Source organism: Dryobates pubescens, chromosome Z, assembly GCF_014839835.1.
Source record: "Dryobates pubescens isolate bDryPub1 chromosome Z, bDryPub1.pri, whole genome shotgun sequence".
In the NCBI taxonomy this organism is placed as follows: Eukaryota; Metazoa; Chordata; class Aves; order Piciformes; family Picidae; genus Dryobates; species Dryobates pubescens.
This window is the reverse complement of record NC_071657.1, coordinates 99714929-99832936: the sequence shown is the minus strand read 5'-3', so window position 1 is coordinate 99832936 and position 118008 is coordinate 99714929. Positions and strand designations below refer to the sequence as shown.

Here is a 118008-nt window from a genome sequence, read left to right as displayed (position 1 = left end):
ACAAGATCCTTATTGGTTACTGATACATTGCTATAGTTACTTGCTGAGCTAAGTCCAGGTTTCTGCTTCTGCTATCCTTCTATCTCAATCTTGCAGCGCCTCTACCTCAAACATCTACACAGTCTGCCCAGAGACTTTCCAGACATTCCAGAGTACACAACAATATTCATTCAGGGTACATACCAGTATTTTCTCACAGATACACAGCAATATTCTCGAGGTCAATCTCTTCTTGGCCCATCAAAGGGTCCACAGATTCATCACAGTTTCCCACACTGCACCTATACTTGCCAAATTTGAACATGTTGTATTGAGCTCCATTGCTTGCACATGGCTTTATAACGGACAGGAATTTCTTGTAAAGCTTCTACAAAACCAAGGAAAATATGAACCCTAAAAGTTCAAGTAAGAGTGATAATGGCACTGGTTTCTTTTATTCAACAATCTCAAACCATTTTAAGAAGGTGGAAGAATATTACCTACATATATTTAAAGGCATGGAGTTGATTCACTGAAGGATTTGCTTTTTGGTTTGGGTTCCTTGTACTTCAAATTGACATTTAACTTCCTTGCACTTTCACTTGGTATTTCACTGGCTGCTTAACTTGGGAACGCTATCTTCAGTCCTTAGTTCCCTCTTTGGTCTGTGGAAGGAAAGAAGCAGCTTCAGAAAGAGTCGAATAGTGGCAGGCCTAAATTGCATCTCACAGGCAGAAGTCTTTCTCCACTGCCTTTCTCTGTGGTTACCTGGGGATCAGACTTCTGTGGAGATGCCTGAAATTTGCAGAATCAGCCCAAGCCTAGCATCACATTTCCAATAGAACAAACTAGGTTGGAAGAGACCTTCGAGATCATCGTGTCCAACAAATGGTATATGATCCTGTGATTCTCAGTTTCTTACCTGAACTGCTGCAAGAAGCTATCTCAGGGAAAGCCTCTGAGGACTTACAAAGCTGTATCAGCAATTGTTTTTACCTCTCTTTCCCTGCAATATAACCCATCCCCTTTTTGAACTGTGCAAAGACCTAAAATAGGACCAAATGAAGGATAGAGTAAGGCCTGACACACTTCAGTTCTTCAATTATATTATTCATTATAGGAGTAGTAAAACCAATGCTGTTACATAAATAAGACCACCTAGAGCACAGAAGCGTTTGATCACTCTTTAACTGAATATTAAATGAAATTCTATATTCTTCATTTTCAAAGATAACAAAAGCGTGCAGCACATCACGTGGCAGACAGGTCATAGTCTATCCCAACAGGTGCTCTATCCTTGAAAGGATAGGGTTAGCAGAACAATTTGTAAGGATGGTTTGAAATTAACTGACCAGAGAAGCAATATTACTAACGATCTTGATTACTTTCATCTTGGATACTCAGCTGTGTTGAATGGCAGCTACAAATATACAAACCAATGGCAAACTACAAATATATGAGGTTGTTCATGCAATTTGCAGAATAAAGTTCTACTGTAGATCCACTTAAACATAAACCACCAATGGTTTAAAACACAGATTTGTAGCAGAAAAAGACTCCTTAGTCCCCGTTGGTACAAAGGAGTTCTGTTGGCACAAGTAATGCTATAAACCCCAGGAGGTTTATTTGCTGGCATGTATGATGAATATATCATACATTGGCAAAAAAAAGTCCCAGTAAAGTTTTTGGAGCTTGGAGATTTTTACAGACTGGAGGAAAAAGCAACAGTCAAACTATCTTTCAAAACTCTTAAAAACCCCACCACTGTGCATTCTAGAAAGAGGGACATTCTGCACATGGACTGCAACACAGATTATTGGAGAATCCACGCTGCATGTAGAAAAAATAGCTCCAAAGAATTAGGTTATCCTCAGAATTTACAAATGATGAAAAGGCAGTTATGGAACACACTGCATGGAATATTTAGCAGCTTCATTATATGGAGAAATTTTGGACCACTCACTGATACATGTTAACACATCTAAGCACAATGAACACGGTTACTCAAAGTCTGCCTTCACCACACACACACAAACACATTGAAGACTCCATGGAGTTTTCAGTCACAGTTGGCATAAGAAAAGCTTTGCTTTCATGCAAGTAACTCTCCTATTTTCCATGTCTGTATTATATCCTAAGCATATGACTTTGCGCTGTGCCTTCATTTTTGCTGGATTTTTGGAGTACTCTTTCCATTCTTCAGCCCCCTCCCTCTTTGCAAGAGTGGCAATGGACAGTAATGCTTGTCCTCTCCAGAATGTTCTCATAGCAGGAGCAGGGAGGTCATTCTGCCCCTGTACACTGCACTGGTTAGGCCGCACCTCGAGTACTGTGTCCAGTTCTGGGCCCCTCAGTTTAGGAAGGAGGTTGACTTGCTGGAACGTGTCCAGAGAAGAGCAACAAAGTTGGTGAGGGGTTTGGAACACAAGCCCTACGAGGAGAGGCTGAGGGAGCTGGGGTTGCTTAGCCTGGAGAAGAGGAGACTGAGGGGTGACCTTATTACTCTCTACAACTACCTGAAGGGAGGTTGTGGACAGATGGATGTTGGTCTCTTCTCCCAGGCAAGCAGTACCAGAACAAGGGGACACAGTCTCAGGCTGCGTCAGGGGAGGTTTAGGCTGGAGGTTAGGAGGAAGTTTTACACAGAGAGAGTGATTGCCCACTGGAATGGGCTGCCTGAGGAGGTGGTGGGGTCGCCGACGCTGGGGGTGTTCAGGGCGAGGCTTGACAGGATGCTTGGTTGTATGGTTTAGTTGATTGGGTGGTGTCAGATGATAGGTTGGACACGATGATCTCGAAGGTCTCTTCCAACCTGGTTAATTCTATTCTATTCTATTCTATTCTATTCTATTCTATTCTATTCTATTCTATTCTATTCTATTCTATTCTATTCTGTTAGCAAGCTCAGGACACCTGCCCTGGCTTTTACATCCGCAAGTTTAAGCTCCTGGCTGACTCAAAACGGCCTGCAGGCCATGGCTAGCCCAGTGAAACCAGGACAGCATGTCCTGTGGAGGAGCAGCTAAAGACTTTGGGCTTCTCTAGCTTGCAGAGAAGGAGGCCAAAGAGCAATGACATTGCTCTCTAGTCTCCTATGAAGAAGAGTGGAGATAGAGGTGCTGACCTCTTTCTCCTTATGCCCAGTGACTGGACATGTTGGGTTGGTACATTGCTTTACCAAACACCGGAACAGGCTCCCTAGAAAGGTCATCAGGCCCAAGCCTGTCAATGTTTAAGAGGCATTTGGACAATAGCCTTAACAACATGCTTTGACTTTTGGTCAGCTCTGAAGGGGTTCAGCAGTTGGTCTAGATGACCATTGTAGGTCCCTTCCAAATGAACTATTCTATTACATTCTGTTTTGAAAAGGTATTGCAAGAATGTGAACACTACAGACAGGGTTTCACTGAGAGTGCACAAATAAAGGCAATTTTACATATAAGGCAAAATTGCATTCAACATACAGAATCACAGAATGGCAGGGGTTGGAAGGGGCCCCTGGGGATCATACAGTCCAGCTTCCCCTGCTGAAGTAGGTTGTAAAGCAACATAGAATAGAATAGAATAGAATAGAATAGAATAGAATAGAATAGAATAGAATAAACCAGGTTGGAAGAGACCTTCAAGATCATCGCGTCCAACCCATCAACCAATCCAACACCACCTAAACAACTAACCCACGGCACCAAGCACCCCGTCAAGTCTTCTCCTAAAAACCTCCAGTGATGGCGACTCCACCACCTCCCCAGGCAGCCCATTCCAATGTGCAATCACTCTCTCTGTATAGAACTTTTTTCTAACATCCAGCCTGAACCTCCCCTGGCGCAGCCTGAGACTGTGTCCTCTTGTTCTGGTACTGCTTGCCTGGGAGAAGAGACCAACATCCGTCTGTCTACAACCTCCCTTCAGGTAGTTGTAGAGAGTAATAAGGTCACCCCTCAGTCTCCTCTTCTCCAGGCTAAGCAACCCCAGCTCCCTCAGCCTCTCCTCGTAGGGCTTATGTTCCAAACCCCTCACCAACTTTGTTGCTCTTCTCTGGACTCGTTCCAGCAAGTCAACCTCCTTCCTAAACTGAGGGGCCCAGAACTGGACACAGTACTCAAGGTGCGGCCTAACCAGTGCAGTGTACAGGGGCAGAATGACCTCCCTGCTCCTGCTGGCCACACTGTTCCTGATGCAGGCCAGAATGCCATTGGCCCTCTTGGCTGCCTGGGCACACTGCAGGCTCATGTTCAGTCTACCGTCAACCAGCACCCCCAGGTCCCTCTCAGCCTGACTGCTCTCCAGCCACTCTGACCCCAGCCTGTAGCTCTGCATGGGGAGAGCTACATGACCATGTCCCCATGTGCCTCAGCCTCTCCTGGTAAGATTAGTTATGGATTAGTCAGATCTTTTTTGTCAATGATTCCCTCATTGACAAAATAAATTTATTTGCCTGCTTCCTGTCCTTTAAATAGAACAGAATGCTCTGAAGTCATAATGCACAGCACTGTGCATGTGCACACCTGTATAGAAAGGCAAAAGGATTTGTGCAACACATGTAAAGCAAAATCTGAAAACCTGAATTTCCAGTGTGAGAATATTGAAGGCTTTAAGTTACCCAGCCTGTGCTGCGATCGGCCGAGTGCTTTTGCTGAGGTCAGGCGAGGAGGCACGCAGCAACCACACTCTAGTAGCCGCAAGCAGCTATCGCACTGCAGCAGGGTGCACTGCAGCTGCTCACCAACCAACCAACCGAGGAGGCCAGGATGTCCCACATGATGGAGATACTTGCGGTACCATGCCAAGCTACTGGCGGAAGTCACCTGTGGTCTGCAGATCGTACCGAGCGCTCGAGGAGCACTAAAAGGGAAAGAGGAGGAGCTAGAGACCAGTTAAACCACCGTACACACAGCACAGCTGGTGCCGAAGCCGCAGCGGCCTGAGCCGTCGACCGGGCACTGCCAGTCGTTTCAGCTGCATTGGGCCACCAGCCTCCACAGGGCTACTGCACAGCGTCAAAAATCCACTCGGACACGTCGGAAACTTGTTTCCTAGCCGCACCTCTTTTTAAACGAACGGGAAGGTCGCTGCCGCGGCAGCGAAGAGGGCAGACACGGGCGGCTCCCAGCAGATGCGGGCGGCGCGGCGCCCCCGACGGCAAGCACTGCCCCGGGCAGACCCAGAGCAGCGGGCGGGGCGGCAGGGGCCGCAGCGGGCGGCAGGGGCCGCAGCACTCCGGCGTCCCCTGCCGTGCGCGCCCCCGCGTGTCAGCCGCTACGTGCGGTGCGCGCGTGGCGCTGCCGCGCCTCCGCAGTGAGGTCTGGCGGACCGCGGCCGAGGAGGGGGGTGGGGCGGCCGAGGAGGGGGGTGGGGCGGCCGAGGAGGGGGGTGGGGCGGCCGAGGAGGGGGGTGGGGCGGCCCGCGGAGCCGCTCTAGCCAGGCGTGGCGGGGGGCAGCGTTTCCTCCGCGCCCGGCCGGCATGGGCGGAGCGAGAGCCTTCTTCCTGTTTCCGCTCAGCAGGCCGGCGCCCTGCAGCCCAGCGGTGCGCGGAGCGGTGACGGGAGGGAAGTGAGGAGCGGCGTGGCGGTTCTCCTGCTCCGCGCCTCGGCGATAACTTCCGGCCGTCGTTCCCGGTTGGCTGCCTGTGCCGAGCGGAGGCAAGTGTTGCTGGGGACGGGCCGCGCCGGGCGCTTTTCCCTCACGGCTGGGACCTCGGTGCTGGCCTTCCGTCGCTCGACAGGCCCGGAGGGTGCCCGAGGCGGCGCTGGGGCCCCCTCCCCGGCAGCAGGTGAGAGCGGGGCGCTCGGCCGGCCGTGACGGGGCCGCGGGGAGACGACGATATCACAGTGGTTATGCTGGTGTGGGGTGCCAGGGTGGCGGCTGTTTAGCACTGCCCCGGCCGAGGGCCTGGCCAGCACGGGCACCGAGGTGCTCGCCGCCTGCTCGGTTTTTACGTTGGTTTTGACTCGTTGGCTGTTGAAAGTTTGGTATTTCAAGGATTTCCCCGGCTGCCATGCCTCCCTGGTGCAAACCAGGAGTGCGTGCTTCCTTTCCAGGCAAGCATAGGCTTTTTTTTTTCCTCCTTTTCCCCCCCCCCCATAGTAATTTTCTACTGGTAGTATGGGATGAATATTGCCACATAGTATCTGACACTGTCAAGTAGTTTCCAAATGAAAATGCCAAATTATTTTGTAAACACTGTAAGGTCAGAGCACTTCGTAGCACGCTCTCACATACTATGTGCCACTTTTTAACCTGCCAGAAATGAGCATGCTGTTTAATGAGATATACCTGTGCTGGGTACACTTCTCTGAATACTCAGGAATTGTTTTCATTATTCCATAGGGCTTCCCTACGAGAAGAACAGAAAAAATGATTGATATTAAGGCTTGGGCTGAATACATTGTGGAGTGGGCTGCAAAGGACCCATACGGCTTTCTAACTACAGTGATCTTGGCCCTTACACCATTGTTCATAATAAGTGCAGCACTTTCATGGAAGCTTGCAAAAATGATTGAGGCCAGGGAACGAGAGCAGAAGAAGAAACAAAAACGACAAGAGAATATTGCAAAAGCCAAACGAACAAAGAAGGACTAAACGCATGTGGGGGGTGAGAAGACCTTCCTTGTGCAACGACTCCATCTTTAATATGAAACAGTTGTGCATTCTGCTGTAACTGTTCTTTGATACTTGATCCTGTTACTTCTTAAATATGAAATCTAATTCCTCAGTGTATTTTTTTTTCTGCTGAGATGATCTGTGTTAAACTTTTCCCAAGTGACTTCTGTTACAAACATTTAATCTACCACTTGTGTTCTAGTGCAGGTTGCTCTTCTGAATTTGCACAGATGGCTCTGGGGATAGATTCTTTTTTTCTTCTTTGAGCTATGATTTAACAGGAGTCTTAAAAATTGAGATTCTGGTGGAAATACGAATTGCAAACTGGATTACAGAAAGGCAATTTTGGTGTACCTTCCACAAAGATGTAGAAATAAGCCAGCGTCAGTTACTGATTTCCTTTAAGGACATGGCATGTGGTGCTGTCGGTTCAGCTGTGTGCCTGTAATGGGTTGGGGCAGATCCCCTCCCCACACAGGCAGAAATAACGACTCAGACAAACGGATTGCAAAAGTGATGGAAAGTTTAAATAGGAAAACAATAACAAACAACAATGAAAGTTTTACAGAGAGCCACAAGCACCATGACAAAGAGAGAGATCCCAGAACATACCCAAGAACATCCCATCCCCACCTGGGGGTACACCCAAACCCCCCCAGGGCTCTTTCTCCCCCCCCCCAACCCAGCCTTGGGCCTGAGCAGGCCCAAGGGAGGCGGCTCACGCCATGTTACCCAGGCAGCAGCAGGGGACGAAAGAGGAAGTGAAGACCCCGCATGGCCTTTTTATAGGGGAGCAGGGCATTATGGGAATGGAATACCTGGTCCCTGTGACCACCCCCTGGGCTGGGCCCACCCCTTGGGACCTCCCAGGTGTGGCCTGCGCAGTGGCATCTGGGCCAGCACCCAGCCTAAACCACCACAGTGCCCATGGGGGCTGCTGTAGCCTCTTTGATGGTGGGGCTTGTCTGCAAAAATTACCAAGGCTAGCTTTTCCTCTTTCCTGAACTAGCAGCCATTATGTCTTTTCATTCAGCCCAAACTTCAGGAAGCTGGGTGCTTATTCTTGGTACCTTCATGTATCTTAATCCCCTTGTGTTCTACAAAATACACTACTAGTATTTGGTTTTCCCTAATGATAACCTGGATGCTCCACCTGTAGCTAATTTGTTTCTCCCTTTAGAAACCTTTTTCTGCTGTGAAAAATGGGGCGAGACCAAAGGCCCAGGTGGCCTAGTGTCCTGGCAAACTATAGCAGATGGCTGCAGGAGAGTATAGGAGGAGGATACATATGCTGGTGCCAGTAGTTCTTTCTACCTTTGCCTGCCTTTGATTTAGGACCTTCTGAATTTAGGCAAGACCCATGTTCTGGCGCTTGAAACTGCTGCCTTCCAGGTTGCAAAATTCTAGCACACTGGAAAAAGTCTGAGTGGGGTTTGTGCTGTAAATACGCCAAAACTACTTAATTCATGTTTTTTTCTAATAAGCGATTAATTTTTCAAAGCCTAATTTTTATTAACAGTATAGCACTAAAGACCTTGTGACATTCATTAAGGTTTTCAGACGACGTATTTGTAAGCATCAGTAGAGCTGTGTTTTCTAGCAGCTAGTGCTGTTTAAAAATAAAACCTTGAAACACCATTGTTAGAATGAGAAAACTTAATAGAACTAGTTACTAGATGAGAAGTGGAGTCGTAAGTGAAATAACTGAAAGTAAATACCAATGCCCTTTCAATTCTGTTGGTCAAAGCAAGCATTATCACAACATGACATTCTGGCATTTTGTAACTATATGGGGATAAATCTTCACATTTTGTATCCAGTGGTGTGAAATGTGTACACGTTCCACCTTTGATACCTGCGTAGCATAAAACACAGGGAGGAGGGCTGGTGAGGGATGCAATGCATAAATAAATTTGATACTGTTTTTTCCAAAACATGGTGTGGTCTTTATTGTGACTGAAGTTCCCAAACAATTTCTGAGCATATAATCTGCAGACTATGGCCAAAGAGTAGAGAAATCCCTACCTACACCAGAAATAAAAACTTTGTCTTGGTTTGGTTTGGTTTTTTTAAATACTAACAACAGTGCCTTGCCCAAAACCCTGTATTGTCTTCCAGCAGCCTTTAGCAAGTACTTCTAACCTCTGTTACAGTGCTTACGTGCAGTTTAACTTTGCTCAGTTTTATTCTGTACTTACTGCTGGCTGCAGACCAAATGCTATTCAGGTATGTTGATTGTTTAAGTGGCAAGGATGTAAGTTCAGTAGAGTCCATCATCAGTGATTCTTGTCAAAGACACCAGCTTTTCCATCCACATGCCAGAGGAAAGCACCCTGGTGCTGCTAAGGCAATTAACAAGCATGCTGAAAAAAATCCTTCCAACTAATGCCTACGTTTGGGAAAATCTGAGTGTACTGATTCACTGAAACTTGTTGCATTAAAAAGATTTAAATGAGTTTTCAAGGAAAAATAAATTAGAATTATTTAAGAAAACTAAGTGTGCTCGAAAGCCTTCTGCCTGTGATTTCAAGAGCAACAGATGAAGAGCAGCTGTCAAAACCAAACGTGGTAAGACGCGCTGGTTCTCACTGAACCCAAACACTTTGCAATAGTTGTGACCAAGCCTCTTCAAACAGATCTGCAAAACCAAACTGCTTTAATATTACTTTATTGCACACCCACTTTGGTATAAAAGCTGGTTATGTTGTGTGTTAAACTATCCATGATGTGGCACCTCCACACTACCATTGCGTTATTTGTTTTGACTACTACCACTGCCTGGTGGCATCCAGGAGCCTGGCTGAAAAGTACTTGCAGTGCTAGTTGGATCTTGCGAAGGCTCACTCTTTCCATAGTATGGGGCAGATGCGTGGCCTTTAACACGAGTCTGAACTGGTTCAGCAACAAGTCCCTCGCTGTATTCCTTGGCCTGAAGCAACTTCTCCTTTTCAGTTACATCTTTGATTTTGTGTTTCATTTCTTCTCTGTAATTTTCATTCTTAAGAATCTCCTATGGACACAGCAGAAAAATAATCAAACCTAAATGCAAAACACATGTTGGAATAAAACATTTTAGACAGCCATCAATTTTATAATCCAAATTTTCAGGTTCATAGGAAAGAAAAAATGTGGCAGAATTTATCGGTTTTCCTAAACTACAATTTTAGCCTTAATTTAGAACGTTTTACTGTGCTGATCATGTTGAAAGGTCTTCACTATTAGGGAATCAAAAAGGAAAATATAGTCAAAAAATGTGAAAATACATTATAAAAAGGCTACCTTTTACTCTGCTTTCTATGCAGGACTTGCTGCTTTATACAGGATTTGCTCTTTTTTTAATCACTTGCATCTCTTCCTGTAACTACGCCTATGACATTCGGTGCAGTCTGGGGAGAAAGATGCAACTAACTCTGCTACTATGTAAGCTGAAGCCACACAAGATAAATAAATAAATACAACTGAAAAAAGGCTAGGGCAGAATTAATGTACTGAGATGGTACTAACAACTTAGGAGAAAAAAACACCTAATGGGGGTGGTCTGTCGGTGAGCAGGTGGGAAGCATAAAATTCTCTGCGAGAAACCTTGCCTCAGAGACTTGGAAGACAGCTTAGTAAGGCCAAGGACCAGCATGGTCCAAGAAGCAAGGAAGGTCAATGCATCCTCAGCTGATGACTGCCTGTTCAGCAAAGATGACATGTGTGTTGGGATAAATAATAAGCACAACATTGCTAAATAATAAACTACACCAGTATAGGTTAGGAGGTGACCTGCTACAGAGCAGCCGCGTGGAGAAGGACCTGGGTGTCCTGGTGGCTAACAAGTTATCCATGAGTCAGCAATGTGCCCTTGTGGCCAAGAAGGCCAATGGGATCCTGGGATACATTAATAGGAGCATGTCCAGCAGATGAAGGGAGGTTCTCCTCTCCCTCTACTCTGCCCTGATGAGACCTCACCTGGAATACTGGTTCCAGTCCTGGGCTCCCCAGTTCAAGAGGGGCAGGGAATCTGATGGAGAAAGTCCAATGGACACCTATCAGGATGATTAAGGGACTGGAGCATGTGCATTAGGAGGAGAGGATAAGAGACTACAGGCTGTTTACTCTGGAGAAGACTGAGAGGGGATTTAATAAATGTTTATAAATATCTGAGTGTTGGGAGTCAAGAGAGAGGGGACAGTCTCTTCTCAACTGCACCCTGTGATAGGACTAGGGGTAACGGATATAAACTACAGCAGAGGAGGTTCCACCTCAACATGAGGAGGAACTTCTTTACTGTGAGGTTCACAGAGCACTGGAACAGGCTGCCCAGGGAGGTTGTGGAGACTTTCAAGACCCATCTGGATGTGTTCCTGTGCTAGATTCTACGGTCCTGCTCTGGCAAAGGGGTTCGACTTGATGACCTTCAGAGGTCCATTCCAACCCCTAACATCCTGTGATTGCCTGCTTGCACAGGCAATGCAGCCCCCTTGTTGTAGCCTTCCAAGTGCATTGCTGCAAAAAGAAACAGACCATATTTCATGACACTGCCATTTCATTTCCGCTTTTCTTGCAAACTATGTTTCCATATTAACTATGTTAAGTGCTCTCACTAAATGTTGGCAGCTGGGATACCATCAAGCATCCTCTGCTGTTTAGAAATACTTTCATCTCTAGTCTGTAGAAGCAGAGAAATCTAAAAGTCTATCCCCGGTCAAAGAATTTCCACTGTGTTATCAGGATATGCTGGAAGACTTCCTCTGTTGGCTGACGATGGTCTTTCACACTCAAGGACCTCATATTATTCCTGTTTTCCTTTTCCGAATAAGCTAGTAGCCTTACAGAATAAAATTAGATTCCTCCTGATAGGAAAATATAGTAAATATATAAAAGGTTTCGCCAGACTTGCTTAGTCCTTCAGATGGGGTCTTGCTCAGTACTGATAAGCCTTTACTGTATGGATAGTGCATCGCATTTTAAGAGTAGGAGGTAGAGAGAGGACTTATTCACTGGATGTTCTGATCCAGCACAGCTCAGCTGTGCCAGACTCAGAATAAGAAACAGTGTGCTAAATAAAGGGTTGCACCAGTATGTGGAAAACACAGAGGAGCAGTTTGAATTAGAAAGGCATATCTGGCTTTGTAATATGCTCATTTAAACTAAATACTGCACCACCTGACTGCTAATTTTGTAAAGAACACATGCAGTAAATAGCTTTGGTCACCAGACAAGATTACTCACACAAGCACAAGGTATTTTTTACTTTTCGAGCACATCTCTGATCAGCAGCAACTTTAAAACATGGACTGTGTTCTGTGAACCCCCTGCTATTTGTTTAGAAGGATGCATCCTGCATAATTAACAAGCAGACTTATCTGAATTATCTTTGTTGGATACGTCATAATTTATGGCATCTCTCCTTGTCGAGGCATTGTAAAACAGCTTTTCTGATCCTTGAACATAAAGCATGTGAATTGTCCAAACAAATTACTGAACACAGCTGCTGTCTTTTGCTTACAACCTGCAACATCCCCTTAATATATTAGCAAATACAGACAGAGACCTCTAATAGTAGCACTGGAAACTGGAAACTGACTCCCCTTCTATTGTAAGGGAAAGGTAATGCCTTAGGATCACCTGTTACGGTTCACTCTACCTGAAGGCTGTTTGTGCATGAGGGGTTCCTAATGTTGTACACGCAAGATGCACCCATTCTTTGGAATCAAATCATCAACAGCACAAAAATTATAATTATGGTTTAAAGCACTCCATAATTAATGTGTTAAACCAATATATTGCATATAAATGTATGTATAAATATATGCCTTAATCACAGCCCAATATTTAGTTTTAAATGCAGTGCTAACACCACATTTACTGCCAAGATGAATCAGTTTAAATACTATTGCTAACTCACATGAGGTTTTGTTTAACCCAAACTGATAGAGAAGCAATGCTATTACTAAATCATTGTATTGCTACTTCTGAGCTACAGCATCTCAGGCATGAGCTAATACAATCTCCAGGGCTCCACAGTGTAGCACATCTGTCTGTCAGGAACATGTAATGAGAAGCTAAATGAAGTGAAAAGGCACAGGCACTGGAACATAGGACACATTGGCAACACATGGAGTCAGTAGGGGTTTGTGCCTGAACTGGTTTCATAATACTGCAAAGATTTTGAGCAGAACTATATACATGTTCCAGATCACAGAGCGGAATTGTGTAGAAGCAGTAAAAATCACAAACTAGCTCAGCACCGCTGCACTCTGCCCTGAATAAAGGGCAATGCACAGCGCTCGTGCCCACAGAGCAAACAGCTATAGCTGTGACTCAGTCGCAGTTTGGCCTTTGCTTTCCCCACTCTACACATGATGTAATCTGTACCAGCCCTTCTCCTGGTACATGCTACTTCTCCCTCCACCCGTTCAGCTGTGCTGACAGCAAATCAGGAGGCAGAGGCAATGCTCCATGCACTCCCTCCCACATAGCAAAGAGTAGCAGAGTAGTAGCATCTCTCTGCCCTACAGCCTTGGGTTCTGCAGCATAGGTAAACATGAAGTTATGGGACAAATTGGATACTCTTCTGTGAAGGCTGACAAGCACTCGTGTGTTGAAGCTGAGGAGAAAAAGTGAGTAAGAGGGAAAAACTCTGAAATACAACAGCTTCTTCAAACTTCTTCAAGCTCTTAATTTTTCAGTATTATTTTATTTTTCTTGGAGTGACTTCTCCAACCAATCCATTCTATTTACACTTTTGTAGCTCAGCTCTTTATACTGTCAAATTTTACTGTCCTTTCACACCCAGTAATAATCCTCTTTGCAGTCACACATAATTTACAACACAAAATGCTATTCAATGCAAGTCAAGTAATTTTAATACATCCCAGGTTTTCAGTCCTGACTGTGAAAGCTGGACAATGGTGGAAAATATTTTGTTCAGAGAACTGTTTATCCCTGTGCATTAACAGCATTTCCCAGACCTCCAAATGATATTCAATAGCTTTTTGTGGCTTCAGGAGTAAAATATTCATACGCTAAATTCTATTGTCTATGCAAGAATGTATCATTTCCATGTCAAAATTCTTGTTTTAGAAGTTCTCAACTTGAAGCATCTGAAAAAGAGATGGAAGCAAAACTACAATGCGCAATCCCAACAGTGTCAAACAAAGTGTTTCTGAACTGCATCTTTCTGGTTAAAGGAACATGAATTCTGCGTAAACTACTCTCCACTGCTGAATCTAGCTCTGACCATACCATCTCTCAAGTAAATAATATTTATGATCAAATAAATGGAGAAAGTGGGTATGCATTGTGGCACCAAACAGAATGCAATTTCAGTATAATCACTTGGTGTAGGGAAGGAAGAAGCACTCACTGAAACCTTATGCTTATTACAACTCCTTAACAAGAAGGTTGTCGAAACAGACAATTATGGAAATGCTAGAAATAGTCTGAAAGAAGACAGGAGCTGGCACAAGAAGCTGTTGGGTTTTTTTAACGTATCACCTTCTATTCAACTGTGCAATTCAGAAGTGACTGAGTTCTATTACTGCATTAAAAGTGCATAATGCACTAGGGAAGCAGTAATTTACTGTGGTTTGCTATTTCAAAGTACTTTCAGTCTCTTGACACTAACTAAAGGAACATCAATTCTACCTTGCTTCCCATGAAATATTAACATATTTACACATGCACACGAAACAACAGTGACACTTCAATTTGACCTGAGAGTATCTGTAGCTGTCTGCATTCACCACAGAGGAAGCAGCATCCACCAAAACAGTGAAGATCTGTGTTAACACAGTAGTGTGGCTATATGTACATATCTAGCAATTGCAGGGTATCACACAGGCAGGTTCAGAGATAACCTTCATTTACCTCCATACTAGTTTCTCTAGACACTACCATTAATGCCTTATCTGGTTTTATCTCATGCATTTTCTGGCACCCTAAGATACTCTATAACCTTATACATACCTCTGTTCTACAGACAAGGCCATAAACAATGTCAGATTACTCAAATACTTCAGGACACTGTCAGAAGTAGTGTGTGGCTACAAGTGGAAAAAAAAATAAAAGCTGGATTTCTAAATGCATCAAGGTAGCCCACGCTACAGACAGCAGGATGCTTTAAAAGCCCCTGTGAATATGGTACCCTTTGAAATCAGAAATGCTAAAGAAATCAGTAGAGGCAGGCACAGAAAGGCTTTAAAATTCACTGTGTGCCTGATATTTTTAGTTTGCTATACCTCCCAAAATTTCAGGTTTAGAAGGAGAAGACTCAACGTGTCTTGGATACAGGATATCTAAACTGGGTTTGGAATGACTCCCACTACCTACTGGGAGGAAAGCCTAGCTGTGTGCTATATATGCACTGACAGTTTAAGATGGAAGATGGACAGAGAGGTCTGTCTTTGTAGAAAAGGTCCTCCAGTCCTCTGATAGTCTTTGTGGCCTTCCCCCAGATCTGTTACAGGAGGTCCATATCTCTCTTGTGTTGGGGGTCCCACAGCTGAACACAGTCCTCCAATTGAGGTATCACCAGAGCACAAAGTAATTCTGTAGTTTTGTTTTGCTCTGTAGAAACAAGTGCATAAAGTATAGCATCTTCAGCACATCAGAATTGTGTCCTTATAAAACAAATAAGTAAAAAAATCATGTAATTTTCATCACTGGCTAAAATTAGCTACTCTTGGGGATAGAAATATACTGTATTATTTTGTTTGTCTCATGGCATATCTGAAACAGTAAAAATGTTGCATGGCCTAAAAACAAATTTTATAAAGCTAAACAAGGTATAGAAACTGCAATTCTATTTCTGAATTCATGGTTTTACTGTATGAAACAATAATGCCAAGTATCATGTAGTTGAGCTGTTACCCAGAGGTGGATGAATTGTAACTCCTGACATACCAGTTTTAGAACAATTTCATTTGAAATACTTCTTGAATGCACACTGAAGGAATGAACTTCATTAATCACATCACTGTAAAAGAAAGTGTTTTATGCAAGTGATTCTCTGTTTCCTCAAAATATCAAATTCTCCATATCAGTGTCCCAGGAATGGAAAAAACCTGGGAGAAAAAAGCCTGGAGAATGTAATTCAGTTTCTTCCCTGTGAAGGATGGGGAGCTTGCATATCTGTCCAGTATCTGCTAATTTAAAAGGCTAATTCAAATAGAATCCTAGAATGGTCTGGATTGGAAGGGATCTCTGAAGGTTGTCTAGTCCAATCCCCTCTGCACTAAGCAGGGACATCCTAACTAGATCAGGTTGTCCACAGCCCTGTCAAGCCCCACTTTCAATATCTCCAGGGATGGGGCCCCAACCACCTGCCTGGACAACCTGTTCCAGTGTTCCACTACTCTCATGGTAAAGAACTTGCACCTAAAGTCCAACCTAAGTCTGCCCTTCTCCAGTTTGAAGACATTGCCCCTTGTGCTGTCACCACAGGCCTTTGTAAACAGTCTCTTCATATCCTTCTTGCAGCCCTCCACCAGGCAAAGACTGCTATTAGGCCTCCCCAGAGCCTCCTCTTCTCCAGGCTGAACAACGCCAGTTCCCTCAGCCTGTCCTTGTAGCAGAGGTACTCCAACTCCCTGATCATTTTTGTGGCCCTCCTTTGGACCTGCTGCATCAGGTCTATGTCCTTCCCATATTGAGGGCTCCGGACCTGGACACAGTACTCCAGGTGAGGTCTCACCAGAGCAGAGCAAAGTGGCAGAATCACCTCTCTGGATCTGCTGGCAATGCATCTTTTGATGCAGCCCAGGATGTGATTTGCCTTCTGGGCTGCAAGCTCACACTATCTTCACATGTCCACCTTCTCATCCATCAGCACCCCCAAGTCCTTTTCCTCAGGGCTGCTTTCAGTCACCTCATCCCCCAGTCTGTATTCATAATGAGAATTGTTCATGCCCAGGTGCAGAACCCTGCACTTGTTGAACCTCATGAGGTTCACCTGGGTCTACGTCTCCAGCTTGTCCAGGTCCCTCTGGATGACATCCTGTCCCTCTGTCATATTGACAGCACCACTCAGCTTGGTGGCATCTGCAAACTTGCTGGTGGTGCACTCAATCCCTCTGTATCATTGATAAAAATCTTAAACAGCACAGGTCCCAGTACCCCTGAGGGACACCACTTATCACTGCTCTCCATCTGGACTTCAAGCCATGGAGCACTACCTTCTGGATGCGACCATCCAGCCAAATTCTTATCCACTGAACAGTCCAACCATCAAATCCATGTCTCTCCAACTTGGCGGGAAGGATGTTGCTGGGGACCGTGTCAAAGGCCTTGCAGAACTCCACACAGATCACATCCACAGTTACTTTGTCATAGAAAGCCACTAAACTGGTCAGGCAGGTTTTGTCCCTAGTAAAGCCATGCTAGCTGTCTTGAATTACCTCCCTGTCCTCCATGTGCCTCAACATGGCATCTAAGAGGATCTGTTCCATGATCTTCCCAGGCACGGCGGTGAAGCTGACAGGTCAGAAGCTCCCAGGGTCCTCCTTTCCACCTCTTTTGAAAATGGGTGTGATGATTCCTTTCTTCCAGTCCCCAGGAACTTCACCTGACTGCCATGATTTTTCAGATCTCACAGAGAGTGGCTGGGCAACCATATCAGCTAATTCCCTCAGGAATCTGGGATGCATCTCATCAGGTCCCATGGACTTGTATACCTTCAGGTTCTTCAGATGATCATGCTCCATGTCTTCTCTTACAGTGGGAGGGACTCTGTCTCCCTGGTCTCCCATCTTGTGAACCATCAACACGAGAACCATGAGGAAGGAGGTTGCCTGTCCAGGTCCTTCTGGATGGCATCCCACCCTTCAGACTTACCATACCACTCAGTCTCCTGTCATCTGCAGATTTGCTGAGGGTGCACTTGATCTCACTGCCTTCTTCTTTGATGAAAATACTTAACAACACTGGTCTCAAATACAGACCCTGGAGGGATACCACTTGTCACCTGTCTCCATCTGGACATTGAACAGTTGACCACCACCCTTTCAATGCAATCATTCAACCAATTTCTTATCCACTGAACAGTCCATCCATCAAATCCATATCCCTCCACTTTAGAGAGAAGGATGTTCTGGGGGACTGTGTCAAAAGCTTTACAAATGTCCAGACAGGTGATACTGGCTGGTCTTCCCCTGTCCACTGATATAGTTACACCATCACAGAAAGCCATGAGGCTGGTCAGGCAGGAGTGGCCCTTGGCAAAGCAGCCATACTGGTTGTCTTGAATCACCCCTCCCTGTCCTCCACGCCATTTAGTATAGGGACTTCACCTGACTGACAGGACTATGGATAGTGGCTTTGCAATTACATCAGCCAACTTCATCAAAACTCTCAGATGCATCTCATCAGGTCCCATAGATTTATGTACTTTTAGGTTCTTCAGGTGCTCCCAAGTTGTTTGAGGAAGAAAGACCTGAACCCAAAATGTTATGAAGTCTTAAGAATACACCTTCAATAGACTTGGCTGGTGTCATCACCCAAGTGAAATGACCAGTGTAAGGAAGGAGAACTCACATTCATTCTCACTAAAGTGAACAACTTATGATGACTGTGAATGACATTTTGTTGACCTATACTATTCTATACCTAGTTGCTAATGTGGTCATTTGTGGGATCACTCAGATCAGTAAGATCCTCCCGATTTTTGAAGCAATATCTCTGCAATATTTTTTTTACCATAGTACTCATCATGGGAGTGATAGCTTCAATAATTTGGCAACTACCACCATCCATAGCTAAAACCTGAACAAAAGGTCAAATACGAGAAAACCAAACATAAAGTACTAAAAGGGGATGGTAGGCAAACAGAGCAGAGAAAGGGAACAGAAATTTGAACAAAGTTTAATATATGTTATTTTATAACAGAAAGAAAGGAAAAAGATAATGGGCAAAGGGCAGAAAAAAAAAATCATCCAAAAAACCCCTTGTAGTATTACAGACCAAAAGGTTGGAATACAGATACAGCTTCAGAAACTTACTCTTTAAGTAATGCAACCCTGTTTTGTGGTATTACAATACAATGTTGACAGTAAAACATCATTAAATCAAAAATGCAAAATTTCTTGGCTTTGCATCCTGTTTCAGAAGTTCTCTAGTGCAGCTGCACCAGAAAATGCAGTCACCAACACTCCCTCATTCCGTAACTGTCAAACAGCAGTTTGCAATATAGGCATTACTGTCAAAAAGGGAATATAATGCAGAATAGTAGCCAGTAAAACGTATGCAGCTAAAACACTAAGGCAAATCAGTCCTACAAACAGGGACCAAAGAGTATTCTATATGTACTTCACTAATATAATGATGATATTGTGGTATAAAAGTTTGTGGTATACCAGTTTCAAATCGGGAGAGAAGTAGATCATATATATTACCTGACCCCAATACAGAAAAACAACCAAAACCAAGCATAGGATGGATGCTAGGAAGAAGTTCATCACAGAAAGAGTGATTGGCCACTGGAATGGGCTGCCCAGGGAGGTGGCAGAGTCACCATCACTGAAGGTGTTTAGGAAGAGACTGGATGACACTTGGTTGATTAGATAGTGTTGGATGATAGGTTGCACTCAATGATCTCAAAGGTCTTTTCCAACCTAGTTAATTCTATTCTATTATCACACATTTAAAGTGCAGCACTATTTTCAATAATAGAATAGCACAGAATAGAAGTGAAGAATAGAGGAAGAATACAAGTGGCTAAGTAGGTCTCTACTTCGTCCTGGATTACAGGGAAACTATACAGCTCTCTGAATCCATCTGCCAGTTCAGGAGGCCAGTTGTCTGGAAGACAACCAATTTGAGGCAAAGAAGATGTGAAGTACTTCTGCCTTTCCCCCATCTTTAGTTACTATATTCCCCTCCATGTCCACTAAGGAGTGGAGGTTGTCCTTGTCCCTCCTCTTGCCATTAATATATTTGTAGAAGGATTTTTTGTTGTCCTTCACATCAGAGGCCAGTCTAAGCTCTAAATGGGCTTTTGCTTCTCTATTTTCTTTTTCTGCATGACCTAGCAACATCCTTAAACATTCCATGGGTTACCTCTCCTTCCTTCCAAAGATGATACACCCTCTTTTTTTACCCTTCATTCGTTCATCACCCATCCAGGCTGTCTGTCTGCCCCGGCAGCTCATCTTCCAGCACATTGGCACAGCCTGTTCCTGAGCCTTCAAGAGTTCTTTCTTGAAGTAGGTTCAGCCCTCCTGGACCCCTTTGTTTTTAGGGGCTCTTTCCCAAGGCACTTTCTGAGTTAGTTCCTTGAGTAACCTGAAGTCTGCCCTCTGGAAGTCCACAGTAGAGGTTTTGTTGCTTGACTGCATATTGAAAACTCAATTATCTCATGGTCACTGGACCCCAGACAGCCTCCAACCACCACATCTCCCACCAGCCGCTTTCTGCTTGTAAAAAGAAGGTCAAGGAAAGCCTTATCCCTGTCAGGCTCATGCAGCAACTGGGAAAAGAAGCTATCCTCCATGCACTCTAAGAACCTTCTAGGCTGCCTCCTCTCTGCTGTGGTAAGTTCCCAGCAGATATCAGGCAAGTTAAAATTGCCCCTAAGAACAAGGTCTGGCAATCTTGAGACAGCTGCCTATAGAATAATTTGCCAACCTCTTCATCCTGGTTGGGTGGTCTATAACAGACTCCAACCAGGATGTCAGCCTTGTTGGCCTTCCCTCTAATTCTCACTTACAGGCACTCAACTTGATCATCCTTAATCTCTAGTTCCATGGTGTCTAGAGTTTCTCTAATGTACACAGCCACCCCTCCACCCCTTCTCCCTCGCCTGGAACATCAGCAAAAATTCTTAGCATGCATATGTCTGAACCACCTTTTCTTATAGAGGTGAAAACCTGTTTGAAGACAACTTGAGAGGAAAGGCAACTGCTTTTCAAATTCCTAGTATATAATTTCTGCACTGATAAGGTTGTGCACAGCTCTGCAGGCAAAGTACCTGGCTCCTGAATTATTTTTCACATCTATTGCCTCACAAAACTGAAGTTATAAGCAGTCCTGTAAATCCGAATGCGCCCTTATTCCCAATAATCTTTGATCCTCCATGATTATTTTTTATGGTTGTTTTTGTTTTGTTCTGTTTTTTTCTGGAAGGTAAAATAGTTAGAACACTCCTGATCTGGAGATCTGTCACCTGTGGAGACTCCTTGCTCCCTGTTTTGAAACAGAATTAATACCTCCAGTGCCAGGAGGAGCTTTGTTGCACCAATTCAAAATCTAAGGCTGCCCATGTTCTCTGGAGCAGATTTATCTTAGCACAAGTCTGGCAGTCTGGCTCATGGAAATGATAGGACAAAGACATGTAACACCTCCTATCTTCCAGCATCACATGAGGTGGTAATTTCAACAGTAAAAGTCGTATGTATACAGTTAGTACAAGCCAGAGCTATGACAAAGATCAAGCCAAGCTAAGACAGAACTACTGCAGTATCACTTCCGTAGAATGTTTTAAGGATGTGGCTAGGTCTTGCAGGAAGAAAATTAGGGAGGCAAAAGCCCATTTAGAGCTTAGACTGGCCTCTGATGTGAAGGACAACAAAAGTCCTTCTACAAATATATTAATAGCAAGAGGAAGGGCAAGGACAAGCTCCACTCCTTGGTGGACATGGAGTGGAACATAGTAACAAAAGATGAGGAAAAGGCAGAGCTACTTAACACCTTCTTTGCCTCAATTTTTAACAGCAGGACAGAATGTCTTCTAGACAAGTGGCCTCCTGAGCTGGCAGGTGGAGTCAGGGAGCAGTATAGTCACCCTGTGTTCCAGGAGGAAGTAGTTAGAGACCTGCTTAGCCACTTGGATCCTCACAAGTCTATGGAACCAGATGGGATCCATCCTAGGGTGCTGAGAGAGCTGGCAGATGAGCTGGCCAGGCCACTCTCCATCATTTCTCAGCAGTCCTGGCTCACTGGAGGGGTCCCAGATGACTGGAAACCAGCCAATGTGATGCCCATCCACAAGAAGGGTCGGATGGATGAGCCAGGGAATTCCAGGCCTCTCAGCTTTACTGAATTCAACACTTATTCCTACTGATTCTAGTCAAGCATCTGCCTCTTTGGGTGTCATATTTGAATCTTCTGTGGTAAACCATGCCACATCTGCTCATTTATTCCTGGAGAGTACTTCGCAACTTGACATACAAATCTAGAGCAAGCGGTCTATCTGTGCATACCTGTATGCAGGGATCAACACTCAAAATCATTTTATACTTTACAAATTCTGTGGGACACTTTCCTCTCTTGTTCCATTAGAAACCAGATACAGCAAAAAGTCATAGCTGCAACTCTCCCATCTCATTAGCACCGTAAAATGTTAATGCAATTTGCTTTCCTGTACAGATGAACTCATTCACAACTGGACTTGAAATCTGCATTTTTTGGCAACTACCATGAAAAAAATATTGCATTAATACACAGAGGACTGCTTTTTTGAAATGGCAATTTCATGATTATTTTAATTAAATTAACTCATAAATGGCCACAATCATCTTAAATACTCTAAGTAGGTCATCTTAAAGAAATCCTGTAGATACAAGCAACAACTAAAGAATGATGTGAGTTCATATTTGCATTTCTTTTTATTTTTCCCTAGTGTTAGATATCTAGTTCGTGCACAATTGCATCAATTAGGCAAGCAACACACTAAATACTCCCCCAAAAGTGACAAAATACTGAACAGATGTAACCACTATAATTAGTTACTGCATTTTATTACAGCAATTGGAAATCTAAGGACAATTCCTCTCTCTCACCTCAATGGTGGGTGGATCATTTCTTTTCTTTCTTATCCATGCTGCAAAAGAAATAAAAATCAAATTTCAAAGATCACAGACAGTTTTAAAAGTCAAAATTATAATGAAGTGGTAACAGAAGCAAATATTTATATTAAAAATACAATAGAATTTGCCATCACCTGGTAAACCACATAATTTTGCAAAAATACACAGAGTGATGGCTAGCTCCCTTCAGTTCAGTCAGTTCATACAGGCAGAGACAGCAGAGGAATGAAAGCAGTGGCAGAGACAAGTGCCCTGTTGCTCACATTTTCCATGATGAGCCAAAAATCAATAGACTTCTGCCAGCTCCTATTGCAAACACTGATGGTCAGTGTGGGACTGACAGGAGGTAGTAATGCAAAGGGATCCCACTGGGACAGATAAGTGGCATTCCATCAGGTCTTGCTTCATTTAGCTGCTGAATTATTAGAGTTAGCTCCAACTATTGCAGGCATTATTTGACTGGACAAGGCAATAATCCATCGCCCTTTACAAGTATCACTACCATGCTGTTTTTACACGCCTTTTCAGTCCATATAATTGCTAGGTACTGGGTTGTGCATTTTGTAGGCATTTGTCTTTTTTACTTGTTTTTCAAACAAATGAGTAACAGAATGCGTGTGGCCAGTAATGAACAGAAGGATAAACAGAAGGAAAGCCAGATCCAAGTGCTGAGACACAGCAAAATGCTCTTTAATGTGTTTGTGTGGATAATTAAGACTTTTGTTACTATGATGGAAAACTAGAGTGAAAGTGGCATTTTTGTTATCACCCAGTAAAATTCTTGGTCTGATCTGACTGTAAAGTTTCAGAAGCACTTTAAGAAGGAGCTCTTCCAAATTGTAAATTTCTAATACCGTCTGTGCAGCATTTTGAGAGGTACTACAGAAATAGCCAGGAAACAAGTCCAACACACTAAAAGCTGCAGAGCCATAATGTCACCTCACTACTGAAATTACAACAACACACACAGTGAAACACTAACACTCTGCTTCAGCAGCATTATGAAACTGGTTTTAGGAGGAGTAGCTTGCAGCTAACATAAGAATAGAATTAAGGGAGGCAAAATAGCTTCACATGGCTTGGAATATAGCCATGAGGGCAAGACTCTTAAGGTTAATGATAAAATACCTGCAACAATATGAAGCAAGGTTTTACTTTGGTTCTTGTCTATCAGATGATACTTTATAATAATGTATTCTTCAAAACACCATTCTCAAACATCTTTTCTTAAAAGCAGTCTCTATCAGCTCTCGTCAGAGAAGTTCTGGCATTAACCAAGTCATATCCCAATTTGCCATTGTTGAGAACCAACTGAGCACTGAATAGTCAACATCATCCTGTGTGCAAATTTTTATTTCAGTGGAAAGGAAAATAGCCCATTAAGATAATCCAAAATACAACTAAATGACTTTATACTAAATCTACAGAACCAGAAAACATTTTACATGTACCTGCAGCACTTTAAGTTTTATGAGGATTTCCAAATGCAAAATCTGGCAACATCAGAGACTAAACTGTCGTGATTGAAACCCGCGCTTCCCAGAGGGCAGCCCTGCAGACACCCTGCAAAATGACCTACCATGCTATTAGAGAAAAATCACAGCACATAAGCCACTAATTCTAACAGAAGTCATCTTTGTCCATACTTAGCAATAGCTCCAACACAATCCAGAAGAGCAAGAAAGTGGCAGAGATATCAAGTGTAGTGAAGTAGGTATACTAAACACCAACCAATGAAAGGTATAGCTGGAGGGGGAAAAAAACCACAAAATGTAGCAGTTTAAAATGCTTCATAAAAAAATTAAGTTTTAAACCTCCAAAACTGTAAGGAACCATTTTCAAAAAACCTCTCATCCTCTGCCTTGCCATACCTTGTCACATGTAAGTACAGCTCCACCAGTTTCAATTTTACAGCCCTCAGCATCTAAAAATGTCTTCATTTTTTGGTAAAGCGGCAGCATTTCCTTTAAATGTTGCATTTCAGCTTCGACTGATAACAATTAGTGATTCTTAAAGAAGTCTTAAAATTAAGCTGCAGTTAGAAACTACAGTTGAAATATAACCATGACAAGAGATTCTTTCAATATCAGATGCAAATTTTAGGTAGTCGTTTGATTAATGGTTTTCAGATTAACAGAATGCTTCTTAAAAGATTTTACCATTCAGTCACCTGCCTCAGTTTAAAGAGCCACAAATGGAACAGCAAAGGGTAACATGATGATGAGCCTCCAGTGAACAGAAGGTGTGAAGTGAGGACACTCAAAACTAACAAAACAGTTCTTAACTTGGTTAAGATTTCTTCTACCAAACATTCCATTATCAGCCTGTATCTATTCAAACACATAAACAATGCACACAGTTATAACACTGGGCTATTTCTCTTTCCAGGTATATCAAGCATTTAAATGCATCCTCTTAGAGGAGCAATCAACCTTCCTCCTTGCAAACACTGTGCAAATGGCAGCACAATGACTTTTTTTCCAGTTTAGCACCAAACAGAACTTGCTGACACGCAGACTGGATACCATTTTTCAAATTGCTGCAGGTAAATTTGTTTCAACATTGCTAATGAGCTTCATTAGAAAATCATTATTTAATGAAAGATTCTCTCACTGCCATGTAGCTGAGGGAGAAATATATTAACAAAATGTACTAAAATCTCTTTACAGCCATAAAATGAACTTATTTAGCCGTAACATATATGCCCTCTGTAGCAATCCATTTCTCAACCATTTTCCATAATGAACAGCTCAAGATGCACATGCAAGAATAAAAGCAAAGCAATCCTCACCTGAATTGAGGTTATTTTAGTATTATCGTACTTCTGCATTTGATAGATTTTCAAGCTTAGTTTTTCAGAACCAATGCATTTTTGTACTAATCCACCTGACCATGTCTCAGTCTTTGTGAAGAATAACGGAAGGACTCTAATATTAATCACCATCCGTTTTTAGGCGGTTCCCCTTCAGACAACATTTTTAAAGCCTTTCATTTTTTTTAAAGTTATCAACTATAATTTGCACATCAAATACAAGGTTCAAAAAATCATCAACACCTCATAGTTCAGGCATAACACAAACTCATAGGAACAAGTAAACCAAATCAACAATATACTACCAAATTAGCGCTAATTTAACAGAATCCAAGTAAATGATACCTTGGTATTAAAATGTTTTGCATTCTTTTGAAAAACATAGTCAGTGACTACAATTTTGCAATGAAAAAACCCTCCCACCTTTCTTTGTGTGCTCCATTACACTTAATCAATGCAGACTTAGATAAATGAACATCTTTGTCAGAGACATGGAGAGTGCGATTGACTACACCCCCAGCAGCTTTGCTGACAACACCAAGCTGTGTGCTGCAGTCGACATACTGGAGGGAAGAGATGCTATCCACAGGGACCTTGACAGTCTAGAGGGTTGGGCCAATGCCAACCTCAGGAATTTTAACAAGGAAAAGTGAAAGGTCCTGCTCATGGATCAAGGCAAACCCAAGCAACAGACATTGGGATGAAGGGATTGAAAGCATCTCTGTGGAAAGAGGTTTGCAGGTATTACAGAATCACAGAATCCACCAGGTTGGAAGAGACCTACAAGGTCAAGTCCAACTGATTAGCTAACCTAAACTAATTGACCATGGCACTAAGTGCCTCATCCAGGCTTCTCTCAAACTACCTCTAGAGATGCTGATCCCACCACCACCCTGTGCAGCCCATTCCAATGGGCAGCCACTCTTTCTGTGAAGAACTTCTTTCTAAGAACAAGCCTAAACTTCCCCCTGCACAGCTTGAGACTGTGTTCTCTTGTTCTCGTGCTGGGAGAGGAGACCATCCCCCACCTGGCTACAACCTCCCTTCAGGTAGCTGTAGAGAGCAATAACATCTCCCCTGAGCCTGCTCTTCTTCAGGCTAAATAACCCCAGCTCCCTCAGCCTCTCCTCATAGGGCTTGTGCTCGAGACCCCTCACCAGCCTCGTTGCCGTTCTCTGGAATAGAATAGCATAGAATTAACCAGGTTGGAAGAGACCTTCGAGATCATCATGTCCAACCTATCATCCGACACCACCTAATCAACTAAACCATACAACCAAGCATCCTGTCAAGCCTCGCCCTGAACACCCGCAGCGTCGGCGACCCCACCACCTCCTCAGGCAGCCCATTCCAGTGGGCAATCACTCTCTCTGTGTAAAACTTCCTCCTAACCTCCAGCCTAAACCTCCCCTGACGCAGCCTGAGACTGTGTCCTCTTGTTCTGGTACTGGTTGCCTGGGAGAAGAGACCAACCTCTGCCTCACTACAACCCCCCTTCGGGTAGTTGTAGAGAGCAATAAGGTCACCCTTGAGTCTCCTCTTCTCCAGACTAAGCAACCCCAGCTCCCTCAATCTCTCCTCATAGGGCTTGTGTTCCAAACCCCTCACCAACCTTGTTGCCCTTTTCTGGACACGCTCCAGCAAGTCAACCTCCTTCCTAAACTGAGGGGCCCAGAACTGGACACAGTACTCGAGGTGCGGCCTAACCAGTGCAGTGTACTGGGGCAGAATGACCTCCCTGCTCCTGCTGGCCACACTGTTCCTGATGCAGGCCAGGATGCCATTGGCCCTCTTAGCTGCCTGGGCACACTGCAGGCTCATGTTCAGCCTACCATCAACCAGCACCCCCAGGTCCCTCTCAGCCTGACTGCTCTCCACCCACTCTGACCCCAGCCTGTAGCTCTGCATGGGGTTGCTGTGGCCAATGTGCAGAACCCGGCACTTGGATGTGTTCAATCTCATGCCGTTGGACTCTGCCCATCTGCCCAGCCTGTCGAGGTCCCTCTGCAGAGCCTCTCTACCCTCCAGCAGATCAACTCCTGCTCCCAGCTTGGTGTCGTCAGCAAATTTACTGATGATGGACTCGATGCCCTCGTCCAGATCATCAATAAAGATGTTAAAGAGCATGGGGCCCAGTACTGATCCCTGGGGCACACCACTGGTGACTGGCTGCCAGCTGGATGTGGCACCATTCACCACCACTCTCTGGGCTCGGCCCTCCAGCCAGTTCCTAACCCATCGCAGTGTGCTCCCATCCAAGCCATGGGCTGACAGCTTGGCCAGGAGTTTGCTGTGGGGGACGGTGTCAAAGGCCTTGCTGAGGTCCAGGTAGACTACATCCACAGCCTGCCCCACATCCACCAGGCAGTCACCTGATCATAGAAGGAGATCAGGTTGGTCAGGCAGGACCTGCCCTTCCTAAACCCATGCTGGCTGGGCCTGATCCCTTGGCCATCCTCTAAGTGCTGTGTGACTGCACTCAGGATGACCTGCTCCATAATCTTTCCTGGCACTGAGGTCAGGCTGACAGGTCTATAATTCCCTGGCTCATCCAACCGGCCCTTCTTGTGGATGGGTACCACGTTGGCAGCTTCCAGTCCTCTGGGATGTCTCCAGTGAGCCAGGACTGCTGAAAAATGATGGAGAGCGGCTTGGCAGCTCATCTGCCAGCTCTCTCAGCACCCTAGGATGGATCCCATCTGGTCCCATGGACTTGCGGGGATCCAAATGGCTAAGCAGATCACCAACTACCCCATTCTGGAACAGAGGAAGACTATGCTGCTCCCTGAGTCCTGCCAGCTCTGCAGGCCAGCTGTCTGGAAGGCATTCTGTCCTGCTAGAAAAAATTGAGGCAAAGAAGTTATTAAGTAACTCTGCCTTCTCCTCATCCTTTGTTACAACATTCCCCTCCGTGTCCACCAAGGAGTGGAGGTTGTCCCTGCCCTTCCTCTTGCTATTAATGTATTTATAGAAGGACTTTTTGTTGTCCTTCACAGCAGAGGCCAGTCTAAGCTCCAAATGTTCAAGCAACTCAACATCTTACTTGAATTGAGGGGCCCAGAACTGGACACAGTACTCAAGGTGTGGCCTAACCAGTGCTAAGTACAGGGGCAGAATGACCTCCCTAGTCTTGCTGGCCACACTGTTCCTGATACAGGCCAGGATGACATTGGCCATGTTCAGGCTACTGTCAACCACTGCTCCCAGGTCCCTTTCTGCCTAGCCACTCTACAGCCACTCTGACCCCAGCCTGTAGCTCTGCATGGGGTTGCTGTGGCCAATGTGCAGAACCCGGCACTTGGATGTGTTCAATCTCATGCCCTTGGACTCTGCCCATCTGCCCAGCCTGTCGAGGTCCCTCTGCAGAGCTCTCCCACCCTCTAACAGATCAACTCCTGCCCCCAGCTTGGTGTCATCTGCAAACTTACTGATGACTGACTCAATACTCTCATCCAGATCATCAATAAAGATATTGAACAGGATGGGGCCCAGCACTGACCCCTAGGAGTTTGCTGTGGGGGATGGTGTCAAAGGCCTTGCTGAAGTCCAGGTAGACTACATCCACAGCCTGCCCCACATCCACCAATCAGGACACTTGATCACAGATCAGGTTGGTGAGGCAGGCGCTGTCCTTCCTAAACCCATGCTGACTGGTCCTGACCCCTTGGCCATCCTGTAAGTGCTGTGTGAGTGCACACAAGATGACCTGTTCCATAATCTTGCCTGGCACTGAGGTCAGGCTGACAGGTCTGTAATTCCCTGGCTCATCCAACCAGCCCTTCTTGTGGATGGGCATCACATTGCCTGGTTTCCAGTCATCTGGGACCTCTCCAGTGAGCCAGGACTGTTGAAAAATGATGGAGAGTGGCCTGGTCAGCACATCTGCCAGCTCTCTCAGCACCCTGGGATGGATCCCATCTGGTCCCATAGACTTGTGAGGATCCAAGTGGCTAAGCAGGTCTCTAACTACTTCCTCCTGGATTACAGGGTGACTATACTGCTCCCTGCCTCCACCTGCCAGCTCAAGAGGCCAGTTGTCCTGAAGTCACCCTATCTTATTATTGAAAATTGAGGCAAAGAAGGTGTTAAGTATTGGTGGATGGAAAGTTGAGTACGAGCCAACACTGCATCCTCACAGCCCAGAAAGCCAATCACATCCTGGGCTGCATTAAAAGAAGTGTGGCCAGCAGGTCAAGGGAGGTGATTCTGCCCCCCTACTGTTCTTGTGAAACAATACCTGGAGTACTGTGTTCAGCCCTGGGACCTCCACCACAAGAAACACATGGACCTGCTTGAGCTGGTCCAGAGAACTACCATAAACACCATTAAGGAGTTGGAACACATTTCATGTGAAGAAAGACTAAGAGAGTTGGGGTGTTCAGCCTGGAGAAGAGAAAGCTCTGTGAAGATCTTGCATCAGCCTTGTATCAGTAAATGGAGCCTATAGGAAAGGTAGAAAGGGACTCTTTATCAGAGAGGATAGTGATAGGATGAAGGGCAAAAGAGTACATTTAGATTAGACATAAGAAAGCAATTCTTTATTGTGAGAGTGGTAGGACACTGGAACAGGTTGCTCAGAGCTGTTCCAGGTACCCCCTTCCAGGAAGTGTTCAAAGCCTTGCTTGAGCAACCCAATCTAGTGGAATGTGTCCCTGCCCTGTGACAGTTACAGCTGCAATAGTCCCATTTCCTACACTAATAAAACCAAAACAAAATGCACTCACCATTGTCAGCCACAATGTTTTAAAACTGGTAAAGTAGAAAAGGTATCAGGTTTGTACTGAATGCAACGAAAACCATACTTCCCTTTTCCCCAGAACTTTGGCAAAATCAGTCTTTGCCTCCTTTTCAAATGACTTATGCTGCTACTTCTAATTTATCTGGATGGCACTTCCTGCATTCTGTACTCATTATAATGCTACTTTATTTTTCTAAAAGAACTTTTGCTGGATAGTGCTGGGTTCTGCACATGGGCCACAGCAACCCTTGCAGTGCTGCAGGCTGGGGTCAGAGTGGCTGAGAGCAGCCAGGCAGAGAGGGACCTGGGGGGACTGGTCGATGGTAGGCTGAACATGAGCCTGCAGTGTGCCCAGGCAGCCAAGAGGGCCAATGGCATCCTGGCCTGCATCAGGAACAGTGTGGCCAGCAGGAGCAGGGAGGTCATTCTGCCCCTGTACACTGCACTGGTTAGGCCGCACCTCGAGTACTGTGTCCAGTTCTGGGCCCCTCAGTTTAGGAAGGAGGTTGACTTGCTGGAACAAGTCCAGAGAAGGGCAATGAAGTTGGTGAGGGGTTTGGAACATAAGCCCTATGAGGAGAGGCTGAGAGAGCTGGGGCTGCTTAGCCTGGAGAAGAGGAGACTCAGGGGTGACCTTATTGCTCTCTACAACTACCTGAAGGGAGGTTGTAGACAGGCAGATGTTGGTCTCTTCTCCCAGGCAGCCATTACCAGAACAAGAGGACACAGTCTCAGGCTGTGCCAAGGGAGGTTTAGGCTGGAGGTTAGGAGGAAGTTCTATACAGAGAGAGTGACTGCCCATTGGAATGGGCTGCCTGGGGAGGTGGTGGAGTCGCCATCACTGGAGGTTTTCAGGAGAAGACTTGATGGGGTGCTTGGTGCCGTGGGTTAGTTGTTTGGGTGGTGTTGGATTGGTTGATGGGTTGGACGCGGTGATCTTGAAGGTCTCCTCCAACCTGGTCTATTCTATTCTATTCTATTGCTGGACATGTCCTACCATGAGACCCCCACAATCTTTCATCAGTAATAATTTGCATTCTTATTAGCATGCATGCTATTTTCATTGAATTTTAAGACTGCTACTGGCATATAACATACCATAACGAATGTGAAAGTAAGCATGCAAAGTAAGACTCCTATTAATCACTAGATGGTACAAGAAGGATAAAAAAAAAGGGAGAAAAAAACATGGGCAATAAAGTGCTGCATAGAATACATAGAATACATAGAATAAACCAGGTTGGAAGAGACCTTCAAGATCATCGCGTCCAACTCATCAACCAATCCAACACCGCCCAAACAACTAACCCACGGCACCAAGCACCCCATCAAGTCTTCTCCTGAAAACCTCCAGTGATGGTGACTCCACCACCTCCCCAGGCAGCCCATTCCAATGTGCAATCACTCTTTCTGTATAGAACTTTTTTCTAATATCCAGCCTGAATCTCCCCTGGCGCAGCCTGAGACTGTGTCCTCTTGTTCTGGTACTGCTTGCCTGGGAGAAGAGACCAACATCCGTCTGTCTACAACCTCCCTTCAGGTAGTTGTAGAGAGTAATAAGGTCACCCCTGAGTCTCCTCTTCTCCAGGCTAAGCAACCCCAGCTCCCTCAGCCTCTCCTCGTAGGGCTTATGTTCCAAACCCCTCACCAACTTTGTTGCTCTCCTCTGGACTCGTTCCAGCAAGTCAACCTCCTTCCTAAACTGAGGGGCCCAGAAGCAGGCAATCTCATGAATCACTGTGTGTGTGTTAAATCACTCATGTCCTCTTAGGAGTACCATTGACATGTCCTGAGGAGGTAAATTACACATTCTACAGTAAGTGAACATTCAAAAATAGCATTACACCAAGGGTGTTTGTTGTGTACATCCATATTTAGGGAAAACTACGCATTCCCATTTTGTCACAGAATATAGGAATCTTCGCCTAAACAAAACCAGGCTGCATGTGTTGCATGTTCTAAATTTAAAACTACAGTCCAAAAGGAAACATCCTTCTGGACTTTTAAAATTAAAAATAAGCTTACGTTTTCTGCATACAAATCGCTAGCACTAAAACTATGACAATACACGGGATTATGGTCCTATTCTTTTCATACTGAGCATGATTCCATTTTACAAAAACACTAATGGACATTTAAAACTTTTGTAAAATTCATAGGCCTAGGAAAGTTGAAAATCTAATCCTGTGGAGCACATAAAATTAACATCTTCAGGAGAAAAATTCCAGGGAAACCCTCAGGAGCAACCTCAGCTCTGTATACAGTAAACTCTCTGGACTAATACACAAACATCCTTTCCAGAGTCTAAGAAACAGCTTGCAGAGACTGAGTCTGTAATGGATGATTAGTTTATCTGATTGCTTTATAGCTTTCTGCTTAGTCTTGGTCAACTTATTACATATTTATAACTTGATAAACACAGCACCAAAATCAGCCCCTTAGTTTACCATCCATTGAGGCTGCATGTCTTACACATACAAGATTTAACTCAGACTCTATTCAAATTTCACTACAGCCTGCTCCCAGTCTAAACAATGCCTTGTCCCTGGTTTTGTGCAAGTTCTCCTCAGACAACTCACACCTTCAGGTATTTTCAAGTACAGGCAGCCAAGAGGGCCAATGGCATCCTGGCCTGCATCAGGAACAGTGTGGCCAGCAGGAGCAGGGAGGTCATTCTGCCCCTGTACACTGCACTGGTTAGGCCACACCTCGAGTACTGTGTCCAGTTCTGGGTCCCTCAGTTTAGGAAGGATGTTGACTTGCTGGAACATGTCCAGAGAAGGGCAACAAAGCTGGTGAGGGGTTTAGAACACAAGCCCTACTTGCCCTCCCAAAAGAGACTGAGGGAGCTTAGGGGTTGCTTAGCCTGGAGAAGAGGAGGCTCCAGGGTGACCTTATTGCTCTCTACAACTACCTGAAGGGAGGTTGTAGACAGGCAGAGATTGGTCTCTTCTCCCAGGCAACCAGCACCAGGACAAGAGGACACAGTCTCAAGCTGAACCAGGGGAGGTTTAGGCTGGATGTTAGGAAGAAGTTCTACACAGAGAGAGTGATTGCCCATTGGAATGGGCTGCCCGAGGAGGTGGTGGAGTCACCATCATTGGAGGTGTTCAGGAGGAGACTTGATGAGGTTGCATGGTTTAGTTGATTAGGTGGTGTTGGATGATAGGTTGGATGCGATGATCTTGAAGGTCTCTTCCAACCTGGTTTATTCTATTCTACATACTTTTATTCATTCTGGTGCCAAAGTTTTGGGTTGGGTTTTTTGTGTTTGTTGTTGTGGGGTTTTTTTCCTAGTCACCTGAGTGTGATGTCAGAAAACACAGAGAGAGAAAGGGTGCAGGGATGTCTGCTTTTAAATCAAATAGTCCTTAAGGATTACACACAAGCAAAAAACCTGAGCCCTGGCAGAACAAAGCACAGGTGAAAGCAACTCTCTACATTTCCCAAGGAAGTGGAAAGGAAATAAGGCAATAATCCTTAAACTGAAAAGCCTGAGAAGGTTGTGCAACAAGACTGCTATTGCTGCACCAGTCAAAACTAAAGCAGAGAGGCTGCAGACATCGAAGTGCATACACAGGATTTGGAAAGAAAGCCCCTAGAGATGTAAGCATGTACCCATAAGAGAGAATTTAGAACACTAAAAATTCATGCTTCCAAGCATAAAGAGAAAACACAAGATATATTACACACCATTCTAACCTAATGTTAATCTTTTACTGTTCAGAGAAAATAGGAAGCATTTTAGAAACCCTTCTCAAAGTCTGACTATCTGCTGGAATGATCAGCATCCATGACAGCAAAATTACAAAGTGAACATCTGTACAAAGAATGCATTGGAATTCAAGAGTCTGGAGAGAAGATGTAGAAGGAAAGTTTAGTACAGCTCTTGGGGCATGGGAAACTTCTAAATCAGCATTAAAAAGGGGGAAATAGCAAAATAATTGTAATGAGCCTTTCAGCAAATTGTGTCTAAAAACCTTCTGCTAAACTGCTCACACTCAGATAACTGGCATTCCTTGAACTCTCTTCATTTCGTGCTAATGGAGAATTTTTATTTAAAAGGCAGAAAAGAAGTAGTGATGAATTTAAATTCAGAGCATCTCACATCCGCATTTCACTCCCCAATATATAGCAAAGGCACAATAGTTCATTGAACAACCTCTACACCCACATCAAAAGAACCAGCTTGGGCTTTTCAAAATTATGCTATACTTCCACAAACCTGTTTATGTTTGAATTGGCATAGGACAAAAGAGTACAGGTCAGCCTCTTGGTGCAATTCCTATACTTCAACTGTTTAGAAACATCACAGTATCACAGTATAACCAAGGTTGGAAGAGACCCCAAGGATCATCAAGTCCAACCTGTCCCAACAGACCCCACAACTAGACCATGGCACCAAGTGCCACGTCCAATCTCCCCTTGAACACCTCCAGGGACGGTGACTCCACCACCTCCCTGGGCAGCACATTCCAATGACGAACGACTCGCTCAGTGAAGAACTTTTTCCTCACCTCGAGTCTAAACCTCCCCTGGCACAGCTTGAGACTGTGTCCCCTTGTTCTGGTGCTGGTTGCCTGGGAGAAGAGACCAACCCCTTCCTGGCTACAACCACCTTTCAGGTAGTTGTAGAGGGCAATGAGGTCACCCCTGATCCTTCTCTTCTCCAGGCTACATGAACTACACACCTCTTCTGTTTGGGGAACGCATAGGGCAGAAAATGAATGTATCTTTTCTTTCATTTTCTGCAGAAATTCAGTATTTAAGAAAAACCTGTTACCTAGCAGCATGTCATAAACCTTCCTTTTCTCTATGACTTATATATTCACAGAAAGGAAGGGACCTTAAAGATCACTCAGTTCCAACAACCCTGCCATGAGCGGGGACACCTTCCACTAGGCTAGGTTGCTCAAGGCCTCATGCAGCCTGGCCTGGAACACCTCCAGGGAAGGAGCATTCACAACCTGCCTGGGAAACCTGCTCCAATGTCTCACACCCTCACTGCGAAGAATTTAATCCTAATACCTGCTCTAAATATACCCTCCTGGAGCTTAAATCCATTCTCTCTCCTCCTATCACTACAAGCCCTTGTGAAAACCCTTCGTGGCTTTCTTCTAGGCCCCTTTCAGGTACTGGAAGGCTGCTATAAAGTCTCCCCAGAGCCTTCTTTTCACCAGGCTGAACAGCCCCAACTCTCTCTGCCTCTTCCCAGAAGGGAAGAGCTCCAGCCCTCTGATCATCTTCATGGCTCTCTTCTGGACCTCCCTCTTACGCTGGGGGCAGCAGAACTGGATGCAGTACTCCAGGTAGGGTCTCATGAGAGCACGAGTAGAGGTGGGGAATCACCTCTCTCATCCTATTGGTCACACTTTATAAGAGACCAGGACATTAATGGAATGAAGCTGGAGGTGGGGAGATTCAGGCTGGACATGAGGAGGAAATTCTTCACCATGAGAGTGGTGAAGCCCTGGAATGGGTTGTCCAGGGAGGTGGTTGAGGCCCTGTCCCTGGAGGTGTTTAAGACCAGGCTGGATGAGGCTCTGGCCAGCCTGATCTAGTGTGGGGTGCCCCTGCCCATGGCAGGGGGGTTGGAACTAGATGATCCTTGTGGTCCCTTCCAACCCTGACTGATACTATGATACATGGTTGACCTTCTGGGCTGCATGTGCACATTGCTGGCTCATGTTGAGTTTTTGATCAGCTGATACCCTCAAGTCTTCTTTCTCTTTGCTGCAGACAAATAAGCAAAACCAGTTACAAAGATAAGGAAGCTAAGTATTAAATGCAGATCATAAAAGTGAGGCTGAGCAATTGTCTTTTCTTCTTTGAAACTAATCTGAAAAATATGCCCTGGCTTATAAAAGTGCATCTCAGGTCTGCCAGCTGTATCTTTGTAGGCAAGTCTATGTTGCATGGTACCTGGCCCTTACTCCAAAGTACCAGCAGTGGCTGGTGCTTGCCAAAAGCATCCTTCAAACAGCTGTACCCACCCTCGCATGCAGCACACTGTTGTGTCACACATTAATCTTTGAGAAACTCTTAGCTGTTAATGCCAGCCTTAGTGGATTACAAAAACATCACAGGAATTACAGTAATGACAATGATAAAATGCAAGATGACAACACTTGATATTCCTCTCCTGATTCCAGGAAGGGATATAATGGGACCAAAGGTTTCTCTTAATTTAGTGTCATAAAGTGAGGACAAAGGAAAGGGAATTATGCAAAGCAAATATAATATTTCTTCAAAACACAAACACACTGTGATTTGAAGCAGAGTAGTGTCTGTACATGAGATTTTCTTCCATAAATTCTTGCAATTGCTTTTTGAAGTAATGCAAACTTCCAGCAAGCAGAATATTCAATGACAAGTAATTCCAGAGTTTAAATACACACTGCTTAAAATTTGTTTGCTTCAAACCCACCCCTTCTGAAAGATGCCTAGCTATTACCCCCCCCAAAAAGCATGCTGAATGACAGGTATACTCTATCTGCTATTTCAGGAATTCTTGGACTTTAAGCTACATTTAACCCTACAATTCGCTTGAGCTGTTACAGTCTCAATGATCAATATATACTCCCTCTCTGCCTTCTCTTTCTCCAAAGGCTGCTAGATAATCCTGAGGAACTTCTCTAGCTTCCCTAAATTTATGTCCCAAATTTCAGACAAAATTTTCATCACTAGCAGTGGGGAAAAATGGTTAAATATAAACAGGTTCTCCAACTCCATACAAGATTGTAGGGAATAGTATAGAAAACTAAACAGCACCATAAGAGCAACAACAAAAAGTCTCATTATTGTGCTACCAATGATTTAACTGACCTATGAATATACACTGCAGTGAAGGCATAATTAGGAAGTTTAACACATTTAATTTTGGTTATGCTACCAGATCCCACTCAGGCACAAATATTTTCATGTTTAATTAGAAAAAGTCACAATCATACAGGCTTTATTTACATTGTTATTAAGTACTGATAATTATCCCAGTTGTAAAGAGGTTACTTTAAGAATTATGAATAATAATTACATAGTTAAATGCTTCAATTACTGAAAATGAAAGATAAGAGATAACCTATTCACATAGTCAGGATTTCCATTAAAAATATAGAATCTAGATTCAATGCCAAAATTATCCTGACATAAACCAGAATTACTCAGGATTTACCTTCCCATTCCATTGGAAAGTCACCCATTTGATACTGATATGCTTCACGATTTATTGCTTCTACAAATCTTCTTTCTGGTATAATCTGCCCTGTAGCAAAAAAAAAAATTTAAATTGATGATTATGTTATTGTTTTGAAAGAACTGTACTTATTCACATGAATGCAATGATGTCTACAGGATAAAAATGAAGGCTTGAAAATTATTGCTCTCTAGATGTTAATTTGAAATGCTATGTCACAGCAACTTTAACAAAGCTTGCACGGTCTACAGCTGACTTAGATTATAAGTGACAAATATATTTCAACCCAAGTGATTCACCTTAGTGTATCCCCTCCATCCTGGTTTAACACAGCCCACTCTCACAAGCATCTGCCCTCCCCACAGACGTGAGGGAAGTAATAACAAAAATTGAGATATGGCATTCACTGAAATAATACAATACACAATTACCTCCACCTGCCCGCAGAAAACGCACCACTAAATGAAAAGGCAGCAGCCAGAGATGAAATGGTACCCCCACCCAAGCCTCAGCCAGCTCAGAAGACCAACACCCCAAACCACCTCCCTGGGCACCTCCCTCAGCCTCTCCTCACAGGGCTTGTGCTCAAGACCTCTCACCAGCCTTGTTGCCCTTCTCTGGACACATTCAAGTGTCTCAGTACCCTCCTCTAGTAGTGTGGAGGTTTAATCCACCCATCAACATAAAGCACAGATAAACTCAGCTGGAGAAGCAAATGAAAAGCTGTATTTTACAAGCAATAATGAAATGCAATGAATATATACAAAATACACAGTTGTAATGGGTTGGGGCAGGTCCCCTCCCCACCACAGGCAGAAATAACGACTCAGGCAAACGGATTGCAAAAGTGATGAAAGTTTAAATAGAAAGCAGTGAATGTTACAGAAAACCCAAAGCGCAGTGACAAAGAAAGATCCCATCCCCACCTGAGGGTGCATGCAAAAACCCCCAGGGCTCCTTCTTCCCCCTCCCTCTGCTGGGCTAGTCTCAGCTGGCCAGGCCTGAGACTGCCCATCCCCCTGTGGCCTTGGGCCCAATCAGGCCCATGGCCGGGAGATCTCTCCCCCAGTTACCAAGTCTCGGAGAGGGAAGGAAAGAGGAAGTGCCAGACTCCGCACTGGATCTTATAGTGGTGCAAAGAATTATGGTAGGAAATACACAATTTCCTGTGTCCATCCCTCTGGGCTGGACTTCTGGACACAGGAAGTGAATGCACCGGGGGGGCACCCAGCTCAAACTACAACAACAGTATTTGCAATATCATACAAGAATTTACAGGAAAGAACACAACACAGAAATCCTCCTCGCAGCAGCATCCTACTTTGGGTTCCCCTCAGCCTCCCTCCCCCTTCCCTTTCTGTCCAGTTAATTAGACAGAAAAGGAAAAAGAGAGATAAAAGGATATTAAGGGAATTCATTAGCTCAAAGCTTTGTTAAGAAGTTAGTTTTTCTTATCAGTTTCTGTCCAGGGTCAGCAGTATGCATTCTGGCCAAGAAACGAAAGACAGAGAGAGACAGAATATAAGTTCATAAAACTACATCCCAGTCTTCAACCAATGAAATTTGTTTAGCATTATCTTCCTTTTGTTTTCCTTTTTACGTCCAAACATTCAGCTAGAGAATTCTGCAGCTATTCTTTCTTAAAGGCACAGCCTAAACTGTCACACCTTCTTAAACTGAGGGGCCCAGAACTGGACACAGGACTCAAGGTGTGGTCTAACCAGTGCGGAGTACAAGGGCACAATGACTCCCCCGCTCCAGCAGGCCACACTGTTCCTGATACAGGCCAGGATGCCATTGGCCTTCTTGGCCACCTGGGCACACTGCTGGCTCATGTTCAGCCAGCTGTCAACCACTACTCCCAGGTCCCTTTCTGCCTGGCTGCTCTCCAGCCACTCCAACCCCAGCCTGTAGTGCTGCACGGGGTTGTTTTGACCAAAGTGCAGCACCCGGCACTTGGACTTGTTAAATTCAATCATATTGGACCCTGTCCATCTGTCCAGCCTGTCAAGGTCCTTCTAAAGAGCTCTCCTACTCCTTAACAGATCAACACTTGCTCCCAGCTTGGTGTCATCTGCAAGCTTACTAATGGTGGACTCAATCCCCTCATCTAGATCTCCAATAAATATATTGAATAGGATTGGGCCCAGCACTGATCCCTGGGGCACACCACTAGTGCCTGGCTGCCAGCTGGATGTGGCACCATTCACCACCACACTCTGCTTGGCCCTCCAGCCAGTTCCTAACCCAGCTGTGACAGTTTAGGCTGTACCTCTAAAAAAAATTCTGAGCAAATCTACACTTGGGTGTAAAAAGGAACACAAAGATCATTCTAAACAGATTTCATTGGTCAGATGCGAGATGTACCACAGCAATACCCCTCACATTCTTTTTCTCTCAGTTTCTCTCCGTCTTTTTCTGCTGGCATGTCTGCTTCACAAGGGAGTTATCTACAACCTTGAAATAAGCAATACTAACTTAAGAATGCTTTTGAGCTAACTGAAATTCTCCTAAAATTTTTCCTTTTCTTTTAATTAACTAGAGAGAAAAGGGAGGGTGAGAGGTTGGGGGGAGGCGAGGTGGGATCCTCCTGCAATTATTGCTTGCAAAATACAGCTCTATTCACTTCCCCAACTGGGTTCAGCTGAGCTTTTGTTAATGTGTGTAGCTTAAACCACCGCAGCAGTGCAGAGGGCTCCTGTCCAAGCCACGGCCTGACAGCTTGGCCAGGAGTTTGCTGTGGGGGACAGTGTCAAAGGCCTTGTTGAGTCCAGGTAGACTACATCCACAGCCTGCCCCACATCCACCAGGCGGTCACCTGGTCCTGCAGGTGCCCAAGCTACCACAGAGGCTTCTGTACTCTGTCAGCTGGCCCAGCACACGCCACTAGCTGCAATCCAGCCAGCAGGCTCTCCTGCCAGACAGCGGTTGCACAGCTTTGCTCTCCCTTGTTTAAATTTCCCGCAGCTGAAGTCACCCTCCTGAGGAGGCATGTGAGAAGATGACCCTGCCAGTCCTCGCTGTCTGATGAGGTCCTCCCACCCCAAAAAGCCCCAAAAAGAAACCAAAACAAAGCACCTCTCAGCTCAAGCATGCCAGTCCCAGTCCCAAACAGCTCTCTTGCCAAATGGCAGTCCATTCAATACACATCTGCAGATTTAAACTCAGTCCATGACATCTCCCTTTATGAAGGTGCTACAGTTTGAAGAGGGAACTTTAGCCTAGTGTGCTGAAGGCATATTATGCCCAGAATTGTACCCAGATATTGATACTTGTCCCAGCACATGGACAAGTTCCCCCTCCTTTCATGAGGGCAACAAAGGCTGAAGCGGCACAGACCACTGCAAGTATCCATCGCATGGGATGCTTGTGCTAATATCAAGGCTGAAGCCAGTTGTTTATGAGAGTGCCCACTGGCCAAATCTAGCCTCGAGAAACCTGTAAGTATTCCCCTAACTTGCAAATACGTTGCCCTCTTCCACTTTGTTCTGTCTCATTGTGCAAGCCTAAGCTCATGCCATAGCCTCTGCCATTCAGCCTGCTGCCACAGGGCTGACCCCGCTGGGTCCAGCCCCATCTCCTACCTCACCAGACTGGAAACCTCCGAGCCCACCTACCAGGAACCGTTGCCCGACCCCGCTGTGCGGGCCGACTCTGTAAGGGCCGACCCCATTCCGGGACCAGCCCTACCGGCCCTGCCGGGCTGTTCCTACAGGACCTGCTGTCCGGAGGAAGCTGCCTGAGTCCTGCAAAGGGAACCTGACTACCAGCTAGCCTAAGATCCATTCTCTCTCCACTGCTGTGGAAGGGAGAAGGTTGCCACCCACTGTCACTGACCGGACCACCTAGGAGCCAGCCCAGCGACAGCAGTCTGCTGGAATCTAATCTTGCTACAAACAAAGGACACAGCGTATCTTCCATGTGCTTTCCACTCACTGACATTCAGTTCAAAGCACCCGAGTCTAGCAGAGTAACCTCTGATGCACTGTAGTATCTCTGTACATAGCTAAGCTGCCAGGGTCCTCTCGAGTCGCCATCTGCTGGACAAGCAGCACAATTGCACCCTTCATTATATAAATAGAAAGTAATTCTGCAAATATTCCAATTGAGTCCTAATTATAAATACTAACTCACTTATGGGATGTATTTCACAATTGTGCACTAGAATATGTACATAAAATAGTGATTCATTAGTTATTAGTAATAAAATATTTATATAATTCATATTTCATATTCACAAATTAATAACCTCTTCATCACACTTAGTCCCTGACTGCAAAGACTGAAAGTAATTACTATTGGATACAAAAGAAAAATAATTATAAGGTCCACATAATTCATTGGCCTGCTAACAGAGATATAGAGTAGTGGCATAAACAAGTTATTTTTGTCTTTTCTTCTTCTGTCACTTCTGCTTGCAACTTTCCTCTCTCCCATGGTCTTGCTGGGGTATCTCTGTTTTGACTACTGTGTGAGGTAATAGGAAGGAGGGAGGGAGTTGGGGAGGAGACGAACGGGTCCCCTGGATCCATCCTCTGTGTGTGTATATATATAGTATATTGTGTACATACTCATTGCATTTCATATTTCTATATTTTAGTTGGCTTGTAAATACAGCTTCATTTGCTTCCATCCCAAACAGAGCAAGTCTGGTGATTTATTTTAGGGATAGTTCTTCAAATTAGTTGGGGGGGTAATTTCAGACCCACCACAGAATGCTTCTCTGATGAACTGTCACCTTTCCATCACCTGTTTTTTCCTTCACCTGGGTACCTTCTACACCACTGCTGGTGAGGGATCAAAAACTTGATGTTGTTCTTGAGTCAAAAACCAGCACTGAGAATTTACTAGTTAGTTCTGCAAAGTGGACTGGCCACATCACCTCCAATTACTGGCAACTTCTCTGTGCAAGTGAGACTTTTCATGTATGCCCTTCTATGTTAACATGCCCCCCACACTCCCACATCCCCTGAAGGAGGTAGCTCTCTGACAGGGAACATCCAGTATACTGAAAAGGAAGACATTATGGGCAATATGGATCTATATCCCACCCACATATTCTGCTACTGCCAAGGAGGAAGAATTAAGGTTCAACCAGTAATGCAGCACAGAGCAGGCTGACTGTCAGATGCTACCGTACAGAGAAAGAGTTGGAAGGGCTCATTGAAAAGGCTTTAAACTAGGCTCAAAGCTGGAGGGCATTAAAACCAGGCACACTAGAGATGAGCCTAAGGACAGCCTTCAGTCTGCTGTTTCACTTGATGTGGGAGATGGTGACAATATCAAAACTGTCCATGTAGTGGCAGGAAGACATATGAGGACTGTAAGGATGGGGTGATAGCACGGGCCTTCAACCCATTGCCCTGAAGCATGCTGTGAACACTGAAGCAAAGGCTGCAGAAGTGAGCCAGGGGCCTCTGAGCTAATATGAAACAGGAGGGTAGCTCCCATGAAACACCTTGGGGGAACATTAGGGTGCCCCTCTAAGAAGGTGACATGGCCACCAGCCCAGCTGAAGTGCCTCTACACTAATGCATGTATGATCAACAAACAGGAGGATCTGGAAGCTATCTTGCCATAGGAAAGCTACGACATATGGGCAACCATAGAAACTTGGGATGAATCCTATGACTGGAGTGTGGCTATTGATGGCTACAAGTTGTTCAGAAGGGACAGGAGAGAAAGAAGAGATGGAGGTGTTGCCCTCTATGTAAAGAAGTGGATAGTGTCAAGAGTTGTCACTAAAGAATAGCAGGTCAAAAGCTAGGAATTAGGGAGGAAGAAAACAAGCAAAGTGTTAGGTAAGAGTCTACTACAGGCTGCCCCATCAAGCAGTGCCTATTGATGAAGCCTCCAGTTTGAGAAGACATCATGATCACAGGCTCTCATCCTGATGGGAGGATTTTAACCATCCTGACATCTGGTGCAAAAGTAACATGGCTGTAGGCAATCCAGGAGGCTCCCAGAGTGCCTAGATGACAGCTTCTTAAGACATGAAATTAACAGCCCTACATGAGGAGATGTGTTATTGGACCTGTTGGTCACAAATGCAAGGGAAGTCATCAGGGATGTAGAAGTCGAAGGCAGCCTGGGCTGCAGCAATGGTGTGCTAGTGCAGTTCACTGTCCTAAGGGATATGAAGTCCATGAGAAGTATAGTGAGGATTCAATTTTCAGAAAGCAAACTTTCAGCTCTTCATGGAGTCAGTGAATAGCAACCCATGGGAAATGGCCCTCAGGGACAAGCAAGTAGAACAGAGCTGGCAGGTATTTCACAGAATCACCAAGGTTGGAAGAGACCTCAAAGATCATCAAGTCCAACCTGTCACCACAGACCTCATGGCTAGACCATGGCAGCAAGTGCCACATCCAATCCCCTCTTGAACACCTCCAGGGATGGCGACTCCACCACCTCCCTGGGCAGCACATTCCAAAGGCTAATGACTCAGTGAAGAACTTGGTCCTCAACTCAGGCCTGAACTTCCCCTAGCACACCTTGAGACTCTTCTTCTGGTGCTGGCTGCCTGGGAGAAGAGATCAACACCCTCCTGGCAACAACCACCCTTCAGGTAGTTGTAGACAGCAATCAGAGGGCAGCCGAACAAATACATAGAATACATAGAATTATACATAGAATACATAGAATAAACCAGGTTGGAAGAGACCTTCAAGATCATCGCGTCCAACCCATCAACCAATCCAACACCGCCCAAACAACTAACCCATGGCACCAAGCACCCCATCAAGTCTCCTCCTGAACACCTCCAGTGATGGCGACTCCACCACCTCCCCAGGCAGCCCATTCCAATGGGCAATCACTCTCTCTGGATAGAACTTTTTTCTAAATCTGACATCCTGGTTGGAGTCTGTTACAGACCACCCAACCAGGGTGAGGAGGCAGATGAAATATTCTATAAGCAACTGGAGGCAGTCTCAAGATCATCAGATCTTGTCCTTGTGGGGGACTTCAACCTGCCAGATATCTGCTGGGAACTTAACTCAGCAGAGAGGAGGCAGTCCAAAAGATTCCTGGAGCGAATAGAGGACAGCTTCCTGACACAGCTGTTAAGTGAGCCTACCAGGGGACAGGCTCTGCTTGACCTGCTCCTCTCCAATAGGGAAGGGCTGGGGGGAGATGTGATGATGGGAAGTTTTCAGTCTGCAGGGAGAGAGGGAGGAGCACCAACAGAACCCTCACTTTGGACTGCAGGAGGGCAAACTTCAACTTCTTTAAGGAACTTATTTGCAAAGTTCCCTGGGTAGCAGCCCTCATGAACCGAGGGGTCCAGGAGGGTTGGAGCTGCTTCAAAGAGGAGCTCTTGAAGGCACAGGAACTGGCAGTTCCCATGCGCCAAAAGATGAGCCCAGGGGAAGGCTCTGGGCCTGGAGGAGCAAGCAGCTCCTAGAGGATTGAAGGGGAAAAAAGAGGCTGTGTCACCTTTGGAAGGAGGGGAAGGCTTCTTGTGATACGTTTAAGGATGTTGTTAGATCATGCAGGAGAAAAATTAGAGAGGCAGAGGCCCAGCTAGAACTGAGCTTATTGTTCTCTACAACCTTATTGTTCTCTACAACTACCTGAAGGGTGGTTGTAGCCAGGCGGAGGTTGGTCTCTTCTCCCAGGCAACCAGCACCAGAACAAGAGGACACAATCTCAAGCTGTGCCAGGGGAGGTTTATACTCGAGGTGAGGAGAAAGTTCTTCACTGAGTGAGTCGTTCGTCATTGGGATGTGCTGCCCAGGGAGGTGGTGGAGTCGCCGTCCCTGGAGGTGTTCAAGAGGGGATTGGGCAAGCCTGACCCTACGGGCTGGCCCTGACTACTAAGCCATTTGTGGAATCTACTTCACGAACGTGCACTAGAACATGTATATAAGTTGGTGATTCATCAGTTATTAATAATTGATAATTAATAAAAATAGTATTTCCATAATTCATATTTCACAATTCATAAATTAATAACCTCCTCACACAGACCTGTTCTGTTCAATATGTTTATCAAGGATATGGACAGTGGGATCGAGTGCACCATTAGCATGTTTGCAGATGACACCAAGCTGAGTGGTGCTGTTGATATGTCAGAGGGACAGGATGCCATCCAGAGGAACCTGGACAAGCTGGAGAGGTGGGCCCAGGTGAACCTCATGAGGTTCAACATCAGCAAGTGCAGGGTTCTGCACCTGGGCCAGAACAGTCCTCACTATCAATACAGACTAGGGGATGAGGCGATAGAAAACAGCCCTGAGGAAAAGGACTTGAGAGTTCTGGTGGATGAGAAGCTGGACATGAGCCAACAGCATGCACTTGCAGCACAGAAGGCCAACTGCATGCTGGACTACATCAATAGAAGTGTTGTCAGCAGATCCACAGAGGAGATTCTGCCACTTAGCTCTCCTGAGACCTCACCTGAAATACCACATCCAGGTCTTGAGCTCTCAGTACAGGAAGGACATGGAGCAGGTCCAGATGAGGGCCATGCCGTTTGTCCACCAGGGGGAAACTCAACAGGAACCTTGTCAAAATGGCACCAATTAAGATGTAACTTTTTTAGAGTCCTTATAGAAATTACCAACTACTCACAATCTTATTTCTCTAGAATTCTCTCTGGGCATGCAATATAGTCCAGGTTACACAGAGCAACATGCCAGAACTTGTTCTGTGTTTGTGCTGGGTCCGTTTGGCCCTACCACCCCAAGAGGCTAATAGAAAGAAACTTTTTTGGTATACAGCCAGATGTGAAAACAAGCTTGGTATAATGTCCAATTAAAACATTTGCCTGCAGAAGGAGAAGAGCTTTGCTGTGTGGCTGGTCAGCTCCGAGACAGATTTCACAGATTAATTCTGACCATTCCTTCCATTGTTGTCAAACACTGCTTTGAAATCCTTCTGCCTGGCAATCACGAATCTGATACAAGATGGCCCTGAAATACATTTCTTTGGTCTGAGAGAGCTCCAACGTTTTAGGAGACCAGAATAAATTTATAAAAGCCAAATAAATTCATAAATTCAGTATAAATTAATAAAAGCCATCTTGTGGGGTCTGAAGATGTGGCACCAGTTCCTGTAGATGCACCTATATTAACACGTGAAAAGTTGGTTAGTACACTGTGGCATGAATCGTTTAATTAAAGTGCTGATATGACTGCTGGGTTGAGTGTGTTCATAGTTTATTTGTCTAGAGCTCTGACTTTCACTTCAGAAATTATTTCCTCCATCACTGTTCTTGGGGATATGGATGCTATCACTATTTCTTAGGACATGCGTACTACTACAAATGCTACGCCAATACCTTCCAAATCTAGACCACAGACAACTATTGAAACATACTGTTTGTTACCTCCCATAGCTTGTACTGCTGAATTGAAAAAAAAAGGGAAGGGAAAAACCCCAAATCACCAAAAACCCTACACACCATTCTCAAAGAAAGGTAGTGAATTATCACTAAGAAAGATACAATTCCTCTTTTGGTATTTTGTCAGAGCATACAGGGCTAGAGAGTTTGTAAGAGAGATGAAAATACCCATTTTGAAACATGACAAACTCCTTCCAAGCAGCAAGATTAAATCTAGCCTTAAATATCATAGAAGGAAAGGAAACCAGAGTTGTCCAGGTCCAAATGAGAACATACAGTATCTTCTCTACAGCCAAATAAGGGAACTAGTAATAAATCCCTCTCACTGCTCCCCACAAAACCCCCCTAAAGCACTTAGCTCTACACCGAGTAAAAGTGGTGAATAAAACAAGACCCAAATACACTTAATTGTAAATGTTATAGCCAGGTAAGCAGACAAATGCTTGCAGGCTGGTGCTGGTCTCTTCCTACAGGAAATTAGTGATAGAATAAGAGGGAATGGCCTCAAGATGCAACTGGGTAGGTTTAGATTGGACATTAGGAAAACAAAATTCACGGAAAGAGTGGTCAGGCACTGGAATGAGCAGCCCAGGGAGGTGGTTGAATTGCCAAGTCTGTATGTGCTTAGAAGTTGTTTGGATGTGGTGATTGGGGATATGGTTTAGGGGTGAACCCTAAATCAGGGGTGAACCTGTAGAGTGAGGTTATCAGTTGGACTTGGTGATCCTGATGGTCTCTTCCAACCTGAACATTTCTGCGAGTCTATGATTTAAGTATCTCTGTAACATGCAAAGAGAATATAACACTCCATGCCAGAATGGGAGTAAGACAGTAATTACAAATCTCTATTTTACACCCAGCAGGGAGAGAACAGGAAGTCTGAATAAATGTATTAAATAGTTGGTTCAGCTATTCCACATTATTTCACAGGAAGATTAACATCAGTGAATAAACACTCATTCTCTAAGACTCATATGTAGAATAGAATATGGTCCCATGGACTTGTGGGGATCCAAGCAGCTGAGGAGATCTCCAGCTACCCCCTGGAACACAGGGAGAGTATGCAGCTCCCTGGCTCCTTCTGCCAGCTCTGCAGGCCAGCTGTCTGGTAGACATTCTGTCCTGCTAGAAAAAATTGAGGCAAAGAAGGTGTTAAGTAACTCTGCCTTTTCCTCATCCTGTGATACAACATTTCCCTCCATGACAACCAAGGAGTGGAGGTTGTCCCTGCCCTTTCTCTTGCTATTAATGTACTTATAGAAGGACTTTTTGTTGTCCTTCACAGCAGAGGCCAGTCTAAGCTCCAAATGTGCTTTTGCCTCCCTAATTTTCTTCCTACAAGACCTAGTAACATCCTTAAACATTCCATGGGTTGCTTCACCTTTCTTCCAAAGATGATACACCCTCTTTTTTCCCCTTAGTTCTTTTAGAAGCTCATCACCCATCCAGGCTGGCCGTCTGCCCCGGCGGCTCCTCTTCCAGCACATTGGCACAGCCTGATCCTGCACCTTCAAAAGTTCCTCCTTGAAGCAGGCCCAGCTCTCCTGGACCCCTTTGTTTTTAAGGGCTGTTTCCCAAGGAAACATTGAGAAGTATTTTATTTTCACAAAGGCCAGGAAAGCTGTTATTACAATGACTCCATTTTGAGTATGTTATTTCTTAAATAATTTGTCAAGAGCTATATCTGGTGCCAATACCCATCCTAGTAAAAATCTGGACAAGCACACCTTGTTTGAAACATCTCAAAGTGGTTTTTATTCACACTTGATTATCAAGCAGCTAATGATTAGGTGGGTGGTTTCGGAATTTCTGTATCGTGCAAATGCTCCCTGACAAACAGGTAGCTCTTCACCCCAGTGCTGAAAAGCTGTTAACTAGTCCTTGAGAAACTAAATACAAGCAACACTCCAGCTAGTGATGCCAACAAGAATAGTATTTTTTAAATGAGCTAGTATTTTACTTTATCTTTTATGAAAAAGTGCCAAAATACTTGTGTGGTATAATTTATCATGCATTTCCTTAAAATCATCTAGAAGTCTCCTGAAAACATGGCTTAGTTCTTAGCTATAAATGATCACTTCACAGCTTGTTATCTGAGACAGCATGTGGGCAGAGCAAGACAAATGTCAGAGGCTTCAACTCTAAATCCTTAGTTTAGGTGCAAAACTATATCTTATAAAAGTTCTATTCTGCATACTTCTCTTATATTTTTAGCAATATTATTCACAGTAAAAGCAGTGGGAGGTAATACTGAGCTTACTGAAAGTATCCTTACAAGTTCAGCCTGAAAGCTGTCTAGGGACTGATTTGACAGTGAGTTCAGATTTTATTCATTGTATGGTAATTATGTGAAAACTGTTCAATACTTGAGTTGCACAGATTCATATTTTCTATATCTAAGAACAAAATTAGTTCAAACGTACTGACTCTCCTTTCTGGGGGACAGTTGCTCACTCTGCATGCAATTTGCCCTTTTAAAAAACTATTATTTAATAATCTTTTCCATTGTAGGACATTCAAACTGCAACAGTGTTTCTTTAACACTAAAAATTTATTCTAATAAAACTAGAATTCTATAGATAAATATGACTACTGAGCAGCCAACGTGACACTCACATCTGTATCATAACTTGCACTTGTGAGGCTTGATGAGGCCCTGGGCAGCCTGGTCCAGTTGGCGATATCCCTGCGGACTGCAGGGAGGTCAGACTAGATGACCTTTGGAGGTCCCTTCCAGCCTGGACCACTCTATGAGTCTATAATAGATAAAAAAGGCATCCTGTGTTGTATATTTTCTTTTTAGGAGTGACAAATTTAATAATCTGAAAATGCTGAAGCAGTAACTTCCTGAGGGATCAAGATCCCATGGCTTTTACATATATATTCACATAAATGTTACGCTTTGAAAGCCTGTTATATCTTAGACTACGTTGGTTGACTCAAAAAATACTTTTTATTGCAACTTGTCCAAGAACAAGGTGAACAGAGATTTAAAACCCCCTTGGTAAATACTCATGGTCATTTTAGTTCCCAAACTCTTTTCATCTGGTGGCACGATGCATCAACATTAGTTCCTGTTCCCTGCTTATCAGAAAGCCTTGTACCTCCTATCTCATAAAAGCAGGGTGAAGCCCAACATACTACACCTTTACAAAGAGTCACAGTTTTGTAAATAAATCTACAACAACCTTACTAGAAACATGCAACATTTCATCTTTTGAGCAACAGTAGTATAAAAGATACTAGTACAAATGCCACTTCCTTGGGAGAGCTGATGGATGCTTGGCACCCTGGCACCCATACGCCTTCTCTCGACTGTTCTTTTGGTTTGGTTTACTCTGTCAGATTCAAGAAACAGTTTTTTACCAATTACTGTCAAAATGTGAATAAATCTGGGAAGAAAGTACCGAATGCTTTCTGTAACTTTATAAAAAATAGCTTCCAATGGGGATTTAACACATCTAAAGCAGATTTATCAATCAGATAGAAAGTGTACAATTACTTGTGTTCTATAAATAAAAACGTAATGCAGGAAGATAAACAAAAAGGTAGTCATGCAGGGAAGAGAAATGGGCAAATGACAGCAAGGGTATGAATTGTAATGAAATCAAAAGAAAGTTACAGATGTGGAGAACATCAATCAAGTAATATAACCCAGCACAGCAGTGTTACAGTCTGGTTTGGATGATTAATTATATTTCAATTATAAATCACTTACAGATGCTAATTTACTCTCATTTTTTCCCAGTATAAATGGGATCATTACAGCTAGCTGCAGATACATACTTCAGGAGCTAATGCTGTTTCTGATTTTGAGTAAGTTCTAATAAACTTTACAAAAGGATTAAGGGTTTGAGATATGCTCAGATAATTCAGTCTTCTACAAGGTCCTGAGCACAATTATAGTTAATAGTGTGCATAGCACTTGACGGATTAAAGAATATTAGTATTGGTAATTTGTGCTTGCCTTTCATTGCGGAGTAAGGGGACAATGCCCATGTATTTCAACCACAGACTACACAACCGTGCAACTTCTGAAGAAAATGAAGGTTAGCTAAAAATAACTTGTCCTCTAAGATACCTCACATATATAATATGTTCCAAGTATTTCTTTTAAACAGCATTAAAAATTCTTCTTTTTCCTACAGTTTCCATGCTACTCATCATAGGAATTCCAAAATAATCCTTTGAAGCTGTAGTTGCATTATTAATATACTACCAGACAGCACATTTTGAGGAATCTAAGAGAACGTGTATCTAACCTTCATGCAGTCCCTTCACAAACAGAAGTCTCACAAATTCAGACTCAGGTGAAGAAGTGGGATGCAGATAACCCACATAAACACATAACACAACAAACAAACTCCTACTACAGTCACGTTTGTTCTCACCTATAAAGCAATTACACAATAACTCCCACAAAGTTCACATGTGACCAAGGTATGAAAAGTGCTCCTAATATTTCAGATACAGAAGGTGGAAGTCATTCCCCTCTACATGTGCCAATGTAGCTCTGAAGCTCATGGCATGGTTGGGAACCTGAGTAGGAAAAAGGCTTGCGCTCCTGATCCCTGCTGCAAGTGTCAGAGTTACACTCAGAAGACATGCCAAAAGTGCATAGTCTGTTCAAAACCAGGTGAAATGCTACTCTTCATGGATTAAAGTGTGGCTTTGGGAAACAAATACATTAAATGCTGTGAAAACTCAAGGCAAAAGAGTTTGGAGAAATATCAATGAACAGAGACTAAATATGATGTGGTCATCACAGAACATGCAAGGGATCTCATCATTCCAGCTTGCATTTCACTGCCGTCTGGTAAAGGGAAGAGGTTAGCTTCAATTCAGAAGAGCAGCTTGCTAGGCAAGGCAAGGCATGAGAGGGATCTCAGAAAAGAGCAAGAGTTCTTCACTGGAAGAAGAGGAAGAAATTTTAGTATGACAGGACAAATGACTACAACATGACCCTGAACTTGCAAATGGTTTGCAGGGAAGTCCACTATGGTAGCTTTAGGCCACGCCTTTTAAATTTTTCACAGATCTAGAACAGAAAGTAGTAAAATGTAAATAAATCACTACTGGGTGTAAAAAGGAAAAAAATGATAGTTCTAAACAACCCCATTGGAAAGATAAGGGACTTAAACAGGTGAATTTTAAAGGCATAGCCTAAAACTGCCACCTTGTACCAAAGCAGTTTCTCTCCTCGCTTCCTCAGGCTGGGAGATACTAACTGGCTTCTGTTTGACCTTGGCTGCATTGGATTGGTTAAGTTCTACCTTCTCTGGTCTGTCTCTTGTCCCTTTTATGTACAGGGGAATAAGGGAGGGCAGGGAGGAAGAAGCTATTAGCTTTTAGGATCCTTGTGCTGTTCATTTGGGATCAGGCCCAGCAAGCATGGATTTTAGGAAGGGCAGGTCCTGCCTGACCAACCTGATCTCCTCCTATGATCAGGTGACTGCCTGGTGGATGTGGGGAAGGCTGTGGATGTAGTCTACCTGGACCTCAGCAAGGCCTTTGACACCATCCCCCACAGCAACCTGCTGGCCAAGCTTGTCAGCCCATGGCTTGGACAGCAACACTCTGTGCTGGATTAGGAACTGGCTGGAAGGCTGAGCCCAGAGAGTGGTGGTGAATGGTGCCACATCCAGCTGGCAGCCAGTCACCAGTGGTGTGCCCCAGGGATCAGTGCTGGGGCCTGTGCTCTTTAACATCTTTATTGATGATCTGGATGAGGGCATCGAGTCCATCATCAGTAAATTTGCTGATGACACCAAGCTGGGGGCAGGAGTTGATCTGCTGGAGGGTAGAGAGGCTCTGCAGAGGGACCTCGACAGGCTGGGCAGATGGGCAGAGTCCAACGGCATGAGATTGAACACATCCAAGTGCTGGGTTCTGCACATTGGCCACAACAACCCCATGCAGAGCTACAGGCTGGGGTCAGAGTGGCTGAAGAGCAGTCAGGCTGAGAGGGACCTGGGGGTGCTGGTTGATGGTAGACTGAACATGAGCCTGCAGTGTGCCCAGGCAGCTAAGAGGGCCAATGGCATCCTGGCCTGCATCAGGAACAGTGTGGCCAGCAGGAGCAGGGAGGTCATTCTGCCCCTGTATACCACACTGGTTAGGCCACACCTGGAGTCCTGTGTCCAGTTCTGGGCTCCTCAGTTTAGGAAAGATGTTGAGTTGCTGGAGCATGTCCAGAGAAGGGCAACAAAGTTGGTGAGGGGTTTGGAATACAAGCCCTATGAGAAGAGGCTGAGGGAGCTGGGGTTGCTTACCCTAGAGAAGAGAAGGCTCAGGGGAGACCTTATTGTTCTCTACAACTACATGAAGGGTGGTTGTAGCCAGGTGGAGGTTGGTCTCTTCTCCCAGGCAACCAGCACCAGAACAAGAGGACACAGTCTCGAGCTGCACCAGGGGAAGTTTAGGCTCGTGGTGAGGAGAAAGTTCTTCACAGAGAGAGTTGTCAGCCATTGGAATGGGCTGCCCAGGGAGAAGGCAGAATCACCATCCCTGGAGATGTTCAGGAGGAGACTTGATGTGGCACTTGGTGCCATGGTTTAGTAGTCATGAGGTCTTGGGTGGCAGGTTGGACTTGATCATCTTTGAGGTCTTTTGCAACCTTATTGATTCTATGATATGCAGAAACATTTTTTTTTAAAGTTTACCAGGTTAGAGTTCTAAAATTAAAAAAAAGTTACCTTTAAAATAATTGTTTAAAAATTAAATGAAACAATACCTACCAGAAAGTACAACAATTTAGTGGAGTAATATTAGTAATGTGGAGTAATTGACCTTTTAATAGCTGAAAAATCTTGCCTGATTTAACTCTTATTCTATAGTCATTAAAGCCCTGTCTTAAAGGTTTGTTTCTTTAAGCTGGCCTGTACACACCCATTAGTTTAGGATTTTTACAGTAACAGTGATTTTTAGCTGGTTTTGGTAAGCTCTGTGTTGCAGGTTGTGTGAAAGCAAGAAAACTTCACATAGCCAAAGAACTGCCGCAAAATTTGATCTGATTTTAAAGCTACTTTGAGCAGGGAAAGGATAAAGTGGAACTGTGGCAGCTGCTGCTTCTGCAAACAGCAAAAGCTTCTCAGATTCCCTAACTGAACTGCAAGCTGCAAACTTTTTTTTAAAATGAAGAACAAAACATTGTATGAGTGCCAAAAGGAAGCATTCCGCAGAAAGCCGGACCTTCAGGTGTGCTGAGACCTCTCTCTATAGGAAGCTATTTTTAGTGCTTTATATAGGGGAATATTTGCAGCTTGTGTGTGGGGGCTGACCTCTACTGGTTAAGTGGGTTAGCGTGCAAGATAAGATAAAGTACATATAATCAGCTACTTTGGGCAATAGGGGCTTCCTCTGTTAGGAACACTCTGAGACTCCAAGATGCTGTTATAGACACTGTGGGGTTCTGGGGATTCTACAGTGGTGCAATAAAGGCTTTCTGAGAGGACTTCTGAGATTCTCTACTCTGCATTTCTGGAATTCTGTTGTGGAGCAGCAATGGGATCCATGTCTTATCACTTGTCACAAATGGGCCCTGAAATGGGGATCACAGAATGGCCAAGTCAATGCTCTTCAGCTCTCAGTCAATTCATTAATTTATTTTTCTACTCAAATCTCAGTTTCTGTGTTCACTTTGCAAGTTAGCAAAAAACAAATTCATGTGCAAAGTGCAATGTATGGTCCCCACTTATTTTTTTTCTCCTATTTCCACAGTTCCAGCCTAACTAAGCAAAATTTACACTGAACAGCAAATAATGAGGTCTATGTGCTTTCACAGTGTACACCTAATCATTAAGCACTTAAATACTGAACTGCAGGGCCCACTGAGTTTACAGTATTTTGCTGTTACTAGAAGCTAAATCATCAAGTGCAACTACTGCAGCCAAAAAGCACACGTAAAAGTTTCTGTGTGAAAGCTTTCATGTCGAGTTCAGTGAAAGAAAAGAAAGGTTGCCTTTGGATGGCAACCATTAGACTTGCATAGCTTGTAGTAACTGTATTGGTCTATAAAAAGGATATATTAATATTAAATAAGCAGAACAATTAATAAAAATATTAATAATGTTATTAATCACCAAAATCCCACAAAAAAAACCCCACCACTCATTAAAACCTATTTACAGGTTCAGGATGTTCGGCTGTGGAACAGGTACCTCACCAGCAGGAACAAGTAACAATTTAAACAATGTGTACAAAATCCAGAAACAGCAAACAGCACTTTAGAATACATAGAATACATGGAATACACAGAATACATAGAATAAACCAGGTTGGAAGAGACCTTCAAGATCATCGCGTCCAACCCATCAACCAATCCAACACCGCCCAAACAACTAACCCACGGCACCAAGCACCCTGTCAAGTCTTCTCCTAAAAACCTCCAGTGATGGCGACTCCACCACCTCCCCAGGCAGCCCATTCCAATGGGCAATCACTCTCTCTGGATAGAACTTCTTCCTCACATCCAACCTAAACCTCCCCATGCGCAGCCTGAGACTGTGTCCTCTTGTTCTGGTACTGCTTGCCTGGGAGAAGAGACCAACATCCGTCTGTCTACAACCTCCCTTCAGGTAGAGTAATAAGGTCACCCCTGAGTCTCCTCCTCTCCAGGCTAAGCAACCCCAGCTCCCTCAGCCTCTCCTCACAGGGCTTGTGCTCCAAACCCCTCACCAACTTTGTTGCTCTTCTCTGGACTCGTTCCAGCAAGTCAACCTCCTTCCTAAACTGAGGGGCCCAGAACTGGACACAGTACTCGAGGTGCGGCCTAACCAGCGCAGTGTACAGGGGCAGAATGACCTCCCTGCTCCTGCTGGCCACACTGTTCCTGATGCAGGCCAGGATGCCATTGGCCCTTTTGGCTGCCTGGGCACACTGCAGGCTCATGTTCAGTCTACCATCAACCAGCACCCCCAGGTCCCTCTCAGCCTGACTGCTCTCCAGCCACTCTGACCCCAGCCTGTAGCTCTGCATGGGGTTGCTGTGGCCAATGTGCAGAACCCGGCACTTGGATGTGTTCAATCTCATGCCGTTGGACTCTGCCCATCTGCCCAGCCTGTCGAGGTCCCTCTGCAGAGCCTCTCTACCCTCCAGCAGATCAACTCCTGCCCCCAGCTTGGTGTCATCAGCAAATTTACTGATGATGGACTCGATGCCCTCATCCAGATCATCAATAAAGATGTTAAAGAGCATGGGGCCCAGCACTCATCCCTGGGGCACACCACTGGTGACTGGCTGCCAGCTGGATGTGGCACCATTCACCACCACTCTCTGGGCTCGGCCCTCCAGCCAGTTCCTAACCCATCGCAGTGTGCTCCCATCCAAGCCATGGGCTGACAGCTTGGCCAGGAGTTTGCTGTGGGGAACGGTGTCAAAGGCCTTGCTGAGGTCCAGGTAGACTACATCCACAGCCTGCCCCACATCCACCAGGCAGTCACTGATCATAGAAGGAGATCAGGTTGGTCAGGCAGGACCTAGCCTTCCTAAACCCATGCTGGCTGGGCCTGATCCCTTGGCCATCCTGGAAGTGCTGTGTGACTGCACTCAGGATGACCTGTGCCATAATCTTGCCTGGCACTGAGGTCAGGCTGACAGGCCTGTAATTCACTGGTTCCTCCTTCTGGCCCTTCTTGTGGATGGGCACCACACTGGCCAGCTTCTAGTCTTCTGGGACCTCTCCAGTGAGCCAGGACTGATGAAAAATGATGGACAGTAACCATAATTCAGGACAGTAACCATAATGCAAGTGCTTCACGCAGAGTTTATGACTACTGAAAGAGCAAGCTGTGATACTTCCAAATTACACAATCAAATAATTTCAATGTCTTGTACACCAAACCATTGCAGGTTCCTAAATTTAATTCTCATTTTTGTAAGTAAAATTACTACACTTTACCAATTCAATCTGTAAAGTGGAAATTCTCAGAAATAATGACATGCATAGAGATTCTCATTATTGCCAAGGCATTCAACTGATCTCATCAGAATTCTAACTCATTCCTTCCTGCTTTGAGCAGCTACGATGTGACCCACATGTTTTTTCTATTAAGATGTCACACAGGCACTTTCATCTTTAATCAGCTACATATGCTAAGAAACCACACTGGCATCAAGACCGCATATGACTTCCGTCTCACTATTACAAAGCACAACTCTGTATTGTCTAGCTATGGAAAACTCCCATATCAACTTCTGGAACATTTTGGTGTTTGTTGACCTCAAAATTTCTTTCTGTTTGCAACACATGACAGAACTGCAGCATAGGATGGTACAGATGCAGACTACTATGAGATAAAGGTTTCTTCGTCTTGCTGCCTTGCTACCGAGTTACTTGCAGAAGTCTCTAACACCGAGATGAAAGAAAACACCTAAACATTAAAGCTGCCATTAAGGTCTTCAGATGTACAGGTGTTTTGAAACAAAGGTATTGAGGGAGTTACAATCTCTCAAGAACAATAACTGCCTGTACCAAAATGAGAAGATATTTCCAAAACCAGCCCCCACCCTGTCTGTTGATGAAAACAGAAGCAGCAATACACAAAGCTTTCTAAACAAAGGATAAATATCTTCAGTTTCAATATAGGACTTGTCTCAATGGCATTCTTTACTAATTGTTTTGACAACATGGACTTGTTTTTGTGAATGCACATTTCCTTTTTAAATGATCAACATCATGAGAGTTGTTACTTAAAAAGATAAATTCAGATCTTACACATACTCTCCCATCTGTGTGTGTGCATGTGAATGAGATGCACACCAGAGATGAGATTGGATTTTCACCCCTGACAAAGAGGACTTACTTTTGCACATTTTGATGTCATTCATTTTCTGTCTTAATGTGTTATAAAAACAAATTACCTGTGTGATAAGCCTTATGTAATTACCAGTAAGAGTCTTATTTTTCAGTTTAAGGACACTTTTGATTTGCAGTTGCATTTTACATACTGTACAGATGGCTAAACATGTATTTAAATATCAAATTCAGACATTTTTAGTTCAAATCAATTAAACTGAGAAATGAGCCCCTTCAGGCTGTTTACATTTCTCTTTAATCCTGGTCAGTGTAGATCTTATTATGTGTAATTTGGTACTATAAGGCTAAAGAAAAAAATGCTAGCCCCACAATTTTTGTCACTTCCCCCCTTCCACTTTCCCTGCAGGCTGCTACTGTTGATGGCCTTTATGGAAATATAAATTCCATCAGCAGCTGCAAATTTCATGAGACGTCCATCTTCGTGCTGAATTTCTAACTGAGTGTCAAAACAATCTGTGAATTCTCCCTGATGAAACACACTTTGAATTGTAAATTCCTGCAATTTTCTTGTGTGAAAATTTGAGTTGCACTAAAATAGAGCTAGCCCAGATACAGTGCTTAACAGCTTGAGACAAGTAATCTTTTCTCCTCATTATCTCACTCTGTCATTGAAAGGGTTAAATAATAACCCATGGGAAAAAGTAATTACATTCACTGGTTTTAGTAGTGTAAGGAAACAGAAAGGCTTTCAATATATTCCAAATAAAGTCAAGTAAGTTATGTGAGCCTACTATTCATTTTACAGTATTTTGCAGTCATAAACCCCTAGAAAATAGCTGCAATAAAACTTAAAGACTTTTCTATACTGTCAAAATAGTGTAATAATCAAGTAGAGCGCATTCAGTTCACAGAGAGAGTTTGTTTCTTCTAAATCTCAACTCACATTAAATGTTGATGCAAAAACCCAAAACAAATAGATGACTAAAACTGAAATTTTACAATTTTGAGCAGTTTGCTCTTCCCTGAAGACAGAAAAGGAAAATGCAATTTCTAATTCAATTAATGTTTCTTGCAGTAGCTTAAAAAGCTAAACACAGCCTATTAGGTATATCATAGTAGCTCAAGCATTTTCTCTCTCCTGTAGACATTAACATAAAATACATGAAACAGTATTACTTTTCCAATTTGCCTGCAAACAGAAGAGTTTTTTCATCACATATCCTTCTCCTCTCCTTTTTATATATAAAATGCCATTAAAAGGAGAAATTAATTGATAAAGATGAATTTAAATCAGGCTGTTTTCTCCTTTTGAGGAGTGGGGCTTACTGAACTTTACTAACACTGGGAAGAATGGTTATTTTGGGGATGTCTTAGTAAAAGCCATATCCCAAAACACAAGACTGTATTTCAGCTTACAAAGTAATTTCCTTGCAGAAGACTTTCAATGCACTGAGGTTCTCTCACTCTTGATAGCTCTTTGTAGCATTTATTTACTTAAGTCTCCCCACCTCCCTCTCTTGAGTGCACTGCATTCTGTTTTACATGAACTGGAACAATCCTTCCAAACCCTTCAAAAGTAATTGATCTATACAAATTCCCTAACAGGTTTATTAACTTTGACTTAATGAATATTAAAAAAAACGTGTGAGAGAGAGTCTATGTCAAAATCAGGTTTGTCTCAAAAAAAGGCACAAGGAGAAGTCGTCTTGCAGCTGGGGACAGACATAGTAGTTAGGTGAAACCTTCAAATAAGGAGGTCAGAGGGTGAAGCCACTCAGAGAACCACTGGTTCCTTTTCAAACTAGGATTATTAAACTGACCTTTATAAACTTGCTATAATCAGAATATAGGTTCCCTGCTGAGCATGACATTAACAAAAGCTCTCAACTTTGCTCAAAACATTGTTTCAACAGATCTCTGGTTTTGCTTCATTAAATCATAGCCTCACAGATCAAATAATGACAGGGCTTCATTTCAGTTTCAAATGGTCATGCATTTATCATATCAGCAAAACAAAACCACACACCAATCTCTGCTCTAATGTTTGTAACTTTATATAGTGAAGCAGATGTTCAGTAACACAGTTTCCAGTTACAAGTTTTCGTGCCTGAGTACAGCCACAGGCTCTGCTAGGGTAAGTAGCAAGAATGGCAGTTACTGAATGTATTGCAATAGCTTTCACTGGAACAGCTGCTTGAATATAGCAATTTTTGGGTTACATTTACCTGTGGAGCCTGACAGAAAGTAAGTTCTATTTCTCAAAATATCCAGAGTGCTACTGATGGAGCTCACTGCAATACACGTGAAAGCCATGAAACAAGAATCTATCTTAATTGTACTGACACACCATTACAGGGTGCTTGTTTCTATTCAGTTTTATGGTTCAGCTTTGTCTCATTTTGTTCAAAACCTCACATCTGTTTCTCAGAAATAGCTACTCCCCATTGATCCGTATCTTCCAAGTTCTAGGTCATGATGGCTTATTGTAAAGTGCAGAATGCCAAAGCACTTAAAAAGGCTACTGATTAAACTTCCATCTAACACATCAAAATGCTGAACTTTCCACTTTGTGTGTACTCATTTCAACTTCCCAGCATCCTAAAAACAACAGAGTACTTTAAAACTTAAAGAATATGAAAATTTAAACCAGTGTTAATAAGCACCTGTGGCAGTTTTAGGCTACAACTTTAAAATTTAGCTGCAGATTTTGAGCTGAAAAGTAGAAAATACAAATAATTCACTATTGGGAGTAAAAAAGGAAAACAAAAGATTGTTCTAAACAAATTCGTTGGATGGAAGCCTGGGGTATAGAAACAATTGTACCACAACATCTTTCACATTTTTTTCACTTCCATTCCCATTTGTATTCATTTTCTCTGGCTTGGCAATTCTGCTGGGGAGATAGTAACCACTTCTGGCTGGCCTTAAGACAAGAACACTAACACTGCTTCTCTAAGAATAGAATACATAGAATACATAGAATAAACCAGGTTGGAAGAGACCTTCAAGATCATCGCGTCCAACTCATCAACCAATCCAACACCGCCCAAGCAACTAACCCACGGCACCAAGCACCCCATCAAGTCTTCTCCTGAAAACCTCCAGTGATGGCGACTCCACCACCTCCTCAGGCAGCCCATTCCAATGTGCAATCACTCTCTCTGGATAGAACTTTTTCCTAACATCCAACCTGAACCTCCCCTGGCGCAGCCTGAGACTGTGTCCTCTTGTTCTGGTACTGCTTGCCTGGGAGAAGAGACCAAAGCTAACATCCCTCCCTCAACTAATTGCAAATACCTGTACAATATTGTAAGTACTGTGTATTTTGTACATATTCATTGCATTCCATTGTAGAGTGCAGTTTTTGCTTGCAAATACAGCTTCCATTTGCCTCCAACCAAGTTAGCCATGCTTCATTAATGTGATTGGGAAACTTCAACCCACCACAGCGCTGCACAAAATAAAACTCATTGTAGAACAAACCAAACAAATTAGATCCTATAAATCTAGGCTGTGCTACATATTTCTTCAGTGCCACCTTTGGCACAGTGGTTGCAGCTAAACAAGTGTGATTTCTTTTCTTCTTTACAGTATAACCCTGAAAGTCATTAGTATATCAATTACATATGCATGTTTAGCAAGGACAGCACTTGAAAAGAGCCCTCATCCTGAGCAAAACATACATAGAAATTTATGCTGTGTAAAAAGTTGCAGTAGGACAGGAATTCAGTCATCTGCTGATACGAAAAAATGCAACACACAGTACTGTAACAACCTAGACAAACCTAAGCTGGCATTAAAATTACATTTCAGCAAGGTGGCAGAAATGCCACAAATGAAGAAAAAATGTCAATTTGAAGGTATATCACCTGCAGATTGCATTACTTCCAGATGCCCACTATATATGACTGAAATACTCATATATCATTAGATTAGAATTAACCAGGTTGGAAGAGACCTTCGAGATCATCAAGTCCAACCTATCATCCAACAAGATATGATCAACTAAATCATGGCACCAAGTGCCTCATCCAGTGACTCCACCACCTCCCCGGGCAGCCCATTCCAATAGGCAATCTCACTCTCTGTAGAATTTCTTCCTAACATCCAGCCTAAACCTCCCCTGGTGCTGCTTGAGACTGTGTCCTCTTGTTCTGGTGTTGGTTTCCGGGGAGAAGACACCAATCCCCGCCTGGTTACAACCTCTCTTCTGGTAGTTGTAGACAACAATAAGGTCTCCTCTGAGCCTCCTCTTCTCCAGGCTAAGCAACCCCAGCTCCCTCAGACTCTCCTCATAAGGCTTGTGCTCCAAACCCCTCACCAACTTTGTTGCTCTTCTCTGGACTCGTTCCAGCAAGTCAACCTCCTTCCTAAACTGAGGGGCCCAGAACTGGACACAGTACTCAAGGTGCAGCCTAACCAGTGCAGTGTACAGGGGCAGAATGACCTCCCTGCTCCTGCTGCCCAGATTATTTGTGATACAGGCCAGGATGCCATTGGCCTTCTTGGCCACCTGGGCACACTGCAGGCTCATGCTCAGCCTACTATCAACCAGCACCCCCAGGTCCCTCTCCACCTGACTGCTCTCCAGCCACTCTGACCCCAGCCTGTAACTCTGCATGGGGTTGCTGTGGCCAATGTGCAGAACCCGGCACTTGGATGTGTTCAATCTCATGCCGTTGGACTCTGCCCATCTGCCCAGCCTGTCGAGGTCCCTCTGCAGAGCTCTCCTATCCTCTATCAACTCCTGACCCCAGCTTGGTGTCATCTGCAAATTTACTGATGGACTCAATGCCCTCCTCCAGATCATCGATAAAGACATTGAACAGGATGGGGCCCAGCACTGATCCCTGGGGCACACCACTAGTGCCTGGCTGCCAGCTGGATGTGGCACCATTCAACACCACTCTGGGCTCAGCCCTCCAGACACTTCCTAACCCATCGCAGTGTGCTCCCATCCAAGCCATGGGCTGACAGCTTGGCCAGGAGTTTGCTATGGGGAACGGTGTCAAAGGCCTTCCTGAGGTCCAGGTAGACTACATCCACAGCCTGCCCCACATCCACCAGGCAGTCACCTGATCATAGAAGGAGATCAGGTTGGTCAGGCAGGACCTGCCCTTCCTAAACCCATGCTGGCTGGGCCTGATCCCTTGGCCATCCTGTAAGTGTTGTGTGATTGCACTCAGGATGACCTGCTCCATAATCTTTCCTGGCACTGAGGTCAGGCTGACAGGCCTGGAATTCCCTGGCTCATCCAACCGACCCTTCTTGTGGATGGGTACCACGTTGGCAGCTTCCAGTCATCTGGGACCTCTCCAGTGAGCCAGGACTGATGAAAAATGATGGAGAGTGGCTTGGCAGCTCATCTGCCAGCTCTCTCAGCACCCTAGGATGGATCCCATCTAGTCTCCTGGATTTGTGGGGATCCAAGCAGCTGAGGAGATCTCTTAACTACCTCCTCCTGGAACACAGGCAAACTATACAGCTCCCTGGCTCCATCTGCCTCTTCTTCCTGGCTGGCTGGTCCATAACAGACTCCAACCAAGATGTCAGGCTTGTTGGCCTTCTAATTCTCACCCATGTGCACTCAACCTGATCATCCTTAACCTCTAGTTCCATGGCATCTAGAGCTTCCCTGATGTACAGGGGTCACCCCTCCACCCTCACCTGTCTCTCCTGAAGAGCCTGTAGCCATCCATTACAGTGCTCCAGTCATGTGAGTCATCCCACCACATTTCTGTGATGCCAACTACATCATAACTTTCCTGCTGTAAGAAGACTTCCAGCTCCTCTTGTTTGTTACCCATACTGCATGCATTAGTGACATGCACTTCAGCTGGGCTGCTGGTTTCACCCCTGACTCCAGCTTACCAACCCCAGACTCCTGTCATGGGGGACCGATTTCAGTCCCTTCCCCTTGAAATCTAGTTTAAAGCACTGCCAATGAGACATGCCAACTCCCTTCCTAGAACCCTCTTCCCTCTGTGGGATAGGCTGTTCTCATGTGCTAGGATCTTTCTCCCCCTCTGGGGTGGATCTACTCCATCTCTTGCTAGTGGACCTGGTGCCATAGACAGTTGCCCAAGATCAAAAAACCCAAAATTCTGTTAGTGGCACAGGCTCTGAGCCCCTTGTTAATTACAGCTGCTGTCCTGTTCCTTTCAGTATTGCTTCCTGCAACTACGCTATTGATGAAAAAATCACCTTTGCCCCTGTCTCCTCAACCAATTTTCCCAGAGCCTTGAAGTCCTTTTTGATTGCCTTTGGACGTCGGGTTTCAACATCATCGCTCCCTACCTGCACAACTATCATGGGATAGTAATCAGAGGACTGTTCCAGACTAGGCAGCCCCATGGTAATATCTCTGACGTAGGCCCCAGGGAGGCAGCAGAATACCCTGCAGGAAGGATCCGGCCAACATATGGGGCCCTCTGTTCCCCTCAGGAGGCAATCACCAATAACAGTTACCCTCCTCTTTTTTTAAGGGAACAAGTCTTGGTGTCGGGGGCAGGCTGTTTGGCTTTAGGCAACACCTCAGATGGTATCTATTCTGTCATCTCCTTCACCTCACCCTTGATTTCCATTCACCTTCATCAATTTATTACTCATCTACACTTATAAAAACTTTTGTATGAACAAAACAGCCTCTTTTACTTGAGCCAGCTCCAGGTCTCTCATATTTTGACCAACTTCATTATACTGAGTCTCTTCCTAATTAGCAATACCATCATTTTCCCTTTTTCATGCCTGAGTTCATCCAGTTGGACTACAGCTGCCTATCTCCTCATAGGTTCAGATACAGAGTCAGTACACTCCTGAACCTCACCCACAGAACTTCAGGGAAAACAGCTGCAATGGCTCATTACAGAAATACTTCAGAAATTGTGATCCCACTACCCGACTTAAAAAATTCATTCAGAACTCTACCAGTGACAGACCAAGCTCTTGTCGTATTACTCATGCAGACTATCGCTTCTTGCCCAGAAATTACCTCCTATAAACAGCTTCACTGCCACTTAGTGATTAGGAGGTCTTCTACTACATAAGATTTCAAAATAGCATCATCATATTAAAGTGCTAATGCTTTACAAATGCAGAACACTAATATTATGATGTAGTCTACTATGGGAACTTCAACTGCAGTAACACAAAAGTTCCAGTCTGTATTAACTCTTCAGAAATATACTTGGACCTGGTTTGAAAAGGCTCAAAACACAATATTCAGTGAATTAAAATCTTATCTAAGAATGCAACGTTTTCTGAATTCATAGAAATATCTTCCTCATCTGTGAGCTATTTCAGCACAACAGAAGGCAAACCACAGAACAGGCCTTGGGCAGCTACCCTGAGAAAAAAAGAGCACAGAGCTCTGCAGCAGAATGCCAGCTACAGATGAGCAGAGTATTCATATAAGGGTTAGAATGTTATTGCTGCTAAAATTAAGCACAGAGGTTGATACACTCTTCACAGATTGAGAATGAGAGGGGAAATTAAGTGGAAAACCTAGTAAATGCTGCATATGTATCATAATTAGCCTGGCCACCCCAGTGTCAGAGAAATGACTGGAAAAAAAAAAAAAATCACCTGAAACAGTTTGGTTCCAAGCACAGAATTACTTCTTTTTAATTAAAACTGCATCAATAAATGCCTAGGAAAACGAGACAAAAAAACAACCAACCAACCCAACAATCAAACAATAACAGATTATGCTGTATGTCAATTTTAGGTATCAGAATGTGCTTCAGAAATAAATCCTTGTTTCACACAACAACTATGTAGATGGAATTATTCCTTTCTTGTTAACTGGACAAACATAGAATACATAGAATAAACCAGGTTGGAAGAGACCTTCAAGATCACCACGTCCAACCCATCAACCAATCCAACACCACCCAAGCAACTAACCCACGGCACCAAGCACCCCATCAAGTCTTCTCCTGAAAACCTCCAGTGATGGTGACTCCACCACCTCCCCAGGCAGCCCATTCCAATGTGCAATCACTCTTTCTGTATAGAACTTTTTCCTAACATCCAGCCTGACCCTCCCCTGGCGCAGCCTGAGACTGTGTCCTCTTGTTCTGCTACTGGCCGCCTGGGAGAAGAGACCAACATCCATCTGTCTACAACCTCCCTTCAGGTAGTTGCAGAGAGTAATAAGGTCACCCCTGAGTCCCCTCTTCTCCAGGCTAAGCAACCCCAGCTCCCTCAGCCTCTCCTCGTAGGGCTTATGTTCCAAACCCCTCACCAACTTTGTTGCTCTTCTCTGGACTCGTTCCAGCAAGTCAACCTCCTTCCTAAACTGAGGGGACTGTTATGGTGATGGACAGAAGCAACACACACTTCACAGTATGACATTAACTAAGGTTGGAAGAGACCCCAAGGATCATCAAGTCCAACCTGTTCCAACAGACCTCACAACTAGACCATGGCACCAACTGCCACGTCCAATCTCCCCTTGAACACCTCCAGGGACGGTGACTCCACCACCTCCCTGGGCAGCCCATTCCAATGACGAACGACTCGCTCGGTGAAGAACTTTTTCCTCACCTCGAGTCTAAACCTCCCCTGGCACAGCTTGAGACTGTGTCCCCTTGTTCTGGTGCTGGTTGCCTGGGAGAAGAGACCAACCCCCTCCTGTCTACAACCACCTTTCAGGTAGTTGTAGAGGGCAATGAGGTCACCCCTGATCCTTCTCTTCTCCAGGCTAAACAATCCCAGCTCCCTCAGCCTCTCCTCATAGGGCTTGTACTCAAGGCCTCTCACCACTTGTAGTGAGCAGAGTACAAAGTACCGTTTATTTCTTCAAGCAACACATATTTGTATGTTTGTTATGCCAGTGTGGCTACTTCTAATTGTTCAATAAGTTGCTTACAAGATTCTTATTGGTTTCCAATACATTGCTACAGACATTTGCTGAGCTAGCCCAGGTTTCTTCTCCTGCAATTCTTCCATCTCAATCTTGCGGTTTCTCTGTCTCAACAAGTTACACAGTGGTCTACCACAAGCTATTTATATTTTTGGCTCAGGGACTTTCCAGACATTCAAGGATACACAGTGATGTGATCAACACCAATCTCTTCTTGGCCCATCAAAGGGTCCACAGATTCATCACAGCTGCCCCCAGACAAATACTTCTAATGTAGTTCACATCAAGCTGAAAGCTACTCCTTTCTAAGAAGCAGTTGTACTGTCTAAAAAGAATAAATTAAGTGGTACAGAGATAAAGCTGACATTATTATATCACATTTTATATTTATGCAATACTTCAAACTAAATGCATCAACTGCTCTAACAGCTGTTCTCAGGAATACATAACTAATAATTACCTTGTAATACTGTCTCCTGGTACTGGTTGTCCTTGATCCCCTATTCCTACTCCTGTATCTCACCTCTGGAGATGCAGCAACCTTTGCAACACAAACACCCTTTTTAACAATATTTGTAGTACAGGGTGCCAAAACATAAGGTCAGTTTCTTTCTCTGATTGTTTCTGATACAAATTACTGCTAAGTGCTCTCCAGAGCTGTTAAGTGTTTCCTATCAGGGTTCACCCATCTCACACACAAAAACAAATTCTAAGAATTTCAAGACTTGCCTCCTTCTGCCTTAAGATCCTTTCTCTCTGAAACCTCTAGATGCCTGATCTTTACACTAAACCCAGCATGTCTAAAACAGATTTTATTCTCCTTTTCTGCACAGTCATGATGAAGAGTACCATGACATCTCATTTCTTTATGGTACTGTTCCAGAATTGGAATTCTCCTGTTTCTCTACTCAGCATTTCTCTCCAATGCACTGGTTCGTTCTTTGTAAGATTTTTCCACTATAACCTTCCTGATTTTCCAGACTGCTGAATCTGTCATTCAGGCTCAATTACTATGACACCATTTTCTCTTCACCTGGTGTATACCTCCAACCCTCCTCATGAATTTATAATGGAATTTATAATACTGCTGTAAGGACTAACTATTAGTCAGAAACTGAGAACTTCAATTCTGCCTTTAGGCCCTTCACAGGATCTATTTTTCACTTTGGCTATGAGCTACTTAATTTTCAAACTCCTCTGAAAACTGTCCCCTTCTCTCTGACTCAGGTAGGTAGACCTCTCTCTTCTTCAACCAACATGAATTTATTTCATGCTTCCTTGTCCAGACATGAGAGCTTCACCAATATCCACAAACTAATTGGAAAAAATTCCTTTATCTTGCCAGGAAGCATAAAATAAAAACATCAATTAGGCTGCAGAAGACTTACATTTTTGCTAATAAGAATGGCCACTACTGTTTACGCTTATCTATGGTACCTCTTATGTGCCACTATCCTTCTGTACCAGTGAACGAGCAGCTACTCAGAAATGAAAGCTAATGGTTTGTGGCTCATCAGGTCGCTTAAATAAAAGAATAATGCCTGTAAATAAACTTAAACTACATGGACAGGAGAAATAGTGCTGCAATAGCCAGGAAGATAACAGTAAGCTACAGAGATGGCTTCTTGCACAGCAGTACAGTGAATTTTTTAAGTTGCCCTGCAGCAGGGTGTTTTCCTATAACAACACATTTTACCACACAGCAACCAAAAGGAGTTTGCCATCTCTGGAAGAAGGGGCAGGTAACTCAATAGTACAGGGATCTAGATGGGTCATGCAGAGAGAATATCAGAAAGAAGAAAGCCCAGCTAGAACTCAATTTGGCCAATGTCGTAAGAGATAATGAGGAGAAGGCGGAGATACTTTTTGCTTCAGTCTTTAACAGTCAGAACACTTACCCTAAGGATATTGCTTTGCTACATAATGTATCACTCAGACTAAAAAGCTATTTTGTCATTCCAGAATTACTGTCCTTAGTTTTATTTCTGTACAAACACACAGAATTAGTTTAGAGCTAGACTTCACTGTTCTGTAGGCTCATTGGAAAGGAACACCCAGCAAGGTGCACTTATCCAACAGTTCCTGAAACAGTGTTGCCATCATGTGGACGAACCTGCACCTGCCAGCCATTACCGCTGCAAGATTAAAAACTCCCCAAATGGGGAAAAAACAAAACACAACACCATGACCCATCACTTTTTGAATATCATTATTTTCATATAAAAACCCAATTCCATCTTAAAATTTAGTTTTGTATTAATAACTCATAATTCAAATTACACATTTCCTTAACATTAGACATGCAAAACTGAAATGACGTTACTAGTTTTCCACCAATACTTGAAAAAATATTTTGCAAACCCTTTGCTTTATGTTGAACAGTTTGGCTAGCAAATTAATAAAAACACTGGTTTTCTCCTTCTTCATCCCAATCACTAATACAAACTGAGTAGTTGCACTCTGCAGCAGACAGCTAGTAACTCCTCCTGGGTAATCCCTTCTAGCTGACAAAGCAACATTTCTGACTACTCCAAGAACAGTTTCCAAACAGCTATGTGCCTACACAGCAAATCCATAATCCACTCTCCCAAATTTTCCACACAAAAAGGTCTACATGTAAGCATCATCCACTCAGAAAACAATTTGACTAAGATCCTATCTAGTTCTCCAGCCCCCATGCCAGTTAATCTGAATCATGGAGGTTTTTTGTCTTTTAAGGTCACTGAAAACTCATGATTTACCCTGGTTAATTTATTACTAGACTTCTTAGCCTTCATTCACATTAGAGTAATTTGTACATGTGCTTGTAACAGTTGAAGGAGATACAGGTATGCATTGTCCATCATACTTTTCCACTCATTCTTCTGAGGACATTCACAAGATCTCTCCTATCTTCTGAATTTATTGAAGCCTGTTTTCCTGAAGCAAGTTTTCATTTCACCTATTCCCCTCCCTCTTTAATGACAGAAAGTACTAAAGATAATAAAAGCTGTAGCTCTTCACTTTGTTCTGAAACGTTGTATATAACCTTATGCTATTTAACAGTTCAACTTCTTTGTTCCCACTTCTGCACCAATTCTAGCTTGCAGTTTATTCTTCATCAAGGTTTTTTAATGATGATTATTTTTCCATAAAACCCTTCCACAGGAAGGACAGACAAACTACTATGAAAATGTAGCAGCAGTGAGGAAAAAGAAAATAGTGGGATGAGATCTTTCCCTTTGGGTGGCAGTAAAATACTGCATCAGTGCATGCTAGTGGCACAGAATATTCAGCATATCAAGATAAAGAAAGTAAGAGAAGCAGAAGAAAGAAGAAAATCCAATAATTCCCTATCATTAAAGAGAATCAGTGCAGCTTTACCTCTGGAGTACTATATTCAGTAATTCTGCAGTTCAACTGAAGACAAACTGTGGAAAATAAAGTCCAAAAGGCCTTGTTCTTACAACTATTTCAATTCGCTACTAACTATAACAGCCTCTTATACTGTACTTCTACTGAGTTCAATACCTACATCCCACCTCCCTTGCCACCTTATTTGGACTACAACTACTGTATAATTAAGTTCTAAACATAGAGCCAACCCTTACACTTTTAGCAGAGTACTTTCACTGTAAAAGGCATGTTAGTATTGATGTATTGAGGAAAAGATTGCCAGCTTTTCTAATAAGTAATTTTTACTGGTAAATAAGGAGTGACAGTGCAGCTATCACACATGAGAAATCTGCTTCCTGTATGCTAAAAAAAACACAGCCTTTTGTACACCCCTCAAAGCCACCAAGAACCCAAACACTGAGAAGGCCAAAAGCTGAAAGCAAATTTGCAGAAAGCCTGAAAGTGCTATATCATGTTATAGAAAAAACACACCACTGACAACACAGTGTTCACATCATCTTCCCAGAAACACCTGTATGGGTAGACCTGCTTTAAGACACTGCCAGTTGTTTATGAAGTTCCACAACAAAACCAGTCAGGGCAATCTCTCTAAAGGCAAAATAACCCCAGAAGACATTACACGTTCCAGAAACCCTTTCTTCTAGGAAGATACTGATTTAAGTGACTGCAGAGCCACAGATTTTCTGCATCCCTTTGTACTGTGAAGATGATCAAGTAGAAAGTCTCCATGGCCTAGGGACGCTTTGGTTGATGGGATCATACAAAACATAAGGAGTACAGCAAGCAGAGGATATGCCTGTTCAAAAAGAGGCAAGTGGACTGCAAAATTAAAAAAGCTACATCTTTTCCACCACTTAGAAGTCACTCTTTTTCACTACTGGGCAGCAGCAGCCAAACAGCCCTGCTGACTCTAGACAACAGCAACATGGTCACGAACCACACATGTCCATTTCCACATCTGAAGGGAAATTGCCTGGACTACTGTGCTGCATCTATACGGAATGACGAGAGAACACAGTATAAGAGTATCTAGGCTTCTGACAGGCAGGAAACTAGAAAACTATTTTCCTTCAGGAATTCACACTGAATTGTCGAGAATTCATCTGTTTTTTGCTGCCCGCCTACCTCCTATTAGCGGGAGACAGCTCTGAAATTTAGGGTTCTTTCAGTAGTGCATCAGTCTATTGAGAAAGTGAACGTGTTCCCAAAAGCGACACACGCACCACGGGCCCATTCGCGGCTCGCTCAGCCGCTGTATCCACGTTTCGCCCACTGAGAGGACGGTGTTTTACGACCGGGCAGCAGCCACGACTGCAGACAGCTGCAGCAGGTTCAACGACCGCGCGAAACTGCGCTTCACTGGAGCTCGCCGCTCTCCACCGGCGGCTCAGGGTGTCTCCAGAGCAGCGCCCGAGGCTCCAGCCAGGGCGTTCGTTCACCTACGGCTCCCCGCGAACGTTTGCCTTCACCTACCAGCAGCCACCCTACGACAGTCACCATGAAGACCCCACCGGGAGCGCTCCCGTGCCTACCTGCGCGCGTCTCGTGCTTGGGCACCCGGTAGTAGTTGTTACCGAACTGGTCGGTGCCCACCAGCTCCTTGACGGGACCAAAGAGCCGTAGGCGCAGGGTGCGCAGTACCTGCCAAGGCCAGCTCATACTGCTGGGGCTGCCCGAGCCAAGGTCGCCGCCACTCGCCGGCCCTACCTCCAGCGAGTTACGTCACACGCACGCGCCGTGCCACCCAGCCCCGCCCTGTGCAGCTGCCCGCGCTCACCGGCCTCCCAAACGTGCCCAGCCCACCTACCGGCGGCAGGCATATAAGCAACGCCGCTCGCTATTGGTTGGGGCTGGCCTGCCCTGAGCCAATCACAGCCAACCTTGGCCCAAGATGGGGGAGTGGTGCCGCTTGGCTTTGTTGTCAGGCCATGCTGGGCTTCTTTTCGGCCCGTCAGACTGGGCTTGATGATCCACTGCGACTGCGCCGAGCCGAGTGCACACGGAGGTAATGGGGGCCGTTGGGGAGCCGAGACTGGGATGGGGCTGTGCTGAGTGGGGAGGCTCTGGAGGGGCCGCCTCAGGCCTGCGGGGCCGTAGTCCCTGACTCCGCCCTTACGGGGAGCCCTTCGCCAGGCCTAAGCTTGACCGGCCTGAGGCGTCTCGCCGCTGCTCTAGTGTGCTACTAGTGGGGAGGAGCCAAAAGTCTCTGGAGCGGGTCTGGGCTCTCCGGCAGAAGCTCCCTCGTGTCTGGTGTACCTTGTCCCCGGGTTTTCTGTGGAGTTTCTCTGTTCACACATGAATTAGCAGCCCTGCCCGAGTAAGGGTGCTTAGGTTGGCCGAGTAAGCACAGGGCAGTAAGCCATACCTAGGTATGCTGTCCGTGCTATACTAATGGTTTCACCATCTCTTTCCACTTCCATGCGGCTGTCCTCTCCCTTCTGAAGAAACAAGATTTATGTAGTGCTTGTGTGGTTTCATCAGTTTCTTTTTCCTCCCGCTTGGCCTGTTAGCAGGTTGCAGAAGCAAGAGATATCGGGCCGGACTTCTGTTAGGTTCCCAAAAGCTTGTGTGTAAAGTAGAGACTGCATAGGGTGGCTTATTAATAATTTCTGGTGGAAGTTATAATGTGATAATATTTGTTGCTTACAGGGAATAAATTTTGCAGCAGTATTTCAAGTTAAATCCAAGAAAAGCAGCTTCAGGTCAGTTGTGTATGCAACTCCATGAACAGGAAGGATTTGTCTTGATTTAGGTTTATAGCCTCAGCGTTTTAGTTTTTTATTGAAAAACAAATCTAACCTACCGATAATTATAGATTATGTATAGCTACAATTCGAAGTCATAATTTGTAAACACTATCTTAGGAACGTTTATTGCATCATGGAAATTCAGTCTTGAACTCAGAACGTTTTAACTAGTGACCTTGTATATGTCAAAATTCTTATTTTAGGTGACTTGCATGATTTTCTTTCAGAACTTTTAAACGTGTTTAAATGACTTGCTGCTTTGGCAGCATGCCTACAGACATGAAGTCAGGAGTCTGCCTGTAGCAGCCTAAGCATCTCACATCAAGATCTTTGCCGCCCAAGTTGAAGCTGAGTACTTTGCCTTACACCCTTTCAGTTATCTACAGCTACATTTTCGTCGATATTAGTTTTTGCAAAATAGTGTTGTAAGAAGCTCTGATTGCATTGTAATGCTAATTTTATGTTGAGTAGTGTTGTTTAAGGAAGCAGAATCTGTCTCTCTTAGCCTGTGTAATATTAGCAGAATTGAAGAAACAGGCTACTCCTGAGTAGTACAAAATAAAAACTACAACTAAGAAAATTTTGTCTTGGAAGGTTTTTATTTGATGTTACATAACGTAACGTAAAGGCGTTCTTTTCTTAAAGGAAATGGCTGTAATTTGCGAAACTAAAAGAACCTGTCCGCTAGGTGGCCGTAGTTCCAAGTAGGATGAAGTTTGGAAGGATGGTACCCTGCGAGGCTTCGAGCAACTAGTATTTGTTGTGATTACAGCCAATTCTTAGCATTTCTTTTGCTTAGGGTTTTCAATTTGCATTCCGGTTTTTGTTTCATAAGTTGAGGTCAAATGCAGTATTGCTACTTATTTGAGCCTGTTTTGTATAATTAGTGGTTTCTTATATTGTGAACAACAAAGAATAAAATATCTCTTCTGCCAACTTCACAGGGTTTTTTTCAAGACCACTATCATGTCTGCAAATCATGATTTTACAAAAAATAAATTCATCACAATAAATTCAGCACAAAGTTGCAGTCTGACCTGTTCAGGGCTACATCGTTCTTACATTCTATTGTTCTCATTCATATTTCTGTTTCTCACTCTCCTATTTTTTTAGAGTTCTAAGCTTGGAATTAAATAAAGATAGAGATGTGGAAAGAATACATGGGAGTGGTATCAACACCCTTGATATTGAGCCTGTGGAGGGAAGATAGTAAGTATATGCTTTAGTTGGTAAAAATGTATACAAGTACTTCACAGTGTTTTGATTCTATGAATTTGTTTTCTTGCTGAACAGTCAAGAGATCTATGTGCTTACTCAGGATATTGATGTCACAAGTCTTGTAACTTCTCCACTTCGTTAACTCTTTCAGCATGTTATCTGGTGGATCAGATGGTGTTATTGTACTTTATGACCTTGAAAACTTGAGCAGAAAACCAAGTTACACATGTAAAGCACTTTGTTCTGTGGGAAGGTAAGTACTTGAAAAATTCTAATAAAAGCTTGTGGTGATGTCTTTTGTGTGATGAGCTTTAAACTCATAAATGACCGTGTGTCCTTATTTCTAGGATAAAAAGACTGTGAAATAGTGCTAGAGATCTTTGAAGACTAGCATGATGCATTGTAGTTTTTGGCATGTTAAAAAAAACACAACCAAAAACACAACAAACCCAAGACACTTTGTGAGGATTTATATGATTGATTAAATAGCAGGATCTAATGGTTTTTTCTTGATTTATCTGCTCTTGACATTTATCTTCTGATATCACCAGAAAGTTGGAGGTAATATGCCATTCAAATATTGTAACATAAGGCTAAAAAAGACCAAAAACCCAAATGCCTAAACCTTCTGCAGGTCACAGTTCCTCATTTGTGAGTATTCTTACTGTTTCACATTGAAATTTGATGACTATGCCAATAACTATAAGAAAGTAACTTTGGATCTGTTGCAGAAATATTCCTGGTATTCCCCAAACATATGTAATATATCTATGAATAATTATGTGCTTAAGCAAAAGAAAAATTACTTTTGCATGACACTGTTCATCTGATTCAAAAACAAACCAACCAACCAACACCCTGCATTTGCATTTCTTGGTTTTATTTCCCCTCTCCTTGCTCCCAGCTTTACTAATAGCTATTTTAAGTTCTGTAGGTGTTCACCAGGTACAGAAATAATTAGTATAGAACTTCTGAAGAACATGTTTGAATGAAGACAGATGTGTTACTGACAAAAATGGCATATACTTTTCTGAAGAGCAGGACACTATCATACTGTGTGTAATCTCTATAAAGACTCAAAGCTTTTATTGATTTGTCAGGCTTTTCTTGCAGGCAATGGAAATTGGTATGTTAAAAGCATTGTCTTCTAGCAAAAGCTGGTTTTCCTTTGTGTTTAGATAGTAAGGTTGTTTAGTAGGTGAGGCCTCTATTTGCGACTCATACTAAGGTATATATCCTGCTGTGTAGATAATTAGTAGCTAGGTTTTCCTCTTATTTTTTTCCAGTCCTCACATTATTTGAGGTCTAAGAGCTTCATGAGTAAGATGGACAAGAACATATTTGTAACTACAAAAGGCCTAAGTGGTTTCTTGTACCATAAGAAAAAGGGTAATAGAGCAAGTATGAAAACAATTTGGCAGAAACAGAATATAATGCAGGTAAGCTGCATTTAGTAAGTGTCGATAGCTGGAACTTACTAAAGAAAATTAATTTTTAAATTGTAAGTAAAAACAAGTAATGACTAAACATCCCCAAGTCTTGAAACCTAAATGACTTCTGAAACAGACACAGCAGGCTGAAGAAATAAGTGCTGAGAAGACACGCCATAAAGCCTGGTAAGTCCATGCCAGAATCCTGCCTTTTTTAACTTCAATTACATTAGTAGAAATACACCATACTTTAAAATCTGTTTATGAGCATAGTTGTTGCTGGTCTGTTTCTTGAGTAGGTGTTAGTTTGCATAGATACATCTTCTTATTTTTCTTTTCACTTGCGTAAAGGCATAAATTGCACTAGTAGAATCTGATACTGTGTGTCACAATGTTCTAAATTACAGGGTGGTTGTTATTAAAGTGACCATAGTAGGTTTCTTGCCTCAATTATTTATTCCCAGTATTAATGTAGCTTCCTAGTATGTTTTAAATACTTGCTGCAGCTAATTAGCAACAGTTTCAGATCTATGAATTTGTGTAAAGTTCCTAGTATCATAATTTTTAATTACAAGTTAAAAAAAAATAAATTCAGTCTTACTATCTGGCTCCTGTCTTTGAAGCACAATAATGATGTGTTGCAAACATCTGCCTGTGTTCCAAGCTTACAGGGCACAACACAACTCTGGTATCAAAGTTGCTTAAAGAATAAGCTCTTAGTAGTCCTCTTTTGAATCAATTTCTGAACAGTCTCTGGACTGGACCTGCTGAGGGTCTGGTAGTTTAGAACATCAGAGAAGGTAGTTCCTGATGGTAGGCTGAGATTTACCCACTGTTTCTCATCTAGAATGTAGGGCTGCTATTGCAAAGAACCCAAGAACTTTCCTTATTGCACTGGGAGTCAATACAGAGCTGTATGTGGTTCCATATGATCCAAGCAGAACCATACTGGTTTTGGGGTAATAAATATCTGATGCTTATATGTAGGGTAGTCTCATCTGTACGAAGCCTGTGTAGGAAGAGTGAAGGTTAGTGGCCTTAGTAACCATAGAATTAATTCAGTATTTTTCTTTGTTAGGAAAGGTTGGCATGTTCTGAACAGGAGGAAATGTGGGAAAATACTGCTTGTAGAAGGAACTGTCATTAACATGTAACCCTGAGATGTGAAACCAGGTTGAAGAGCATATGGTCACTACTAAGCCTAGTAAGATCAAAGGTGATTCCTGCAGAGTTCAGTTTCTTCCTCAGACCTCTGGATTATGGAAGAATTGATTACTCTAGTACAGTATTGGACACAATCAGGTGTTCTGCATTTAGGTTTGTTATACAAGGATAATTAGCTCCATGAGTTTAGATTTTTCTTCACAGCATACAAATGCTTCTCTGCAGGCATTAAGTTGATGGTGAGTCAGGCTTGACTTCCTGATACTGCAGGTAGTGAAGATTTCTAGTTCGACTTCTCTGTAAAATAAGTATACAAAATCTGTTGATTTTTAGCACCATGGCAGAGTAACATGCCATTCTAGGCTACACCAGAGAGATTAGTAATGCAGGAGTTATTAAACTAAGCTCATCAGTTGCTCAATAGCTCTTAGTATTGTCAGTGCTGGCTTCAGGCTAACTATTTAAAGATTTCTTCTGTGCTTTCTAGCAACCCAAGTAAGAGGAAGGATTTATTAGCTTAGGTGTAGTGCCGGATCTCTACAGAGTATCTGTGTTTGCATTTACACAGTGATACCCATGCAACAGTGGAGGCCAGGATGCTTGAGAGAACAAATCAAAAAGGATGAGAGCTGAAGTGAAGAAATCTTGTCAGCCTTTCACTACCTGCAGTTGAAAGCAGTTGGACAATTTTTATATTTGTATGGTGACTGTCTGGAATGGAGTTAATTTTCTTCACAGTAGCTTGTATGGTGCTCTATGGGTTCGATTTGTGACCAGTATTGATAACACACTGTTTTAGAATACATAGAATACATAGAATACATAGAATAAACCAGGTTGGAAGAGACCTTCAAGATCATCGCGTCCAACCCATCAACCAATCCAACTCCGCCCAAGCAACTAACCCACAGCACCAAGCACCCCGTCAAGTCTTCTCCTAAAAACCTCCAGTGATGGCGACTCCACCACCTCCCCAGGCAGCCCATTCCAATGTGCAATCACTCTTTCTGTATAGAACTTTTTTCTAACATCCAGCCTGTATCTCCCCTGGCGCAGCCTGAGACTGTGTCCTCTTGTTCTGGTACTGCTTGCCTGGGAGAAGAGACCAACATCCGTCTGTCTACAACCTCCCTTCAGGTAGTTGTAGAGAGTAATAAGGTCACCCCTCAGTCTCCTCTTCTCCAGGCTAAGCAACCCCAGCTCCCTCAGCCTCTCCTCATAGGGCTTATGTTCCAAACCCCTCACCAACTTTGTTGCTCTTCTCTGGACTCGTTCCAGCAAGTCAACATCCTTCCTAAACTGAGGGGCCCAGAACTGGACACAGTACTCGAGGTGCGGCCTAACCAGTGCAGTGTACAGGGGCAGAATGACCTCCCTGCTCCTGCTGGCCACACTGTTCCTGATGCAGGCCAGGATGCCATTGGCCCTCTTAGCTGCCTGGGCACACTGCAGGCTCATGTTCAGTCTACCGTCGACCAGCACCCCCAGGTCCCTCTCAGCCTGACTGCTCTCCAGCCACTCTGACCCCAGCCTGTAGCTCTGCATGGGGTTGCTGTGGCCAATGTGCAGAACCCGGCACTTGGATGTGTTAAATCTCATGCCGTTGGACTCTGCCCATCTGCCCAGCCTGTCGAGGTCCCTCTGCAGAGCCTCTCTACCCTCCAGCAGATCAACTCCTGCCCCCAGCTTGGTGTCATCAGCAAATTTACTGATGATGGACTCGATGCCCTCGTCCAGATCATCAATAAAGATGTTAAAGAGCAAGGGCCCCAGTACTGATCCCTGGGGCACACCACTGGTGACTGGCTGCCAGCTGGATGTGGCACCATTCACTACCACTCTCTGGGCTCGGCCCTCCAGCCAGTTCCTAACCCATCTCAGTGTGCTCCCATCCAAGCCATGGGCTGACAGCTTGGCCAGGAGTTTGCTATGGGGAACGGTGTCAAAGGCCTTGCTGAGGTCCAGGTAGACTACATCCACAGGCCTCCCCACATCCACCAGGCGGGTCACCTGATCATAGAAGGAGATCAGGTTGGTCAGGCAGGACCTGCCCTTCCTAAACCCATGCTGGCTGGGCCTGATCCCTTGGCCATCCTCTAAGTGTTGCGTGATTGCACTCAGGATGACCTGCTCCATAATCTTGCCTGGCACTGAGGTCAGGCTGACAGGCCTGTAATTCCCTGGCTCATCCAACCGGCCCTTCTTGTGGATGGGTACCACGTTGGCCAGCTTCCAGTCAGCTGGGATCTCTCCAGTGAGCCAGGACTGATGAAAAATAATGGAGAGTGGCTTGGCCAGCTCATCTGCCAGCTCTCTCAGCACCTTAGCTATTGCTGAATAGTGCTTGAGCATTGTCAAGGCATTCTCTGTTCCTCACTCTGCCCCCTCAGCAAATAGGTTGGGAAGGAACACAACTGGGACATCTGACCAAAGGGATATGGACATTCCGTGCCTTTCAATGTCACATGCATCAATAAAGCTATGGTTGATGAGGGGCTGGGAAGTGTTCAGGAGTTGCAATTGCTCGGTCTGGATTGCGGTTGGTTAACCTGTGGTAAAGGATTGCTTTTGCATAACTTTTTAGTTGTTGCTTTTGTTTGGTTTGGTTCCTCCTTTTTTTTTCCCCTGGGTTATTTCTGTGTAATGATTAAAATGTCTTTGTGTTGACTGACAGGTTTTCATAGCTCTGCCATTTGGAATCTGTTCTTCATCCCAATCCAGTAGGGGGAGAGAGTGTGTGAGTGAGACTGATGGTGCCTAGGGTTAATCCACAATAGCATGGTACTCCTGAGTCTGGCAGCACAATTTTGGGCCCTGAAACTGGATCCACAGGAATCCAGCTTTGAGTGGCCTAGCAGTGTGTGAAGTGACCTGTACTGCTCAGAGCCTGGTTGGTTGAATCATATGCTGGAATTGTCAAGATTTGCTGTGGTATCCATTCTTCCCACCACTGTTAATGCATCATTAATTATATTACATAATGTTACTATGCATAGTTGAGTTGAAAGTTTCATATTGTTCTTCCTCTTTCATTTCTGAATGCAAAACTAGTTAATTTGCAGTAATAATTGAATGTAGTATATGATGGTATTTTTCAGTGGATCCATTTCTAAAACATGGGTTTCCACAAGCATAAGTGGTTTGTGATCTTAGGCCTTCACTTTAAACATTAGGTCTTTAAACTTTAGAATTAAAAATTTTCAAGAGACTTTAGTGCCTTTTGTGTCTCAAACTGAATGCCTTAACTTGAGATGCTACAGATACCATGTTTCAGAAAGGTACATGGTCTGTAGTTTCTTGAAACAAGGGCTCTTCAAAGACATTAACATTGGTCAGTTGGAAATCAAGGCACCTAAACAGCTGGTTCTTCTTGCGAACTTAAGCACGAGTTTTTAAAAGCCATTCAGTTATTTGAAACTTGTCATTGAATACCAAGGGAATTAAAGGTGACTATCAAAACTCTAACCAGTTAGAATTTTTTCCTTGTTTTATAGGAGCCATCCTGATGTACATAAATTCAGTGTGGAGACAGTCCAGTGGTATCCTCATGACACTGGCATGTTTACATCCAGTTCATTTGATAAAACCTTGAAAATATGGGATACAAATACTTTACAAGTAAGAGAGCATTTCTACAGCTTGCAGTCTTCCTTGTATATACGTTTTATTCATTCCACATCTGTATTTCTCCCAGAGCTCCACAGGACTGAGCGTCCATATGGATGAAGACCAGACTTTTGTTAGGACTGTGGGTGCAGCATCAGGGTGGCGTGGTTCTGGCATTCATGCATACCTTGGTGTGTACCTGTTTCTGAAGTCCTGAATATCCGAACTCTAATAGAGCTTGAAACCCTCAGGACGATTATTTTCTGTTTTTCCTGTGAATGAGAATACAGCTGGTTGAATTTGTTATGTGAACTTGTCAAGCAAGAACTGTACTGGAGTTTGTTCTTGGGGATTATTGAGCACAATGTTCAGTAAGGCTAATTATTTTTAGTGACTAAGGTGTAAATACTGCTTTTGAAGAAAACTGGTGGTCTTGGCATTCAGGTTCATTATGTGAAAAAGTCTGCCATTGTAAGTACTAGAGACACCGTTTCTAAAAAGTGGTGGAGAATACGAGAAACCATTAAGAAAATACAAACCAGTGTAGCACATTATTCAAGTAAATAGATTCTGAAGGGTTTTGGGTTACTTCAGCTCACTAATCCTTGCATCTAATTGTTGAACTATAAATTCTTGACTACAGTTTTATCCTGTTTCTGATATGAATATGTTACTGGACGTACGCTGATGCTATTTGAATGTTGTTTCATTCATAGTGAAAGAATTTCAAAATCATGAGAGGCCTATTGTCCTAGGAACACAATTAGGAATAAATTTTTACTTCTGTTTTCGTGCAGTGTGACGCTGTGTTTGTAGTTACTGAATCTTCTCATAACTACAAAGTTCAGATAGCTTTCAAGGTGCTTCTGTGAGCATCAGTTAAAAGGTGATGTGAAGGTTATTGATTGACCTGTTCTGTCACCAAATCATGTATTTGAAAATGCAGACAACTTAGTTTAAGTTATTTTGGTTTGTTTTTGTAGAGAGAATATTTTAGAACAAGACAATAAAAGCAATTGTGCCTGAAAATAATTGTACTTACTAAAGCAAACATTATCTTCAATTGATTTTTGACACTCACAGGGGAGCTAATAATTTTGATTGGTTTTGCTTTGCTTTGGGATTTTTTTAAGAAATTGAAGGTAATATGTGATGTTTGCAAATGACAAATGGCTTCTCCATTTAGCCTGATTGCCTCTTTGATGTTGACTTCTATCTCCACGTGATAATGGTCTCATTTGCTATTTTTTTCTTGCCTTTTCTTTTTTAATCTGTATAATGTTTTAGTTATTTCCATTCATGCTTTTGATAGTCCTTTTTTCTTGGTCTTTTGTGGCATCTCTGAGCTTTGGCGTAGTTATCCTAGTGGGTAACAGACTTACTGTGTGATGTTAGTACGATTACATTTCTAAGCAGAAGAGTTGTTAGTTACTTTAAAAATACTTAATAATGCAGATTTGATAACACACTCGTGCTGTGATTAATATTTTTATCAACAGCCTGCAGATGTATTTCACTTTGAGGGAACAGTCTACAGCCATCACATGTCTCCAGTTGCTACAGAACATTGTTTGATAGCAGGTATGTATGTGTTTTTAAGAAATGCCCTATGTATTTTGGAACTATAATAATAAGGAAGTACTATCCAGTAGGGTTTATTCACTCCCCTGTCTTGTTTTCATATAATTTGATTCTTCCAAAGACACAAAGTCATCTGTAAAATGAAATATTATCAGTCAAATGGTGTTGATGAGCATATCACATTTGTTCTTCTGAAATAGTGCATCCATCAATTCTCCATCTGGGAAAGAATTACCTAGACATAGTTGAATTAGCTTTCATTACATGAATTAGTATTTGAAGGTTATTATGTCCAAACATGTAAACAATGTAACTACATTTAGCAGAAAACTTTTAATTTTTAGGTTTCATAAGTACTGTCCTGTTTATCCCTAGTCTCTAAATTTTGGTTGTTATATGGTAAATTTACTTGGACTAAGAATGTAAAGCCATTGATAGAATGCATTCCTTTGTGTGAATGGACTCTTATGCAGCTAACATTTTTCTTCTGTTTCTGTTTCACTGCTAAGAATTTTGTTGTTCTTGCAAATGCTGGAGTGGGTTTGTTCATCTGTCTTTGTTTCTCTTGTTACAGTTGGTACCAGAAGCCCCAAAGTACAGCTCTGTGACTTGAAATCTGGATCCTGTTCTCACATTCTGCAGGGTAATTTTTAGTTTGAAACATTTAGGTTAGACAATAACTACTTTGACTAAAACAAGTCCTGTAAAGAAACACTGTGGACAATGTATTCTTTGTAAATAACATGAGTACTTTATTTATTGCCAGTTGTGAAAGTTATACAGTAGCAAAAGGTTTCTCTGGGTGTTAGCCCAGTCCTAAACAATTGAGGATTACACATTCTAATGAATGAACACTTTTTAAAGATGTGTGTGCATTTGCATAATTTACTCAGTAACTATTACTACTTATTAATAATGTTGTTAAGTGTAGGCCTTGGTTTTGTGTTCGTAGAAATTCAATATGGTGTACTGCTGTGTTATAGAATCATAGAATCAATAAGGTTGGAAAAGACCTTTGAGATCACCCAACACCATCTAATCAACTAAAGCATGGCACCAAGCACTCCATCCAGTCTCCTCCTAAACACCTCCAGTGATAGTGACTCCACCACCTCCCTGGGCAGCACATTCCAATGGCCAACAACTCTTTCTGTGAAGAACTTTCTCCTCGCCTCGAGCCTAAACCTCCCCTAGTGCAGCTTGAGAGTGTGTCCTCTTGTTCTGGTGCTGGTTGCCTGGGAGAAGAGACCAACCCCCACCTGGCTACAACCTCCCTTCAGGTAGTTGTAGAGAGCCTGATCCAGTGTGAGGTGTCCCTGCCCATGGCTGGGGGGCCAGAACTAGATGATCCATGAGGTCCCTTCCAACCCTAACAATTCTATGATCCCAAAACTTGTGGCTGGGAGCTGGTTTAAGAAAACTCCTCTACCACAGTGCGGTGGGTTGAAAAGCCACAAATATGGAATGCAATGGCTATGTACAAAATATACAATATTTACATATATTTAACATTTATAAACACAAGAACCCCCCTGGACAAACCCAGAGGGGTAGCACGAGCTTCCTTCTCTTCTACCCTGGACAAAACCATGGGGTCACCAACAGATTCCTCATCCTACCCCCTTTCCCCACTTTGTGTTTGGGTTGGTTTGTTTTTTTAAAAAAGGCAACCTAAAAAACAAAACCAAACCCAACTCTGAGACAAAACAAACCACCAACAAACAAAATCCAAAACCAACCCACACACCCCAAAAAAATCCTTCATTATTTTAAAACAAAGTATCTTGTAAAAGTACTTCCATGGATTTATTCAGAGGTTTCCGCGTAACACGCAAGAAGGGTGCTGTCTAATCCCTCACATTTACATAGTTGTTCAATAAACAGACATTCATTGTTCTGTAATCCATTATTTCTGTACTTAATGAGAATTTGTTCTTAATGCCCATTTTATGATGTTTACTTTTTGGAGTATGAGTACATATACACACAGTCAAGTGAAGGCAATTGCAAAGTAAATATTCATGCTTAAATCAGCGTGGCAAGAACCAGATCTGATCTAGAAACTGTAGAGAAGTGTTAGTTCAGACACTGGACTGTGCAAATGCAGCTCTGTTTCTTTACTGGGCAGCTTACATCTAAAAGCAGTTGAGGTGTAGAATTTTAGAGGTTGGAAGGGACTTCTGGAGATAACCTAGACCAATCTACCTGCCAAAGCAGAATCATTAGGGACACACCCAGGCAGGTTTTGAAAGTCACTAGAGAAGGAGACTGCACAACCTCACTGGGCAGCCTGGGCAGCACTGCAGTGCGCCGTGGCCCTCACTATAAATAAGTTTCTCCTCGTGTTGTGGTGGAACTTCCTGTGTTCCAGCTTATACCTATTGTTCCTTGTCCTGTTACTGGGCACCACCAAAAAGAGACTGACACCTTCATCTTGACACCCACCCCTCAGCCTTCTGTGATCAGGACTAAACAGTCCCAGATCTCTCAAGTCTTTCTTCACAGGAGAGATGTTCATGTCCAACAATCATCCTCATAGCTCTCCTTTGATCTCTCTCCAACAGGGATCTCCAGATGCCTGTCTCTTGAATTGGAGAGCCCAAAACTGGATACAGAATTCCAGGTGTAGTCTCACCAGGGCAGAGTAGAGGGGAAGGAGAACCCTGAACCTGTTGAACACACTTTTCTTGACACACTCCAGAAATGTGATGCAAATCTTGAGCTGTTAAGCCTTTCTAAACTGAATTGGTCACAATGGGCATCTCAGTGTTCTGTTTCTAGGACTGAGAGTGCAGATATAAAAGGAGTTCTTTAGAGAATCAGTTTGTTTTCATCAGGGCTTCTTAATTTTGTCACAAGTTAGTGCTTTCCAGGTACAGGATGGTTGTGTCTTTACACAGCCTGAGAGTGCAGTATCAGAGAAACAAGTGGAAGATTATGTCCTCCACTACACATAATGTAGTCTTTCTGTACAGAACTTGAAGCACTCAGTAGTGTCTTGAAAATAGGTATGAATTTGCTTTGCATAGGCTGGCTCTAGTAGCTGAAATGGAGCTAAATGCTTTGCTGTAATTTACCTACTGGATCCAAATACGTGTGTCTGCCCCAGGTCTTCCAGGTGTATCTTGCAGGACTTGTATTATGGAGCATTTTTTTATCCTCAGCATCACAACTTTTTGATTACTTCAGGTAATGGAATACCAGCTACTGGAAGGTGTACTGGAACATGGTGGTTTACATAGCTCTGAGCTGTATTAGCAAATATGTGTATTAGTTTGGTTTTGAGCACTGTATTTCTGTTACTTCATGAAGCATGAATGCAGTGTTTCTGTTGAGGATAGCTTGTGCTTCCTATTGTCTGTATTTGTTTAACATGTTTGAAACTTTCCAAATTTTAAAGCTCTGTGTGTGTGTGTGTGCACGTTTATGTATGGGTGCATATGTGGGTGTTACATGCCACTAAGCTGCACTGGGCATGTCACAGCTAAGAAGACACTTACCCTAAAATCTTAGCATCTGAAGAAAAGTGAATGACATTACCTTCTTTGAGTGAGAACACAAATTTAGTAACTATTTAAAGTAAACTTGATACCTGTGATTATGCTGTGTTTTGCATAGGTAAAACCATCCTTGTTACTGAAAGGTATGCATGTGTAATACTCCATGTATCATTTTCAACTGGTTGGAATTGCACTCAAGAGGAAGAGAGAGATAGAGCCTCCAGCCCAAAATATATCCTCACAAAGTTCAAATTCATATTACAGTCTAGATTATTGTTCTGGATGCGTGCATCCTGTAGAACTAAGTATTTGCTTTTGCTTCTAGCTGTTCACATAAAGTGGTGTCTATAAACTTTTTTTTAGGTCACAGACAAGAAGTACTGGCTGTGTCTTGGTCCCCACGTCATGAATATATTTTGGCAACAGCAAGGTAGGAATGGTGCTGGACACATGAGCTAAAAATATCAAATGGTAAAACTTCCATCTGTATTTTTATGCTTATCTTGAACAATTCAAATGCGCTTTTGAAGTTAAACTGCATAACTTGGTTTAACTTATTCCACATTGTGTAGATCTTGCCTAGATCTACAGCCTTGAGAGCTATACAAGTGATGCTTATTTTGTAGGAAGAAATTGTGAAATAGTAATTGCATTTAAAGTTATAAGAAAAGGCAGAGCTTTGCTGAGATACTGTTTATTAGTGTGCTCATGGCTAATCTGTTTCATAACAAAGTAAAAATGACTTAGATCAAAATATAATCCTTGTTAATCGTGCTTGGGATAGCTTTGCTGATAGGTGATAACTTTCCAGGCTGTGGTAGTTGAGTGAGTGTGGTTTGTACGTTGATACTGCTGGCCCTCTTTGTTGGTTAGTTTTTCATTCCAGGCATCTTCAGCCTAGAAGATCTTTCTGGGTTTCCTACAACTTCTGTGTATGTCAGCTGTTGAATAAAATGTGACAGGACGAGCCAGGGAATTATAGGCCTGTCAGCCTGACCTCAGTGCCAGGCAAGATTATGGAACAGGTCATCCTGAGTGCAATTATACAGCACCTACAGGATGGCCAAGGCACCAGGCCCAGCCAGCATGTATTTAGGAGAGGCAGGTCCTGATCTCCTTCTATGATCAGGTGATCCACCTGGTGGACGTGGGGCAGGCTGTGGATGTAGTCTACCTGGACTTCAGCAAGGCCTTTGACACCATCCCCCACAGCAAACTCCTGGCCAAGCTGTCAGCCTGTGGCTTGCACAGGAACACTCTGCATGGGGTTAGTCCAACAGCATGAGATTTAATGCATCTAAGTGCCGGGTTCGACACATTGGCCACAACAACCCCACAGGCAGGGGTCAGAGTGGCTGGAGAGCAGCCAGGCAGAAAGGGACCTGGGGGTACCGGTTGATAGTAGGCTGAACATGAGCCAGCAGTGTGCCCAGGTAGCCAGGAAGGCCAATGGCATCCTGGCCTGTATCAGGAACAGTGTGGCCAGCAAGAGCATGGAAGTCATTCTGCCCCTGTACTCAGCACTAGTTAGGCCACAGCTTGAGTCTTGTGTCCAGTTCTGGGCCCCTCAGTTTAGGAAATATGTTGAGTTGCTGGAATGTATCCAGAGAAGGGCAACAAAGCTGGTGAGGGGTCTGGAGCACAAGCCCTGTGAGGAGAGGCTGAGGGAGCTGGGGTTGCTTAGCCTGGAGAAGAGGAGGCTCAGGGGGAGACCTTGTTGCTCTCCACAACTACCTGGAGGGTGGTTGTAGCCACGTGGGGGTTGGTCTGTTCTCCCAGGCAACCCCCAACAGAACAAGAGGACGCAGTCTCAAGTGTGCAGGGGAGAGTTTAGGCTTGGTCTTAGAAATTCTTCACAGAAAGTGATTGCCCATTGGAATGGACTGCCCAGGAAGATGGTGGTGTCAGCATCCCTGGAGGTGTTTAAAAAAAAGACTGCATGAGGCACTTACTGTCATAGCCTAGCTGATTAGTTAGGGGTAGGTGATCAGTTGGACTTGGTCTTGGAGGTCTCTTCCAACCTGGTCAGTTCTGTGATTTCTTTCCTTGGCTTGTTTTTTATTTTGAATTGCAGAGAGTAATGGCCCTTTTATAAACTGAAAGTGAAATCTGAATAAGTTGTTACCAGAATTGCATTGCCTTAACTTCTGATGACAAGGCTCAACATAGCTGGGAAAGCTTCTGTGTGGATGGTTTGTTTAGCAAATTCAAAGTATTTATTGATATTGGCAATTTAAAAAAAAATACATACAATGGAGTTTTGCCATCCACTGAGACAAATACAGGCAGAAACTGGCAACACAAAGATAATGAAGAGGTAGTGAGGAGCAAGTGACTGGTACTGCTGAATAAGAATCTGGACTAATGTTACGTACCAAGAGATGAAGCTGTTTTCCTAGACAATTCTATGTTTGCTTGTGATCACTTCAGGGAGGGTAAAAATATATTTTGGAGGTTCATGTGGCTTTTATTTGAAATGTAATTCAAACTTCTGTGTGATGCTCTTCCTTTTTTTTGGGAAGAGATTGGAATTGTCAAAGACCTGTTTTCTGTGTCTTTCACACACACGAGTTTCAGGCACGGGGGAGACTGTAAATTCTTTCTCACTCATTAGAACTGGTTAGAAAAAAATAGACATAGAAACTGCATCATCAAAATTTGACAACTGTAGGCCCTTACAATACAGAAGTTCTTTCTATGCCATAATATTACAATGAACTGCTTGCAATTTGCTGCTGACTTTACAGTCAGCTCCAACTTCAGCGATACCAGTATTCGCAGTCTTAGAATATTTGTTTGCAGCAAAGTAATGTTTTGTCAGTATATTCAGTTGGAATGCCACTTGGAATTTAACATAGTTGGAATTCTGTAGCAGAGGAGAAGCACATAAGAATGGAATAGTCATTAACTTTGTCAGATGCTGAACAGGTAACTAATAACTGTTGACTTTTGCTTTGGTTAATTGATAATATGTATACACTTAGATTCCTGATATTAGTGCACTGACCTTACTTGACAACACATAGGAAAAAGCATGTAGTGCTGCAGTTGGAAGACTGTTTGTATAAGGAGCAGTTTGATTAGATATATTTTCCATCTGTAGATCAAAGAGATACAGGGGGTTTTGTTCTCCTGCTGTGAAAAGTGGTTTGTGTTTAGTTTGGGTTTATTTTTTTTACAAAAGGGCAGTTAAGTTGCTGGTGACTTAGTGCATGGGAAATGGTCGTTTCTATGAACTTACCTTCAGTCTGTGCTTGTGAGTCTTGTGTTGCATGTAGAAGTATTCTAGTGGAATGCTCAAGCCAAGCTGCAATTCAGGGTGTCATACAAAGTGCACTGCCTGCATATTGCTGTCTAAGCATGTAACTAGTACCAACTGTTATCATAGCTTTTGTTGTTGGCAAAGACAAAATGTGAGCAAAGTATGAGTGAGCAGCCTGGGAACCAGAATGAATCACAGCAGTCTTTCCCTCCTTATGTCACTCTGGTAGTGTAGACAAAGCTAACGAGTTCCCACAGAAGCAGCCTCTCAGTGTTTCTCAGCTGTAGCATTGTATCACAACAGAGCATGTAAACCTATCCAGCCTGTGTATATGTAGCCAAAATTTGTACCAGGTTTGTGGCATTAAGACCCTGCGTTCCCAAACATTGCAGGCAGTGCTGCACTCTGTAGCTACAATTTAATCAAATGAAGAATTATCAACTTTATTCTCTGTGTATGTATGCATGGTTTTTACGTTATAGAGAAAGAAACCAGTCCTTTTAATTATAGATGCAGATTCACTCTCAGATGCCTGCTGTATTTAGTAATATATGTAAATGAGTGTCTGAAGTCTGTCTTACATTTTTGTGGTGAATTTTTATTAATTTGACTGCGTAAAGTCCAGTTCAGAACAGCTGCTTGTTCAGAGTCAGTAGCAAGTGGGTTGGCTAAAGACACCATCGATCCAGGGTACATGTGATTTCCCTAATGTATGCCAATCTGCTTTCTTAGTGCTGACAGTAGAGTAAAATTATGGGATGTGAGGAGAGCATCTGGATGTCTGAGCACACTTGATCAGCACAATGGAGAGAAGTCCAAAGCATCTTCTGAGGCAGGTAATACTGAACATACCCTTCTTATTTCATAAATATGTTGAATACCAAGATCAGCAAGGAGTGTAGTGATGACCCAGAAGTTACACACTGCGTAACACAGTTCATTGAATTTTATTTGGCAATTTCTGTCACTGAGGCAGTGCTTTTGTTTGGGGATCTTTTTTGAGAGATCTCCTTGGTGACAGTATTGCATCTGTTCTAAATGGTTTTCATAGAATCACAGAATGGTTTGGGTTGGAAGGGACCTTAAAGATCATCTAGTTCCAACCCCCTCACCACCATGGGCAGCACCCTCCATGAGCAGGGACATCTTCTACTAGACCAGGTTGCTCAAGGCTTCATCCAGTCTAGCCTTGAACACTTCCCTGGGCACCCTGTTCCAGTGCCTCATTCTGTTGTATTGCAATTCCTCCAGCAGAGTGAAAGCCCCAGGGTTGGGAGCTCCCCAGCCACTTACTTATCCTAAAATAGGGAATTTTGCCATCCACTTTAAGGGCAGAATCCATTCCTGCTGTAGATCAGGTTTCATATAAACCTAAACTTCCTAAACTGTTCCAGTAGTTAATTACTGCCTTTAGAAACAAAGACAAAACCCACAAATATGCTTTGATTTTCCTGTTTAAATTACTTCTGATGCAATAAACTCAACTATATTCCTTCTATACTGCATGAATTATACAAGACAGTATAAATTTATCATTGTATTTAGTTTTACTGGAAGCTAAATTACACTCCCTTTTTCACTACAGTCAGTGGTGCTTTTTATCAGTCACTATTAGCTAGAACATTAATGTATGGTGTCTAGGTCACATTTACATGTCCACAAACTAAATCAAAGGAAAGCTTCTGAAATTTAAATTATAGTTGTGCTGGTTTGACCTTTAACCGGAGTTTAAAGGCTCACAGGTTAACACATTGAGATTCCTCCTCACTCCCTTTCCTGGTAAGGTAAAACAAAAAAATCAGGTAGGGGAAATGAGAGGTAAATTCATGAAAGAAATACTCTGGGATCAGTTTGGAAGTAAGAGGTTAATTTTTAACTATGTGTATATATATATGTGTGTATACATAGCAGTAACAGGGAGGGTTCACAAAGGTAAGGGATAAGGATAAATAGGAAAACATACAATACCAAACCTGGATGTCCTTGTGTTTCCTGGATGCAAGGGGATTCAGTTCTTTAGAAAGCATGGGTGCAGCCGGGAAAAGTAGGCCCTGACCAAGTGGTAAGTGCAGGAAGCAGCAGCAGCAGATGATCTCTCTCGAGCAGGCAAAGCAGGGAAAGAGAGGGAAGTGGAATAGACCATCTTTGACCCAGGGGACCTGTCCTCCTGGGAGGAGGAAAACCAAGTCTCTCTCTGCCCACCTGGATCAAGTTTCTTTTGTCCACCTGGGGAATGGGTTAGTTCAGCCCCCATTGATGATGGGTATAACCCAGCAGAATAGAATAGACCAGGTTGGAAGAGACCTTCAAGATCATTGCATCCAACCTATCATCTAACCCACCTAATCAACTAAACCATGCAACCAATCACCCTATCAAGTCTTCTCCTGAACACCCTCCAATGATGACTCCACCACCTCCCTGGGCAGCCCATTCCAATGGGCAATGACTCCCTCTGTGTAGAACTTCCTCCTAACCTCCAGCCTAAACCTCCCCTCGTGCAGTTTGAGACTGTGTCCTCTTGTTCTGGAGTTCATGAATTTGTGCCAGTTCTGGCCAAAACAAATAATTTCAGTGGGACAAAAAAGAACAGTTCCACTGTGCATAAAGGTTCTACATAGATCATCATGTATAAAGCTACAAATTAGTTAGAGGAATTAGTTCAGGACTTGCTGAGCCACTTGGATACTCACAAGTCCATGGGACCAGATGGGATCCATCCTAGGGTGCTAAGAGAGCTGGCAGATGAGCTGCCAAGCCGCTCTCCATCATTTTCCTCCAGTCCTGGCTCACTGGAGAGGTCCCAGATGACTGGAAACTGGCCAATGTGGTCCCCATCCACAAGAAGGGTCAGATGGAGGAACCTGCAAACTATAGGCCTGTCAGCCTGACCTAACAAATCTGACATCCTGGTTGGAGTCTGTTATAGACCACCCAACTAGGATGAGGAGGCAGATGAAATGTTCTATAGGCAATTGGAGGCTGTCTCAAGATCATCAGATCTTGTGCTTGTAGGTGACTTTAACCTGCCAGATATCTGCTAGGAACTTAATTCAGCAGAGAGGAGGCAGTCCAGGAGATTTCTAGAGCGCATGGAGGACAGCTTCCTGACGCAGCTGTTACGCGAGCCTACCAGGGGACAGGCTCTGCTTGACCTGCTGCTCTCCAATACGGAAGGACTAGTGGGAGATGTGATGGTGGGAGGCTGTCTAGGGCGCAGTGATCATGAGATAGTGAAGTTTTCAATATGCAGGGTGATAGGGAGGAGCACCAACAGAACCTTCACCTTGGACTGCAGGAGGGCAAACTTCAGCCTCTTTAAGAAACTTATTCAGAAAGTTCCCTGGGTAGCAGCCCTTAAGAACCAAAGGGTCCAGGATTGTTGGACCTACTTCAAACAGGAGCTCTTGAAGGCACTTCCAGCCTTGGTGAGTCTGTGAAATGTCTGAATTGTTATATCTGACTGAAATTGCATGTAGAAAAAGGCATGCCCATTTCTATGATGTCAAATTCATTTTCCAAAATGCAGAATTAGAGGATATGAAGTAACAGTAAATATCTGTGTTTGATATCCACGCTGTCTACAATGTAAATTGTAGTGTGGTGTCCTGGTTTGAGGCCTGGCAGATCTTCTCTTGCCCTTGAGAAGGGCAAAAGAGTGCCACTCACACAAATGGACTGCAAAAGTGATGGAAAGTTTAAACGGAAAAGCAGTGTTTTACAGAAACTACAAGCACAGTGACAAAGATGCCTCAAAGCATACAGAGTCCCTTCCAGCACACCCAAAGGTCACCAACATTTCCCATCTCCCCACCTGAGGGTACACCCAAAGCCCCCAGGGCTCTTTCTTCCCCCACCTGCTGCAAGGCTGGTCTCAGGCTAGCCAGGTCTGAGACTGCCCCTCCCTCCTTCTCCTCCTGGCATTTGGCCTAGCCAGGCCTAAGAGGCCTTGAGATAATTCCCCCACCATTACCTAATAGGGAGCATCTCCCATGGGAGCAGAGAGGGAATAGGAAGACAATGACTTTTACAAATGGATTTATAGGGTGCAGGATATTATGGGTATGAAATACGCTATTTTCTGTGTCCACCTACTGGGCTGGATTCTCGGGACACTGGAGATGTAGCTTGTATGGCAGTAGCAGGAGGCACCCTGCCTAAAATGCCACGTGATAATAGGAATGTTGGGTTTTGACAGCTGAAAAATTTTAATTGAAATTCAATAAATTACTGAAATTAAATTACTCTTTAAAAGGTCTAAGACTTAAGGAAAAAAAACCAACAAAATTTGTCCAAATTCTGGTTTTTTCTTATGAAAAATATTTATGTAATTCCAAAGACAATTAATGCCATGATCAAACCCAACTTTTCTTTTCAGCTTTCAAGATTATGATTTTACAATCTAATGGCAGTCACATAGTCTAGAATAATGTATTGAAATGTGACTGAACTAAAGCAAATGCAGCTAACAATTTCTGGTTTTTTAATAAAGTATTTGAAAAACAGATAACAATTTTTACCTGAGAAGTATGCATAAACTATGTATTGCAGTATAATGCTGAGACACTTTATCCTATTTTTAGTGAGTTAATTCATGGATGTGCAATACTGTGAGGTGACCTCAATGGAATTAACAATACAGAATAGAATATTTAGTTGGAAAGGACCTACGACAATCATTCAGTCTAACTGCCTGACCATTTCAGGGCTGACCAAAAGTTAATGCAGACATGAGCCATTGACCATCTCTCTAAGAAACCTGTTCCAGTGTTTGACCACCCTCTTGATACAAAATTCCTTCCCAATGTCCACTCTAAAACTCCCTTGGTGCAGTTTTGAACTATTCCCTTTCATCCTGTCACTGGATACCAGGGAAAAGAGACCTGCACCTCTGTCTCAAATTGGCCTTCTCAAGAGGTTGTGTGGAGCACTGAGGTCACACCTCAGCCTCCTTCTCTCTGAAAGTCCTTAGCCACCTCTGCGACATTCCTCGCAGCCCCTTCACCATCTTTGTTACCTACCTCTGGACTCATTCAAGGACCTTCACATCCTTCTTAAAATCTGGAACCAGGAACTGCACACAGCATTCAAGGTGAGGCTGTGCCAATGCTGAATAGAATACATAGAATAAACCAGGTTGGAAGAGACCTTCAAGATCATCACATCCAATCTATCAACCAATCCAACCCACCTAAACAACTAACCCATGGCACCAAGCACCCCATCAAGTCTCCTCCTGAACACCTCCAGTGATGGCGACTCCACCACCTCCCCAGGCAGCCCATTCCAAAGGGCAATCACTCTCTCTGTGTAGAACTACTTCCTAACATCCAGCCTAAACCTCCCCTGACGCAGCCTGAGACTGTGTCCTCTTGTTCTGGTACTGGCTGCCTGGGAGAAGAGACCAACATCCATCTGTCTACAACCTCCCTTCAGGTAGAGAGCAATAAGGTCACCCCTGAGTCTTCTCTTCTCCAGGCTAAGCAACCCCAGCTCCCTCAGGCTCTCTTCGTAGGGCTTGTGTTCCAAGCCCCTCACCAACTTTGTTGCTCTTCTCTGGACTCGTTCCAGCAAGTCAACCTCCTTCCTAAACTGAGGGGCCCAGAACTGGACACAGTACTCGAGGTGTGGCCTATCCGGTGCAAAATATAGTTGCCTAATCTGTTTATGCTGTGTTTGGTGCACCCCATAGCATGGTTTGCCCTCTGTCAACCAGCACCCCTAGATGCGGTTCCACAGGGCTGCTCTCCAGCCTCTCCTCTCCTAGTTTATACTTGTGGATGGCATTACTCCATCCTAAGTGCAGCATCCAGCATTTTGACTTGTTGAATTTCATCCCATAAATCCTTGTCCAGTGTTCCAAACTATCTAGATCCCTCAGCAAAGCCTCCTGTCCCTCAAGAGAGTTAGCAGCTCCTCCCATTTTGGTATCATCATCAGATCAGCTAAGGGTGCATTCAGCTTCTGCATCCAGATCATTATTAAATATATTGAAGAATATATTAATTATTAAATATATTGAAGACTATATATGGTCAGTGTGCCCCTTCCTTAAAGGCACAGCGTCAAATGGCCACAGGTGCTGTAAGTGAGCTCCAAGGAGCTCTGTTAGTAACCAGTCACCAGCCAAGTGCTTTTATAACCAGATTTAAATGAGTAACTTGCTGATACATTAGCATTTAAATGGCATTTTCAGTACTATACATTGAAATAAAGTGTATGCAACATAGTCATTCTCCTGCAAAAATCTGAGCCAGCTCTTTTTCCTGACAGCAAACACTGCTCACAATGGGAGAGTCAACGGTTTATGCTATACAAATGACGGACTTCATCTGCTGACCATTGGTACAGATGACCGGATGCGACTCTGGAACAGCTCCACTGGAGAAAACACATTAGTAAGATTCTGGGCATCTTTGGTTATGGTTTTACTCACACTTAATTTTAGAAGATTTATAACTTGAGAAGTTGCCATTACAACTTCAGATATTTATGAAGTTTTATAAAGGATACAGCTGCTTAGTCTCATCACTAGATGATTTCTGAACTTTGTGTCAGATTTCTTTTCTTACATCTGTTTATTGCAAAACCTCCCCCACCAAAACCAAACAAACAACAACAGAAGTCCAGAATATGAAGAAGGCTGGGTCTGCTTAAAGACTGATTAAGACAACTTTTAAAGTTCATTAGTTTATGAGCATAGCTGAAAATACTTCAGATGGGAATGAAAACCTTAATATGCAGTAAGTGTTGGCATAATATTTTTTTATTATTATTTTTTAAATGTTAGTTGTCAGTGTGCCATTCTGTTGGCAGTTTCCCATACCTGAGGGACTGATTGACTGCCCTGCGTACTTGGGACTTCTTTTTTCTGATCTTCTGTGAAATATCTTGTCAAATTCCATCACAGTGTTTAAAATATCTGGTCCTCTACATTACCAGCATTGCAGCCCAATAGAGGGAGGGGAGCAATTCAGTCTCTGCTGTTGCTCCAGTCCTTCCCGTGGCTTGTTTTTTGCTGAGGGTTCCTGTATTAATTTTCTGTTCAGTAAACTAAATTGTTTCCTTTGTATGTTTTGGGAAAAAAAAATCAGTTTCCAAGGTAAGCCAGTTAGTTCATTGACTTGTTTCACAGGCTGTTTTCTGATTTTCTTATTTGGTGTGGACAAGCTTGATCCTGCCATCTTTTTTCAAATCCAGAATTATATTCTCACACACTGCTAGAGGTATTGCTTAAAACAATTCTTAAGGCACCAGTAGACAAATACATACACAGATAATACAAGTTCATACCATAGTCCATTTATTTCTCATACTACCCTGTCCTTTTGATCTCCATAACTGTTTTTCTGTTTTTCAAAAGGTATAGAACTTAAGCCATGCATCTTATTTTCTTTTTATGACCAGTGAGCTAAATTTGGGCTAATTTGGATTGGTGCAGTTAGTAAGAGAAATTAATGTTGGAGTCATACAGATCTTGTACATTCTTCATCAGGAAAGGAATAGAAAGCACTGACACACTGGGTGTAGGAGGAATCAAGCGGAAGGAAGCAGGTTTTCCCTTTGCCTTTGTTCAAAGGACAATGCCAGTTTTTAAGATTTCTTCAGTTCTTCTTTGGCCAGCATCCTTTTCTCTTGCTCCTCTGTCAAGCAGTAACATTTGTACTGAGTATATCCATATAATTTACTGTTCCCAGCCTCCACTCCTCCCTTTCATTGTATGTGCCTTTGTTAAGAGCAGTGCTGTGGCTTGGAAATGGTTGCTGATCCAGCTCACGTGTTGTGTAAAGGAGTTTAATTGATCTTTATTAGCAAAGTTATATGCCTCTTAAAATGACTAGCAATAGCAAGACCTAACACAGTCAATATTTGCAAACACAGTCTTTACAAAATAAGCAGTATTATCCAGAAAAGACATCTTTTGAAAAGATTCTCTCAATATGAAAAATACCAACCTATTTGAATGCTGATCAAACTCTATGTATTCATTTTTCATAGTGAGTTTGTTTTCATGAAGGTGAGTAGTGTGGTTGACATGCCAGAGGGATGGGATGCCATCCAGAGGAACCAGGAAAAGTGTGAGAAGTGGGCCTGTGTGAAGCTTGTGAAGTTTAAGATGGCCAAATAAAAGATCATACCTCTATGCTGAGGCAACCTCTTGGTATCACTACAGGCTGGGGTATGAAAGGATTCAGCAATACCCTGAGAAGGACTCATGGGTACTGGATATGAGCTGAGAATGTACCCTTGCAGGCCACAAGGCAAGTGCATCATAGGTTCATCCAAAGAAGGTCGAGAAAGGTGATTCTGCTGTTCTAACCTGCTCTGGTGGGACCCCACCTGGAGTACTGTGTCCAGTTCTGGAGCCCTTAGTAGAAGGATGTACACCTCTTCAAGCAGGTTCAGAGGAAGGCTGCAAAAATAATCAAGAGGGATGGAGCACCTGTCTTGTGAGGAAAAGCTGAGAGAGCTGGGGTTGTTCAGCCTTGAGAAGGCTCTGGGAAGACCTTATTGTGGTGCTTCAGTACTTAAAGGAGGCCTGTAAGATAAGGTCCTGTAGTGTTAGCACAAGAGGTGATGGTAGAATCAGACTAGATACAAGAAAGACAGTTTTTTTAGGAGGAGTGTGGTATAACACTGGAATAAGTTTCTCAGAGAGGTGGTGGATGCCCCCATCTCTGGAAACATTCAAGGTCAGGTTGGATGAGACTGAGCAACCTGGTATAGTTGAGGATGCTTCCTGCAGGGGAATTAGATGACCCTGAAAGATCCCTTCCAACTCAAACTGGTTTATGATTTGTAACTGACTGCTGTTGTGCATAGGTTAAATATCTTTGAGAATCTTGTGCTAGACCATCTAGGAAAGTGTTCAAGAGGATAATTCCAGAACCAGCCCTAATTTCAGTGATAATTTAGGTACTTGGTGTAGATCTGGCCCACAACAGCCCATGGAAACTGTTCAAAATGTGGGGCTGCTGACTTTCAGGTGTATCTTTCTTTCACTTTCCTGAAGCTGATCATAAGGAGTGTAAACTTTAATGAAGAAATTAGGGATGTCTTGACAGACATCTATAATTGTAAATTTCAATAGTCACATTAAGATTGGGAAGCTTAAAATGCATTTTATTGGGCATTAAGGAAGACATGAAATTGACCTTTTCACATAACATTTTCTGTAGTGTTACTTAATCACTAATTCCATCATCCTTTGTTTTACAGGTGAATTATGGGAAGGTCTGTAATGAAAGTAGAAAAGGGGTCAAATTCACCACCTCCTGTGGCTGCAATCCAGAGTTTGCCTTTGTACCATATGGCAGTACCATTGCTGTCTATACAGTTTTCACAGGAGAGCTGATAACTATGCTTAGAGGCCATTACAGTACTGTCAACTGCTGTGTGTTTCAGCCTAATTTCCAGGTAAGTAAAGGACAAATGATACTCTAGACAACCTGTAGTATTTATTGCCAAACAATTTGCACAAAAGCATAATTTTTCATGGATGTCCTTTAGTCAAAGATCTTGACAGGGAATTTAGTGTCCCATATGTAGAGCAAGAAAAGTTTGGCTAATTTCTTGGGACAACCCTTCCTGTTCTCTTCATCCACTATAACTGTCATGTCACATAGATAATTTCAATATACTTTTTGATTGATTGATTGTTCATTATATTGTCATCAATAAATCATAAGCATTGCAGCTTTTGCTTGTTTTCAGTGAGACTGAAGAGGAGGTATTTGTCTCTCTGAGTTATCTAAGACATCACAGTAAGAAAGAATGTGCATGTAGGGGAAGTTCATTAGTATAGCTGTCAGCACTGAGAAATCTCTTTTAATTCTTTGCTAAGGTGATCTTTCTCATATGCCTTTAGTTGTAACAATCACTGGATCTGTGAATCATTTGGATGAAGTGTTCAAGACATGATGAGCTTCTTTAGTATTTCTTACACAGTGTTCTCAGATGAATTTCAGTATTATAAGGACTTGTAGTGCTGACAGCCTTTTTGTCCTCTTCCTCTGCCCCTATGGTGTAGTTTTATTCTCTTGTAATAAAGACGTAGATGGCAAAGCTTATTTTGTTATGAAATACTTTACAACATTTTTTTCTTAAGACTTCCAGTGTGATAAGAGCAGAGTGGACATCAGTATAAATTTTAAGGCTGTGACATAGTTATCCTCAGGTAATGAGGATTGTACTTCATCGTTTCTGAAGTGTCGGGCAGAACTATTTGAGTTAGGACAAGAATATAGATCTTTTCATGAGCTCTTATACAGCACATCATTGAAGTGAAGCTGGTAGTCTTAATCTTTGAGTCCAGTAACTTTGACTGAAACAGTTCACTGAGATGGACTGAGAATTTAAGACATGATACAGATGGGGCAATGGAGCCCAAGCTAATAAGCCATGCTGCACCTGGAAAGCAGCTCTGGCATAAGTAGAGTGAGATTGTAGATCCACTGAAAGGTGGAAAAGTTATCTTACAGCCAAGACACATCTTTTGTCAACTGTTGTTGAATAGCTTAAAAAGGCCTCTGTGTTTTTAAGGGTAGTTTCCCAATAAAAGTGCTAGTGGATTTATGGCAAGTCATCTCTGGTGTCCTTTTTGATAACAGAAAAAGGTGAGGCTCATCAAATCTCAGTGTAAATCATGTTTTTTAGCCCTCATAAAACAAATGTCTGTATAGTATCTAGTCTTGGCTTGTAAGATCTTAGAAAAAGACCACATGTGTGAGTGTGCACACAAGAACTGCATCAGTCACTCTGGGTGGTTCGTGCTGGCAATAACCTCTTTTGTTTATCTGTTGTGATTTCTGATTCCCTTTCAGAATCATCTTTTTCTTGAGTTCAATTCTATGTTCCAGAACTTGGACTGGATTTTTCTTTTTCTTTAAATGCATTGCTTTTAGTTGTATTAAATTTATTACTCTGGAATAATGTTAGTGCAGTTAGTGTGTCAACACCAAAGGTAGTGGTAGTGTTATTTTGACTGTGTTCATGCCTATACCTCTGAATAGTTAACACTGTCTTCATGTAATTAAGTGCAATCACCAGTCTTCATATACTCCCAGTAGAAATTATGATTTCCTAGTTAAAGCTTCTTGTCTGGCAGTGCAGTTGTAGTGAAATTTATAGTTACCTGTTTTATTTGCAAGCAGTATTAAATCAATATTACCTTGTCCATTGTCTTGTTTAGGATTCAGGAAAGGTCAGTTTATTTCTATCTGTGTGGTTAATTATTTTTTTTTCATGAACAACTTACTAGTTCACTTTCAACTGTAGTATTTCAGTCTGTATTAAAACAATTAACTTCAGCAGCCAGAAGTTTTCTTAGACATCTCCAAGTCTCTCTGAATCAGCTGGTGAAGGGTGTAGCAGATGACTTTGTAACACTTTTCTTGCTTATTAGCATGTTTGAATTTAGTGCATTGTCTTCATATGAAACAAGTTCTGCAATTTTTCTGCATAATTTCTACCATTTCCATCTAGTAGTAAGTCTGTGTCACTGTTAAGAGTTTTGTTTGTATTCTCTTCTGAACTTTTTCCTGCTTTTAACCCTGCTGAGTGATTTTTGCCATACTCACCCTCAAATGTGGTCCTTAGATTTTCTTACTATTTTTAGCTCTGTTCAAAAGTTCAGCTTGATGTTGGTTGTTGCTAGTCCCTCATTCTTTCTGTTCACTGGTTATCCTCTGATCGCTTTGTTTCACCTCATGGAGGAAATACTCCAAAAGAACTTTGGCCTTTGCACCAGTTATGTACTTGACATGACAAGTGTCTTCAGTTTGCTCAAAACCTTATAATCAAATATGAACACTAATACCCAAGCAACTGTTTGCAATCCAGTGATGTTAGTCTTTCTCTGTTCTTGTGATGTCCAAATTAATTAGCAGGTTTGTGTGGAATATCTGTTGTTTGTGACAGTGTGGAATTGTCTCCATGGGCTGGTGTGAGATGTAATGTGTATATATATGTGCCTTTTGATATCCTGGGAATAGAGCCATAAAAGCCAGTGTGTTATTGCTGTCATAAGTTGTTCTTGCATAAGTATCTCTGTAAAGCTAATAAGATGTTAGTATACCTGATTAATAAGAACTGCAGAATTTGGCCCTTTAACAAGAGCCATTAATGTAATAGGAGGTCGGTAATTTCAAGGGTGGTGTGGAAGAGGACATCTTCATTGTGCAATCGTGCAGATGATGTTTATGGTTGGGTGTAATATGCTAGATACCACTGTGACACATTAGTTGCTTAAAATCATTTAAGTAAACAAACAGCTCTACGTTTCCCTTTCAGAAGAAATGGCATAAAGCACCGTGCATGAATAGCATGTCATAAAATACTAGGTATACTTCAGGGAGCTCTTTTGCTTTAAATTATAGCTGCTTCTATTGCTCAAGAAATGCCAGTGACATCTGCAAAACTATTTGGCAAGTCCAGTGGCAAGCATATAATTAAAGATAGCTGAAAGTTAAATTATATTTTATTTGCACTCTTTCCTCAACCTAATATTTCTATGTATTCTACTATTAAAATGCATGAAGCATGTTTTGGACTACAATGTATGTGTATGTCCTATAGTACCTTAAATATGCATGGAGCTCACTGGCTCTTCTGACTAGATCAAGTCACCATTTCACTTTGTAGTAATTAAGTATTACTAAATGCAGCAGATATTAACTGAAGGTTTCACAGTGGTAGTAGTAATAAATACCAAACAGGTGTGCTGGTGTCCCTGCTACACTGGTCAGAAAGGGAAAAGATTATAAAAATCTACTGATAAAGACAGGAAGCATCCTGTCAAAAACAGGAAGCCTGAGTAGAGTACTGCTGACAGGATAAAGTGGGATTTGATGTATACCTTGGTGTAAATTTGACCTGCCATCTTTTCAGCCAGATAGTAGGATGTTTCTCTCATTAAATTATAGACCCTAATCTTGTGTTTCGTGCATGAACAATTTCATGCATGGGACCAGCTTTACAGAAGTGAGTATGTGAGCTCTCCTGTGTAAGAGTAAATGTATTGAGAAGTATTTATAGGAATTAGGCATTATGCTCCAGCACCAACTGTTGGTGTAATTCATTCATTCATTTCTCACATTCAGTATGCACAGCATATGAGATTTTCTGCAAAGACAGAATTACAATGATTTATGGAATTTTTGTGGAATCAATGTATTCACAGTGTGCTCATCTGCTCACAGTTGCTAGGTGTGGTAGGTTAAAGGTTCCCATTCATATGAAGTAAGCACGGCCAGCTCAGTTGGAAGCAAATGGAAGCTGTATTTACAAAACAAAAACTACACTCTACAATGGAATGCAATGAATATGTACAAAATATGCAGTATTTACAGTATTGTACAGGTATTTACAATCAGAAAATAGCATGGAGACCCCCCTGGTCAAAATGACCAGGGAAGCTGCTCCACTGTCCCCCCACCCCCAAACCTCCCAAACCCCTTTGTACCAGAAGAGAGAGAGAAGCTGGAAGAAAAGCAGTGTTAATCTTACCTGTTTCTCAAGGCCAGCCGGAAGCAATTACGTTCTCCCCAGCAAAGCAGAACAGCTAAGCAGCTAGAGAAAAAGAAAAGAAACCAGAATGAAGTGAAATGTGTAAGGTTGTTAGGGTACATCTGCATCCATCCCACACATTCTGGCCAATGAAATGCATTTAGAATGATCTTTTGTTTTCCTTTTTACACCCAATAGTGAATTGCTTATGTTTTTCTACTTTTTTGCTCGAAATCTGCAGCTGAATTTTAAAGGCATAGCCTATAAGTGCCACACTAGGTTTAGTGTAAAAGCCAACATGCAAGGCTTTGTTTCATAATGTCAGCCTGAATGTAGGAAAAATACTTCATGTGTTTCACTAAGGCAGCTTAAAGGTGGCAATACTCAAGGGTAGTCAGTCATCACATACAACATGCAGAGAATGATTCAAGATGGAAGGCATGTGAGAATATCTTCATGCATGGCCATCAAAGTAGCATTTTGGAAAATAGAAGCATTATTGGTGCAAAATTTGCTGCAAAGATGGTGCAGTATTTCTCATTAGGAGAATTTTCTCAGTTTAAAGTGACAGAAAAATCTGTATTTAATTCCTTGAAATATAGCTTAGTTTTCTTATCTGTTTATTAGACTGTTAGGCAGTTGGTCAAGAGATTGTTTGCTTCCATGTGTTTGCAGGGTGCCTTACACAATGGGATCTCAGTACTTAGTCATTGCCATAATAAGTAGTTGTTTATATTAGGAAAAAATAAATTGATCTTTCTGATCTTTGCCTTCCCAACAGGATACAGGTTTCAAAATGTTCTTTATTTGTTCTTTTCATTCCCTAGGCATACCAAAACTACATTTACTTAATACTACTTTGTTCTGTACATATCTTCATCAGGCTCGGGATGGCTGAGCCTAGGGAGTTGTAAATGGAGTTAAATCCAGTTAACAGCCAGTCACAAGTTGGTCCCCAGGACTCAGTTTTGAGGCTAGTCTTGGTTTATATCTTTATTAATGATCTGAATGAGGGGATTGGGTCCTCCCTTAGTAAGTTTACAGATGGCACAAGATTGGGTGGGAATGTTGACCTTCTCAAAGGTAGGAAGGCTCCATAGAGAAATATGGACATGCTGGGTTTATGAGCCAAGGTCAGTTCTATGAGGTTTAACAAGGCCAAGTGCCAGGTCCTGCACCTGGGTCACAACAACCCCATACAATGCTGCAGGCTTGGGTGAGAATGACTGGAAAGCTGCCCAGTACAAAAGGACATGGAGGTGTTGGTTGGCAGCTGTCCGAACATGAACCAAGAGTGTGTCTGGGTGCACAGGAGGGCCAACAGCATCCTGGCCTACCTCAGAAATAATATGGCCGTCAGGAGTAGAGCACTGGTGAGGCTGCACGTTGAGTGCTATGTTCAGTTTTGGGCCACTCACTACAAAAAGGACATGGAGTTGCTGCAGGATGTCCAGAGAAGAGCAAGGAAACTGGTGAGAGGCCTGGAGAGCAAACCTTTTGAGGAGCAGCTGAGGGAGCTGGGATTGTTTAGAGGTGGAGGGGAAGGAAACCTCACTGCTTTCTACAACTGCCTGAAAGGAGGTTGTGGTGATGTGGGGGCTGGTCTCTTCTCCCTTGTATCAGGTGATAGTAGGAGAGGAAGTGGCCTCAAATTGTGCTGGGTGAGGTTTAGTTTGGATACTAGGAAAAACTTCTTTATCAAAAGGGTGGTCAGGCATTGGAATACGCTGCCCAGGGAGGGGGTGGAACCCCTGTCCCTGAGGCATCCAAAACATGTGGCTCTTCAGTACATGTTTCAGTGGGTGTGGTGGCCTTGGGTGGATAGTTGGATTTCATGATCTTAGAGGTCTTTTCCAACCTTAATGATTCTATGATATGCACTCTTCTAAAATGTATTACTATATGCTCTGGACTTGATTTGTATTACTTAAAAACACTTCTTTTTGTGCCACCATTGAATGTAAAGGATCTCTTCAGCCTCTCAACTTGTAAAACAGATGCTTTTCAGGAGATGTGAGAAAGGGAAGGTGCATTTAAGCAAGGAAGTTCATTTAAATGTGGGTAGTGCTTGTTGCAGCAAGCAATCTGGAAAAAATACGAAAACACATCAGTTTTTTTCATAATGTCTAAAATAGTGTTTATCAAAGTTATGACAAATTAGAAATTGTGTGCCTGTCTCTATTCTTAAGTAAATATTGCATGCACTATTTTTCCCCAAGATTATATCTGTGTCACTGTTCAGTAAATTTGCGTACAAGTAATTTTTGTTTGCTCTCTTTAAGGAACTTTATAGTGGTAGCAAAGATTGCAATATTCTTGCATGGATACCAGCTCTTCGAGAACCACTTCCTGATGACGTTTCTGAAAAGGTGATCAATTTGACTTTGAACTATGCTTTTTGTGGCTCTTGTACTTGGGGAGGTGCTGTGGAAATTAAACACAATGTATGTGGCATTGTTACAAGAGCATGAGATTTACTTATTGCTTCTGTGCAATGTTTTGACTGTTGGAGATTTTGAGAGACCATTTTTTTTCATAGTGTAGTAAAATGTTTTGCAGACTTCTGGCTTCTCACTTAATTAAAAGTAGTTACTGTCATTTGGCTATCAGTCTTTCAACTTCTTTAGCTGTGTTGATTTCCACAGTTTTCTATCGTTTATGCTGTTTTGGAATTGGAAAGGTGCCAGAGATTGCTTTCTGATTTAAGAATTTGCTGTGTATTAAACAGTAAGGTTAAGGATGCCAGGCTTCATACACAAGTATTTTTGATTAAAAAATGCAATGAATAATATTGTAAGCAAGGCTGCTTTAGTGTTTGAAGGCACATGTTCAGGCTGTTAACCACGTGTAATGAGAGAGTTTTCTTAAAGAGCAATTTCTTTCTTTTTAGTACTGGTAACCAAAATGGAGTAAGTCTGGCAAACTGCTTTGGTTCTTAGCATACAAAAAATTCCACTTTTTAAACTTTCTGGGGGAAGAAATCACAAGAAGCATAAAAGTTTTGTAATTTGATTTGCTTTATAAGACAAGTTCTTTCAAAAGTATCCTGCACTTCATCAAAGACAAAACTATTCTGGAAGTAATACCCATCTGTTACATTTTGTTAGTTGCTTGTAAAACTTCAGCACTCCAGGTGTTGGGTTTTCTTCCTGTACAAATCAGCGTTAAATAGAGTACTCTTTGATCTTAGTGTTTGTCTTGTTTCTAATCGGTGGAATGGCAGAAAAGTGACTAAAAAGTACCCAGCAGCTATGAGACACACAACAGTTTGTCTCCATATAGTAATTTAAGAAGTGCCTTTAGCATTGGCCTTATTTGGTTTTAGTGTTGTTAATTAGGCAAGTCACTGAGAGGATTTTTGTTTTCTTTAGTGTCTGCCTCAGCAGCATCTGAACCCAGCATATGAAGACGCGTGGAGCAGCAGCGATGATGAAGGCTGAATTTCAGTTATGTGCTGACATAAAATAGACATTCATGCTCTGTGTTCACAGGCTTTACACAACTGGATATTGTTGGATTTATTACAACTCCATTTTTGGTACAGCTGCTAGAACAATGTCATTCAGAAATATGTTTTCACTGTTCTCGGGTTTCTTTCTTCAGTTACAGTTAAATCTAAAGGATTACTTTTTCATGCTCACTGACTTTTGTATTTACCCTTAGACATTGGTACACCTTCTTGAACAGATGATTAAGAAAAAAATTTGTACAGCCAATTAATATTGTGTTGTTTCTGGTATCACTTAAATAATGCCTTCATTTCCAAGAGGCACAATACAGAGGAAGACTTGAAGAAGGACTAGCTCAGGGATACTTCAGCTTGTTTTTATCAGTGTCTAAATGATGCAGACTGCACCTGTGCTTAGGTGCTGTGGGACCCAGCAGGATTTCATGCCTGTTCTTTTGCATTTTCAGTTTTGCCCGAGTTTCTCATGTTAAGTTCAGAAAGAGGTATAGAGGGACCTTCTAGTCAAGTGTTTATGTGGTGACCCCGTCACCTAGTATCTAAATCTGTCCCAGAAGGTTTCTCTTCACTTTTGTTGTTGTTGTTGCTCCCATTACCAGACTTTTAAGATCAGTCGCACATGTATGAACCTCTCAGATTTTGCCAGGCAGCATGAAGAATCACCAAGCTGAGAGCTCAGCTGAGGTTCCCATTAGATGTAGGTGCAGCTCTACAGACAGAACATTCCTTCCAGAGCAAAGCAGATACTAGGACAACAAGCTCAGACAAAAAGGAAAAGAACCTGTACAAATAAATCAAATATAATTCAAACTTCCTTGTCTAGTGTATTGTTTCAATGACTGGCATGGATATTAGCATTCCTTCACTGTGCTTCTGTATCTTAATATCTATACAAGACACAGACTGTTAGTTTCTGTCTCTATCAATCCAGAGTCTAACATTGTAAAATTAATGCAAAGTGAGGACTGGGCACATCAAAGGAATTGTTGTAATTAAACAGGCTTTATGTGTAAGTGTCTATTTGCTGGGAGAGATCCACTATTAAATAGATAGCTGCAAAGCAGAACACTTTGAGAGATTGCAGCTGAATTTAAGGACCAGCTTGATGCTGTCACTTTGTGGGCAAAAAGAAGAGAATTTTTGTTTTCTTTCAGGTGAGAGTTTTCATCACCAGTGATGGTTCTTCCCTCATAAAATTGGAATAAATGTGGAACAGATCTGAAGAAAGGTCACTCAGCTTTGTCTTGAAGAGGCTGACTTTTTCTGTGTGACAAGGGTGCATATCATTTGTACATACCAACTGCAGTGCATATCTTTGTATTCAAATTTCTAAATATCTGCTCAGTCACTCAGAGTGATTTATCAAAAAATAAATGCATTTGGTTTTTTCAGTAAGTTTTCAGTTCTTCACTCTGGCAGTGAAATCAGAATCCTAAAACTCATTGGGTTGGAAGGGACCTTTAAATGGGCTGCCTGGGGAGGTGGTGGAGTCGCCATCACTGGAGGTTTTTAGGAGAAGACTTGACGGGGTACTTGGTGCTGTGGGTTAGTTGCTTGGGCGGTGTTGGATTGGTTGATGGGTTGGACGCGATGATCTTGAAGGTCTCTTCCAACCTGGTTTATTCTATGTATTCTATGTATTCTTTGACTTTTGTGTGATATATATTAAAGGTCAGCTAGTCCATCCCCCTGTAGTAAGCAGGGACATCCCCAACTCAGTCTGACTGCTCAGACACCCATCAAGCATGACCTTGAATGGCACCAGGGATGGCACCTTCACCACCTCCCTGCACAACCTATTCCAGTATTCTACCACCCTCCCAGAAAAGAATTTAGTCCTCATGTCCCATCTAAATCTACCCTGCTCTATCTTAAAAGAGACAGTGCCCCCTATCCTGGTGCTACATGCCCTTGTAAACAGTCCCTCGTCAGCTCTCTTGTAGACCACTTTTCAGGTATGGGAAGGCCAATATAAGGACTCCCTGAGGCCTTCACTTCTCCAGGCTGAACAACTCAAATTCTTTCACCCAGTGTTTGTTGGAGAGGTATTCCAGCACTCCAAGTATTTTTTGTGTCCCTCCTCTGCACCCTCTCCATCAGGTCCCTGTCCTTCTTTTACTGGAGGTGCTAGAGCTGGACACAGTACTCTAGGTGAGGTCTCACCAGAATAGAGTACAGTGGCAGAATCACCTGTCTTGATCTGCTGGCCATGCTTCTTTTGATGCATCTGAGGATGTAATTGGCCTTCTGGGCAGTAAGTGCACACCACAGGCATATGTCTAGCTTCTCATCTGTCACTACCAAGTCCTTCTCAATGGGATTGCTTTGTATCACATCCTCCACCAGCCTGTAGTGAGAATAAGGGTTGTTGCAACCCAGCTGCAGGACGTTGCACTTGGCCTTGTTGAACATGAAGTTTGCATGGGCTCACTTGTCCAGGTCCCTCTAGATGACATCCCATCTCTCTGGCATACCAACTGGACCACTCAGCTTGGTGTCATCTGCAAATATGATGAGAGTGCAGTTCATCACATGGTCTATATCATTGATGAAGATACTAAACCAGCACTGGTCCCAGTATGGACCCTAAGGGACACAACTTCTCACCCATCTCCATCTGGGCATTGAGGCATTGACCACTGCTCTGGATGCGATCATCCAATTCTTCACCCACCAAACAGCCCATTTATCAGATCCATATCACAAGGATGTTGTGGGGGACTATATAAAAGGCCTTGCAGAAATCCGGAAGTGTGATGTCACTGGCCTTCCTTTGTCCACTCTTGTAGTCACTCCATCCTAGAGAGCCACTAGGTTGATCCAGCAGGACTTGTCCTTAGTAAGTGTTGACACTAAAATTAACGAAAGAACCACCCAACTCCCCCACCAACTCCGTTGGGAATGTTAAATGGGAGCAGTAGGAAAAACATCTTTGTTTAAAAAAGGTGATTAATCATAACAATTAAACCCATAAATAAAAATAGTGCATTAATTCTCCTGTTGGAGATGGCCTTTGGAATGGCCTTTCTCAGATGAGTTACTTTTCCTGTGCTTTGAGTACACAATTACTGTGGTTAGAGTGGAACACTGAAGACAATCTAGTTCAGCCTCCTTGCTTAAAAGAGTCACCAAGAGCAGGTTGCTCAAACATGTGTCCAGTCGAGCTACAGCCCATAAACTAGTTCCAGTGTTTCAGCATTCATAGAGTAAAAGTTTCTTTGACTTAAAGGGAATTTTCTGTATTTCGTTTTGCAGCCATTGAGCCTCCATTGCTGGATACCACAGAGAAGAGCCTAACTCCCTCTTCACTGTCTCTGCTTGGCTCTATCAGATATTTCTACACATAAGTGGGATGCTTCTGGGCCTTTTGTACTCCATACAGAACAGTCCTGGCTCTTTCAGACTCCTCTTATGTGAAGGATTATCTCCCTTAACCTGCTGACAGCACTCTTCCTACTGCACTCTTCCCAATGCTGTTGGCCACCTTTGCTGCAAGAACACATTGCTGGCTTATGGTCACTTCAGTGTCCACCAGGAGGGCTGGGTCCTTTCCTGCAGAGCTCCTTTCTGCAAAGCTCCTTTGCAGCAGGTTGGTCCCTGGCCTATTCTGATCCATGGGCATTTTTCTCCCTGGGTGCATGATTTGACATTTGCTTTTATTGAGCCCAGCCAGCATGGGTTTAGGAAGGGCAGGTCCTGCCTGACCAACCTGATCTCCTTCTATGATCAGGTGACCCGCCTGGTGGATGTGGGGCAGGCTGTGGATGTAGTCTACCTGGACTTCAGTAAGGCCTTTGACACCGTCCCCCATAGCAAACTCCTGGCCAAGCTGTCAGCCCATGGCTTGGATGGGAGCACACTGCAATGGGTTAGGAACTGGCTGGAGGGCCGAGCCCAGAGAGTGGTGGTGAATGGTGCCACACCCAGCTGTCAGCCAGTCACCAGTGGTGTGCCCCAGGGAGATTGAACACATCCAAGCGCCAGGTTCTGCACATTGGCCACAACAACCCCATGCAGAGCTACAGGCTGGGGTCAGAGTGTCTGGAGAGCAGCCAGGTGGAGAGGGACCTGGGGGGACTGGTTGATGGTAGGCTGAACATGAGCCAGCAGTGTGCCCAGGCAGCCAAGAGGGCCAATGGCATCCTGGCCTGCACCAGGAACAGTGTGGCCAGCAGGAGCAGGGAGGTCATTCTGCCCCTGTACACTGCACTGGTTAGGCCGCACCTCGAGTACTGTGTCCAGTTCTGGGCCCCTCAGTTTAGGAAGGAGGTTGACTTGCTGGAACGAGTCCAGAGAAGAGCAACAAAGTTGGTGAGGGGTTTGGAACACAGCCCTGTGAGGAGAGGCTGAGGGAGCTGGGGTTGCTTAGCCTGGAGAGGAGGAGACTCAGGGGTGACCTTATCACTCTCTACAACTACCTGAAGGGAGGTTGTAGACAGACGGATGTTGGTCTCTTCTCCCAGGCGGCCAGTAGCAGAACAGGAGGACACAGTCTCAGGCTGCGCCAGGGGAGGTTCAGGTTGGATGTTAGGAAGAAGTTCTATACAGAAAGAGTGATTGCCCATTGGAATGGGCTGCCTGGGGAGGTGGTGGAGTCGCCATCACTGGAGGTGTTCAGGAGGAGACTTGATGGGGTGCTTGGTGCCATGGGTTAGTTGTTTAGTTGGTGTTGGATTGGTTGATGGGTTGGACGCGATGATCTTGAAGGTCTCTTCCAACCCAGTTTATTCTATTCTATTCTATTCTATTCTATTTGCTCTGTTACCTTTCAGGGTGAGAGGTGAGGTTGACCTTCATTTTCTGGATCATTGAATCATAGAATCATGGAATCAGTAAGGTTGGAAAAGACCTCAAAGATCAAGTCCAACCTGTCACCCAAGACCTCATGACTGGGGAGGAGGAGGAGACTCAGGGGTGACCTTATCACTCTCTACAACTACCTGAAGGGAGGTTGTAGACAGACGGATGTTGGTCTCTTCTCCCAGGCAAGCAGTACCAGAACAAGAGGACACAGTCTCAGGCTGCGCCAGGGGAGATACAGGCTGGATGTTAGAAAAAAGTTCTATACAGAAAGAGTGATTGCACATTGGAATGGGCTGCCTGGGGAGGTGGTGGAGTCACCATCACTGGAGGTTTTTAGGAGAAGACTTGACGGGGTACTTGGTGCTGTGGGTTAGTTGCTTGGGCGGAGTTGGATTGGTTGATGGGTTGGACGCGATGATCTTGAAGGTCTCTTCCAACCTGGTTTATTCTATGTATTCTATGTATTCTATGTATTCTATGACTACTAAACCATGGCACCAAGTGCCACGTCCAATCCATTTTTTAACACCTCCAGGGACAGTGACTCCACCACCTCCCTGGGCAGCACATTCCAATGGCTAACAACTCTCTCTGTGAAGAACTTTCTATTCACCTCGAGCCTAAACCTCCACTGGCACATTTTGAGACTCTGTCCTCTTGTTCTGGTGCTGATTGCCTGGGAGAAGAGACCAACCCCCTCCTGGCTACAACTCCCTTCAGGTAGCTGAAGACAGCAATAAGGTCTCCCCTGAGCCTCCTCCTCTCCAGGCTAAACAACCCCAGCTCCCTCAGCCTCTCCTCATAGGGCTGTGCTCGAGGCCTCTCACCAGCCTCATTGCCCTTCTCTGGACATGTTCAGGAGTCTCAATGTCCTTCTTAAACTGAGGAGCCCAGAACCAGTACTCAAGGTGTGGCCTAACCAATGCTGAGTACAGGGGCACAATGACCTCCCTGCTCCTGCTGGCCACACTATTTCTGATGCAGGCCAGGATGCCATTGGCAATCTTGGCCACCTGGGCACACTGCAGGCTCATGTCTAGGCTACTGTCAACCAGTACCCCCAGGTCCCTCTCTGTTTGGGATCTCTCCAGCCACTCCGACTCCAGCCTGTAGCTCTGCATGGGGTTGTTGTGACCAATGTGCAGCCCCTGGCACTTGGACTTGTTGAATGCCATCCTGTTGGACTCTGTCTATATGTCCAGCCTGTCGAGATCCCTCTTCAGAGCCCTTCCACCCTCTAACAGATCAACACTTGCTCCCAACTTGGTGTCATCTGCAAATTTACTGGTGATGGACTCAATACCCTCATCCAGATCATCAATAAAGATATTGAACAGGATGGGGCCCAGCACTGATCCCTGGGGCACACCACTAGTGACTGGCTGCCAGCTGGATGTGGCACCATTCACCACCACTCTCTGGGCTCGGCCCTCCAGCCAGTTCCTAACCCATCGCAGTGTGCTCCCATCCAAGCCATGGGCTGACAGCTTGGCCAGGAGCTTGCTATGGGGAACGGTGTCAAAGGCCTTGCTGAGGTCCAGGTAGACTACATCCACAGCCTGCCCCACATCCACCAGGCGGGTCACCTGATCATAGAAGGAGATCAGGTTGGTCAGGCAGGACCTGCCCTTCCTAAACCCATGCTGGCTGGGCCTGATCCCTTGGCCATCCTGCAGGTGTGCTGCGATTGCTGCTCCATAACCTTGCCTGGCACTGAGGTCAGACTGACAGGCCTATAGTTCCCGGCTCATCCAACCTTCCCTTCTTGTGGATGGGCACATTGCTGGCCAGCTTCCAGTCTTCTGGGACCTCTCTGGTGGTCGAGGACTGGTGGAAAATGATGGAGAGTGGCTTGGCAGCTCATCTGCCAACTCTCTCAGCACCCTAGGATGGATCCTGTCTGGTCCCATGGACTCAGCATGGCTCAGAGTGGCTCAGCAAGTCCGTAACTACTTCCTCATGGATTTCAGGGAGACTACACTGCTCCCTGACCCCATCAACCAGGTCAGGAGGCCAGTTATCCTGAACTCCTCCTGCCTTACCTTCGAAAATGGAGGCAAAGAAGGTATTTAGTACCTCAGCCTTTTCCTTATCTTTAGTTATAACGTTCCCCTCCAGGTCCAGTAAGGAGTGGAGGTTCTTCTTGCCCCTCACTTTAGTATTAATATACTTATAAAAATGCTTTTATTGTCTTTCACAGCAGTGGCCAGCTTGAGTTCTAACTGGGCTTTTGCCTCTCTAATTTTTCTCCTACATGTTCTAACAACATCCTTGAACATATCACTATTTGCCTCCCCCCCTTTCCAAAGGTGACACAGCCTCTTTTTTCCCCTTTAATTCCTTCAGGAGCTGCTTGCTCATCCAGGCCGGTCGCCTTCCCTGCAGGCTCATCTTTCAGCACATGGGCACAGCCTGTTCCTGTGCCTTCAAGAGCTCCTCTTTGAACTAGGTCCAACCATCCTGGACCCCTCTGTTCTTAAGGGCTGCTGCCCAGGATACTTTCCGAGTTAGTTGCTTAAATAAGCTGAAGTCTGCCCTCCAGCAGTCCAAACTAAGGGTTCTGTTAGTGCTCCTCCTATCTCATCCTAGACAGCCTCCTACCATCACATCTCCCACCAGCCCTTCCCTATTGGAGAGCAGCAGGTCAAGCAGGGCCTGACCCCTGGTAGGCTCACTTAACAGCTGAATCAGGAAGCAGTCCTCCATACACTCTAGGAACTCTCAATTAACCCTAATTTATGTCCCGCTCTCTCGTCTCCAGAGAGACTGGTTTCCTCACCCACTCCCTTCAGACCTAGTTTAAAGCCCTCCCAGTGAGCCCTATTTCTCTATATCCTTTCCTGCTTCTACTCCTTTGTTTCCTCTTTGCATCTTTAGTTCTCTCAGAAGCTCCATTTTTCCACTTCTAGACATCCTTCCACCTTTGCTTTATTTCCCGTGTGGAGATAGACCATCCTTGCCTATCAGCCAGCTCTCCTGCACCCTTGTCCTCATGTGGGCCATATCCCATTGAATTCTTCCAGACAGAATGCTGTATAGGGGTCTGCCTGGGGTTGTTAAAACTTCCCTCCATGCTCATATGGTTGCAATTTTTAAACAGTTGCTGAATAACTTTCTGTATGTCAGTTTAGTGTAAGCTACACCATGAATGCAATGTGGAATTCCACTTAGGAAGGGATGGGCTGGGGATTATTTGACCAAATATTTATCTATCCAGACACCATTTTAGTTTAGTATCTGGAGATGTCCCAAATAGCTGAAAATAGAAATGAATTACTTTGGGGAGTTATGGCACCTACTAATAGCTAGTACCTTCTACACAGGAAATCATCTGATGGTGTCATTATTCTCCCTCTTGACTGTTGTCTTCCACTGGAAGGAGAGGCATTTCTGATGAGGGAAGTTATAAAAGTCACTGCCTCATCTGGGCAAGAATCCAGTCACATTTACAATCCAGCACCTGCCAGCCTTTCATGTAATGGCAGTAGCTGAGCTTTGGTATTTAATTTGCAAGCTTTGAAACCTCTTGGTACTAGCTTGCATCTCAAACACCAACTGCAGTGAAAGTTCTTCTTTGAATGGTGGCATATATGTTATGATTTCCCTTAGTAGTCCTAGCATTCTGTACATGTGATGCATTTATTATATATTTTTTATCTTGAAAAGAAAATCTACTGCATTCTTGTGGCAGCTTTACTTAGCAAGCTTTGGAATCTTCAAAATGAAAAATTGTAAAGGAAGCTGCATATTATTTTTCAGTGGAAAGAACCAAGTAGTACTAAGCCAATTGTGTCAGTTACAACTGTGCATCTACTGCTTGTAAGTCATATGTGATAATTAAATCTGAATCTTTCCCTTCTTTTATGCCTATTCTGTTCCTATGTATTTTTATTGTATCAGAGCTCTTTCAGAACCAGAAATGCAGCAAGTGGGCTAATACAGACTTTATTGCACTTCCCATACTTATGTCAGTCAGGAAGAAAAGATATTTGAAAATCCAGTCAGGTGTCAGAAAACCTGCTGCATTCATGTTTATAATAAAGTTACTCAGCTCTCAAGTGCCTAACTAGTAGCTGGAGTTTAAGTTACTGTTAAAAACAGTAATAAAATGAAGTGTTTAAGGAGAGATCTTAAGCTGGAATGGACTGCCATCTTACCACTGTAGCAGTACTGGGATTTAGTAGTCACACCCTGTATCAGAACACGTAAAGAAGTACTTTCATCTTTTCAGGCGAGTCCAAGAACTGACTGTTGCTTAAAAGAGCAGCTTGGACTGCCAAGGCAGAGATGTTTATTTGTGCTTGATGCAGCAGGTACCAAAAGACAGAAAAAAGTTGTTTGCTTCTACAAGAGATCAAAGAATTTCCTTTCCCTTCTAGCCTAAGGGAATAATGGATGTGGGAGCCAGTTTGAGCCAGCCCAGATGAAGAAATCCAGAAAGCCTCGTTCATCTTGAGTGAAAGTTGAGTTCTGTAGAGTCAGGAAGGTAGGACTCCAATTATTTATGTCTAAGTTATGATGCTCATAAAGACTCTGGTATGGAGACATTCAAGCAAAAATCTAGTTCTCTTTCTACCTCCAGACCTGGAAGAAACCTAACTTTTTTTGGCTAATGCACATGAGAATTTAAATATGGTTAACTCCAGAGTATTTGGAAGATCAAGTTAACACCACGCGTGTACTTCCTTTTGTCCTTTTCTCCAGTCCCATTATACCCAGTCTTACATAGGGGGTGACAAGGTGAAAAATGTAGGGACTTGGTTTCACTCTTGGTATTTATTGCCAGGCCACTCTTCTCACTGCACACGACATCTGAGTTTTTAAATCAAGATTTAGTTCCAAATTTAGACATCTGTCATTGTAAAGCTGAAAAAATCTTAGGTCTGGAACATCTGTTACTATTTTTTCCCTTATGTTACCCCTGTCTAATATCCCTTATTCTATCCTGAATGTGTGTGTGTGTGTGTGTATATATATGTATTTATATATATATATATGGATGTACATGTATATATATGTGCACAAGATATATTCAGGGAGGTGGCGGAGTCGCCGTCCCTGGAGGTGTTCAAGAGGAGATTGGATGTGGCACTTGGTGCCATGGTCTAGTTGTCAGTCTGTTGGGACAGGTTGGACTTGATGACCCTTGGGGTCTCTTCCAACCTTAGTTATACTGTGATACTTAAAATACCATTGCTTCAGATCTGTTGGAGGATAGTTCTTGCCTTTCTTCCTACATAATTTTCTATTTCCAGTTAAGGGTCTGGTGTATAGAGTTGAGAATTGTAAGCTCATCAGTGCCCAGTGGCCTAGGATCTGCCACAATGAACAAGTTAGCTTAGTACAAGTAAAGTCTGCCATACACAGACAAGTTTTGGGTGTATCAGAAACAGTGCAGGTACATGATTTTGGTATGTAAAACATGATTAAAGTAGTCCAGAAAGAAAGCAAGCTTCAGTATTGGCCATGTGCTTAGTCGCTAAGGTCTGTGCCAAGATTTTGATACCTGAGAGCTCTTCTTAACGACAGTGTATTGGTTTCAGTGGACAGCAATTATGCTTATAATACTGACTTAAACCCAAGTATGTAAAACATATCAATAAAGTCCTTTTGTGTGGTTTAGGATGAGTTATGAAAAGGGCATGCCTTCTTCCATCCTCTATTAGTCAAGTTTATAAGAACAGTGAGAATGGAACATAAAAAGGAATGAGTGAGTGGTCAGGAATTCAGACAGGTGCATAACTAATCCCCACAGCTTCATCCCTTCTAATCACATCTGTGTGCTGTGTAGTCAGCCTTACCCACCAGCCCACACTTTCTGCCTAGATGACTGCTAACCAATGTCATCCACCACGCTGGCAACCCGTAACCACACCCGGTCCTACTAAATGCCACCAAGCCCAAGAAACTGGAAAAAAAATATTTGGGGCTATTAAGGGCAACTTTCTATTTACATATGAATTTTTTTTTTAATTGCATGGAGGTATGACTTTGTTCTTAATTTTCATTTTTATCACCATTTGCTTTCAAATTAAGACAGTTAAAAAACAAGACGTTTTTACTTATGGATTTTATCTTTGTCGTATGAAGACTTCCAGTCACTGAGTTCTGTACGCTTGGAAGATTACCAATCCACCCCTTTCTTGCAGCAGCGGGACAGAAACGCATCTGCAATCCTAAACAGGTTTTATAGTAAATTTCCTCATGCCAAATTGGAGATTAAAATCAGCAGCTTAAATCAGTCCAACCGGTTGTTTTTACAGCCCTGTGCTGGTAATCTGGACTAACATGTCTCAGCAAGGACGGGGTGATTTATTCCGCAATAAAAATAATATGCCTTTGTTTAATACAAAATAGATTAATGCAAGGGGCAGGGAAAGGAGAGAGGTACTAAAGCATTGTTCTGCAGTTCTGAGCAGCCACATTTGAGTGATACCAAGCATTTTCTTTTTCTGTTGACTGCAAAGCATTTATTTAACAGGATACTTGCTTTATGCGAAGTACAGGTCTTAGCCTCCAACAGAATTATTAAAACAGTCTAAAAAAACTTGGAATCGTATTTTTAGAAAAGTTGGCTCAAATTACATTCTCATTATAAGTGAAGGAATATGTTATGCTCTCACTGGAGATCATTGGCAAGAAACTTGCATTTGGTAGCCAGCCAGTTCCAGTTGTATTTAAAATTTAAAGTTGACTCTTTATCCTCTCTGTTAATACTTCAGGATGGCCTCTGAAGGAACTGAAGCTAATAATGCCTGCCTGCACTCTTTTACTTTCATCTGTGCAAATATATCTTAGTCTCTATGGTGGATCTTTAATCTGTCAGTGCCATTTCAAAAAGTGGGGGTAGCCTGGGAAAAAGAAAGAAAAAAATTCCTTTCCTATAACTGAGAGAAGTCAGTTCTGCTGTCAGCAGTGCTAACTCCAGCCTGTATGAGCAGCCCCCCCACAGGCTAATGCACCTTGCTGAGATGCTGCATCAATTCACCCATAGTGAGATTAATACTGCCACAGATAAGACTTCTTTGCTACTGTATTAGTGTGCTGCTTTTCTGTGTTCTATGGACATGTTTTGTTAACAGGGGACAATGAATGCAGCATTTTGGGGAGCCCATGTTTGCTGTGGTAAAAGATATACCAGACAGTAGGTGTTTGGTAAGAATATAAAGTTCTCATGTTTTGTGGAAGTCAGTAGGGAGTGTTTTGTGTTGCTCAACAGTTAATTACTGTTGCTATCACCTCCCACACTGTTCTGTAACACCTCAAGAAATCACCTGATTATGATTCTCATGCAAGCAAACATGAGAAAAATGTTTTTGAATGAAACTCTTTTCTTCAGCTCACCACTAGTTCTTCCAGGTGGAGTATATGGCCCGGAGAATATATGTTTGGACATGAATCATGCATTACAGCCTCTGTGAGTTGAAGCATAGCAGTCTGATGCTGTTCTGTAGTTTTGCACTGCCACTAGTGCCACAGAAGCCATAAACTGGGCAGTTCTGCACATCTTGTGTGGGAAATGCTCACATTTGGCACTTACCTGGAGTATATTGCACATTCTCAAGGTAGTGCATAAATCATTTCCCAAGGGAAAAAAAAATGCATCTCCAGAGCTGGATGGAACTTTGCCATCCCAATGCTGCTCCTCATTGTTTATAAAGAAAGTTTCCAGAACATGTAATTGTTTAGCAGACAACTAACATACCTGAGGGCCTGAATGAGTGGTTGAAACAGCTGCTTCATCCTGTCCTGCCACTATAGATTACTACTAAAGTTTAGATTGATTCATGAAGTATATCAAAGTAATTTAAATAACCCTTAGTGATGGGTACTATACCAAATGTAGATACCTGTGGGACACGCAGAACTCTGGGGTTTAGGAATTTTATTGCTGTTAAACAGACTTCCCCTGTGTTGGATTACAGGTTTCAGTTGTTCAGAAGACTTGCTCTCTGAGTCCTAAACATGCTTTAGGTCGCAGTGGTGTATCTCATATCACTAGGAAGGCCTATTATATATTCCAGTGGCTTCCAGCATTTTTTTTTCCTGACAGAGAAAAGAAAAGATTATGCAAGTTAATGGCTGTAAAGTGGTCCAGTAGTTCACAAGCTTGCTCAAGCAATAAGTTTGACAAGTGCTTTAACCCCAACTGGCAACTAAGCACCACAGCTGCTTGCACACTGTTTACCCCTCCCCACCCCCCCGCAATGAGAGGTGCGGAAGAGAACTGGAAGGGTAAACAAAAGTGAGAA

At 43.3% G+C, this 118008-nt stretch overlaps 3 protein-coding genes across 3 annotated transcripts; 2 read left to right on the top strand and 1 right to left on the bottom strand.

Moving 5' to 3' along the window:
- The first annotated feature begins 6310 nt into the window (after positions 1 to 6310).
- Positions 6311 to 6920, top strand: SMIM15 (small integral membrane protein 15). Its single transcript, XM_009910076.2, has one exon. It carries the CDS (start codon positions 6334 to 6336, stop codon positions 6556 to 6558), a length of 225 nt encoding a protein of 74 aa, XP_009908378.1. The 5' UTR covers positions 6311 to 6333; the 3' UTR covers positions 6559 to 6920.
- Positions 6921 to 9233: 2313 nt separating this feature from the next.
- NDUFAF2 (NADH:ubiquinone oxidoreductase complex assembly factor 2) lies at positions 9234 to 71218 on the bottom strand. Its single transcript, XM_054178506.1, has 4 exons — positions 71006 to 71218; positions 37089 to 37178; positions 22341 to 22381; positions 9234 to 9589 (listed from the first exon to the last, which is right to left on the bottom strand). Exons 1-4 carry the CDS (start codon positions 71130 to 71132, stop codon positions 9332 to 9334), a joined length of 516 nt encoding a protein of 171 aa, XP_054034481.1. The 5' UTR covers positions 71133 to 71218; the 3' UTR covers positions 9234 to 9331.
- Positions 71219 to 71358: 140 nt separating this feature from the next.
- Positions 71359 to 105129, top strand: ERCC8 (ERCC excision repair 8, CSA ubiquitin ligase complex subunit). Its single transcript, XM_054178797.1, has 12 exons — positions 71359 to 71478; positions 73334 to 73429; positions 73590 to 73691; positions 79527 to 79650; positions 81138 to 81219; positions 81794 to 81862; positions 85083 to 85149; positions 88714 to 88817; positions 94255 to 94379; positions 97201 to 97398; positions 103770 to 103856; positions 104859 to 105129. Exons 1-12 carry the CDS (start codon positions 71402 to 71404, stop codon positions 104925 to 104927), a joined length of 1200 nt encoding a protein of 399 aa, XP_054034772.1. The 5' UTR covers positions 71359 to 71401; the 3' UTR covers positions 104928 to 105129.
- Positions 105130 to 118008: the final 12879 nt, after the last annotated feature.

Excerpts from the sequence above, each read along its gene's own strand:
- ERCC8 (XM_054178797.1), top strand. The coding sequence starts at position 71,402 with ATGCTGGGCTTCTTTTCGGCCCGTCAGACTGGGCTTGATGATCCACTG. Across the intron at positions 79,651-81,137 it reads GGGATACAAATACTTTACAA|CCTGCAGATGTATTTCACTT; the intron begins GTAAGAGAGCAT and ends TTTTATCAACAG. Across the intron at positions 85,150-88,713 it reads TATATTTTGGCAACAGCAAG|TGCTGACAGTAGAGTAAAAT; the intron begins GTAGGAATGGTG and ends CTGCTTTCTTAG.
- SMIM15 (XM_009910076.2), top strand. The coding sequence starts at position 6,334 with ATGATTGATATTAAGGCTTGGGCTGAATACATTGTGGAGTGGGCTGCA.
- NDUFAF2 (XM_054178506.1), bottom strand. The coding sequence starts at position 71,132 with ATGAGCTGGCCTTGGCAGGTACTGCGCACCCTGCGCCTACGGCTCTTT. Across the intron at positions 22,382-37,088 it reads CTTTCCAATGGAATGGGAAG|CATGGATAAGAAAGAAAAGA; the intron begins GTAAATCCTGAG and ends TTTCTTTTGCAG. Across the intron at positions 9,590-22,340 it reads ATGATCCACCCACCATTGAG|GAGATTCTTAAGAATGAAAA; the intron begins GTGAGAGAGAGG and ends CTGTGTCCATAG.